Source organism: Chiloscyllium punctatum, chromosome 47 (assembly GCF_047496795.1).
Source record: "Chiloscyllium punctatum isolate Juve2018m chromosome 47, sChiPun1.3, whole genome shotgun sequence".
Taxonomy (NCBI): Eukaryota; Metazoa; Chordata; class Chondrichthyes; order Orectolobiformes; family Hemiscylliidae; genus Chiloscyllium; species Chiloscyllium punctatum.
This window is the reverse complement of record NC_092785.1, coordinates 17,994,726-18,138,904: the sequence shown is the minus strand read 5'-3', so window position 1 is coordinate 18,138,904 and position 144,179 is coordinate 17,994,726. Positions and strand designations below refer to the sequence as shown.

Genomic DNA, 144,179 nt, shown 5'->3' with positions numbered 1-144,179 from the left:
AAGTCTGGTAATCTATCTCCTGCATCAGAGGCACTGGAGACAAGATCAGTGGTACTGATTGCGCTTACATGTTTATGCAGCCTGGGTAGACTTTTTGTTCACACGTAATCAAGACACAGAACAACCGATACTTGCAGAATATTACAGTGAGAAAGGTTGCGTCAGAGATAGATGGATTACTACGACATCCCTGTAGGCAGAGAATACATGAGTATGGTAAAACACATAGGAAGTCCAGAAAACAGAATCCTATCCAATTCAATGCGATGTGCTTTGCTGGTAATGCAGAAGAACTTAGAGCATTGTTCAGCACGAATCACTGAGACATGTTTGAATGAAGGACAAGTTTGGCTGGTAAACATTTCAGGTTTTAGAAATTGCAAGCGTGATGGGGTACCAGGAAATCATAGATATGGGGGCGTGCGTTAATGATAAAGGAGACTATCAGTCTGGAAATGGTTGAGGATGTCTCAGAGGGCTCCTAGAATGATGTGATCTGGATATAACCTCGAAATAAAAAGGGCAACTACTTTGCTGCTATTACACTACGTCCTCCCAACTATCAAAATGATATAGAGGGGCAGGTATATAGGAAAATTACAGAAAGGTGAGCGACAAACTGAGTTGCAATTGAATGGGTTTTAAACTTGCTAACTGGGATCACCTTAGTGTGAAATGATCGGATGGGGTGGATTCTTTGAATTGCATCCAGCACAGCATTGCGCACCAGTAGGTAGATAATTGGACGAGAGATGGGCCTATGTTTAACCAATCCGAGGGATTGAATACAGTCAAATGGTTTTAGTTCATTGACTGTGCTAAGGGGATATAACGATCTTAGCTTTAAGTTTTAAAGTCACCAAGGAAAGGGAAAAAGGTAGTGCAAAAGTTTAAGTGTCACAACTGGAGCGTGTATGGGCATAAGATGGGGGAGGTGTGTGCGGGCTGCAATTTCAATATCATTAGACACAATCTGGCAATCATTGTCTGGGACTAGCTATTTGTAGGTGAGTCTACGATTGGAATGTTGGAGTCAGTTAAAGTAATGTAGTGATAGAGTTCAAGATCAGCATGTTTTACTCAGAGTGAAGGGCAAGGGCTGCAGGCTCAATGATCCATGTATGCCAAGGGATGTTGATAAAGAGGAGTTTGATGAAGAGAAACAACGGATGCTCCTTAACTGTAGTTTGAGTCCACACAGTCACTTGAAAGTGAGTTGAGTATAGAAATAGCAGTTCCTTGAGGAGGTTTCAGAAGAAAAGCAAGAAAATCTGGCTTTGGAAAATTAAGAGAGAGTAATAAGACGACTCAGCAAGATGTCTCCTATAGATGAATGCAGGCAATTGGACAGCAGAAGGATGGCATGATATGTGGGTAAGTATGAGATTGTGTACTTTGGTAGAAAAGACAGAGGCGTACACTGTTCTCAATATTAGGAAAGGCTTCTGAAATCTAAAGCTCAAAATGTATGAGGAATCCTCGTTCAGCACGGTCTTAACGCTAACTTCAAATTCATGTGGCAGTTAGGAAAGCAAGTGGAATCTTAACATTCATTGAGCGACAATGCAAGAGCAGAAATGCTGAAGCTGCAGAAGGTTCTGGTTCGATTGGATATGGAATGTAGTGAGCCGGTTTGGACACCATTTCTTCGGAAGGATTTGCTAGTGTTATGACGTTGAAGGTGTTGTACAGTACCTTTCAACAGATAGTGCATGCTGTTTGCACTGAGAGTATGCAGACACCTGTGATGTGACTGACTAGCATTCTCAGAGTCTACTGGAAAATTGAAAATATGTAACATTTGGTTGTGAAACAAATACCTAAGTTTTAGTTGCTGTTTTAGAAAACATTCACATTTAACTAAACTGTTTAAATTATGCCCCAGGACACGAAAACACAATGAAAATTGAATTTGTTGTTTTTGCCAAAAGCGAACCAATGAGACGATCCATTGATAAGGTGTATAAAGAAGCAGACATTTTGAAACTTATTGAGTAAACTGCCGTCGAGATTAAACCTTTATTGAGAGAGAGAGAGAGACAGAGAGAGAGAGATCCATTCAAATCAGTCTCGAACAAAGTTCCTTTTATATCAGCAAACGACCGAATAAGACCAGGGAGATCATCACCTGAAAGAAGGTAGACCTCAGCAGCTGGGTGATTTTGAAATTAAGTTTATGTGATTTTAATACAAGCTTTTATTCACCCAGTATGTTGCTATAGAGTTGGAGATAGATAACAAACCTCGAAGAGCAACGGGCCTTAGAGTTGCATAAAGTCGTTGCTTCATGTTCATATTTAGAGTTAAAGAATGAATTGATACCCTTTATTTAAATTGCGTAAATTGGGAGTTCTCTGCTACTCATACTTTAACAGATTACGAGGTGAGGTGAGCTTTTCTGGGTTTTGTCTTTAATGTGCTGAAGGGTTCACTCCCATGTCGTAGCTGGTTGAGGCTTCAGGTCCGTGATTTGGACAGATTTACACCGACCCAATCTGAGATTTGGACAGGACTGAACCGATTTCAGGTATGAAAGATCCCAGTAGATTTAAACACTTGCCGATTGGTGTCTGAGATCTTTTAAAAAAGAAGCGTAGATGGGACAATTTGTTTAATTTTGGCTATTTTCAGTTGGTTCAATTAAAAGGATAGAAATGGATCGTAAGATTACTAAAGACGTTCTAAGGGTTGAATCTGATTCCCAAATTTGCCAAGACATTTTAGGAGATAGAAAACAGCCATACCGTTACAATTAGCAAAGAGGTTGGTATTGGGTTTAACCGAGGAAAAAGGTAAAACTGACCTTGTAAGGGAGTTAGTCAAGCTGGTAGGCGTGTCAGAGAAACAAACAGGTGCTGTAAAGTCAGAAACTTTTAAATTACAATTGATGAAAAATAAAGTTAGAAGATAAAGCAAAGAAAAGAAGAGCCATGTTAAAGGAAAATGAAAGAGAAGTTTCTTAGCAGAGCAAAGAGGGAAAGAAGAAAGATGGAGAGAATTTTAACGTCAGTAGTTGCGAATTAGTCAGGAAAGTCAGGTTGACAGGATGGAGATGAAAAGAAAAGGTAATGATATATGCAAATATGTTAAAACATTGTCACATTTGGATGAGAAAGATGTTGAAGCCTCGTTATTTCTTTTGAAAAGTGGTAATGCAGATGGTGGGGTCAGGGAACTTGTGGATAATGCCAGTTCAGACTAAGCTGGTAAGCACAGCTCGTGAGGTATTTGCAGCGCTGTCAGCTGAGGGCTCAAAATATTATGAAGATATCAAACAGGCTACTTTTAGTGCTCATGAATTGGTACCAGAATTGTATAGACAGCGGGGCAGATACATAAATAAGGAACCAGGTCAGACTTTCGTTGATTTTGAAAAAAATAAACATAATGATTTTCATAAATGGGTGCCTTAAAAATAAGTAAGACCGATCAGTCTCTTAGAGTGATTATTCTGCAGAGATGAGAAAAAATTACGTGTTTGAACAGAAAACTCAGGAAGTGAGAAGAGTGGCAGAGGTGGCAGATGAATACGCATTAGTGCACAAGGCAGTATTCAGCTTCCATCAAGAAGTTCACCCTGTGAGGGATAGAGGATTGTAGAAGGGGCAATCCTACAGTATAAAACAAGGAGTAGAGTACACTGGTAATAGTTTACTACAGGTTAAAAAAGAACCCCAAGAGGGTGGAAAGAAATGAAAGGCCTCAAGTGTTTTTTTGCTCTAATGGCATGCAACACAGAAAAGTACGTGCCAGCGCTTTAAGAAGGGCACTGGAAAAAAGGGTTTAAACATCTAGAAAGTGAGACATGTAAAGTCACAGGGCTGGTCGTTGAAGAAAGGCACTTTGGAAAAAAATATGGTAAAAGAGGCTAAGCCAGTGGCATTAGTGAAAGTAATAAAGGAAACCCCAAAAAGAGCCAAGCAGCTGCAGGAGAGTGCACAACTTCGGCAAGGGCTGGGTATGGAGTTATTACCTAGATGTCAATAAAGATTTTGCCATTGTGCATAAACGTTATTCAGAAAGAACAGCTGGGAAAGCGAAAACAAGCTTTAATTTTGAGAGATTCAGTATCTAGTCAGTCTACAATAGTTAAAGAAGAACACATTTGCGCTCTTTTTGACCTGTTACCCGAGAGAGTAGTAATTTGGGTTCTATATAGACATAAATGTAGTGATGCCCTGTGTAAGATCGAGCTGGAGTGCCAACTCAAGACTGCGGAAGTAATAGTGAGAGTGATTGACAGAGTGTTAGATCCTGGAATGTTTTAGCAGGCGTGAAGGTGGGGTGGCACCATTTTTTGAGGAGAAGCCAATGGAAAACCAGGGACCGATGCAGTTAAAATAAAAGTACCCAGGAATTTTTGCAGACTTTGTAGTAACAAGACCCCACTATCATAAATCAGAGCACGAAGGAAACATTAAACAGAAAGATGGAGGAGTTGAGGTTCAGTTCGAAGACACCCTGTTTTACTTAATGGTGCAAGGACAACCCTGAACAGGCAGAGGGTCCGGGAGAAGCGTCTACTCCTGAAAGGCTCATGGGCTTACAACAGAACGTCGAGACAATAAAATATATGTATATATGTTAATGCACACTCAGAAAATAACGACAGAGATATTCCTGAGGTTCATTATCATAAATATAGAATCCAAAGGAAAAACTCGTGACGACGACTGTTTAGTGCAGAGGAAAAATGGGCAGAAGTACAGCAGATTGTAGCATACAGAAATGAATTGTTATGCGTTTCAGATGACCGAACAGTAGGAGGTCGATTTTGATTGGCCTGGAAAATATAATGAAGTGGTTTTGTCACATGTCATACATGCCACAAGCAGGAATAAAACCATGACCTTTATTTTTTACCAATTCCGGCATTTGATGAACCTTTCTTGCAAGGTATGATTAATTGTGTATATCCCCTTCCTAAAACTAAAAGTGGGAACCAGTTCTTGCCAATGTGTCTTCCAGATTTCCAGAGGAAATTGCTTTACCGAGTATTAAAAGGTGTTGTAAGAGTTAATAGCTTTCTTCACTCTCGATGCACTACCCAGAGAGATTCATGCAGACGAAGGGTCAAAATTTACTACTAGGCTGTTTGAGGAAGCCATGCATACTTATGCACACAGAACTTTAAATCAGGTGCGTATCATCCTAAATCATAGGGAGCTTTGCCAACATGGCATCAGGTCTTGGAGACCATGTTGAGAGCATACCCAGATGATTTGGATAAAGGTATCCCATTCGTATTGTTTGCAATACGAGATAATCCAACCTAATCTCCTCAGTTTACTCACTTTGAGTTAAATTCAATCATGAAGTGAGAGGGCCTTTGAAATTAATTGACGAGAAGTTGAGAGGACCGAAGTCGGAGATATTACTCTTGGATTATGTATCAGAGTTGAGAGAAGGATGAAATCAGATAGGTGAGTTAGCGAAACAGGAACTGAAGACCGCAAAACATTAGCTAAAGTAGGTGGCAGAAGAAAACCCTGAAATTCGTACTTGATGCATGGGGATGATGTATGAATGATAGGAGTGCCCAATTTATCTCTCTACCCCGCTGCCCCTCAACATTCATGATGAAGGACTTATGCCCGAAACATCGACTCTCGTACTGTTTGGATTCTGTCCAATTGCTGTGCTTTTCCAGCGCCACACGTTTCAGCTCTGAACACCAGCAGTATGGTTGCTTCACTGAATGACTTGTTGAAGCGCAGAAAATTGCAGTGGATGGAGAGATGTCAGATAGCATTTGACAGCCTGTAATCTGTTTTAATCACTATCCCCGTGTTAGCCACATCTAATTACGCAAAGCTATTCAAGTTCTCTATCAATATGAGTCATGTAGGTGTCATTGCTGCACACTTGAAAGAAGGTTACAAGTAGAGAAAAGAAACCTATTGGGTATTTTCCTCGAAAATTGAATGGTGATGAGAAGTATTCAATGGCTGAGATAGAAACCATGCGCTACATCATGTCAACAACTATATATTCAAGAATGTGTCTAACATGTTTATGTCTGCTCATTGTGACGATGCTGACATTTGACAAGGTTATGTTGCCATTTTTTTTCCAGATAGGTCGGAAAAGCAGAGATTCAGATATGTCAGGAAGTATGCACTTGCGAAAGGTTTCAAATGTGTGTTTTTATACATTGAATAATGAAAGGGAAGTGGCCAGTTCTCTCAGTTAAAGTTTCTGTTTGGTTTGGTTTTATCAGGCTGTTTTATTTGCAGCTATTTGTCACCTTATATCTGGGAACCTAGAGAATCTACTGGACCCAAAGAATCAGTTCCATACTGATCCTCTCTCTCTGTGACATCATTCCTGTAAGAACTGTATATGAATTTACCTTTTTGCCAAGATTTTTTAAGGTTTTTGAAAGCATCATTTACTTGCATGTTCATGTTGGTTGGGTTTTGAAATAATTATACTCCTTTTTTTCCTGTTTATCTGTTTTTAATAAATTCTGGTCTTTTTATTAAAAACGTTGTATTTTGGCAGCAGCACTACTCTTGAAATATCCTCTGTATGTCTGCTTAGAACAACAAAATATGTATGGTCTAGGCTTTCTTTTCCAAATGTTTTGAGGAGTTTTATCATTGGCCATAACATGATCACAATCCCTTAAATGTTTTGGGAAAAATGATTAAAATCCAGACTGTTCAGATGCAGCTTATTATTACAGGCATTCAATTAAAAGTTATACAAGTGCAGGATGAGATAATTCTGGCTATTGAGGGAGTGCAGCGTAGGTTCACTACGTCAATTCCTGGAATGGCGAGATTAGCCTTACACTGAAAGACTGAAGCGACTGGGCTTGTATATCCATGAGTTTAGAAGACTGAGAGGGGATCTGATTGAGACATATAAGATTATGAAAGAATTGGACACTCTGGCAGCCGGAAACATGTTTCTGCTGATGGGTGAGTGCAAACCAGAGGACACAGCTTAAAAATACGGTGTAGACCATTTAGGACAGAGATGAGGAGAAACTTCTTCAGCCAGAGAGTGGTGGCTGTGTGGAATGCTCTGCCCCAGAGGGCAGTAGAGGCCCAGTCTCTGGATTCATTTAAGAAAGAGTTGGATAGAGCTCTCAAAGATAGTGGAATCAAGGGTTATGGAGATAAGGCAGGAAGAGGATACTGATTAGGAATGAACAGCCATGATTATATTGAATGGCGGTGCAGGCTCGAAGGGCTGAATGGCCTACTCCTGCACCTATTGTCTATTGTCTAATGTAATTGTGTTGTGTTGACTTTGATGAAAGAAGAGGGATACCATTCATCATATGGAAAATGGATTGAAATTAATTATAGTGGTGTACGTTTGCAAACTTAGAGTCAATGAATATATAGCACGTTTACAAAGTCATAAGAGTAAATTAGTTTTAAAATTTACCTACTTTTTATATTCATTAATCATATTCATTTCAGAAGAAAGATGTGGAAATTCTATGGTTTTGAGATGTTTATTTTGTACTTTTTTTTATTAAAGCGAGATTTAGAGACAGAGGTGACAGACCGATTTGAATGCAACAAGTTAATCCGTTTGTGATGTCATGGGGTGGAAGTAACATTTTGAAGTTGCTTGAATTGGTGGGGTCAAGCTTGTCAAGAACCAGAATTTTAATTTGAGTTTCCCCACACTGTTCCAGCCTTTCTCTCACTTTCTCTATCTCTCTCTCTTTGTGTGTGCGTGTGCGTGCGCACGTGCCAGTAACGTATTAATGCAACATTCAACCCCTTTAGCCTCCGTTTGATTCAGTTAGCTAGGTTGTTGTTTCGCAAAGTAGCATAATGCTACCAACGTGGGTTCAAATCACATAGCTAGGTTGAAGTTGTAAAGAAGGGTTCTCAGTTTCAACCTATCCTCCCTTATCTGAGGTCTAGTGGCCCCCAGGTTAAATCACCAATTTCCCCTTCTCTCCAATGAAAGAGCAGCCTTCTGTTCTGCTAAGACCATGACGACCCAATACAATACAAATAACCTATTACTCTGTTAAGCTTTCCATTTGAGTTAATTTATTCAAATTCTTGTTTTAGTCATATTTTAATTATAGTGTACGAATTAAGTATGCTTTTCATCTTATCAGGAGACTTGATCAATAAATTCGCATCTGGAACACAATGACTGGGGGCACTTGTTTTTAAAATAAGTTTATAGTGAGGGTCAAGGCTATCATCTTAATATATTTGAGGGAGTTTGGGCCGGACCATACACTTTATACCATGCAAAGCAATACTTTCCTCTCGATATCTGTGTCTGTGACAATAAGTAAATCAAATACATCAAACCCCCTCCTATTACTATTAACCAAAGCAGTAGATATCATCTGAAGTGAGTCACTGCATAAAGTGTACAGGTAACTTACTACCTCGAAATAAAGTGTATAGATAACTGACCACCTCTGTCAATAACAACAACAACTTTCCTTAACTGAACATTTGACTACATTACGCAGTGAATTGGATAATGAAGAAATCAAGGGCATTCCGTCGCTTATTCAAGGAGATGTAGTGACGCACAGTGCTAATGCAGTCACCTGGGAGTTTTTGCAATATAAGTAATGAATCGACATTTGTGTCATTGAACTCTTGAAGCGAAAGAGTAATTCACTTTCGGAAAGATGTTGTTTGGCTATAAGATGTATTTGATAGAAGTTGTATTCTATCCTGTTCTGGCAGCAATTGGAGTACCTGGTAAGACATTTCCAGATTGTATTGTTTATGAAATAGATGATTCCAAATATGTGTTACTCTTTATCTTTCTGGATTGGTAAGTATTACAAATTCATTGCATTTACTTTTTTCGTTTCACAGAAGCTCTTATTCAGTTTCAGTATTTTTTAACTTCATTGCACCTTTATTGTTGGCCTTCAAATCTTTCCAGATTTTTAAAAGTGTTTTGCTTTTCTGCCCGAGAGAACACCCTCTGGGTTGTTCTCACCAGTGTCTCACGCTATCTCAGTCTCTGCCCCTCTATTTATTTCTCCGTTTTTCTTTCACCCTCTCTCTTTCTGTCTCTCTTCCGCCCTTATTTTCTCCTGCTATTGCTGTGTGTGGTGTTAGATTTCCTCATGTTCTTCTGGTCATCGGTAATCAGCTTGCCATGATCTTTCTTTTAACTTCTTCTCCCTCTTTCTTTGGAATTGTCTTCCCTCCTTCCTCGTTTTCTACTTGATAATTCTCGCTTATTCTTCATTTTATTGCTGGTGTTGTGTTCTCCTTCAATAACTTTCATCAACAGTGATACTTTCTTTCCAACTTGTGTGACCCTTTATAATGTCATAATTTCTTTCTCCATTCTAACTATTTTGATTTATTCTACTCAATTTTCTCCTTCATAACTGGCTTACCTGAAACTTTTATGCTTGCTGTTCTACTCTGCATTGATTCTCGGTGTTCAGGTTTGTCCTGCTGCTTTTCTCTTTGCTGTTTCCCGCAGTACTACTGCGTTTCTCTGGAGTACCATCCTGCTCCTTGTGATGATATTCGGGTCTTTCCCATGCACATTATTACATGTGTTTCCATCTCACCTGCTCCCGGATGTTGCCTGAGCTGGAGAGTTTTAGTTACGAAGAAAGGTTGAACAGACTGGAATTATTTTCCTTAGAGCTAAGGAGACTGAGAGGGGACAGGACTGAAATGTAAAAATTAAGTGGCCCGGAGACAGGAAGTAGTAATTCCTCTTGATAAAGGGATAAATGACCAAGGACATCGATTGAGAAGAAAATGTCACAAGGTTTGGAGGAAATGGGAGGGAAATCTCTTCCACTCAGAACATAGAACATAGAACATAGAAGAATACAGCGCAGTACAGGCCCTTCAGCCCTCGATGTTACGCCGATCAAAGCCCACCTAACCTACACTAACCCACTATCCTCCATATACCTATCCAATGCCCGCTTAAATACCCATAAAGAGGGAGAGTCCACTACTGCTACTGGCAGGGCATTCCATGAACTTACGACTCGCTGAGTGAAGAACCTACCCCTAACATCAGTCCTATATCTACCCCCCCCTTAATTTAAAGCTATGCCCCCTTGTAATAGCTGACTCCATACGTGGAAAAAGGTTCTCACTGTCAACCCTATCTAACCCCCGAATCATCTTGTACACCTCTATCAAATCACCCCTAAACCTTCTTTTCTCCAATGAAAACAACCCCAAGTGCCTCAGCCTTTCCTCATAGGATCTTCCTACCATACCAGGCAACATCCTGGTAAACTTCCTCTGCACCCGTTCCAGTGCCTCCACATCCTTCCTATAGTATGGCGACCAAAACTGCACACAATATTCCAGATGCGGCCGCACCAGAGTCTTATACAACTGCAGCATGACCTCAGGACTCCGGAACTCAATTCCTCTACCAATAAAAGCCAGTACGCCATATGCCTTCTTCACTGCACTATTTACCTGGGTGGCAACTTTCAGAGATCTGTGTACATGGACACCAAGATCCCTCTGCCTTTCCACACTACCAAGTAGTCTACCATTAGCCCAGTAATCCATCTTTTTATTACTCTTACCAAAGTGAATCACTTCACACTTAGCTACATTGAACTCCATTTGCCACCTTTCTGCCCAGCTCTGCAGCTTCTCTATATCCCGCTGTAACCTGCCATATCCTTCCTCACTGTCTACAACTCCTCCGACTTTCGTATCATCCGCAAACTTGCTCACCCAACCTTCTAACCCTTCCTCCAGGTCATTTATAAAAATGACAAACAGCAATGGTCCCAAAACAGATCCTTGCGGAACACCGCTAGTGACAGCACTCCAAGATGAACCTTTGCCATCAACTACTACCCTCTGTCTTCTTCCAGAGAGCCAATTCCTAATCCAAACCTCCAACTCACCCTCAATGCCATATCTCTGTATTTTCTGCAGTAGGGTTTTAGAAACATGGAACGCATGCCTGTCAGGATGGTAGAGTCTTTAACCATCATTATATTGAACAAGTGTTTTAATGTGCACTTGCATTGCCAATCATATGGGCCAACTGCTGTGAAATTAGTTTGAACAGATAGTTGTTTGTTTTGGATTGGAGTACACTCAATGGTCCAAAAGGTCTTTTTTTTATTCCAGGGCTGACCTGTGATATATTTTGCTGTCAGTAGTGTCTTCATTCAATCTCACTATCTTATGTTTTATCATCTCTCTCATTGCTTTATTTTTTTGAAATTTCGATTAAAACCTCAGCGTTCCTATATGTCCTAACCCATTTAAGGAATTTCAGTCCCTGGAACCTGATCTGCAATACAATAGAATCACGGAAGATAATTGATCATTGCCTTTACTTGTTCTTACTGATATCAGAGAGAAGCGACCGAGACAGTCTGTGTAAAAATAAACTAGCTGAGATTCTGATATCAAAAATGACAGTAGGTCAGTGGGGGCGTTCGGAAACAATTGAATTCGACCAAAAATCTGTATATCTCCTTGCTAAAACAGAGGCTTACAAAACACTGAGGAACTGAGGGAAAATTAAAAGTTAACAGTAAACATTGAAAGGAGCACCAAAAGCAGAGTGAAACAGATTGAAATAAGATATGTCAAGCTCCAAACAAGAAATTTAGGAATCCAAATCTTAAAGAACAAGGTGTTCAGGAGCAATTTGTAACAAGGTCATGGCGATGTAGTCAATGAATTAAAGGAAGTGAGAGTGATGCCGAATTATTGTTTTGAGCATGAATTTAAAAGGTGCCAGTGGGAGACAGAAACGGCCTGCCTGCCAGATGCCTCACAAAAACAAGATTTAATTAAGTAAAAAAGTCAAACAACGTGGAATTTGTAATCAAAGAGAAGCAACAAAGCAATTCCTGATATTATGTCCTGACAGGTCCCAGAGAGTGCCTTGTACTGATGCTATGGTGTTAAACAAAGTAGCAGAGAATGATGTCAATGCGTGAACTAACTTTCGAAGGTCATTTTAACTAGTAATCCTTCATTTCGCTGGTGTTCTTGTGACGCAGTGGTAGAGTCCCTGTATCTTATTTCGGCGACCTGCTTTTGAGTGCAACAAGATTTGAACAACTTGAGGATAGATAAGTCCCCCGGGCCTGACAGGATGAATCCTAAGATTATGTGGGAAGCAAGAGAGGAAATTGCAGAACCGTTTGCTTTGATCTTTTCGTTTTCACTGTCAACCGGGGTGGTACCAGGGGACTGGAGAGTGGCGAATGTTGTGCCCCTGTTCAAAAAAGGGGATAGGGATAACCCCGGGAATTACAGACCAGTAAGTCTTACTTCGGTGGTAGGCAAAGTAATGGAAAGGATACTGGGGGATAGGATTTGCGAGTATCTGGAAAGACACTGCTTGATTAGGGACAGTCAGCACGGAGTTGTGAGGGGTAGATCTTGCCTTACAGGTCTTATTGAATTCTTTGAGGAGGTGACCAAGCATGTGGATGAGGGTAGAGCAGTGGATGTAGTGTACACGGATTTTAGTAAGACATTTGATAAGGTTCCCCATGGTAGGCTTATGCGGAAAGTCAGGAGGCATGGGATAGAGGGAAATTTGGCCAGTTGGATAGAAAACTGGCTAACCGGTCGAAGTCAAAGATTGGTGATAGATGGTAAATATTCAGTCTGGAGACCAGTTACAAGTGGAGTTCCGCAGGGATCAGTTCTGGGTTCTCTGCTGTTTGTAATTTTTATTAATGACTTGGAAGAGGGAGTCGAAGTGCGGGTCAGTAAATTTGCAGATGATACGAAGATTGGTGGAGTTGTGGATTGAGAGGAGGGCTGTTGTCGGCTGCAAAGGGACTTAGATATGATGCACAGCTGGGCTGAGGTGTGACAGATGGAGTTCAACCCTGTCAAGTGTGAGGTTGTCCATTTTGGAAGGACAAATAAGAATGCGGAATACAGGGTTAACGGAAGGATTCTTAGTAAGTGGAGGAGCAGAGGGATCTTGGGGTCTATGTTCATAGATCTTTGAAAGTTGCCACTCAGGTGGATAGAGCTTGTAAGAAGGCCTATGGTGTATTAGCGTTCATTAGCAGAGGGATTGAATTCAAGAGTCGTGAGTGATGTTGCAGCTGTACAGGACTTTGGTTAGGTCACATTTGGAGTACTGTGTGCAGTTCTGGTCGCCTCATTTTAGGAAAGATGTGGAAGCTTTGGAGAGGGTGCAGAGAAGATTTACCAGGATGTTGCCTGGAGTGGAGAATAGGTTGTACGAGGATAGGTTGAGAGTGCTAGGTCTTTTCTCATTGGAACGGCGAAGGATGAGCGGTGACTTGATAGAGGTTTATAAGATGATCAGGGGAATAGATAGAGTAGACAGTCAGAAACTTTTCCCCCGGGTAAAACAGAGTGTTACAAGGGGACATAAATTTAAGATGAAGGGTGGAAGGTATATGGGGGATGAGAGGGGTCGGGTCTTTACCCAGAGTGGTGGGGGCATGGAATGCGCGGCCTTTGGGAGTGCCAGAGTCAGAATCATTGGCGACCTTTATGCGGCAATTGGATAGGAACATGGATGGGTGCTTAAGCTAGGACAAATGTTCGGCACAACATCGTGGGCCGAAGGGCCTGTTCTGTGCTGCATTGCTCTATGTTCTATGTTCTAAGGTCCCCAGGTGTTTCATGACGCTCCTCGACCAGTTTATTGAAATTCCCAAGAAAATTATTCAATTTTCTCTGTGATTTAAGGAAAAGAGGCACAAGTAAAAGGCAGAAATGAAGCACCGTACATATTACTTTCAGATTTCATGTCAAAACATTACTGGAGTCAGTGCATAAGAAAGAAACTCGCCAGACCCTTCAAACGATCCTGTTAATTGCAAATTGCACATTTTTATCCAGTCTTTCAGGGATACCTGTGTTGATTTTCAACCTGGTGAAAGTAAGAACGAAGCAATATATTTCTCAGTGAGGACTTGAGATTAGTCGTTTCATATTTATTTCAATTGCAGGGTGCATAGGTAAAAAAAAGCTCTTCCACATATTGATGTTGACTGCAGCCCATCACACCTCAGTGAACCGAATCCTCAGCAAAGTGGAATGATGATTTAGGCTGAACGAAATGAGAGAGAGCAGTCTAATTCCAGTCAGTAGCGCAGTGATGACGTAACTTGGAAGGAATAACCCAAATGATCAGGGGTAATTTCTGGAGAAATGTTTTGCATCATGTCAGGTAGTGAATTTTGAAATCAATGAGAAGTTAGTTGAACAGTAAACATTTATCCAATGTCAAACTCTGCAAAATCCGATCTGGTGGCGTCATGTATTCCAGTGAAGGGCAGTTGTTGGTCTTTAATTGGTCTAGCCGACAGAATTATAGAGTAGAAGAGTCTTACTGCAACTTATTTACATAGTTTGAGCACACTGCGTCCGAGTTACATGATATGGTTTGATACCATTATCTAAGATATTTATTAATGGCAGTTAAGAGAATGTTCACCATGATGATTCCCAATATGGGACAGATATTCAATTCCAAAGGCTGAACAGGGTGGGATTCTACTCACCGGAGTTAAGAAAATGAGAAGTGATCTCATTTAAATAACAGAATTCTTAAGTAACTTGAAAGGGTCAAAGCTAAAGGCATGTTTTATTTAGTTTATCTGATTTGATGTGGTGTTGTTATGTGCAATGAATTACAGGATAGAGTTTTGTTTTACATTAAGTACAGACAGATCATAACACACATGAACATAGAGGTGGGGTGATTGAAAAGAATGAGGCATGCAGAGTCACATGTACACAGCAGCTGTACAAAAAAGCAAAAAGATCAAATTTAGATTTGAAATAATAAAAGGTCCATTCAGCAGTCTCAAAATCAAGGAGAAGAAACTTTTTTGAAACAGCTGATATTTCTGTTTAAGAGTCTATACTTTCAGCCTGACAGAAGAGGTCGGAAGAGATTACAACCAAGGTGGGAACGGTCTTGATGCTGGTGGTACTTTTCCGTGGCAATGAAGAGTGTAGATGCAGTGAATGGGTGGGAGGTTAGCTTAGGTGATTGTCTGGGTTGCATTCACATCTCTGTGCAGCTTCTTACGGCCCTGTGCAGAGCAGTACCTGTAACAAACAGTGATGCACCCTGAATGAATGCTTTCTATGGTGCATTTATAAAACTTGTTGAGGATCCTTGTGGACATGCTAAATTTCTTTAGCATCCTGAGGAAGAAAAGGCATTTTCCCCTTCATTGTAGAGTGCAGAATGAGAGGGCATTGTCCCAAATTAAAGGAGTACCAATTTAACACGAATGTCAGGAGGAATTTCTTTTCTTTAAGGATTTTGGGTGTTTGAACTTCCTGCTACAGAGAGCAGTGAGAACTGAATTCTTGCCTGTATTTAAGGCTGAGATAGTTAGATTCTTCATCCCTCGGTCAATTAAGGGCTGTGGGGAAATAAAACAACAGTGGATTTGAGGAGTGCTGAATCAGCCACGATCATTTTGCATGGTGGAGCAGGATCAGGAGGAAAAAAGCAGAATTCTGTTCCTATTTTGTATGGTCGCTTGGTCTCATACATACGTCTACAGACCAACAGTTATGTGGTTGACTCTTATTTGCCCGCAGGATAATTACAGATGGAGAACGGTGGCAGATTGCCTCAGTTGTGAAGGATGGTACAGCGGATCAGAGCTGAAGGAAAGCATAGTGTTTTATTGATTTTCACTGTTGCTTCACAATTCCAGGTACATGGATTCGATTCTAAATTCGGGTGAATGTGTGGAGTTTGCACGTTCTCCGTATGTCTGCATGGGTTTCCTCCAGATCCTTCGTTTTCCACCCACAGTCAAATGGTGTGCATGTTAGGTGGATTACCTATGCTATATTTCGCATAGTTTTCAGTAATATTCGGATTAGATCGTGTAGCCATGGGAAACACAGGTGCTGTTATTGGTCTGATGCGAATTGAAGGGTGAGTGTTGACTTGATTGCTGGAAGTGCCTTTTACCACAAAGTAGGAATTATCTCAATCCCTAATAAATACTGGCCTGGCCCAGATATGAACTAAAAAGTCAAATCGTGGTTCTAGCTTAACTCTGTTTTTCTTTCCTAACAGTAAATCTCCTTACAATTGGCATCTTGTCACGGGGAAGGTACAATCTCTCTAAATGTATCACCGTCTATCTGTTGGCCATGTCTACAGCAGATCTCATGGTGATTGTGTGCAACGTAATATTGTATCGTATGGCAGCAATTTACTGGCGAAAAACGTTCCTGCTCTACACTGCAGTCTGCAAACTTGTTCTCTACCTGTCTCCCATGAGTGTTGATTGCTCTGTCTGGTTCACAGTCGCTTTTACCTTTGATCGCTTTGTAGCTATTTGCTGTCCGAATCTGAAAACGAAGTATTGCATTAGGAAGACAGCTGGTGTTGTTATCATGATCTTAACCGTGCTACTCTGCTTGAAAAACATCCCATGGCCCTTTGTGTACACATCATCTGCTGTATTTCACAATGAACAATGGGGGTGCCATGTATCATCAGTCCTATATGTTCAAAATGGATGGAAAGCATTTTCTTGGCTTGAGCAACTGATTACTCCAGTAGTACCATTTCTGTTGGTATTATTATTGAATGTTCTCACTGCTAGATGTATATTACTTACGAGCCAGGCTCGAAGGCGACTCTGGGATCAAACCTGCAATAAGAACGACAAAGATCCTGAGCTCATGAAACGCAGGAAGTCGATAGTTTTAATTTTTACAATATCGTGTAGTTTCATTCTACTCTGGATTACTTCAGTCACTTATTTCGTACTTTATAGGATTTCTGGCACATTTAAGCGTAAATGGATATTTACACCATTTTCAGTAATTCAAGAAGTTGGAGTCATACTTCAGTTATTGAGCTCCTGCAGCAATACGGTAATATATACGGCAACCCAGAGAATGTTCAGGCAGCAGCTGCTTGATTTGCTGAAGTTTCCTTTTACTCTGATCAGAAATGGCATTAAATTAATAAATCATCAGAACTGAATCGTGTAATACCACTCCCCCCCCACCCCCCCCCCCCCCCATTGCCACTCTCTACAGGGAAACCCATACATCAGTGGAGGTTATAGCACATTGGTATTGTCCTTTCCTTCAAACCACGAGGACCGGTTTCATGTCACAGCAGACTCTGAGTTCTAAGATAGGATCTCTGAACAGAATGATTAGTTACTCTCCAAAGTGACCTTAGTGAAGGGATAATTTATATTAACCTTTGAAATTCGTTTCACAACAAAAGTTCAGATGTGAAGCAGCAGGTGTTTCACAGGAGTGTGCAAAGTCACAAACCACACAAAACAGCATTTTATGAATTCCTACTTTGGAAGGAAAACCAGCCTGACGCCATGATGAGATGCAAACAGATTTGAAACAAGGCCTCACACCTAAAATGCACTGTCTAGCCTAAAGTGTTACTTTATTCTGATAAAACCAGAAATTATCTTGGGGAAGGGATTTACATATTAATCAATTAACACCTATATCTCTATTCGAACTGATTAAAGACTTGAATGCTGTCAAGGTATATAGTTTTCAGTTACAAGACACAGAGACTTGTTGCTATAAATTCTGTGTCGTATTTTGCTGCTTCAAAGCTACATGAAGAAGGAGCAGCAATCTGAAAGCTATTATTTCCATGTAAAGCATTTCGAGTATTAACTGGTGTTGTGTGATTTTTAACTTGCAACTTCTTGATAAATGAGCGAGGGCTCAAAGAAATTGGTATTTAAAATCAATCTTTGGACTACAACACGATGTGATGAGATTTTTGTTTAAAAGTTAGAATTAAGTATTTTTTTTTACAATCCTCACCAACTTGTGCAGATATAAAAGCTCTTCATGTTTTGAAAGAATGTTGTTTAACAAGTAGTTTTTCTTCGAATTGCAAGCATAAATGTAAGTGTGCCGATGAATCAAGATGTATTTACCTCAGATGCTTATTGCACAACATTGGTATGCTAAACGTCCTCCATAGTATCCATAGGAATGGAATGAACTTTATTTTCCCCTTGTATTTAAAAAAAATGCAACACATTCAAGCGTTTTGATTGAATCACCTATAATTGCAAATATTCAAATAATAGAGTGGGAAAGAGAGAGCGAAAAAGAAGGAAAAAGTGATCTAGAGCGAATCATGAGCAAGGAGAGACAATGAGAGACCGAATATCCAATACTCACCATTCCAGCTGGTGCCAGGTCTCTTGATGGTTTCTTTACACACACACACACACACACACACACACACACACACACACACACACACACACACACACACACACACACACCTTGCCCCCGTGCAGGCAAAAAGTACTTTGCTTTCGGATGCTAATAGGGGATGCATGAATACCTTATGGAGGCTTAAAGGATCAACATAGAGATTGACGTCCGCAGGCCACACACGTCCCTGGTTGGGCCACATTCCAAGAGTCAGCTCTGTTACTAAATGCCGAGTTCCATCTAAATGCTAGTTCATTTAGACAGCTCCCAATTCTCTCCCCGTCGAACTCACCTGGTTCAGCTATCGAGTAAACCAACAGTAATATCTGTGGGATTAGAGGGAGCAGAGCAGATGAACTGTTTTAGAAGGAGCTGTCTTAGACTGTCCCTGTTCTAATCCTACCTCTAATGAAATCAGACTTAGAAGACACACAGGCATAAAGCTGCAGTTTTAAACAGGTAGCAGCTAAAACACGGATGCAGATCACAAATGAACATACATTTAGTAAACTAATGAACAAAGCACGTTTTCACAACTGAATAAAACATTTTTAAACAAGGAATCAAAACATTTAGCATTTAGCGCACAATTCAATGCAACTATTCTGCTTAAATAAGCACAAGTTTAGTACAAATGAAAAAAAAGGCTCTTGCACAATTGACAATGAGAGTTTTGCACAAATTCATAAAGCTACAATAATGTAGAGGGATGGGAATAGACTATGTTGGAAAGTATTTAATTAGGAGAAGGGAAATTACAATACTATTAGATCGCAGCTGTGGAACAGAAGTTGGGAAATATATTGTCAGGTTTCTCAGACATGTGAAGGTGGATTAGGGAGCACTTTCTACTCGTGCTGGATAGGTTTGTCCCACTGAGACAAGCTAGGGAAAGTATCGTAAAGGAAATATGGGAGAAAAGGGATGTAGAATACCGAGTCAAGAGACAGAAGACACCTTATTTAAAGTTGAAGAGACAAGAACAAGACAAAGCTCGGGAGGTTTTAAAGGTAGTGAGGAATGGCATTTGCAGAATTACAAGGAGGCATGAAGAAAGTTTAATGGTTGGATTAAGGTAAATCCTAAGGCATTCTACATTTATGTGAGGAACAAAAGTATGGCCCGAGTGCGGGTAGGGCCGATTAGGCATGGTGGAGGGAATTTGTGTTTGCAGTCAGAGAAGGTGGGGGAGGTCCTTAATGAATATCGTACTTCAGTCTTCAGTGTGAGAGTCAGTTAGTCGTTTGTGAGGATAGTGTGAAACAAGCTGAATGAGGATTTGCTGACAATTCTGAAAAGGATGCAGATTGATAAGTCCAGGTGGACCAGGTGGGATTTGCCCAAGATTTCCAAAGGAAGTGAGGGAAGATATTGTCGTGCCTTTGACGATCGTTTTTGTGTAATAAAAGTCCACTGGAGTAGTGCCTGATGATTGGAGGATGGCAATTGCTCTTCCCTTGTTCAAGAAATGGGCGGTCTTATGTCTGTGGTAGCCAAATTACTGGAGAGAGGCAGGTTTTATGATTACTTTGAAAACCATAGTTTAATTAGAGATAGTCTACATTGATTTGTCAGGGGCAGATCATTCCTTACAACCGTTATGGCGTTATTTGAGTATGAGACAAAACATATTGTTTAAGGTAGATCAGTGGATGTGTTGTGCATGGATTTTAGCGAAGTGTTTGAGAAGTTTCCCTATGCTAGACACATTTGAAACGCAAGGAGGAATGAGATACCGGGAAATTTGACTGGCTGAATAGAGAATTGGCTCTCCCAAAGGAGGGTGCTAGTTGATGGAAATCATTCAGTCTGGAGCTTAGTGACCACCAGTGTTATTCTGCAGGGATCGTTTCCTGGGATGTCCACTTTTTGCAAATTTGTTCGAAGATGTGGATGAAAAAGTAGAAAGGTAGGATAGTATGTTTTTCGATGACACATATGATGGTAACGTTCTGGATAATGTGAAGGGCTGTTATTGGTTGCAACGGGACATGGCAGGGTGTAGAGTTGGGCTGATAAGTGGCCGACGGAGCTAATGCAAATCGTTATGGACCAGGCCGCTCCCCTGAATCATTTCAAGAAGGTTGCATAGACCCCAACTTTGCCAGTTGTTTTAAGCAGGTGTACAATGATGTTTCAGGAGAGATGCTGCTGGTGAAACGAATTAGTCTGAAACAAAATAATTTATTTCCAAAATTACTAAATGAAGCACAAGCAAAGGACAATAGTATAGAGAATAACGTAACCTCTCCAAAAACTCAACAGATTATTCGAACGTAATGATGCTCTACCCAATATTGGCACGAAAAGAAAGATTAAAACTAGTGTCTTAGAGGAACGAAGCCAGAGCGAGAGACAGATGGATCAGCCTGGAAGTGCTTCTTTGGGATCGAGAAGTTTTTTTTTAACACAATCGATAAAAACAAAAACAAACCAGAGATTAGCGTAGCTGGGAAAACTAGCCACTCCCTCTATTTGTGCAAGTTTTTTTGTTTCAAAAACTTGGAAGTTTGTTCCTGACATACCATTTGTTAGTTATAATTAATGTGACGCCTTCAATTTGAACTTTTCAGAGTCTTTTCTTTTCGACTTCTCTGAATATAAACCAAGGAAAACATAAACATTTAAAGGATCGCCATCATCGAGCCTCTCCAATTTAAAGAAAAAGCCATTAATATCCAAATATGGCTTCATTTAAAACCCCTTTAGTTTTAAACTTTCAGTACTCTTTTGCACACACGGTCATTACATTGACTTTTAACATGGAAACACGCACTACTATGTTCTCTTTAAGTCTATTTTACCCATGTCACTGAATTTCACCATTTCTCATTCAAGTCTGGACAATGTGTCGACAGTCATGTTTTCTCGATATGCTGCATGCAGAAATTCAAATTAAATGGCTGTCACAACAAGCTCAATCTAAACTGTCCGGAAATGTTGTCCTTAAAGTTCTCCCCAGAGTTTAATGGTTTATGATCCGTGTATACGATTGTCTCAGATACATTACAGATAAAATATACATTGAAAAGTTTCAGCGACAGCACCAAAGTCAATGTCTCCTCAATCATCGAATATTGTTGGCTGATGAGCGTTCTATTTGCTGGAGAAATATCTTATAGGTCTTTGTATCTTCTCGTCCTCTTCTTACAAGTGCACTGCACCGGCAGCAAAACATCACTTGCATTGACAGCCACTTTGAATAGGTTTAGATAATAAGTGACGTTCAATAATGGGGCAGTAGTTAACACAGTTTCCAAGCTGTCAAATGCCTTTTGACATTCCGCTGTACGCTGAGACGTCTGGCCTTTATTTAGCAATTCACTGGGTGGAGAAGCCACACTATTAAAATTTGTAATGAATTTTCAATAAATTCAATGCAATTCCAGGAATAGTTGCACGACTCCTTTCGTGGATGTTATGGGATGCTCCCCAATCCCGCCTCAGGCAACTGTCTGTGTGGAGTTTGCACATTCTCCCTGTGTCTGCTTGAGTTTCCTCTGGGTGCTCCTGTTGCCTCACACAATCCATTAATGTGCAGGTTAGGTGAATTGACCATGCTAAATTGCCCATAGTATTAAGTTAGGGGGTAGATATACGGGATTGGGTCTGGGTGGGTTACTCTTCGGAGGTTTGGTGTGGATTTGTTGGTTTACACACTGTAAGTAATCTAATCATACCTCTTTTTTGCTTCTCATAGTGCCATTTGTCCATGTCCAGTAAAATGTCCTAGGAAGATGACTTGGGCGTTGGCAAATTCACTTTTAAACAGGTTTATGACCAAGCCTGCTTTCCAAATTCGATTCAGTATGTGTGATAAATGTTGCAAATGTTCCTCCACGTCTGACTAAAATTCACCATGTCATATATGCATATGACACAATTCATTAATCAGGCAATGACCTTATTAGCAGGTCTCTGAAATGTGGCTGGCCCACTTTTCTTACCAAAAAGACATGATGTCAAACTGATACAGTTCACTCAGTGTTATGAAAGCCGAAATTTTTGAGATTGGTGTCTGTCACTATTGTCTGAACAAGTCCAACGGAGAATTATAAGTTGCTTGGCCCAATTTTTCAACACTGTCTTCCTGACTTAGTCTCGATTATGCATCAGTCTCTGTTCCTACATTGACTTGGTGATAGTCGACTCATACCCTTTGGGAACCTTTCGGTTTTGGTGACATTACGATGGGTGAGCTCCAGTTTCTGCAACATACTTCGATTATGTGATCTTGAAACATGTATTCTATCTCCTTGTGAACTTTAGCGGGCTATGCATATAAGGATGTTGCTTAATCGGAACAGCGTCTCTTACATGTAGGTTATGCATAATTTGGTTAGTACTTCCCACCTTATTTCCACACATCTCCCCATGTGATAGCGATAACCTTTTCAGGTCATTTCGTTTTTCCTCTGGAAGCTAACTTAATCATTTATCTAAAATATTTGACAACTTGCTTCATGTACGGTTTAAGCTTCAGAATCTCCAATTCAGAATACTCTGAAATTGATACGGTGTTGTAATCAAATGCACATTCTTCTCTTGCATTCCTTCCCTGTCAAAATACCTTTATTCACCTGACACACTCCGTGAGATTTCTTTCTATCTGTATTTGTAATCAACTAGTTCACATCGCTCAATTTCTTCTCGATTTGTAAGTCCACTAAATATTGTTTTTAAAGTTCATCTATCCCTGGACGTTGCACGAACTCCTTATCCCCCATTTCGAAATGGCTCAATTTTTATTTCTTTTCTGCCTCCTGTTTCAGTGCATGTTGTGATGCATTGCAATGCTGTGTAGACAAATCCCCTGCTCTATGTAATCACCCCCTAAAATTTCACACATGGTTGAAATATGTGGTCTCTGAATTCCGACAAATAATTCTCTATTATCAATTTTAGCCGTCTTCTCATTACATACCTCCCAACGAAAATAAAAATTCAAATAGACTGAATTTATTTGATTCATTTAATGCATTTCTCGTCATTAAAAGCACAAACAAAATTCCCTTACTCAAACTGTCTGTATAGTGCTGACTAGAACCCTCTAAGTGGTCTTTTAATGTCTCATGCTAACTTTCGAGTGCACCTTGTGAATCTGGATTTGCGTTATAATCTTGAATCGTCTATAAGTTCTTTGAATAATTTCAATTTAAGTTTTGACCCTTGATCTGATTGTATCTATGTGGGATAGTCCGTATCTAATGAAACATTTGGGTTACTCCCCTGCAATCATGTTCACTGTGATTATTGTGTAATGGGATAGCCTCGGAAAAACTACTGGACACATCCAATGTTGTTAACCAATACTGACGCCCTTTCAGTTAAGTAGGGATCCAATGCAATCACTTCACTCCTGTAAAAGTTTCTGCAAAGGCAGGAATAGGTATTTAAGATGCGAGATTTTTTTAACAGTCTGTGATTTTCCAATTACCAGACATGTATGGCATATCTAGCAAAATTCAATTACTAACTCGTGCAGTCCAAGCCAATAAAAAGGTTTGAACATTTTAGCGTGAGTTTTCTTTTCTCACTCCTAAATGACTCCCTACCTGCAGCTCATCTGCCACTGCCAACACTTACTTTCTAAACCCACTTACAAGACGATTTGATAAAATTCTGTCCCCTCATCTTCCAGAATATGTGATCGCCTCCATTTCTTAATAACAATATCATTTTTAAGATAATAACATTCAAGGATGCATTCGAATTCGTCTTCTGGCTAAGCCTTTTAATACAATTACTGAAAAAATCAACTTTCTGCTCTGACTCACTTAATTTATCTAAGCCAAAAATGCTTGCTGTTGTCATCTGCTTTCGCCTGGTTTGTCTCCACGATTGATCACACAGTGTACCTGCTGATTCCATTTGAAGTTTTGTATCTGTACTGTTTGATCTCTCATGTTTCAACTGGTGAAATTGTGAGCTCAGTGCCACAAGGTCTGGGGGAAAAAAACATCCCAGAATGTTGTCCTGCAATAGTTCAGTTGCCTGATGTTTCACTGGACTTTCAACCACAGTAGGCAGCATTCCTACCTGTAAACCAGCTAATGAGAAACTGTATTCCTGGAGCTGAAGGTTTGTCCAGTAGCACGAAGTCTCCACTCTTCACTGGATAATCTAACCACACTTTAAATAATTAACCACTCTTGTCTCGGAGTGGATTTCCATTACTTGCATCTTTTCTGGCAGTGATCATTTGAGGTACTTATCTTCCATTCGGTCAACATAACAGATTGAGAGGACCTCTCTCTCTCTCTCTTAATATTATAACCTCTTTACCAGCTGCTCCTGGCCTATTCAGGGAAACTTTACCTGTACAGGTATATGGTTCAGGAAGGTCTGGCATTTTCTCCTTAACTAACCTGCGACCAGGTTGTGCAGTCTACATCAGCTTTCCAGCCTCCACTGTACTTTCTGTTACCAATCCAACAAAATTCACTGGCTTATGCTGTCTTCCTATATCATGCTACTCTGTGCTTCTCCTAACACACCACCTCTGTGATATCATGCGGCTAGCATTATTGCAGTGAATATACTGGAGCTTCTTTTTTTTCCTCATTCCATTTCAAGGTTTTCCTTACTCTATGGTTTATCTTCGTGATCTTCAATGAAATCCACCTTTCACTTTCCACGTGAAGATTGCTTTATTTCCAAATTTCTGTCCGTTTCGGATTAAAATTGCTTTTGCCAGCCAGACTTTGATTTGTACACCAAATCATAACCAACAGCCATTTCAGCTGTTTTAACTCTCTTCTCGTTCGTCCACATGTTTCCACATTAGATTAGAACTTACATTTTTAAACATTTGCCACAGTGCCAATTTCTGGAGTTCAAATTGTCTCTCTTGCTTCTTTTCTTTTCTCTCTTTCTCTTTTTCCTTCCTGTTCTGCTTTTGATTGTAATTCCTTATTTTTTGCCTCTAATTCAATCAACATAACTTTCAGTTGTATTTTAGCCATCTCTGAATACACTGGTGGTCTTTTCAGCAAAATTAGATGCTTAGATATTGCTGTAATTCTATTTCCAATCCTCACGGTAGCAGGCAGCTTCAATTCCAGCTGGTCTGCTAATTCCAGCAGCTTGGCCTTAATTACTTGTTTTGAAAACCCCAAAGAGAAAACTCTTGGTGAGTGAAAGAACTATTGCTTTGCCAAGCACTGTTTAAAATAATCGAATTTAACACCTAACACGCGCTGACCTGGAATCTAACAACGCTAATCCTACTTTGTAACTTAAGAACAAACCGTGCCGCGCATCCCCAATCTGTCATAGATCACGTCTGACCCCTCAAAACATTTCAAGAAAGTAACAGTTGTAGATAAAAAAAATTCTCAGGAATCAGATTTAGCATCAAGTCAAAGCACCATTTATTAACCAAAAGTTTTAGGGAGCTGCGAGTTCACGCTAAATGCTGGTTTCGGCTCAGCTGGCTCTCCAATTACAGAAATCAACATCCCTTTATACAGTTAGCTGCAGTGCAGTGCTAACATCATGAAAGCCGTCATCATTATAAATGAGAGCCTCTTCATGGCTGAGGCCAGAGTGATCAGTCCCCTGGTGTCCTTAGTGGTCCCATAGGGAGGGAATATACTAATAAAGAATCTCTCAATTTCAGTGATGGACCATTTGGATCGAAGTTGGGGTATGTTGGGATAAAGGTGGAGGGAACTATAATGGCGACAATAAGGGACTATGTAGACAAGGTAGCAAGATATCGACCAATTTGGAGGGAGCCATGTGTTGGCCTACAGACCACAGACAAAATTGCTACCATTGGAAGTTCAAAAGTACTTAGTCTGAATTGCAGTGAAAATGGTTTTGAACGTGACACTTATAGTCGTCTTGTTGACAACTTCAAGGCTAAGGATACCCCCAGAGGAAATTGATTGGTGCCCGGATAGGGTAAGAAGCAGAGAATGCTAACATTCACTAATTCCAGCATTCCACCCTGACTTGCGGATGCATTTGAAACAAATAGTGCCCATGAGCATTTCTTTATCTGTGACGTTAATTAGGGATAGAGCCATGGGTGAACGTGAATGGTATTGATGGGGTTGGAATCAATCTTTATATTGTTGCATATTATAACCTACGGTCTCCCAGGTCAACTTACCATGGCAGGATAAATTGTTCCATCAGCCCCTCACATGAATAATTCGTGACACGCCCAGTCAATTCTACACCCCCACCCCATGGAGAAATGAGAGGATGGTTAGTGGTACAAAAACATTCACCTGTTTCAGATGCATTAAATGGAATGGGTCTCAGGTGATTCCACCCCCTTCAGAGTGTGTGGGGATTCGAGTACAGAGACACCATTTGGAGAGGTTGTTTCACTGCATGAGCTTGCAGAATTTATCCATGTAAGTGACGCATCATTCGTGGGATGAGTAGCCTCATCAGGTTTAATGGCCGGTATTATTAATCTCTCGAAGAATTTCCCTCCCTACCGGTGCTTTCTCAATTTCCAACACTGCCCTTCTCGCTTCAGATTTTATAGGTTATTGGTGGCGTGGTTTCTGTTCTTATGTCTCCACAACTATGGGGACGATTTTAATTAGACATTTATCCAATTTAGTTTTCGCCCATACCCCAGGAATGGAGGCACAAAAAGCTCTGAAACCTTAATGACCCATGGTGGATGTAGCTTGGATAATTCCCAAGTGGCTCGAAAAACGCTCCCAGTTTTTCCTTCTTCCATTTGGGATGGGGCCAGACTAATTCAGACTTCCCACAATCTATAATGACTCCATAATCCTTCGTTCAATCATTTCCCCAAATAGTTCCTTCATTATTTTTATTCGCATAAAATTGCAATAGTGTGAACATGTAATTAATTTATACTAGCGTAATCTTACTCAAGTATGCAGTGTTTTTTTTTATCTGTTAAGCCCCTACGTATAAATCATTTTGTTGGCCGTGTGCAGGGCTAGGTCAGTAATGGATGTGGAGGCTCCCTTGTCCACTACTATCTCACACTCGTTGTCTCCTACTCGTGAGGACACGTAAATCTGACACTCCTTATTTCCTGTGTTTGTGGGGGCTGTTGGACGTCAGTCCAATATGACCTGTGTGATTGTTGGTTTGCCGTGTTTTCCTAAAGTGTCTTCACGGCAGCCCATTTTACCACAATGTTGACAGACACGCTCAGGTTTGGTTTTATTCTGTTTCCGAGCCACAGTTGTTGCAATTGGATTTTGATTTTATCTTTGTCATGTTGCTCAAATTCTCTTCTTTTATGCACATGGGCGTTTTCCCAACACAAGTTCGTATCATGCCAATGACACTAATTTGTTGTAGAGAAAAAGTATCCGAAAAACAAGTTTAGCAGCAAGTCACAGGTAAGTTTATTAAACAAAAGCTTTTGGGAGCTATGATGTCACCCAAAAGCTGGGTCTTCAATTACAGAGATCAACAGCCCTTTATTCCCATAACCATTGTTAAACACACACTTTCCATCACATAGACATTTCCTTAGACCGAATGACCCATGACAATCCTCCGAGCAGGTTCTGTCTGCCGAGACTGCAGCCACTGGTTATGTTGAGGTTGCATTTTTATCTCAGTAATGGTCATTCGTCAGTTTATCCGGCTTGGTCTTGCAGCAGTCCGTCCTTTCGCAGTTGTGCAAAGATTTTTCAATGATCCCAGCATGCTTTACTTCATTAACCCAGATCCAAACTTTGCTAGTTGATTTCACGTGGTGTACAGTGGATATTGCAGGAAAGAATACGCTGTTCAAATCACTTAGTTTTAAATGGCACAAAATTTATGCACAATATTACTAAATGAAGCACAAAGGACAACAAACTACAAAACAATTTAAAGTATGCAAAAAAACAACAAATTATCCAAAATTCATTATGTTGTTCCCCATATTTATAATAATCCCCATAAACACCCCTTTGCACAAGAGGAAAAAAATAAAACCAGGGTCTTACAGGAGAGCAGCAAGACAGAGAGGAGGATCAGTGAAGAACTGCTTCTTTGGGGTGCAACAGCCTTTCTAATAAAGTAGCAATATAAACAAATTGAACCATGAAAAGCTGAACTGTGAGAACTGGCCACTCCCATTTCATGCTACAAGTGTTAGTTATTTTAAAAAATTCAAAGGCTGTTACTTTAGGCACTATCTGTTAGATATAAGCAAACTGACACTAAAACACTTCTATTTTGACTTTTCTGTGTCTGTGTCATTTACGAGTTTTCTCTCAAAAAAAGTATGACATAACAATGTTAAAAGAGTAGCGGCATCAGAAGAGTGACTCTTTTTGAAAGGTTGAATTTGAATGCAGAACACAGGTTTAAAGGCTCGATTCTTGGGAGAGTTTAGGAACAGAGGGATATTGGGTTCCATGTCAATACATCCCTCAGATTTGCTAATTAAGTTGATAGGATTGTTCAGGAGGCATATGCTGTGTTGGCTTTCATTAGCAAGGGGATTGAACTTAAGTGCCGTGAGATTATGCTGCAGCTCTGTAGAACCCTGGTGAGAACAAAATCGGAATATTGTGTTGAGTTTTGATCGCCTCATTATAAGAAGGATGTCAAAGCTTTACAGAGGATGCAGAGGATGCTGCCTGGACTGGAGGGCATGTCTTATGAACAACGTTTGAGTGAGCTAATGATTTTTTAATTGCAGTGAAGAAGATTCTTACAAAACAGAGTATATGCCTCTGCTATTTTACACTCGACACACAGAGAACTACATCTGGTGATGTGATCTGTTAAATTTCGAGAGGCAAACACTATCCCAGAGGTCACTATTTAAAGTTAAAATTAACAATTTTATTTCTTTACAACTATTTGCAATTCCTTTCTCTTAAACATAATTTTACCACCCAATCTATAATTCTCATCGAATAAAAACCTCAATTATGTTTTACAAAAAAAAAGCAAATTTCAAAACGAGCCATCTATCGAATCTTCTCTTTGGAACTTTTTCTGTAGAATTTACTTGGTTGTTTTTTCTTCAGTATCCTGCTTAACAGGTCATTCATATGAACCGGTATCATTCAGTTAACTGGGGCGGGGGGGGGGGGGAGGGGGGGTGGTGGCGAGGGCGGTAGTTGTAGATGGAGCACTGACAGGATATAGTGAATCAATCAGGAAGGATTCTTACATGATGAAACAAAAGGATTGGTTAAACTATGTCTGCTTTAAGGCAAGGAGAGTCCGAAATAAGAGTGATCAACTTAGAGCATGGATCCTTACTTGGGGCAATGGCATTGTGGCCATAACGGATAGTCAGTTTCACGGGGACAGGAATGGTTGCGAGGGTACAGAATGTTTAAAAATAATAGGGAGCGTGGAAAAAGAGAAGTGGATGTAGCATTACTAATCAAAGAGTGCATCACAGCGACAGAAACGAAGATTGTTGAGGTAGGTTTACCCACTGAGTCAGTATGGGTGGAAGTTAGGAACAGCAAGGGAGCAGCCACCTCATTGGAAGTTTTCTACAGAGTCCCGAATAGCAGTAGAGAGATTGAAGAACTGATAAGCCGGCAGATTTTGGGAAAATGTAGATGTAGCATGGTTGTTTTTATGGGTGACTCCAACTTTCCAAATATCGACTGGAACCTCCTTCGTGAAGATGGTTTCCATCTGGTGTTTTCAGGAGTGTTTTCATACTTGGTATGTAGACAGGCTGACGAGGGGAGAGGCCAAATTGGATTTGGTAATCGCCAATGAGACAGGACAGCTGTCAGATCTCACCGTGGGATAACAAATTGGTGACAGTGACCACAACAACGTCACAGTTACCACAGTCTTGGAGAGGGAAAGGAATAGTTACCAAGGGAAGACTTTTAACTGGGGAAAAGGAAATTATCACGTTATCAGACAGGAGTTGGGAAATGCAGACTGGGAGCAATTGTTCCACAGAAAGGGCACAGCAGACATGTGGAGACTGTTTCTGGAGCAGTTGTTCCGATTGATGCACGCATTTGTTCCTCTGATATAGGTAGGAAGAGGTAAGATTAAAGAACCTTGGGTGACGAGAAGAGAGGAGCCTCTCATCAAAATTAAGGAGGCAGCTTATGTAAGGTGGAGGAAGCAAGGATCTAGCAAGCTCTAGAGGATTCCAGGCTTGCTAGAAAGAAGCTCAGAATTGGACTGAGGAGAGCATGGAAGGGGCAAGAGAAAGGCTTAGCAGGAAACATTAGGGAGAGCCCAAAGGCATTTTACTAAAAAGTGAGGAATAAGAGAATGATCAGGGAGAAGGCAGGGACGATCAGGGAGAGAGGAGGGAACCTTCACATTAACCAAATTATCCACCAACATTTCTCCCACCTCCAATCGGACCCCAACATCAGAGATATATTTCCCTCCTAACCCCTTTCCCCTTTCCATTAAGATCATTCCCTCCATGACTACCTGGTTAGGTCCATGACCCCCAACAACCCACCCTCCCATCTTGGCACCCTCCCCTGCCACCGCAGAAATTGCAAAACCTGCACCCACGCCTCCTCCCTCACCTCCATCCAAGGCCCCAAAGGAGATTTCACATTCATCAAAGATTCAACTGATCATCCATCAATGTCATTCATTGTATCCATTGCTCCTGATGTGGTCTTCTCTACATTGGGGAGACTGGACGCCTCCTCGCAGTGTGCTTCAGGGAACAACTCCTGCACCTATCAATCCCACCACCCCGTGGCTCAAAGTTTCAACTTCCCCTCCCACTCTGCCAAGGACATGCAGGAGCTGGACCTCCTCCACCACCTGACGCCTGGAGGAAGAACACCTCATCTACCACATCAGAACACTTCAACGCCAGGGCATCAATGTGGACTTCATCAGTTTCCTCATTCGCCCTCCTCCACCTTCCCGCATTTCCACCCTTCCAGCTCAGCACTTATCTTGACCAGTCCTACCTGCTCATCTCCCTTCCCACCTATCCACTCCACCCTCCTCTCTTACCTATCACCCCCATCCCCAGCCCCACTCATCTATTGTACAATTTGAAACCTTCTCCCCAGTGCCAACCCCACCCCTCCCCTACCCCCATTTATTTCTCTGGAGGCTCCCTGGCTCTATCTCTGATGAAGGGCTTTTGCCTGAAACGTTGATTTTCCTCCTCCTCCGATGCTTCTGTGCTTTTCCAGCACCAAACTGATGTTAACTATGGCTTCCAGCATCTGCAGACCTCACTTTTGCCTAGAATACAGAGAGTGCTTTTAGTTGGAAAGTGTTCTGCTTTCCAATGGTGTACTGCAGGGTTCTGTTCCTGGGCTTCTGCTCTTTGTAGTTTTTATTAACGACTTGGATGAGGAGATTGAGTGGTGGGTTAGTAATTAACCAGATGACACAAAGGTTGGATTTGCTTTTGATAGTATCGAGGGCATTTGAGCGCCACAGAGACAGGACACAGAGCTGTGATAACAAATGGCAGATGGAGTACAACCTGGATAAATACAAAGTGATGCATTTTTGGAAGGTTGAACCTGAAAGCTGAATATAAGATAAAAGACAGGATTCCTGGCTATGTGGCAGAACAAAAGGTACTTGCTGTTCGAGTACATAAATCAGTCAAAGTTGCCACCCACATGGACACGGCTAGTAAGTAAGCATATGGTGTTGTAACCTTCTTTAATGGGGGATGATGTTTCAGAGTTGCGAGGTTTTGTTACATTTCTACAATTCCATACTGAGACCTTATTTGGAATATTTTGTCCAGTTCTCGTCGCTCTACGATTGGAAAGATACAGAGGCTTTGTAAAGGGTGCAAATAAGGTTTCTCAGGATGCTGCCTGGACTGAAGGGCTTGTCTTATGCAGAGAGATAACTCACTTGGACTGTTCTCTCTTGAGAGAAGGAGGAAGAGAGGTGACCTGATCGAGCTATATAAGGTAATGAGAGATATGGATAGTGTCAAAAGCCAGAGACAATCCCCAGGACAGGATTGACTGATACGAGATGTCATATTTTTTAGATGTTAGGAGGAAGGTAGAGAGCAGAAGTCAGACATAGGTTATTTATACAGAGAGTTGTGAATGCATGGAATGCGTTGCCAGGGGTTGTCATGGAAATAGAGTCATTAGGGACACTTAAGCACCTGCTGAACATGCACATGGGCACCAGTGATTGCGGGGTGCACAGGTAAGACGATTTTATTTTACATTTGGATTAATCCTAGGCACAACATTGTAGGCCCAATGGCCTGTTCTGGTCTGTACGTTTCTATGTTTTGTGTTCTTTCAGAGATCTATTCGTCTAGCAATCCGTAGTTGTTGGTTTTCTTGGCAGTTCTCCAACCAACTGCTCAAGATGTCTACTTTTATACCCCAAAACATCGGATCATATTATTGTGTTTCATCCTGTCCCAAAACTAAATACAAATTTGATTGGATTTTGGTATCTGGTGCATAATTTACACTGACTGGCCAAAATTGAATATGCTTTTGTATAATGGGAACAGAGCTGCAGCTATTTGTTTTTCCCACTGTAACATTTTAAAACTTTTTAGAACACTTTGACCCTTCCAGAAACTTCAGCTCCTTTAAAAGGGCCAACACATTGACAACTTCATAACACCTCCTCCCTTAAGAAAAAAAAACGAATCATCATAATGTTTCGATTCTTTATTTACAAAGAGCATTGATCTAACATCAGCTTCATATCTCCCCATATATATAGAACATTGTATAAATGCCAATCTCATCTATACTTTATCAGTCAAAACCACGATAACACATCTGCGATTATATTCTCACGACCCGCAGCATGTACAATTCGTAAATTAAAAGTCTGTATCATAAGACTCAAAAGAATTAGTCTCATATTCTTATCTTTAAAGCATTCTATGAAAGTAACAGGATTGTAATTTGTATACACGACCATTTCTGACACATTGTTCATGACATACACATTAAGATGTTGGAAGGCTGGTACCAAACTCAACAGTTATTTTTCGATCGTGGGGTATTTTCCCTGGTGGATGTTGTGCTTCTTAAAAAGTAACCAACTGTCAGTTCAATCTCTCATCATCTTCCTGCAGCAGTACAGTTCCAACTCCTACGTCACTAGCATCGATGACAACATTGAAAGGTTTAGTGAAGGTTGATATAGCGAAAACTGGTTTAGTCCTGAATATTTCTTTTAAATGGTCGAATGCCTATTGGTATTTTTCTGTCCACCAAGGCTGCGTGTCCTTCAGCAAACCAGTTAATGGTGCCACAGCACTGCTGAAGTTTTGAATAAGTTTCCAATAGATTCGTCTTGGTCCTAAAAATTGAAGCACCTCTTTCTTCGAGGGTCGTCTTGGTAATTCCTTGATGGCCTTCGTCTTTGCGTTCCATTCGGTCAACCTTCCAAGAATGATGTTATGCCCAAACAAACACTGCTTTCGCAAATGCAGTTTTGTTGAAATTTATTATAAGTTTTGTTTCTTGTAGTCGTTCAAAGTGGTCTTCCAACTGTATCATCTGATTTTTCCAACTTAAGATGACTACACTGTTTAAATAGACCACACACTAGACATGCTAGAGAGTTCCTAGAGGCCTGGCACTCCAACCACAACGCCATAAACAAACGCATAGATCGAGATACCATGTATTAATCCCTCAGAAAACGAACAGGAAATAACATCATCACAAAACTGAGGAAACCCATCCAGGATAAACATAGAAATAGAAAGCAGGAGACAACAGCTTCGCTTCACTTGGAGGTCGCGATTGATGATGTTACCTAGCCAGGAAATGAAACGTCTGGATATCAAACCTACAGCTCAGTGAGCAAACCTGCACCCTAAACCTCAACCTGAGCTACAAACCTTCACAAACCTTGCACTACCCAGTTTGTTAACCCATCCACAACTCTATTCATGAGTCTTTAGAATTTAGTGAGTGCGTTCTTCGTTCAAAAGGCATCACTTTTTTAATTGATTTAGCCCATTAGGATTACAAACGCAGCCGTTTCTTTTACCTTCTCTGATCAAAGCACCTTCCAGTAACCATGCAATAAGTACAACTTGGTGAAGTAACTGGTTTGCCCAACTTTCTCGATACAGTCCTCAAATTTCGTTATTGAATGTAAGTCCGATTTTGTAACGGCATTGACGTTCCAATAATCCATGCAAAATTGTTGACTCCCACCTGGTTTGGGAATTATGATGATTGGCAAGGTCTACTCTGACTCCTCTCAATGATATCCTCATTATGCATGGTGTCCACCTCCTCTGGACCTGTCTGACTTTGAAAGGACAAACCAATAGGGTATTATTGGAAAACTATTCCTTTTGTCTACTCCCTTTAAAATAACATTCGTCCTCCCAGTCTGATTCCTACATATGTCCTCATACTGCAGTAACAAACCACTCCGCTGCGTTTGCAGCTCCTGAGAGAGATAGTTCACTAATTGATCCATCTCCACATGGACTTCTTCACTTTTCAACATATTTGGAGACACATCAAAATCCACCATGCCTGAATTTGATTCCATACTCTGCTGGCAGTGACTAACGCTAGTGTATCACGACAAAAGAACTCGAATTTGTTTTCTCTCTCTCACTATTACATTTCAAAATCTTTCAGAACACTTTGTGCCAGCCAGAAATTTCAGTTCCCTTGAAGGTACAGTAAAAATCTACAAATTCATCACAAGGTTGAGAGGGGTCTTGAGAGAGGTGTACAAATAAAGAGAGGCATAGGCATAATTAATAGTCAGAGATATTTTACCAGGGCAGAAATGGCCGTCAGAAGGTGACATAATATTAATTTAATCGGGAGAAGGTTTGGGGGATATATCAGAATTCGGTTCTATACACAGAGAGTGCTGGGTAAGTGGAATGCAATGCCAGCGGAAGTAGTTGATTCTGATACACTGGGTGCATTTAGTGAATCTTGGATAGTCACATGGATGATAGTAAAGTGAATGATATACAGGTTAGTTTCATCATACAGTCGGATGAAAAGCCTGGAAAGAAAACATCGAAGGGACAAAAAGGCTTATACTGTGCTCATCTGTTCTGTTTCTATGGTCTATGTTGTGTCAACACGCAAAGTCAGCGTGCTTAATGAGCTTTAGATTTAAGCAAATGATGATAAGAAAGTTATCCAACTGATCACACTATATTTACGACTGAATACGTAAATGATTGCACATGTCTGACAAAACTGATCAGAAATACTTCATAGCATTCAACATGGGATTATTCAAAAAACATTTCAAGCAACAACCGATATTTCAAAGCTCCATCACCACCAGAGTCTGTGAATATTACTCACTGACCGAGACTGTGACAGCATGGAACCACTCTGCTGGGGACAGTAAATCTTTTACAAATACATAGACTCGCACACGGACAATCACATAGATATACACAGCTACACAGCCGGATCTCACTCTGCTGGGGACTATAACTGTTTCACACACTATTTCAAAACATACTATTCCGTTCAACAAAAAGTGTTTTTTGTAATATTTTTACAGCAGAAAACAAAATCTTTTAACAAACCATACAAACAACTTTTATGGAAAGTAAGTTGCTACATTATGCATGACCCTTACTTCTTTTGCAATTATTCCAACGAAAATGAACTAAAAGTTTAAAATTGATCAAGTCAAGCAACAGCAAATCAGTTCAACATGCTGCCCTGAACTTCCTTTTTCATTCCCACTCCTCAGAAGGTTCCTGTGCTATGGTGCCACAGCAATTTTACGTATCCACACTGCACAGCTCCTACTCATCCAAACACTCTGAGCAAACCTCCAACACGTTGGAAAATTGCAAATCCTCAGGACTCCACCGACTGTACCTCTTCCGGTCCCAAATTGCTGGCACTCTGCTGTAACACGATTGACAAGTTTGCTGATGATAACACCGCAGTTGTTTGTATCATAGACAATGACATGACAGGATATATGACGACATAAAGAACTTAGTGACATGGTGTAAAGGTAACAATGTCTTCCTTAATGTCAGTGAAATAAAGGAACTTGCTATTGACTTCAGGAAGCTGAGTGTTGGAGACACATTTGCCTGTAGCAGTGGTGCTGATATGGGGGATGCACGTAATCTTGAAGCTCCTACAAAATAAATTCCACTTATAATCTACTGTGGTCCTTCCACACCAACGCTACAGTGAAAAACTCGCACAAGAACGTTTATCCACCAGAAGTCTCAGCAAATTTGACATCTCCGCATTGACTCGTACTACTTTTTTTAAAAAGATGCACCACAGAAATGATCTGTTCCAGATGCAGCATAGTGTACTTCTCCAACTGCTCTGCTCAATACAACAAGAATTTACCAACAGCTGTGAACGCAGCCCTGTTCATCAAACAAAACAGCCTTCCATTCATTGATTCTGTCCATATTTCCTGCTGCCTCAGGAAACCAGCCATAATCTTTAAAGACTCCTGCCACCCCGGTTATACTCTCTTCCAAGCTCTCCCCTCAGTCAGAAGATAGAAATGTTCCAAAGGCTATAATAACTGATTCCAGACTTCCATATTGGAGTTGAGATTTCTCTGCATCTTCACTTTCCTGTGAACAAAATTCTGCATTTTATTTTATTACTATGAAGTATTGATGCAATTTTTGATTTCCATGTTGTGATTGTATTATGGTTTCCAAAAGTGCATTTTATGATTTTTTTGAAAAGGTTTAGTTTAATGACTGCGTTAACGAGCTGTCTAGTTGAGTACATTAAAACAAAGAGATTGTCAGACCATGGGTGTGTTTGAAATTTGGACCAATAGAAGCAGGCTGAATAGATGGACCCCACCTCCCACAAAGCCAGGAATTTTTGTTTTAAATTTTCAGCAACAGTTGCTGGTAGGATCTTGAAGCTGGTTTTGGAAACTATAGTATATGTCGCCCTGTTAGTCTGTCTCTCAAATTTTTCTGTAGACATTCACTCTTCTGTACCGGATTTATCTATTTAACTGAATTTGCTTTTGCCAAAGCTGTGATTATTGGACGGTACAGTACTGGAACAGTTATCAGTTGAATGATATGTTCTTTTGTCAAGGTTTCCAATGTAGTAAAGTTATTACAATTCTTTCTCTTTTTTTGTATACTAGCAGTAGTGTATGATTTGCCTGATACATGTATTAATACAAGAAAAACATTAAGGTTTCGGCTATCTTCTTTGTCTATTTTGAGGGGGTTTTGTCTGCTACATAATAATATGGGGTCTCTTGTTAGGATCAATCTCCCTAATTCGAGGTTGGGTTTAGAATTATTGACTTTAAAGCCGGTGAGTGTTGAGTGTTGGTTTTTGTCATTTCAAGATTTAAATTCAGTTGGATTACAGATGTGCCATGTGTATTGGTGGCTCCTTCAGTCACTAAATGAATTGAATTGACTGAGTAGAATTGAGTGTTTCGTGTGAGTAGATGAACTGATTTTCGGCATTGTAAAGAAAGCGAGCAAGGCAAATCTTTTGGCATCAACAAATGAACTAAAACAGTTGCCTGTGCCTGTGAAGACAGGAATGATAGTTGTAGCAATCACACAGCATTTGCATTTGCCAGGAATGCCATTTTAATATTCAGAATTGGCTGAAGTTGAATTGCATGTGAATCTATTTGAGTTAGAGGCAATGGCAAGTGTAAAAGAAAAAGAAGGAATAGAGCTGGCAGTGCGATCAGAAATACTAAAGAAAATGAAACATTTCGAAATATGATTTACAGCAGAGGAAAAAGAAAATGTAAGGAAGACCCTGGCTTAAGAAAGGAGAAATAGAGAAGTAAGGGGAAAAAATTGGAATTTGAGCTTCAAAGGCTGGAACTGAAAAGTCGACGTCAACTTAATATGGCAGACCTGCATCAACTATCACCTGTCCAGCTACCTTACCTGTACCCCAACCCGTCCCACTATTTCTCTTTCATCCCACTTCCGTCTCCACATGACTGATGAAGAGCTTCTGTGGAAATGTCGACTCGCCTGCTCCTCAGATGCTGCTTGGCTTCCAGTATTTTTCCACTCATTTTGACGTTAAAATGGCGCAAGTGGAATTCAAATGCATGCTTAGTGACGGAGAGCAAACCCATTTTAGCCAAAAGCCTAGTGGCAATCCATTTAAATACGCCCAAGAGTGGATTAAGTTCATTGAGTATGATCTTTAACCCTTTTTTCATTACAGCTCAGAAACTGAATAAACAAAATGAATGGCCAGGGACTATGTGGGTAGTATTGATCCAAGCAAAGTTGCTCGGTGGCAGTAATACACTCTGGTATTTGCATGATGATCAAAGGATGTATCTGGGGAATATGAGGAGGCAAAGTAAACCGTGTTAATGCAAATGAGCTACTACCAGAAACTACCAGTTTAGAAATCTAAGAGGGAACTTGATCAAATAAACATAGATTCTGAATGAATCAAACAAAGTTAATTTGATTGGTGAACACGGGCATTTGAATTGATCAAACATATGATGCTCTGAGAAAGATGAGCATTTTGGAGGAGTACAAAACTTCACTTCCTACAGTAGTGAGCACCTATATGGAAGATCCGAAAATCAAGGCTCCAAGATTAGCTGCGTAAATGGTAGATGTGTATGAGCTTGTTCATATATCAAAGCTTTTCTTACAACCGCAATTTCAATTCATAAGTTATAGATATTGGTTAAAGGGGAAATCATCAGATGGTAAGAGAAAACGAAATCTCAATAAAGACAGTGAAGATAGTTTAGCTCATGATAAAAATAAATCCATGAGGAGGAAGAGAAGTGAAAATGCTCAAGTGGTTTCACTGCCATACAGTTGGCAACATGAAGTTGCAGTGTTGGTGGTTTTGAAAAATAAGCACAGGGAAGATGGATATGGAAAAATTGGATAACTCTGAGTTTTGTCGAAATGGTAAAGGAAAGCACACTGGAAGATATTGTTATGAAGTTGAATGTAACTTTACGACAGAATGAATGCTGTTCGGAACCGAGATCTTACAAGTACCTGTGATATGAATAGATAGCAGTCGGACATTGTGCTGGAAATTTGAAAATATATAACACTTAACTGTGAAAAGGCTACCTGAGTTGTGTTCTGTTTTGACAATAATTCGAATTTAACCAATCAGTGTAAATTATGTCCCATGATACTAAAACCCAATAGAGTTTGAATATATTGCTTTGCCAACATCAAACCAGAGAGTGATCCCAGGTTAAGGATATTAAATTAAAATCTAGCATTTTGAAAATTGTGCAGAATGCCTACCGTCAATTCAGGTAGACTCTCGATCAAAGATACCTTTTCAAATGAAGCATATTCACTGAAAAAAAGGAAGACCCAGGGAGTTCACAGATGAAAGGAGACAGACACCGAAGACCTCAGCTGTTGTGCGGCATTAAATTAAGGTGATGTAATTTTAATGCCTGTCTTATTGTAACAACTTATTGTTATAGATTTAGAGCCAAGTCGTAAGCAGTTAAGAGAAAGGGAGGCTTAGAGTTTTGAATACTTGTTGCTTAATTATCAATTTCAGCATTAAACAATAAATTGCTACATTTTCCTTTAATAGTAGAATTAGGGAGTTATCTGTCACTCACATTTTAACAGATTACAACACGACGTGAGCTTTTCTGGATGTTTGGTTGAATTAACAGATGGGTTCTCCACAATGTCGTAACACTATGAATTTTTAAAAGAACGTAAAACTTGTCAGGTGTTGATTTATTGGAACGCACCAGTGAGAGGTGCTGAAGTGGTGATCAGGTTTATAAATAAACTCTCGCCTAAAGACAACCTGGGGTAGACTTTGGAAAATGTACTCTATCGTCTAGTGGAATGGGGTGCAGGCTGGTGATACCTCAAAAGCCAGTCCTGTATATTGGTACAAACCCGCATTTGTTGTGTTATATGACTGATGCGTCTCAGCTCGTCACAATTGCAGATATGCATAGCTATGTCCAGCTTTGTGAAAGACAGCCACTCCACCCCCAAACCCCCAATTCCCCCAAAACTTAGCTTCCACCTCGGGAGCCCACAACCACTCAACCTCGACATTTAATTAATCCGTTTTCAAGTCTCCGCTCCGCATTTCATTCCAGATCCAAATCCTGCGACTCGTCACCACCCTCTTGACCTGATAATTTTGTACATCTCTCTTCCCATCCATTCACTCCATACGACCCACAGACCAATCAAAATCACCTCCTCACTTCTCCCACCTATCGCCATGCTAATTACCTTTCCCAAAGCTGCACTCACTCCCCGTATTTATTTCTCAGCCCACATTTACCTCCCCAGCCCTGACGACTGGTTATGCCTGGAATGTCGATTCACTTGCTCTGCGCATGTTACCTGGCCTGCTGTGCTTTCTCCACCGTCATACTTTAGCGGCACCATCTCCAAATTTAACAGTATATCAATCAGTGTTCTGTCGTTTCGAGGACCTAATATTACTGCTCTGCAGTCTGGAAGACAAATAAGACCCACTCAAACAGTGGAAGCTTAGAGACAGTGCTAGGAAGGAAACAATGTGGTGAGATGAATAATTAAGACTTTATCTTCACCAATTCACATGGACCGAGCTTTCGTGATGATCTCTTATACTCCTTCATTCCACCACCATTTCATTTTGGACATTATACATAATATGACCTTCCTTAATTGAGTTGTTAGGTGGCTCAATCAAAATGCAAGAAACCGTAACATTTGTTAGATCCAAAAAAACTCATCCCTTTCCTAGAGAAGTTACAGATTTTTTTTATCAGTCCAATGTTGTGAAATGGGTGTATCTGTGGCAAATTCATCGTGTTTCATCAGAACAATTATTTTTATGCTTATAATTTAGAGAGGAAAAAGAAAGACTTATGACATAATATTCTTTCAGAACATGACGAACATGTATATCTGTATATTTTGGTGACGATTGGGAAAAAAACAGTTAAAGTTTTTATCAGAAGTCCAATGTCACCAGATTATAGTCCACCAGACTGATTTGGAATGGTAAGCTTTCAGAGTCCCTGCTCCGTCATCGGGAGCTACAAGATTAAAAAAAAACACAATACCAGGTTATAGGCCAATGGGTTTATTCGGAAATCCTAGCTTTTGGAATGCTGCTGCTTCATCAGGTAGCTGTGGAGCAGGTTTGCAAGACACCGGATGTCCAGCACAATATATCAATGTTATGCAATTGAAACAGTATATTGGGGAAAAAAAGCTAGCGAACACTTAAGTCTTTAATCAGTTAGAATTGAGGTGCAGATTTTGATCGATTAGTATGTAAATATCTGCCCCAAGAAAACTTCAGGTTTTATCAAAATAACTGTGACATCTTAGACAATGTACTTAAGGTTTGAGGCCTAGTATTAAGTCTGTTTGGAATTCATCCTGAAGTTAGATTGGTTTCACTTCCAAAGTAAGAATTTATAAAATGCCCGTGTTGTGTTATTTGTGACTTCGTCCACACCTGTCCAGGACCCATAATTTCACACTCTAACTTTTAAAGACAAATGGATTGGAAGGAGCTATACAAATTCGAACTAAGTAGAACTGTACTAAGTAGAGTTTGGAGAGAAATTCAGATCATCCAGGTCAATGATGCTCTCACAAAACTCGGAGATTGTTTTGCCATGAAACAGGGCCTCCTTGTTAGAATTAAGGGCAATGCCAATGTGTCACCCGCTCCCCCGAATTTGGCACTGAGCGAGGCATTACACCCTTCAGTTCTGTCACTTATTCCTACAAAGCAGTTTCCAATCGGACTAAAAGGAGACTTCAGCATATCAAGCAACTGATGCCTGAACATTCTCTGGGTTGTTGTAAAAATGACTGCGTTGGTGCAGGAGCTCAGCAACTGAAGCATGACTCCAAATTCCTGAAATATTGAAAAGGGGTTAAGTATCCATTTGCGCTTAAATGCACCAGAAAATCTATAAAACATGAAATAGGCGACTGAGGTCATCTAAAGTACAATGAAACTGCAGGATATTGAAAACATTAAAACTATAGAATTACTGCGGTTCAGGAGCTCAGGACCTTTGTCGCTCTTACTGTCGTTCTGATCACAAAGTTATCTCCTAGCCTTGCTAGTCAGTAAAATACACATGGGAGTGAGAACATACAGCAATAAAATCAGAAGAAATGGAAATACTGGAGAAATCAGTTGATCAAACCAAGAACATGCTTTCCATGTACGAGCGATATAATTATTTGACACAATGAACCCCCATTGTCTGGTTGTGAAGTTCAGAAGATGATCGATATACAAAGGGCCGTGGGATGCTCTTGAAGCAGAACAGCACGGTCAAGCTCACCATGATAATACTGGCTGTCTTCCCAGTGCAATACATTGTGTTCAGATTCCGACAACAAATGGCTCAAAAGTGATCAAAGGTAAAAGCCACAGTGAACCAAACAGAGTAATCGATACTCGTGGGAGATAGGAGAAAGTGAGGACTGCAGATGCTGTAGATCAGAGCTGATAATGTGTTGCTGGAAAAGGGCAGCAGGTCAGGCAGCATCCAAGGAGCAGGAGAATAGACGTTTCAGGAGCCTGAAGATCGAGAACAAACATGCACACTGGAGGTTAGAGCAGGAAGGAGTCCCACCAGTAAAGTGCAGCCACAAAGAGACAAGATTACGTTGCACATAATCATCATGAGATCTGCTGCAGCCATGGCCAAGAGATAGTAAATGATACATTTAGAGAGACTGTACCTTCCCCGAGACAAGATGCCAATTAACAGGAGGTTTACTGTGAGGAAAGCAAAACAGATTTAAACGAGGATCACGATTCAAATTTTTAATTCTCTGGGGTTTAGGAGTTACTGGTTTGACCAATATTTATTGTAAAATCATAGAATTCGTATAGGGTGAGAAAAGGCCATTCCAAAAATCAAGTCCACACTGAACCTTTAAATAGCATCAGACCAAGTACCACACCTGTGTTTCCTCTGTCTAATGCACGTAACCTTCACATACCTGAGCCCTACGGGAAATACAGCATAGCTAATTCACCTAAGCTGCATAGTTTTCATTTGTGGAAGGAAACCAGAGCACCAGGAGGAAACTCATTCAGAATCATGGAGAACATGTGAACTCACACAGATAGCCAAAGAACGTGGAATCGTATCAGGACACGTGGTCCTGTGAGGCAGCAGTACCAACCCCTGAACCGCCATGCTTACCTTCACTGCGGAGCCATCGTGCTATCCTCAACCACTGAGTCACTATGACAAATGTCCATCCCGATCTGCCCGGATGACTGTTGGACTCAACCACATTGCTGTTGGGCTCAAAACCTATGTATGAGACCAAAAGAGCATAGACAATTGGAACAGGATTCTGCTGCTTGACTCTTTGATCCTGCTCCAACATTCAAAATGATCTTGGCTGATTCAACACCCGTCCCATCCGCTATCGTGTCATTTCCCCACAGCCTTTCATTGTCCGATTGCTGAAGAAACTATCTGTCTCAGCCATAGAGACAGCGATTGTCTTGCCAGAGCTCTCTTTGGCAGTGATTATCAAAGATATCGAGCCCACTAAGAGAATAAATTCCTCTTTATCTCAGTGTGAAATCGATAACTTTTGATTCTGGGACTGTTCTCTTTTTCCAGTCTCTAGTGAAGGGAAAGCAATACCTTTTCTTCCTAAGGATGCGAAAGAAATTCAGTATGTCTACAATGACCCTCACTAACGATTACACATGCACCATAGAAAACATTCTAACTGCATGCATCATCGTTTGGTACAGCAGCTGTTCTGCACAGAACTATAAAAAAACACAGAGAGGCGTAAATGCAGTCAAGACTATCACACAAGCTGACTACCCACCCATTGACTCTACACTTGTCAATTCTGCAGAAAAGCTGTCAGCAACGACAAAGACCCCTCCCATCCTAAATATAATCTCCTACAAACACTACTGTCAGGAAGAAGTTGCAGATTCTTAAACATTTATAACAGGATGTTCAAAACCGGCTTCATTCCCGTAGTTATTAGACAGCCGTATGGACCTCTCAAGTTTCAAATTGAATGTTGCTCTTGCTTTTTGTGCAGCTCCCATGCAGACATAAATCTGTATGCTTCATTCTGTTCAATCACCCTACAAGCGGTGGGCCCTTGTACATTACTTAAACAAAAACAGAAGTCCACATGTGAGAACAATGCAACAAATCAGATAAATCAAATCAGGCATCCTCGTAGCATTGACCCTGTCAAGCCCCTGACGTATCCTATCTGTCACAGTGAGATCATTGCACATTCTTCTAAACTACATTGAGTGGAGTCCCAGGAGAAAGTGAGGACGCAGATGCTGGAGATCCGAGTCGAAAAGCGTGGTGCTGGAAAAGCACAGCCAATCAAGCAGCATCTGAGGAGCAGGAAGGTCGAGTTTCATTGCTCATTTGACACCCCTTCCATTTTGGGGTTCATCTGAGATAACCTTCTCTGAAATCGAAATAAATATCTCAGATAATTGGACCAAACAGACTGACGCTACTGCAGATGTGGTATCACCAACACTTTGTAAGTATGTTACAGTAAAACTCTTCGACTGCATGCTTGTGTAGGCTAGACCAGGTTAAGACAGCAACTGTGCTTCACGAGAATACAGTAGATAATCAGGTCGTGTTTTACAGCAACTGGTGATGGATACATGGTTACTGTTCAACTAGCTTTTCATTGAATTCAAAATTCACTAACTGCTATGATGTAAGACATGTCCCAAGAACTTTACCCTGATATTCTGGATTACTCATCCAGTGACATCATCACTGCACTACACTCTCAAATTAGACTGGTCTCTATCGAATATTTCAGGTTATCTCCGCATACCTCTTTGCTGAGTGTTCATGTCACAAAGATGTGGTGGGTTGCAATCAAAGTTAATGTGAGGAACAACCGATCTTTTATTTATGAGTTCTGCCATTGAAATAAATATGAAAAACCTTCACTGAAGCCCTGACAGAGAAATATATCGCTGCATCTTCACTGTCACCTGGTCGAAAACGAAAACCAGTATCCCCAAAGAATGAAAATAAAAATGCAACCTTTGCAAGCAGACATTGACTTCCTCTGTTCACAGAAATATTTAAAGGTGCTGAGTAGTTCATTCATATGCACGGACTACAATAATGTTCTGACAAGTTACCTCATCGTAATCTGTATATCATTTCTGCCTTTTACCTGTGCCTCATTTCCCTAAATCACTGGGAACATTCAAATGTTTTCCTTTGTATTTTTAATCAAGTGTTTCAGGATTGTTGTGGCACACGCTGTGGAGCTGGCGGGACTAAAAGCCAGATCTCACAGCTCAGAGATAGGGGCACTGCTGTTGTGCCACAAGAGCGCCAGTGAGATGAAGGAATGCTGATTATATTTCCTTCAGAAAGTTAGTTCACACACATCGACATTATTCTCTGCAACTTTGTTTAATACTATAGCATGACTACCAGCCAAGTTCTCACAAAATAATGTCAGCAATTGGTTTGTTGATGTTGCTTTAATTACGATGTTATTTTGTATGGACTTTTACCTGATTCAATATTGATTTTTTCTGAAGTGTCTGTCAGCTGACCACTTCTGTCTTCCACTGACCCCCTTCATGACCAGGGACAAAGTGATAATTTGATATCGCTCCGACTTCCTTTGATTCATTGACCACACCTTCATGAACCTTTTCCCAAATTGCTCCTGAACATCCTGTTCTTCATGATTTATATGTAACTTTCTTGGTCTGCAAGTTGACACACCTCATGAGATTATTTCCTCGCTCTCTATTTGATGTTCCATTCAATGTTTTCTTCTAATTTCATGCTATCCCTCAGTTCCTCAGTGTTCCATAGGCCTCTTTGTTTTAGGAAGGAGACATTCACATTTTTGGGACGAATGAAATTGTTTATGAGCACCTTCAGTGTTGTTATTTTCATCATCAGAACAACAGTTAGTTTGTTTTTGCACAGGATGTTTTTTCCTCGTCTCTTCTCACTAATACCAGTAAAGAGAGGGAAACATAATGATTAATTACCAACCGTGGTCATAATTAAGGAGGATCGTGATCCAAGGACTGAACGTTCTTAAATTTGACTAGAAATATAGGAAAGCTGTTGATTGAAACTAATGTAGCAGGGGGATGGGGACATGGAATTTAGATCCAGTGCAGGAGGTTGAGAGTAATAAGGTCATGTATAGGATTACAAGGTCGCAAAAGGCACCAGAAATCAGGACGTTGTTTTGAAGAGTATGTACTTCAATGCCAGTTTCCAGAACAAGGTAAGTGAACTTGCAGCATGGGTACCTGGAATTCCGATGTTTTGCACATTTCAAAGACGTGGCTAGAGAACGGACAGGAATGGTTGTTACAGATTCGGGGATTCAGATGTTTCAGCATAAGCAGAGAAGATGGTAAAGTGAGGGTGGGTGGCATTATTAATCAAGAGTAGTATTACAGGAGCTGAGATAAAATTTGATGACCCATTCACTGAGGTAGTTTGGGTTGAGTTTCGAAACAGGAAGTGAGAGGAAATCTAGTTGGGAGTTTTCTATTGGCTTCCAAATTCTTCCAGGGATGTAGAGGACGTCAAGGCAAAGATGAATCTCAATAAGAAAGAGACTAACTGGGTAGTTGTTATGGGGTCTTTAACTTTCTCAATATTGTCCGGGAATACGATAGTTCAAGTAGTCAGCTTTTGTTCAATGTGTGCAGGAGGATTTTCGGACACAATATTTAGACAGGCCAACACGCTGAAATGCCATACTGGATTTGGTAGTGGCGAATGAAACCGGCCAGTTGTCAGATTTGGAGGAAGGTGAGGACTTTGGCGATAATGACCATAATTCGGTTATCTTTACAATAGCAATGGTCAGGGATATGTATGTCCTGCAGGGAAAGAGGTATAACTGGGGGGAAGGCAATTTTGATGAGATTTGGTAAAAAATAAGATGCCTAGGATGGGAAAAGAAACTGCAGGGGATGGACACAATTGAAATATGGAGCTTATTCAAGGAACTGTGACTGCAGATCCATGATAAGAATATACCTATCATGTATGGAGGCAGTTGTCGATGGACTGAGCCATGGTCTACTAAAGAAGTTGAAGCTCTTGTCAAGAGGAAGAAGAAGGCTTATGTAAGTATGAGGCGTGAAGGCACATTACGGGTTTGAGAGTTACAGGTTGGCCAGAAAAGATCTCAAAAAAGAGCGAAGCAGAACCAACAAGGGGCATGAGAACGCATTAGTGGATAGGATCAAGGAAAACCCGAAGGCTATTTATGGTTTTATTAGAAATAAAAGAATGACGAGAGTAAGATTAGTATCAATCAAACATAGTAGGGGAAAGTTTTTTTGTGGAATCTGAGGACATCGGGGAAGTGCTTAACAAATACTTCTCTTCAACATTCTCATTGGAAAAGCGAAATGTTACTGATAATATGGAGATACAGGTTACAAGATTCCATAGAATTGAGATTGACATAGAAGATGTATTCGCAGTTTTGGAGGGTCTGAAAAAAGATTAGACCACTGGTCGGTTGGGATTTAACCACAGATTCCCTGGGAAGCCAGCAGGGAGAATGCCAAGGCTTTGGCTTCGATTTTTATGTCATCATTGTCGACATGAATAGTGCCAAAAGACTAGAGGATAGTAACTGTTGTTCCCTTGTTTAAGAAGCGGAGTCGGGACAACCCTGGTAATTTTTGGTCACTGATCCTTACTTCGGTTGTGGCTCAGGCGTTGGAAAAAGTTTATAAGAGATAGGATTTATAATCCTCTGGAAAGGAATAATCAGATTAGGGGTAGTCAACACAGCATTATGAAGGGTAGGTTCTGACTCAGTAACCTTATTGAGTTCTTTGAGAAGGTAACAAAGCAGGTGGATTAAGGAAAAGCAGTTGATGTGCTGTATATCGACTTCAGTTAGGCATTTGTTAACAGTTAACGTCGTAGGCTATTGCACAGAATATGGAGTTTCGGGATTGATTTAGTGATTTGGCTCAGAAATTATCTAGCAGAAAGAAGCTGGACGGTGGTGGTTGATTGGAAATGTTCATCCTGGAGCTCAGTTAACATGGTGTGCTGCAATGGTCGGTTTTGGAGCCACTGTTGTTTGTCATCTTTCTCAATGTTCTGGAGGTGGGCGTAAAGGGATGGGGTTGTAAAGTTGCAGATGACACTAAGATAGGCAAAATTTGCTGAAGGACATCATGGGTTACAGAGGGACATAGTTAAGATGCAGAGTGGACCAAGAAGGGGCAAATGGAGTCCAATGCGGAAAAATGTGAAGCAGTTCATTTCGAAAGAGGTAACAGGAAAGCAGATGGTTAATTGGTAAACTTTTCTGGCAATGTAGATGAACAGAGAGATCCCGGTATCCTGGCACAATATCGTTGAACTTTGCTATGCAGGTTGATCGCGTTGTTATGACGACATATGGTATGTTGGTCTATGCTTGTCGATGGATTGAGTTTCGGAGTCACGAGGTCCTGTTTTATCTGTGCACAATGTTGGTACGGCTGCACCTGGAGTATTGCGTGCAGTTCTGGTCAACATGTGAAGAAGGATATGGATGCTTTGGAAAGGGTTCAAAGGAGATTTACTACGATTTTGCCTAGTTTGGAAGGAAGGTCTCACAAGGGGGCACAGTGATTAGCACTGCTGCCTCATAGCGCCGGAGACCCGGGTTCAATTCCCGCCTCAGGCGACTAACTGTATGGAGTTTGCATGTTCTCCCCGTGTCTGCGTGGGTTTCCTCCGGGTGCTCCGGTTTCCTCCCACAGTCCAAAGATGTGCAGGTCAGGTGAATTGGCCATGCTAAATTGCCCGTAGTGTTAGGTAAGGGGTAGATGTAGATGTAGATGTAGGGGTATGGGTGGGTTACGCTTCGGCGGGGTGGTGTGGAATTGTTGGGCCGAAGGGCCTGTTTCCACACTGTAAGTAATCTAATCTAAGTAATCTAATCTAATCTAAAAAAAAGGAAAATCTGAGGGAACTGAGGCTATTTTCGTTGGAGAGAAGAATGTTGAGAGGTGACTTCTTCGAGCCGTATAAGATAATCATAGAGTTAGATAGGGGAGACAATATGAGTCCTTATTCTCGCGTGGTGAAGACAAGGATAAGATGACATAGATTTAAATTGATGGGTGGTAGATTTGCACAGACATTAGGGGTAGTTTCTCAACTCAGAGAGTAGTAGAGGCGTGGAATGGCTTGCCTCTAACAGGCTCGTTGACATTAAGGGTACTTAAAGGGGCGTTGGGCATACATGTGGGTAATAATGGAACAGTGTAGGTTAGATTGGCATCAGAATAATTTCACAGGTCAGCGCAACATCTAAGACAGAAGGCCCTGTGCTTCCCTTTAATGTTCTATGTTCTATGTTCTAAAATTCAAATTAATATTCAAACAATGAGAGAGATGATAACATGACCAATAATTTCAGTATGAGAGAAGCCGATACTGACAGCAAAATACATCACAGTTCAGTCATAGAGTTACAAGAAATGTCCTTTTGGCCTATTGTGTCTTCACTAATCAAAGCCATCTACATATCTGTTCCAGCTCATTTGTCAGCAGTTTGCCACAAGATTGACAACACAAGGGCACGTCAAAACAGTTACTCAATATAAAGAGGGTTTCTGTCCTCTGTAACCCTTACAGGCAGTGAGTTTCACATTCGCACCAGACTTGGAAAGAAAGAGATTTCCCTCCCATTTCCTGTGACCTTTCTGAATCTTACGTTCAATCTGTACCCCTGGTCATTGATCCCTCCATCAAATGGAAAATATCACTTCCTGTCTATATCCTTTTTCATAACTTTTAAGTTTCAGTCATGTCCTCTGTGAGACTACCCGGCTCCAAGAAAAACAATCACAATCTCTCCAATCTCTCTTCGTAACTGAAACTCTCCAGCGTAGGCAACATCGTGAAAAAGATGAGAAGAAAATACACGGGCTAATGTACAAAGGAAAGTCTTAGATAGGATCCAAAGGAGCAGGATGATTTCCAGAGAAAGGAAGTATGCTGAGGAAAACAACAAAGAGAAATAAAGCATGATACTTCTGAACACAAATAATCAAAGCATGGGAGAGGCAGCAAGTATAAAAGTTCCAGAGAAGGCACTCATGAAGGAGAAAAGAGAGGAGTTTTTAAAAAAAATTCAATGAGAATAAAGTTTGAAATGATAACATTGTCGAAGGAATCACAACCTGGAGAGAAGGTCCACTGAGTGAAATTTATTGGACGAGCTCACAAAACCAGCAATAAAATAAAGGATGTGGGAATCACCAATGATAAAAAGAAGACAATATCAAGGACCGAGCGAGAAAGCGAGAACTTGAGCTGGAGAAATATCTTTCAAAGATCAGCACCGATGACCAGGCGCACAAACGGAAATCTAACACTGCACAGAGCACCAGGTGGAAAGAGGGAGTAAGGAAAAATGAGACAGCCAGAGAGAGAGAGAGATAGAGATAGAGAGAGAGATATATAGACTGTAGTGACAAAAAAAGGGATGATCTCTATAAGGGGAGAAAAGCAAAGAATTCATTTCAAAATGCTAGAATGAATTGTTGGGTAACCATAAAGGTGCATTTAAGGTAACATAGACAGAAACTGAAAAAAGAGAACTTGCAAAGCAACAAAGCACATTCTCTAAATTTGTCACAGATAACAATCCATAAATCTAAAAATAACTCAATGGTAATGTTATACTTCATAAGCAGAATAGTCCAAATGTCTTACCAGGAACTCCAACTGCTGCCAGAATTGGATAGAATACAGCTTCTATTAAATACGTCTGAGGTCCAAACAACATCTTTCTGAAAGTGAATTATGCTCCAGCTTCAAATATTCAATGCAACTCTGATAATGACACAGTGAGGGATGATTGTTCATTATTTATACTGTCCACACCAACCCGCCGAAGCGCAACCCACCCATACCCCTACATTTATCCCTTACCTAACTCTACAGGCAATTTAGCATGGCCAATTCACCTGACCTGCACATCTTTGGACTGTGGGAGGAAACTGGAGCACCCGGAGGAAACCCACGCAGACACGGGGAGAATGTGCAAACTCCACACAGTCAATCGCCTGACGCGGGAAATGAACCCGGGTCTCTGGCGCTGTAAGGCAGCAGTGCTAACCAATGTGCCACCGTGCCGCCCTCAAAGTTTAAGTATGACGAAAGCAAGAATTGGGTGAGTTAACTCAAATGGAAACTAAACAGACTGGTAGGTTATTTGTAATAAATGTTGTATTAAAGAATAGTCATTCGAATATGGTAATATCACCCAAACAGTCAGTTGGCAAGGGAAAATTTTGAAAAATAGATTATCTCATTGGCAATTCTCCAATCTAGGACGCAAAGTATCAACAGAAATCATTGGGGACGCGCGGCGGACAGAGAGAGTGTGAGAGAAAGAGAGAGAAAGCGAGAAAGAGAGAGAGAGAGAGAAATAGATTGATGTACTAGATCTTCCAATCCCAGCTTCAAGTTTGACCCCACCCCCCATTCAGTCAATTTCTAAGTTTTAATAGCTCTTCAAGATCTCACAAGTTGTTTACTTTGTTGGATACAAATAAACAATTTGACACCTCTGTGTAAAAATCTCGCTTCCAATAGAAAATGTACAAAATACAACTCTTAAAGCCATAGAATCGTTACACGTCCCTTCTAAAAGAATATAAACAATTAATAAACAAAGATAGCTCATTTAAAAAAGAAAGGTTAAAGTTACAGTTTTCTACACGGAGCTACATAAACATTACGCTGACTCTAAGCATGCAAAAATATGCACAGCAATTAATTTCAGCCTGTCTTCCCTGCCACAGATGGCCCCACAGTTCCCACATACAAGTCACAACAAAGGAATTATATTGCCTCATCATGCACGTACATAATTTCAAACTGAATGGCTGCAATAACAAGCTAATCATTCTGGAATTACTTTTTTTTTACACAAAACATTTAAGCGATTATGATCATGTTATGGACCAGGCCAGACCCCCTCAAAACATTTCGAGAATGTCGCTCAGACCATTTCTTTGCCAGTTGTTTTAAGCAGATATACAGTGGATATTCCAGGAGTGTTGCAGTTGGTCAAAAAACTCTGTTTTAATCAAAACAGAATTTATTTACACACGACCAAACTAAAATAAAAATTGAATAACAAAACTATTTTTAATCCTGACTGACTTGAAATCACAACTTGATAGTTAAGTTCCAAATACCAATAATATCCCGCAAACACCCCTTGACAAAAAGTTAAATTCAAATACGTTTTCTTACAGGAGTGATGTCACACAGAGAGAAGATCAGTTTGGAACTGGTTCTTTGGGTCCAGCAGCTTCTCTGGGTTCCCAGCTAAAAGTTGACCAGGAGCAGCATACAAGACAACTTGGTAAAACAAAACCAAAGCACACTCAGAACTAGGAGTACTGACTACTCTTCTTTCAAAGTACAAGTGTTTAAAAACAAAACTTAAAAATTCATTCAGGCAGATATATCCAGATATAGCACAATATCTGTCTTTATAACCATTCACAAATAAAATTCAGGAACAACAAAACGTTGTCAAAGGAGCAGCATCATCACAATTAACAGACATGATTAACTCTGACATATTATTGGCAATATAAATGTTATTATACTGTAGCTCAAGGTCTTCTTCCTAATCGTGAAATACTTCTGATGATTGTTCATCTTCCTGGAAAAATGCTCAATAGGTTTCTTTTTTATCCTTCTTGTAGTCTTCCTGTAAAACATAACAACTACACCTTGAATGGCTTTGCATAATTAGGTGTGGCTCATATTGGGATAATGATTAACACAGCTTTTCGGCTGGCAAACGCCTTCTGACTTTTCTCCGTCCACTGACATTTTCTGCACTTCAGCAATTCACTCAGTGGAGCAAATACACTGCTGACGTTCGGGTCCAAAATTGTGGCAGTGGCAAAGCACAGCAGATCAGGTGTCATTTCAAAGAGCATGAGAGACGATGTTTCGGCAAAAGTTCTTCATCTTGAACGTGAAGTGGAAAGGTGGGTGTTGGGCTGGGTGTAAAGGAGGTGGAAGGTGGTAGAAGGACGCACGTGGGGGATAATTTTCAAGGGTTGGTGTGGAAGGTGGAGCGGATATGTGGGAAATAAGATGTATAGGTCAGAAATTTTCAGAGGGTGCTGCTGAGTTGAATGTTTTGGTCTGGGATGAGGTGAGTGGTGTGGAGTATGGAAACGGATTAAGTCGATTTTGGTGCCATGATGTTGTAGGGTCACGAGGTGGAAGGTGAGGTGTTCTTCCTCTAGTTAGCAGTTGGTTTTAATTTAACGGAGGAGGAAGCCCAGGCCTTGAATGTCCGAGAGGCAATGGAAATGCTTGGTATATGAACATCTGATTAAAAAGAATCTCTCAATCTCTGTTACGTCTTCATTGATGATTTGGGAGACACAATTGGGGAAGGTAGACCAGTGGATGTATTGTCTATGGATTTTAGAAAGGCTTTTGAGAAGGATTCCCATGATTAGCTAAGTCAGAATGTAAGGAGGCTGGATACAAATTGGCTGGGCTGTTGAATATAGAGGGTGCCAGTTGTTGGATAGCATTCCACCTAGGTTTGGTGACCAGTGGTGTTATGCAGGGACCTCGCTCTCACTTGTGACACTGCTACATCACTGCAAAGGATATACTGTATGTCTGGAACAGAGAATTTTTTTTATAACCCTGACCACCACTTCACCACTGATCACTACACACTGTAACCTCACTCTATGTCATGGATCACTTCACTTCTCACAATGAATTCCACATGTTACACGTTTTTAGCAATATTACTTCTGAATCACATATCTCGCCATCTCTCACATGCTCCTATATCTCCTAAAAACTTAATATATTTTAACTGCTCCTTTCGGAAACATTGAGTTACCCTTATGCATGCACGTCAATTATTTAAACAGATCTAGGTTAAGTATCACACGACACGTGGTTACATTCCAACAGGTTTATTTGGAAGCACTAGCTTTTAAAGTGCAGATTGTTCATCAGATGACGTGATGAAAAAGCAGCGCTTCGAAAATTAGTGTTTCCAAATAAATGTGTTCAAATATAAACTGGTGCATTGTGTTTTTCTCACCATATCCTCCACAGTCCCACATCTGCTTCTCCAAACCATAGTTGCCATTAAACAGTAATAGCATTTTACTGTCAACCAACCCCTGACCATGTTTTATATTATTTTGCAGCTTTACATCTGCCACTGTGTTTTCCGTTCCCATTCAGTACCATCCCTTGCAAAGGCAAATTCAGTGAAATAGGTAAATTCTATATAGGAGAGTAAATATCAATGGAACAAATCTGAGAGACAGAGTAACAAGGACAGATTTACTGCAGCATTATAAGCCAGCTTCAATACCCCAGCAGCAACTGCTGCTGAAAAACTAAAACTACAATTCCTGTTTCTGGGGATGCTGGGCTTTATCTGTTCAGTCTGCTTCTATTGTTCCAAATTTCAAGCACATCCTAAAGCCTGCCCAAATTCTTACAGTGTTGTACTTAAGTAGACAACTCGGTGCCAATGACTTAAAAAGCAATCTATTTGGCTAAAAAAAACCATAAAATACACTTCTTATGGCCAACATGTCGTCACAACATGGAACATCAATACGTCATGCTAATAGAACCGAATGCAGAATATATTGTTACAGCTACAGAGAAGGTGCAGAGAAAGATCAACCCTAATACAGAAGTCTGGAATCTGTTGTAATAGGTTTTCTTGCCTTTCAATCTTCCAACTAATGGGAGAGGTTGGAAGAGAATATGAACAACCTGGATGGGGTCTTTGTTGATGGTGGCTGCTTTTCTGAGGCAGGGTGATGTATGGACAGACTCAGTGGATGGAAGGCTTGTTTTGTGATGAACAGGGCTGCGTTCAAAACACTGTAATTTCTTGTGGTCTTGGATAGAGCAGTTGCCAAACCAGACTCTGATATATCTGGGTAAGATGTTTTTGTGGTGCTACTTTTCCAACAATGGTAAGTACTATTGCAAATGTGCCCAATTTGCTTATTCTTCCGAGAAACTGGAATTGTTGTTGTAGTTTGTTCACTGTTGTGTTTGTGTGGAAGGACCAGGACAGATTGTTCGTGGTATTTACGCATTGGTATCTTAGTGTTTGAGTGCATTTCCACCTTAGCACCATTGGCACAGGCAGGGGGTGTCCTCCTCTTAGCTAGATGAAGTCAATACCGAGGTCGTTTGCTTCAATAACATAGAGGGTGAGTTTGTAATATTTACATCATACCACTAATCTCTCTATCTATTTATTATACAATGACACATTATTGTTTAACATCCGAACCACCAGGTTGGTGTTATCAGCAAACCTTTAGATTGTGTTAAAGCAGAGTGACTGCAATTTAGGACAGGAAAAAAGGCTCAGTGGAAGGAGGCTTGTGGATTTCCAATTGTCCAAAGTATTTGAGGTTTATATGGCTCGTTGGGATGAGAGGAAGTTGTGCATTATAGATGAGTGAACTTGCTGTTGTCCCATAGCGCAGGATACCATTTGGGATTGAGGGTGAAGGTGAAATATAGTGTCAGTGTGGGATAGTCTGTCGAATAACGTTGCAGCAAGCAGTGTGCATTCAGACGACGACTGCGCATTTGTGGTCAGTGCTGAGAGGCAGGGTGTGTGCTTTGTGTTACAGAAGAACATACAGCGACGAGGGTAGTATCCATGATCACTGTCCAAATCCGACTCAAATAGCCTGGAATACTTATGAAAGAAGTTGTGCTGAGGCAGGTATAACAAACTGAGTGCCACATTAGAACAGAGAATGTATGAAGGGAGACCTATTGGGATTACGAGCTGAGCCATTGAAATTTCACAAAAGGTGGACACAAAGAGAGAATTGTTTGCGTGTCTCCATGTCTGGTGTCAGAGAAGTGGGTTCTGTTTCATGAGGCACTGGCAACAGCTCTGAAAAAAATGGGATTTGACCCACTGGGATACTTACACTTGAACTGTACTGGGACTATCGTTCCACAAGCCAGTTGTGGAGGGAAATAGAGCTTTAAGCAAATTTTGAAAAGTTGGCTTAGAGGATCAAGCCAATATGAGAAATTAAGGAATAGTGTTAGTCAGGGGGATAAGATCCACATTTAGCAAAAAGGTCAGAGAATGGCAGGATGGGGCAGATAGAAACAACCCTAAAACATCGACCTGCAATCAAGCCTTAGGTATTACAGTGTTAAGACATTGCGGGGATGGTATAGATGAGAAAAGCTTATTGTTTCAATGCACATAAAGTTCACAAAGAACTTCATGATTTGATAGCGTGCGCTGAAATTGACTAATATGACTTGGAAGACAATACAGAGATTTTGCTGCAGGATTACAACGAATGGGTTCTGAATATTAAATGGTTAATAGCGTTCAGCAATATGGTAATCTCGGTAAGACTCAACATGAAATTTGGTTTCAGTGCAATATTCAGGGACGTTCTTGGCTCAGGAGATGAAGATGTAAAATTGGTTTGGGTGGACATGAAGAAAGTAAGCAAAAGAAATCATTAATGGGCGTGATGGACAGTTGGGTGACGAGAATGTATGAAGACATAATATAGAAGTAACTTTGGGAGCGGTGATAAAGGAACAATCATGAGAGCTTTTCATTTACATGTAAATTTAATAAGAAATCCTATTGGCAATTGTAACATCTATGTGAAATGATTTAGAGATCGTACCATGGAGCAGAACATTTCGCATCTGTCCATAGAACAGTCCATAGTAGACAGTTTATTGTGTAATATGGCAGAATGAGTTAATGACTGAAAATAATGGTACCTCTGGGTAGAAGTGATGACAAATAATATTATCTTTGATTTTTGCGATGTTGGAAATGCTTTCTTGGCTAGCACTTACAGTCTGTCTCTGACACTGCTTCAGAAGGTGGTGGTGAGCTCCCCTCTTAAACCACTGCAGTGTATCTGATCTAAGTGCACCACAATGCTTTTCGAAAGGATGTTGCAGGAATTTGATCCAGTGACACTGAAAGAACAGTGTATTTACAAATCAGAATGGTGAATCTTTTGGGGGGCGGAGTGGGGGGGGCAAGTAGGAAGTCCAAAGCAGTTGTTTTCCCACGTATTTGCTATTTTCTTTCACGCCAGCGTGGATTATGGTTTTGCATATGTTGTGTAAGGAAATTTGATGAGTTTCTACAGTGCATCTTGTGGATGGTACACACTGCTGGTGCTGAGCTTTGGTGGAAGAGGGAGGGAATGTTTGTGACCGTGGTGTCAATCACGTGGGCTGCCTTGTCCTGGATGTTAACAAGCTTCTTTAGTTTTCTTGGAGAGGCATACATCCAGGTAAGTGAGGGGTATTCTGTGACATTGCTGACGTGTGCATTGTAGCTGGTGGACAGGATTTGGGGAATCAGGATGTAAGTTAATCACTGTATTCGCCTCTGTGATACTCTTACAGCCGCCGTAGGTAATGGGACTCCAATTTAGGTTTTGGTCAACAGTAAAACATTAAGCATGTGACACGTTTGAAACAAAATCAATGTGGATATCAATGTGAATGTAGACCGAATGTATCTCATGTAGGATACAGCAGGGCATCAAAAAGAATGGTCAATGTTGCATCTATCTCCTGTGCTGGAGGACCTGACTGACTCCCTGTCGACAAAATGTGGACGAATTGGACTCAGTCCAGGGAAATGTTGTGACATATTGGGTTTAATGTGGTCTGCGAATAACTGCTTTTCAGAGGGGTATTCAACCCAAGCATTGAGCATATCTACTTTCAGTTACGTCGATAAGTTAGAGTGAGATTGTCTTTTTAAGAAAAAAGAAACATGTTACAGTCAAACAAACAACTAACCTGCTTTTCTTAATGTACATTGGCACAAAAGAACACCTACGCGGAGATCGTTTGTTTAATGACTGTGAACCAATTGCATCACTAGTGGATGAATTTGTGTATAAACTTTGGTACTCTGTCATTGCCTCTGCTGTGCACTAAGTGAAGTCATTCAGCTGAAAATAAATCTGCCATCTTCTCTGGAAAATGGGGAAAAGGCTCTTTTGTAGATCAAGGAGATATACTATCCGATCTGTGTTCCCGGTAAGACACTGTACTTTGTATTTTATTGTGGTGTTAACTATCTCCCTGCTCGTTGTGCATGCTTGGTAAACTAACCTGTTTGCCAAGTGTGAGCCTTATATAGTAATTCATTCTAAGAACAAAGTCTTGAACTACACAGGTGTATTCAGAATTTTTATGTGCAAATGTTTCATAGGTTTGTCAATGTTTGCTTTGAAAGTTAGTTTGTAGAACTCCAGGCATTCTTATAACCATATGCATTGTGAATGTTTGGAGAAGCTAATTATTCCCATGGAAAGCTTTCCCAGATGATGGTTTCAATTAAAATGCTGTTCTAAACATGCTTCATTCAGCTGATTAAACTGTATATTGAGTAAACTGTTCTATCACAGGAAGTTACAAATGCAATTCAATCAGAAATATAAGCTTGATTATTAATTCTGTCTTCATTACAGCAAACCTGTTCACAATCACGATTTACTGACAGAGAAACGGTGACCTGTCGAAATGTATGGTGGCTTTGACAACAGCGGGTGGACTGGTCATGATCATCAACGTAATATTGTATTATATGTTCAGTTACCACTTTCCACTTTCATTCCTATCCCTCAGATATGTGTGCAGGGTTGTTCTGTATTTGACTAATGTTGCCCTTGATTTATCTACCTGTTTCGTGGTCACTTTTACGTTTGACAGATTCATTGCTATATGCAACCAAATGGTTAAATTAAAGTATTGCACAGGGAGAAACAGCATAATAGCATAATGGCTTTCTCCATTTTTATTGTTGTCAAAGACATTGTCTATGAAGCAGAACAAACGCTTAGTAATTTGCAGGGGGGCTGTTAGGCAAATGGAGCTTTCTTATCTTTGCCTGTTGTATTACCTTAATCTTGATTTCGCAGCATGATGCTCGTCCTGCTTCCGTTTGCTGTAATCATTTTATTAAACTCTTTGATCATCACTTGGATTTTAGTGGCTAGCAGAGTGTGCAGGGAACTCAGAGGTCACCACAGCAGGGCACAAAGCGACCTTGAGATGGAGAGCCAGAAGAAGTCAATCATTTTACTCCTCACTGTATCAAGCAGGTTTATATTGCTCTGGATGACGGCTGCTGTGAGTTTCCTAATGACCATAATGACCAACACCAATCATTATAGAGATGACGACTCAGCCCCTTGATATATCGCCAACGAAGTCGAAATTAATCTGAAACATTTGAGTTCATCACTAAATACATGCATCTATGCAGCTACTCAGAGAAAATTTCGAGAAGAGTTGAAGAAAATATTGCTAACTCCTCGGACCTTGATTCCAAGATTGCCTAAACATTAAGTGGAAGTGAAACAAAATTTCCTTGTGAAAATAGATGTCTGGCTTCGATTCATGTTTGAATTTACATATTGTCCAGGTGAGCATACATCAACAGGTGAAATGCAGATTTCCACTGAATATACATGAGTGAGATGTCTTATTAATCCACTTATAGGACGCAGGCCAGCATTTATTACCCGTCCCCATTTGAATGTTAGGAGCTTCCTTCTTAAACTGTTGAAAAACCACATTTTGTGTTATGTCATGCAATGCCCTTAGTGAAGGAATTCTAGCAATGTGATATATTTCCAACTCAAGATTGTGAATGGATTGATGCACACTTGCAGGTGGTGGTATTCCTATGCTTCTGCTGCCCTTTAAAAGGAAGTCGCTGTGCATTTAGAAGGTTCTGTCTAAGGATTAAAATAAAACGGGCACAGAGAGGGTAGACTGGAAGAAATAACCTCCGTTGTTGTAATGATGACTGACATTAGGGCATTGATTTAAAGTCAGGTGCAGGATGTTTAGAAGGAAAGTTAGTAAAAACGATTTCAGTTAGACGCTGGTGGGAATCTGGAACTCACTGCTTGTTAGGGTGTTAGATTCACACTTGTGATGCCAAATCATACAAGGCTGTAGGTCAAGTACTGGAAAAATACTTTACATCATAAGGCCAGAAGAAATAGGCACAGAGACAAGCTTTTTAACCCTTCTAGATGAAGGGCTTATGCCCAAAACTCTTCTGCTCCTTGGACGGTGCCTGACCTGCTGTGCCTTTTCAAGTTCCAAACTTATCGACACTCTTGACTCTTCAAGCCTGCTCTGAATATAATTGTAGAACATCTGACAATCCTCATACCTTTTCCAGGAAACTTTGTTTCCCCGAATAATCAAAGATATATCTCAGCCTTCAATGTGTATAAGGACACTCCCCCACATAACTGTTTGGCGAAGATTCACAACTCTCTTGTCTCAATCTTAACTTAGTGACCCACACAATGGGATCATGTTCATAAGTACGAAGGTTTGCACGTGGTATGACCATAAATTGGGACCCCCTGTGCGTGAAGAGAACAGGAACAGGTTGGAGTCGGATGATCAGCCTTTATCATATTAAAAGGCGGAGCAGTGAAAACGTTGAAATGGACAAATCCATTTCCTTTTTCGATTATTTTTATTTAATAGCGAAAAGCAGGGAGCAATGGCAAGTAGGAATTTTTAAATGGGAAACTGCTAACTTTGATAGAATGTGAGAAATGCAGTCAGTGAAAAACGTAAGCAAATGTCTGCGAGGACAACTTTAATAGAAATATGGAAAGCATTGCAAAATGCATGTATTCGCATTGTGCTTTTTAAAACCACCTTTCCAGATTTTCCTTTCTTAAAGAGTAAGGGAATGCTTTTGTGTTTCATAAAGGACACAGACGTTAAAGCTATCTCTCTCTAAAAAGTATCATCAGAGTATTTGTACACTTTTTTTTCTAGTGACTTATGTTTTCAAATTTTGTGGCATTTATCAGTCTATTCACATTTATAAAGTGTTTGGGCAAACAGATTTGGTCTGATTGTGAACATATCTGATGGATCGTGTGACGATGCGGTCACTTTCAAAGGGTTACTTTGTCCGTGTTTCTTTTGAAGATTTTGTAAAGGATGAGTTACTGAAGTGTCTAGTTTAACAATGACAAGAGAGTGGCCAGTTCTCCCAGTTCAGATTCCTCTAGCTTGTTTTTAGCTGTAGCTGTTGAAAGATGCGTGAATCCAGGAAAGTTCAACACTTAAGTAAAAATTCCTCTAACTTACTCTAAAATTTCTCCCTAGAAGTTGTTCCCTCCTGCCTGTAAGAATCTGTGTTTGAATTTACCTTTTTGCCATGGGGTGTGTTTATTAGATGTCACTGGATTGGAACAGTGAATTCCTACTAGTTACTGCAATGGATCGGTTACAATTACTAATAGTTAAGTAATTCAAATCTCAGCTTTCATATATTCATGTTTCATCTATAGTGATCCAGCAAATTTTGTTTTGTCTTAAAGTTGAATGGTTTGAGCAGCTGTATCACACGTGGAACACCAACCTCACATCTGCTTTTAAAGTAAGAAAACGTCAGAATCCTGGCTTCCTTCTTCAAATCATTTTGAGTGTGGCTGGCCTGGCCCATAACAATAGGAGAATTTGAGGACTGTAGATGCTGCAAATGAGAGTCGAGACTGTGGTGCTGACAAAAGCGCAGCAGGTCAGGCAGCATCCGAGGAACAGGAGAATCTACAATTCGGGCATATACCTAATGTTGGGCTTTTCCCAAAACATTGATTGTCCTGCCACCTGGATGCTGTCTGACGTGCTGTGCTTTTCCAGTACCACAATCTTGACTCTAGTCCATAACAATAGTTGATTATATAAAGTGGTTATAAGTAGGTATGGTGAATATTATTGTGTGTAAATTACGACAATACAGCTTTAATTTATCTGCTTATTCAGAAGTCCAAAGACAATCAAGTGCTGAAGCAATGATTTAAACTTTAGTGCATGTAGCAAACAAAATACCGCCCTCAGTCATGAAAGTTTAACATCAAATTGACTATTGTGTGATTAATGGTGTGACAATTATTAATGGCTCTTTCGCTCTGTCCATCCACAATAATGACTAGTCTTCTGGAGTAGTCAACTTTATAGCTGGCTTTCTTGTCAGGAGTAGGTTTCTTGTTCCTTTTTATATTCGATGGTAGCTGTCTGTTCAAACCAAATCCTGTCCTGCCATTACCCCTTTCCCTCAGAACATTCCATCGGCTGGTAATCTTAATTCCCCATTTTCCGGAGGCAGCAGGTTATCAAGCAGTTGTTCCCTCTGCCCTCCAAGGAAACAGTTCGTTTATGAAGCTTTGCCCCTTTTTAGTCAGGAATGGTTAATTGACATGTTGCTTTTAATTGTTTTAAAACAGTTTAGCCAATTCCTTTTCATCCAGGAAAGTTTATTCTGAAAAGAGTTGTTGCTGATTCGGTCTGTCGTTTATCCCTCAAAAGTTATTAAAGTTCTGAAGTTTATTTCATCAGACTGCCAAGTGAATAATAGCCACCCTAGACCGTGGAAACAGGCAATTTGGCCCAAAAAGTGCACAAACACCCTCCTGAAGCATCCCCCTAAACTCTTAATCGACTTTTCCCATGACTAATGCACCGAACCTAAATATCACTGAACACAATGAGCAATGTATCGTGACCAATTCATTTAACTGAAGCATCTTTGGAGTGTGGGATGAAATTGAAACACCCAGATGAAACCCAGGCAGACCCGCGGAGACAGTCACTTGAGGCTGGAATTGAACCTGGGTCTCAGGTTCCGTAAGGCAGCTGTACTAACCACTGAACCACTGTGTCGGGAAACTGCATTTTTATCTTACAGTGAAAAAGTATGTGCACTTTGACACGTATGTGTGTTTTATGGCTGATTAGGTGCAATAAATTCTAACATAAGCAGAAGGTGAAAATGCCATACCTATCTTGTGATATGTAGAGATGTGATCTTGGGATTAGTCTCAGTGACACGTGCGAATGAGGTCAGATAAAAAAAAAGAGGTGAACTAGGGGCGAAAGGGCTGGTATAGCAGGAAGGGATCAGATGTCTGAATCTTTGGGATTTCTTCTGGACAATGGTGGGGGGCGTGGGAGGGGGTTGGAGAAAGAGAGAGAGAGAGAGAGAGAGCAATACACACAGGATGTGTTGCAGTAAACCTGCAGTGGCATCAATACTCTGACAGTAAGGTTTGCGGCTGTCAGATAGGACAGTTAAACAAGTGTTGGATGTAGGAACCAGAGCATTGGTTCTGTATGTGGAGTGACTGCAGAGAAAAGAAGAGAAGGTTGAATCGATTATATCTCATGGGTAGAATGGACAGAACCAGGTTGATGAACTTAGTGCGACTAGTGATCTGAAGTGCATTCATTTTAATACACGGCGTGAAACAGTAAATCAGAGAGCTTCGAGCATCTATTAGTGTATCAAAATACAATGTGGTAGCCATTACAGAAACTCTTTGGTATGAAATGCTGGACTAGCTGTTCAGTGTCTCAGAATTTAGATGCTTCTCGTGTGATGGAGATGGTTATGGAAGGATGGAGAAGAATGCCACAGGAGCACTGAGAAAAGGCCTATTGAAGGGATCATCAGGAAAGGCCATACCCATAGGACTTACCAATAAGAAAGGTGTAATCACTATTAAAGTCCTCTCCACAGCCAGCGGAGTGAGAGGATCCTTTATGTGCTGTACACTTCTACATTCCACGTACCACGGTCAAAGCCTAAACCATTCCAATGTCTGGAAAAAAATCGTTCAAAATCCACTGGATCAACTGATATGGCAGTATGCTTGAAACAGGCAAAACTTATTTTGTAATCCTCAGAATTCTACAGTGTGGAAGCAGGTCATTTGGCCTAATGACTCCACAGCAATGCTGCAAAGAAGATCCCAATCAGACTCATCTCCCTTCCCCATCCCTGGATACTTCGATTTCGTCATGAGTGAAGCACCAAATGTGCACACCCTGCAGTACTATGGGTAATTTAGCATAGCCTCTGCACGGAACTCCTGCACATCTTTGGATGGTGGGAGGAAGTTTGTCACCTGTAGGAAACCCATGCAGATACTGGGAGAATATGTAAACTCCACCCAGACAGTCGCCCAAGAGTGGGATGGAACAAAAATCCCTGGTGCTGTTAGGAAATTGTACTAATCAGTGAGTCACTGTGCCCCCTTGGATTAAAGGAGTTAGTAATTTCACATTTTCAACATCTTGGTGAAACAGTTACTTCTGAATTAGCTGTTTAATAGAATCAGAAATTGCAGGGGGTACATAAAATGCATTCTCTTCATTGTCTGGTCCAGCCCTTTACTCCCGCAGAAAGACTTGGTTACGATTCTTTGCAACTAGTAAACAAGAGGAATACAGTTCATTAGTAAATTCTTTGACAGGAGCTGCATAAAGAAGACCATAATGCAAGAAGGCGCAGGAGCAGCAATTTGGCCATTCATTTTATTCAATCTACTACACAAATCAATCATTGCAAATAGGTGCCTGACGTGCTGTGCTTTTCTAGCACCTCTCTAATCATGACTTTGGTTTCCAGCATCTGCAGTCCTTGTTTTTAACAAATAGGTTTTTCAAGCCTATTCTCCCACCTTCTCCCCATAACTTTTGATTTCCTTATCTATCTCTGTTTTCAGTATACTCAATGACCGAAGCTTCTCAGACTTCTGCGGTAATGAATTCCATAGTTACGCCATTTTCTGGCTGAAGAAGTTTGTCCTTATCTCCATTTTAGAAAAGGTCTTCCCTTTAATCTGAGGCCGTGCCTTCAGATCCTAGTCTCTCCTAACAACGGAAACACGTAGTCAACGTCCATTCTGTCCAGGCCATTCAGTTTGTTTCAAGTAGATTACCCCCTCATCTTTCTAACTTCCATTAAGTATGGTCCTAGAGTCCTCATATGTTAAACCTTTCCTTTCTGGAATCATTCTCATGAACCCTATTTGGACCTGTTTCAGGACCAGAACATCCTTCCTGAGATATGGGACTAGAAATTGTTCACAATGCTCTAAATGTGGTCTCACCAGAGATTTATAAAGATTCCGAAGTACATCCCTGCTTTTATATATTCGTCCTTTATTAAATATTTCCCTTCCTAAATACCGACTAATCTTGAAAGTTTACCTTAAGAGAATCGTGAATTTCACTCCCAAGTCTGGTTGCACTTCCAATTTCCGAATTTTCTCCCTGTTTATAAAATAGTCCATCTCTCCTTACCAGAGTGCATGACCTCACACTTCCCCATGTTGTGCTTCAACTACAACTTCTTTTCCCACTGTCCTAACCTGTCCAAATCCTTCAGTGACCTCCCCGCCTCTGCAACATTACTTGACCCCGCATCAACCTTTGCACCATCTACAAACTTAGCCTGAATGCTCTCGGTTCCGCCATCTAGATCATTAATGTATAAAGTGAAAAGTTGTGGTCCCAAAACTGAACCTTGTGGAAGACCACTAGTCACCGGTCACTGTTCTGAGAAGGAACCCTTTATTCCCAATCTGTGCGTTGTGCCCGCCATCCCAGCTTCTATTCATTCGAATGCCTTGCTTTTAACACCGTGGACAATTATTTTACTCAGTAGCTTTTTAGAAGGCCTTCTAGAAGTTCAGGTAGATATCTACCTGATAATCAATGTTACCTTCTTGGTTTTACCTGCTTGTCACCTCCTCTAAGAATTCTAACAGATTGTTGAAGTTGAAACAAGTTGTAAACTGAAACCTCGTTCCCAGTTTCTTCAGTGATTGCCGAGACAAAGATCAAAGTTAACTGACAAACGTCAACTAATCTGCTCCTCTAACGTTCACTAATCCTCCCAGCTCCTATATTTTTAATTTGTCTTTACTCCCGAGAAAACAAATCAATTGTTATCTCCAGTAAGATTTTTTATTGCTTTCATGAAGCAACAATGGATCTGCCCGTTCACAAAGTTCAGTTATTTATTTGACTGATACCAAGATTAGGAGTTCAGTATCGTCCTGAACTCTCATTAATGTTTTGCAAACGCAATGAAAGCTTCCTTTTGATTATCATTCCGTCGAAAGGTGGTGCAGTACTTTGAACCTGTTCAACAGAGTTTCGTCGGAATCATTGCATTGTAACTACTTTCATTATCTTTCTGCACGAGCATGAGAGCGACCAAAAAGGAATCTGCAGTGAAGAAAAAGTATCTATCTGTCAAGTAAGGAGAAACCTGCACTAATTCATTCGTATTTGCTTCTTCCAAAATCCTGTTCTTGCATTTGCATCTTCTGTGTTGCATTTGAAAGATCCAGTGAACTTAGGTTTTGTTCTAAATGTTCAATTGCTTTGTCATCTTTTCTAACCCTCCTTGACTGCGACTCTTCACACTTACTATTGCAGAGGTTAAAATTCTTTGAGGTTAATGACGAGTGGCCATATTTGTATGGTCTTTTTATGACTGTTTGGAAAGTTGACATTTTCACAAATTCTCACAGAAGATTCAAATTTGACTTCAATACATAAGTTATACTAAGACATTACATTTATCATTTCAAACAGCAGTAACGAGAAGTAGTGACAGTAAATTTTGACTTGAATGCCTGGCTACCTCCTTGACCAACATATCATTCACATCGTCCTCTAATCTCATTCCGACTTGTCGGTGAATTCATTTGAAGGTGCTAAACAAAGTGGGGGTGGGGAGGGAGCACAATGTAACCGTCCTGACTATAGGGTTTCAGTGGTCTCGAGACACAGGAATCGTCCCTCTAGATTGCAAAATTGTACCTGTCAATTTGCTTTTTCAGAAGGCTGATAGACATAAAGCAGGATATTACCGATCAGTTTACCTAAGATCTATGGTGAGGAAATTGTTAAAGTTTATAATCAAAGATGTGGTCCCGGGGCACCCCAAACATTTTCAGTCAATCACGGAGAGCCATCATGTACTTGTGACAGTTAGGTCATGCCTAATAAAACTTAATCATTTTTTTGGATTGATGACTAATTTAGTGTACATGGGAATGTGTATGTTTGTTGTTTGTACGGTCTTCCAGAAGTATTCAATAATGTCTCACAGAAAGTCCTATGCAGGTAGAAGCTCACAGAACGGTTGGGAAAATCGCAGATGGCAGAAAGTGGAGATAATGAGTAGTTTTTCAAATTGTCAGGAGTTGACCAGCGGTGTCTCTCAAAGATTTGCGTTCGGGACACATTTATTATTTCATTTATTACAAATTTGGATAATGGCTTAAAAAGTCAGATCCAATTGTGCTGAGGACACAGTGTTAGGCAGTATTATAAGACAGTATGCATGATAGCACAATGTTAAAAAAGTGATATTGATAGACCATGAGAATGTGAAAAACAGTGACAGATGATGTTCAATATAAGCAAGTGTGAGTTTATCTATTTTGGACTGGAAAAGGATGGATCAGGGTACACTCTAGATGGGAAAGCACAGCAGGCCTGGCAGCATCCAAGGAGCCACACAGTCGCCGTTTCTGGCATAAGCCCTTCATCAGGAATGAGGTAAGTTTCCAAGAGCTTTTGTACGATATGTCAATTATCCTGCTTCTTGGATGTTTTACAGCGACATCTTTTTGATTCTCAATTTCTCCTGTACTTTCTTGATAAATGTATGTATTTCCGAAAAGTGTTTGGTGTTCAGGTGCATAGATGTTAAAAATGCCACAAAAAGCTGTAGAAAAATGATGAAGTTTGCTAATGGAATACTGGCCTTTTTATATAATGGATTTGAATAGTAAAGTGTAGCATTTATGCTATATTTATCCAAAACACGATTTATGCCAAACTTGGAGCACTGTGAGCAGATCTGGACACCTCACCATAGAAATATATTGGAGGGAGTCCAGTAAGGATTTCCAAGAATTACACATTTATGCCAGTGGTTATTTTATGAGGAAAGCTTACACAAATGTTTTCGGTGGAATTTAGAAGTGTAATAGATTACCTAATCAAATCAAGATGATGTCAGGGAAAGGCAGGGTTTATTAAAATAAACTATTTGCACTGTTTTGGGCTTTCAGAACCAGGGGAATAATATGAGAATGAGGACGAGACCGTTCAGGAAGCATCTGTAAACCCAAAGGGTAGTAGAGATTTACAACTATCTTCCAGACATAGTAGTGGATCCTGGATCATTGTTTAATTTTAAAACGGTGATAGAGAAGTTTGTGCTAGCAGAAGGATTTAGAGAAATGGGCCAAAGGTAGGTACGTGGTGTGAGATCAGAGACAAGCCACATCATCCCTGAATGGAGGAATTGGCATAAGAGGCAGAGTGGCCCACTCCCATTCCTATGATCTAACAAAAATGACTTTATAAAGAAGGGCAAAATGTTTCTTCTCCTTCTAAGTTCTCCAATCCGTGGTAATGATGTATGGTAACCCACACATCACAGGTACTCAGAATGTTAGCACGTTTAATGTTGCAATTTCGACTCACCCTTGTGTAGCTTTTAATTCCAAGATTCTTTTTTTTTCTATCCTGATTGTCCTAAGCTGAGTCACAAAGAACGTTCCCTCGAAGACCATTCTGCATTTAGGATTTGAGAGATTCACTTCTCAGATCATTTCTCGAAGTGTAAAACACCAAAGAAACATTTCTGATTAAACATATTACATCAACCACAATTCCAGAGGAATCATTTCACTTATTGCAATGACTCAACACCAAGACCTCAGTAAGAGCCTCCACAGTAACAGTTAATAACTCAGTTTGTGCCTGTTGTTTCATTTTAACAAGCTTGTTGCCTGGTCCTAATGTAATTTATCATGTTCCTTATTCTAAATACTCGATAACATAGACAGATTTTTCTTTAATTTCAGGGAGACTGAAATGGAATGTGGGAGACTAAAACAATATATTTCTTATTTATACTGAAATAAAAGAATAAATAGAAAAAACTTAACCAGCGGCTTAACTATTAATACAAATCCCCTCAACCCCTTCACCACTCCCAACAACCAGCACTTCTTAAACCTCTCTTCCCTACTGCATACCACTCCTCCCCTCACCTCAACACTACTGTACACCATTTCCCTCTGACAATATCACCAACACATATCACTCACGCGACACCACACTCCCACACGTTACAATTACTCCTCTGCACAACACCACCACATACAACTTCGCCCTCCCCACACCCATACCACCTACACACGCACTCACCTGGCAGTTTCCCTGTGCCGCCTGGTTCTGATTGTTTCTCCCCCGTGTGGAGACTCTCATCCCCTTCCGCTTCTTCATCAATCCTCCCACTCCCTGACAGTGCCTTACTCCGTCATCCTGTGTGCAGAGAATCACTGAAAACTGTCTGCAGAGCTGGAAGCAGACAGACGAGAGGGAAATGTCTCTTTGAATGCAGTGGCAGCTTCATGCAAAGCCTACTGGTGGAACAAAGTAAACAGCAACGGGGCTGAGGGTAATCGACCCTTTGAAACTGTTACACAATGAATAGGATCAAAGGCTAATCCGCCTCCCCATGACGGTTCTGAAAGCCCAGTTTCAAATAAAACATAAAGAGAGCACGATTTTCCACACCAATCGTGAATATTGTTTTTTACTTTACAGAATTTTCTTCCTGGCATCCTTATTTCAGAACAAGACACTTTCCAATGTGGGACTCAGAAATTGAAAGTAAAAATGAAAATCAAATTTAAAAAACTTCTGCCTCTTTCACACTTAGACTAATAGCGTCAGAGGCACAGTCAACGTGATACTCGGTGGAGGTTCTGAACATTGTGTCTGCCCACATCACAGCCTGGATGAACAATTCATTGACCGATACATTTCTCTTTAAGTGAAGAAGTTGGAAACTTGCCCCGATTTGCTTTTCCTAGAGGAAATATATTGATGGAGATGGATGACATGTAGATTGCACATGTAGGAACTGATCAGTGCAGATCAACGTCTGAGGGAGATTAAATGCTCAAAGTTGAAACTGCTCAAAGAGATATCACTCAATCACTTTTCAAACCAATAGATCTACAAACAACAGGACTGTCAAAATCTAAAGAATGGATGAAATGTCGAATCGAAGCGAGGAACGGATTGCTGTTATGCCACCTGTGCATAGTAATGACCAAAACCCCACAGAAATCGTCAATAAAGATGACCACTTATACTTGGAAGATGAAGGACTAAACAAGAATCCAAGAAGTTGTAAGAATTTTTTTTGTGCTAAATTGATATTCCAAACAGCTGTTTATTTTTTGTCTCAGCATATTCTCTTCCAATTGCAAATTTCTTGAGGCAGGTAACCTATTGTTACTTTAATGGGCTAACTGAGACTTTAACACGTTAGACATGCTTAGCATTCATATTGTGTCTCTTCGCCAATTGTTGAACGTAAGCCTGGTCAGGCATTGTGCTGTTTCTGGGTTCTGAATGAAGAGTGTAAACAAATTGCCTCTGTTTCGGTTATTATGGAGCAAGCTGCCACATGACTGTAAATGGTAACTTGGAATGAAGAATTTTGCAAAGACTGTTAAGCACAGACTGTTAAGGAATGTCATATCTTAGGCACATTGGGCAGACGAAATGATTGGGATGAGTTAGAAAAGATGGCGAGAGACAGGATTTATTTATATTTGGAAGCGAATGGACCTTTTCGTGATAGACAGCATGCTTTTGCGAGGGGAAGATCATGTCTCACTAACTTGATTGAGTTCATGTTGAGGTGGCGACGAGAATGATTGATTAAGGAAGGGTAGTGGTTGTTGTCTACATGGACTCTAGCAAGGCATTTAATAAGATGCCTCATGGCAAGATGGCACAGAAGGTAGAGTCTCCTGGGCTCCATGCTGAGCCAGCTAGATGGTCGTGAAAGACAGAGAATAGTGGAAGGGTGTTTCTTGGAATGGAGATCAGTAAGCAATGGCGTTGCGTTGGGATCAGTGATGTGACCTTTGCTGTTTGTAATATCCACAAATATTCTGCAGGAAAATGTCGGTGGTTTGATTAATAAGTTTGTGGTTAACAGCAAAATTGATGCAGTTGCAGATAATGAGGGAGATTGTCAAAGGATAGAGTGGGATGCAGAAAGATTGCAAATTTGGCGAAAGGAATCGCAGATGGAGTTAAATCCAGACACAGGCGAGGTGATGCATTTTGAAAGATCTAATTAAGATTTTTTTACAGTAAATGTCGGAACGCTTTGGAGTATTTTCATACAGACCGATTTGAGTGCACTGGTCCACAGACCCCTGAAAGTGGTAACACCATTGGACAAGGCAGTCAAGAAATTATACAAAAGATTTTGTACTCACTGGCCAGGGCATTGAATATGTAAGCTGGCAAGTTATATTACAGCTTTACATAACTTCTGTCGTACCAAATCTGGAATATTGTGTTGAGCTCTAGATGCCAATATGCCTGAAGGACATGTGTGTAGAGGGTGCAGGAAAGGTTTACAAGCATATGACCCAGTCTGGACGGCTGTAGTTATGAGGAGAAATTGGATACACTTGGATTGTTTTCACTCAAAAAATGGAGGCTGAGGAGGCGACCTGATGGAGGTCATCAAAATCCTGACAGGCGTAGATTCGGTGGAATTTCAGAGATTTATTTGGATGGAAACGTCAATTGCAAGAGGCCACAGGTTCAAGCTGAGGGAGAACATTTAGGGAGAAATGTGTGGAATTATATTCATAGAGAGGCAAGTAGGTGCCAACAAAATCCTGCCAGTTGAAGTGCTGGAAGCAAACCCACTAGCATCGCCACAATCCACTGTGACTATTTATCAATTCGTCATTTTATGTCCATGCAAAGGTTGCATCCAGTCATGGGGAGAGTTATCTATGACACGTATATGCACTTAAAGTTTTATGCAAATTTGATAAGCAAATGACAAAATTAGAAATGAATTTGGATGTTGGCAGAGTGGAGTTGGAGAATAGAATGTAGGTAAGTTAGGACGCATTTATATCGTGAACACAAGTCATTTGGCTTGCATTCACTGTGTTCTGAAATCTGAAGTCATGAACATTTTCATGCAGCACATGATGTTCATGAATATATGATTTTTGAATGCTTTGCCATGTCCTACAACTCTCCAGCTTTATTTTTCACAATGTTTATTTTATAGTGGGCTATAATGCTGCAGCTGCACCCATTGAGTCAACGATTCCTGACACTGAGCTGACCAAAGATTCAGAGAGACAACAGGGCGGTCCATCTGAAAATGTTGAGGAACCTGTGAACAGTATGCATCCAAATCAGCTTCAACAAAATGCACTCACTGAGAGAGAATTGGAGGTAGGTTTAACATAAATGTATCTTGTCCTTTTCTCAAATCATACCGACTGAGATCATCTGCGTATAAGCAATGTTATGTGACACGTTTTATTTCTTGGTGTAAACATAATACAACAAACTTTCCGGTTTGTGAGTCTATCCACTGTGATATTTTGCATACGAAATATTCATCCCTCAGCCTCCAGGCCCCTTAAAGTTATCGATCAGTCTTCACCTTCCTCCGGTGCTTCATCCTTCTTTCATCCTTCATCCTGACACGTCATGAAGAACGAGAATTAGACTGATATAATGGAACTGGTATATGTCAAGTCTGTTGCACCTGCATGCATCGATTTGGCATCAAGCCACCTGTACTTGTAGTTCATGGTTTGTTGAAAATCTCAACTCCCAGGAATTGTATTTAGTGGACATGACTATTGTTACTCTTTCTAATATTGGATTCCAAACTGATTATTGCGAAGGAGGATTCAACATGAAGCCATTGGGGAATGGATTGGATGTTTCCACAGATGGTGAAGTAACTAAGGTTCGAAATTGTGAAGCTATGTTCTGTATTGTTTGAATCCTGTTTGCGTTCGAATCGTAGAATCTCTCGAGTGGAAAGAGACTATTCAGCTCATCGAACTGAAAAATAAACCAGAGTCTCATTCTAGAATATCAAAGGCTTGGCAGTGATGCGGCAGAGAAGAATATTAAAGACACAAATCCAGTACTATGCTCCAGTTATGCATTTGACATGTTTAAGGATCAAAAAGAGGCCCCTTCAGTCACACGTGGCAGACATTTTTGTCCTTTAGAGGTGTCATTACCGAAAATAGTGAGGGGAGCATGTAAATGACTTGGAATTGTTAGGATTGAGAACATTTCAAAATCTCAGTTTGATAGATTACCTGCAAACGTCAATGTAAAAAGACCAATCGAATGACTGAATTTAGGGAAACATGTAACATGAAAATTGTTACTCCCATGCAACATATAACCGCAATTTACTGCTTATCTAACTGGGCATTTTTTGCGGTCTGTTCCTATATATGTCACTGGGTTGCAAAATAAGGAATAATATGCAACTCTTCACAAGTTAGACTAGGTGTAATTTGATGAACTGTGCACAATTCTGAACACCATATGTCATCAAGGTTTTAAACACAATTTGTAATTTCAATCTGCAGTATGGTTCGTTTCTTTATTACCTGTATAAACTCGATCAGAGAGATTTATTGTCATTGGCTGCAGTGGGTGGGAACATGTAAAGCTGAACAAGTTCAGAAATTAAAGGTTTTGGCATAGGTCATCTATTCAAATTTTGTTTACTTAGCACCAAGAGGAAAATGCACACATGGAAACTATATTCAGTAGTGATAGTTCCAATGAGGATGTCAGCACCACAAATAATATGTTTGAGGAGGTTCCTCCAGGACTGGAAGAAAATTGCGGGCATCAAAATGACAGAAATACAACTGGCCCTGGTGAGTTTTTATTTTCCAGTTGAAATCATATTTGCAGCAATATGTACAATTTTATACAAATAACCTTCCCCTCAGGACTAGAGGGATCTGATATGCATATCAGACAATGCATTACGAACTAATGTTCCTCCAGTTTGTTTGGGATGGAGTATGCACTGAAGATTAATTGACAAAATATGGCAAACGCTGTGGGTAAAAGTCACAACAGTCCACCCGGAGCATAGGACTGCCTTCTTATTAAAAACAAAAGGGAGAGAGATGCTTCGTGGTTGTTTAACCTGAGGGTCACTGCACCTCAGGTGAGGGTAGAGATGGGGAAGAACAGACCTTTATTGTAATCTCAGCCAGTGTAAGAAATTACCTCAGTCCCTTGGTGTCACTCATTATCACCAATCATACATCCAGCCCCTCTCGGGTAGCATTGAAGAGAATTAGCAATGAGGTCAACCTGCAATTTTTCACACTATTTGTCTCATGAAAACTGCCTAAAGAATGAATGCTTATTGGGCAAGGTACTGAGGGGATAATGTCTTAATTGAAAAAGTGTTTCGCACAACAGGTACTGGTTTGAGTGGGCTTGGAGCATTATAGAAGGAAGATGTAGAGGAGACATAGATTTGGAATCCAGTGTTGAGGAGGTTGGAAATTTTTGATAACAATTGGAGAGTTTAGAGTGGCAGTGGGTGAGGGGTATGTAAGAGGTGGATAGCAGACATAAGTGAACGATATATAAACATATTGTGTGTCACCATTGTAGAAGAAGATTTGAAGCTTGTGAGTTACAAAGAATCATCTGCGAATAGGGGACAGTAGACTTAAAAGGACTGGTTTATACGATATAAAAACCAAAGGGACTGCGGATGCTCTAAATCAGAAACAAACCAGAAGTTACTGAAAAGTCTCAGTCAGTCTGTCAGCCCCTGTAGAGTGAAACCTGAGTTAACTGTTGGGGTGTTTGACTCTTCCTCAGAACTGATGGTAGCTCGGAAAGTGTCGTTTTCTTCGCAGAAGATAGAGTGGTGGGAGGGTGTAAGGAGGAAAAGAGAGTTGGGGTTAGAGTCCAAAGAGGGAAAAGAACAGTTGGATAGATAAAGGAGTGGATAGTGACCTGGCTGGAAGGGTTACGACCACTATTCTGAAACCTTAACTCAGCTTGCTCTTCACAGATACTGCCAGACCTACTGAGCATTTCCAATAATTGCTGCATTTATTTATTTTTTAACAGCCCACTGCAGTTATTTTGGTTTTATTTCAATGGATGTTTTCTGCTACCATATTGTGATACGATTATTTATATACTTGTGACAATTCACCAATTCATACACTTGTGACAGTTTACATTTAGTCAACTGAAGTGAAATTCATGACTTCAAATTGTACGTTTGGCAATAAAACCTAAATAAGGAGATCATCAATTCGCAAGATTTATTGTGGACGGCAAGAGGATACAAAGCAGATAGATAAGTTTACATGCATCTAATGAGCAGTTTTACTTGACATTTTTTCGTACAGTTGTAAATTATTCATGTTCCAGTCGTTCAGAGCTGTTGCACATTAAAGTTTCCAGTGCATTATATCTTGCAATGATGTGATTATGTTTTATTTTATAGAGGGTGATAACAATGTAAATATGGCAACTTTGGCGACTGTGGCTGACATTCAGCAATCCAAAGATGCAGCATTACAGCAGGACAATACATTAAAAATCAAAGAAGATATGGACGAGGTCAGTGCAAATCCATTCCATCAGAATGCATTCATTCCAATTGAAGCGGAGTTTCGTTTGTCATAAATGGATCTTATCCAATAGTGCAACGTCCCAGATGTGCATTGTTTATTGTATTTCCATTGTCATCAAGTAGTCTCACAGTTCTCAGAAAATAAATCCTTACAATGCTGCATTTTACATGAGAAGCAAGACCAAAGCATTTAAAAACCATGGACGAAGTGCTGGAACATAAGATAAGATTTTTTTAACTTGTTGCCTCCAACTGACAGAGACCAGATGGGTTGAAGCGTCTCTTGTTTGTTTTGAATTGATGTGCCGGATAGATGGATTGGCATGTTAAGAACAATTGCCCTGTAGTTCCCCTAAGATATGTTTGTTAGCGAGTTAACCATTGTAAAAGCCCCAGTGATTTTGGGAGATGTTGGGGTTGGGGCAGTGGATTTGAGCTCGGGTCTGATGCCCTTCTGAGGGTCAGGGCAGACTCGATGGGCAGAATAGTCTTTTTCTGTAGTGTGGGATTCTATAATTCCAGATCTCTGAGACTCTGTAACTACTAATTTGTTACGAACCAATGCATTACGCACGTAATGTCTACTTTCAAGTCTACTTACCTGAAAACATAAATTAATTTTTACTCCAGAATAATGCGGCTGGCTCTCAATTTCAATAAATATTGGATCTTCGCCCTATTGGATCTTCGATGGTGTTGTTGCATATACTAACATATTCATCAACAAAAACTGTCCAAACCAGTTTTCTGACTTCCAATGATGCCTCATGAAATCGCAATGTTTCATTTCTGAGAAAACTGATAATAGTTCCAGTTGTCCTCTGTGTGATGTAAGAAATACGTAGTTACATACTGGCTGTCTAAGCAGCTGTCCAGTTGGTGGTGGATCTTCATCTACAATCAAAACAACTGGGTCTGTCCAGTCCTAATAACCCCATCATTTGCATTTGTAACTTGCCCGTTCTATTGCAACTCCTGTCAGTATCCTTGCCTCCCAGGACGAATTGTTGCATTGAATGTTATTTTCTGGTCAATCTGCAGTTCATTACATATTGTCAACCACTCTGCGCTTTCCACTTGTGCTGTTCCCTTCCTTATATCAGAATATTCCTCCATATATTTACTGAAACGAAAGATTATTCACACACTTCTGAGATGAAATACGTCTATTCTTCCTGAATTTCTATACATCAGTTACATATCTACCACATTGTTTTATTGTCCAGAGATTCCTAAAGACTTCTAAAGTTAACGGTCATATCAGACAGGTGCCATCTTCTTGCTGTCTCTCATGCTAAAGATACGAGATGTAAGACCAATTTCTTGAGAATATTTTTTTCTCTTTAATTTGACGTTTAAAGGCTGTTTCAGTCAAAGGGAACTGGTTGTGATGTAAACCATCTCGCGCTCGTCAAACTAATAATTTAGAATCTTAGAATCCTCACAGTGCAAATATATGCAATTCAACCCATCAGAACCACATTTCACTCATGAGTAGACCCCTAACCTATCTTCATTTTTATGGTGGTTAATCTACCAAGCCCGCCCCTTCCTGGATATTTGGGGTAAACTGACATAGAGTCATAGAGATGTACACCAATCTATATCTCTGGAATGTGGGATGAAAGCAATGCAGACACGGGGACAATGTGCAAACTCATCGCAAACGGTCCCCCAGAGCAGATATCAAACCCAGATTCCTGCTTCTGTGCAATGCAGCTACAGAATAGATCAGGATTGCCATTGCATTGCTAACAAATTGTATTCATGCTCAAACAGAACAAAGAGGAAAATGCTATGACTGAAAAGTTATGCTGTAAGGACATTTACAATGACATTAAACCTACGGATGAAGCAAATGCAGAATCATCTCGACAACCTCCTCAAAATGGAGCTCAAGAAAACAGCAAAAATGTTTCCGGTGAGATTACTTTTATTTCCCGCAGTGGATATGCCTTGCTTTAATCATTCATGCAATGTGGGCACTCCAGAGTGGATTAGCTTTTATTGTCAATTCCTCTACCTCTGCTGCATCTGTTCCCGGGATGAGTAATTCTACCTCAGGAAATCCCAGATGGTCTCCTTCTTCCATGATCGCAACTTCCTTTTGCACTGGTTAATGGTGCCCTCCAGCGCATCTCCTCCACTTCACGTGCCACTGCCCTTGAACCCCACCCCTCCCAATGCAACAAGGACAGAACCCCGTGGCTCTCACCTTCCAACCACCAACCTCAACATACAAGGCAGCATTCTCTGCGATGTCCATCACCTCCAAACAGACCTCACCACCGAGATATATTTCCATTCCCTCACCTAACAGCTTTCCAAAAAAAAGACTCTCTGCGACTCCCTTGTCAGGTCCACACACCCCTCCATCCCACACCACACGCCTGGCACCTCTCCATGCCACTGCAGGAACTGCAAAACCTGCGACCAGACCACTCTCCTCACCTCCGTCCAATGCCCATGGGATCCTTCCACATCCATCACAAATTTACCTGCTCCACTACCAATTTCATCTAATGCATCCGTTGCACGTGGTGTGGTCCCCTCTACATCAGGGAGACATCGTCTTGTGGATTATTTCAAAGACCATCTCTGCGACGCCGGCACCCACCAATCCCACCATCCCATGGCTGAACACTGCAACTCTCCCTTCGACTCCGTCAACAACATGCAGGTCCTGGGCCTTCTCCACCGCCAAACCATTCCCACCCGACACCTGCAGGAGGAACGCCTCATATTCAACCTTGGTACCCAGTAACTACACGGGTCAAATGTGGATTTCAACTTCTTCCTCATTTTTCCTGCCCCCTCATTATCGCAATCCCAAGCATCCAACTGTGCACCACCCTCTGGACCAGTCCATCACTCATCCGGTCTGGCCTATCACCTTCTCCCTCACCTTCACCCACCTGTCGCTTTTTTAGTTAACTTTCCTCAAAGCCTAACCCCTCCCATTTATCTCTCAGCTCCAACCCACAAACTCTATTCCTAGTGAGGGACTTATGCCCGAAACATCGATTCTCCTTCTCGTTGGATGCTGTTTGACCTGCTGTACTTTTCCAGCACTACAGACCCGACCCTAATTGCCCAGCGGGCAAATAAGACTCCATCATATTGCTGTGTGCCTGGAGTCATAGGCAGACTAGAACATGCAAGAGTGACCTTCCCTAAAGGCCGTGACTGAACCAAAAGGATTTATCTGATATTCAACAAACGGTTCATTATTTTCGTTGTGCACTTAATTCGAGATTTGTGTTTATTGAATTGGAACTTAGTGGCAGTAGGAGACGATAGAGTTGACGGAATACACATTCTGCTGGAGATCGGTGTGAAACGTCAGAGTCTGTGCTGCCTGCTCAGTTTCAGGATTGGATCTATTCGTTCAAACTGGAAATGAATGAGTAGAGAAAGCAAAGGGATCTACTTGTGTTTAATGTAGGTAGTAACAAAAGAAGAGAAGCTGTTAAAGAGATTTTTCTTACGGTCATAATACCATAAAAAAGGAGCAGAATCTGACCATTCAGTTAACTGTGTTTGCTCTGCCACTCTTCCATGGCTGATATGTTTCTCTAACCCATTCTCCTGCCTTCTCCCTCTAAACCTTGATCCACTTTCTTCAAAAAAACTTGTCGATATCGGTTTGAAAGACACTCAATGACAGCAAGGACATGAAACTCGGAAGTTTTGGAACATCTCCCTTCATTCAGACATTTCTGGGAAGCAGCGCTGCAAGTTATTCTCACTTCTCATTGTTATTACATAGTATTAAACTGGGCGGAACTAAGAAGCAAACATCAAAATTAAAACATATTGTTTGTGGATTATCAAGAAAGAACAGTGATGCAAATCATAACACACTTGTTGAAAATACCCATCAATGTGACAGAGCAGGACAAGAATACAGGGGGATTTGAAAGTACACTAATTCTGGAAACAATTAAGTAACCTCGATGTTAGGTCGGGCAAATTCCGTTAATATGTGAAAAATATATTTAAGGAACTAACCAGGGAATGAAGGTTTTAGCTCTAGTGTAGAACTGTAAAATGATTAGATAATTTTTTTTAATGATGGGAGTCAAAAGTGAAAGGTTGATACAAAATTTAAAGATACAGTACTAAAAGTATCAAGTTAGTGAAAAATGTACTCCATAATATCTAGACCAATTAAGCCCCAAAACAAAATATGCATTCTTTGCATGTGGTTTAATTATGGTCATAGAGATGAACAGCGTGGAAATAGACCCTTTGGTCCAACCTGTCCATGCCGACCAGATATCCCAACCCAATCTAGTCCCACCTGCCAGCACCCGGCCCATATCCCTCCAAACCCTTCCTATTCATATTCCCATCCAAATGCCGTTTAAATGTTGCAATTGGGCCGACCTTCTCCACATCATCGGGCAGCTCATTCCATACACGTACTACCCTCTGTGTGAAAAAGTTGCTCCTTAGGTCTCTTTGATATCTTTCCCTTCTCACCCTAAACCGATGCCCTCTAGTTCTTGACTCCCCGACCCCAGGGAAAAGACTTTGTCTATTTATCCTATCCATGCCCCTAAAATTTTGTAAACCTCTATAAGGTCACCCCTCAGCCTCCGACGCTCCATTTCTTCAATGCATTGAATTTGCAATGGTAAGATCACCTTTCTACATTTTCTAGAGAGTGATAATGATGATGATGCTAATTTGTCAACAGTAGCTGACATTCCACAATCTGGAGATGTAGACCGACAGCAGGACAATCCATTGGAAATCAGTGAAGAAGATGTGGATAAGGTCAGTGTAAGTCCAGTCCATCAAACTTAGATTAGATTAGATTACCTACAGTGTGGAAACAGGCCCTTCGGCCCAACAAGTCCACACTGCCCCGCCGAAGCGTAACCCACCCATACCCCTACATCTACATTTACCCCTTACCTAACACTATGGGCAATTTAGCATGGCCAATTCACCTGGCTCCCTCCAATAGAAATCGCGGCTCCTTTGTCATAAATAGATCTTTACTGGTGTTTGAAACTGACCCAAAGTATATTGTTTCTTGTATTTCGTGGGCCATCAATTTGTTTTATGATTCGAAGAAAATAATCCCCATCCAATGGAAATTTTTATTTGAGAAGATGGGCCAAACAAGCACGTCTGTGTCGCAAGTGCGGGCAAATACGATTCGAATAGCGAGCTGGTTGTTTCTGACCAGCACTGACCTGTTATCCCTTCATCAATAATGTGCAGTTCAGATAGAATGGCCATGCTAAAAAATGCCCCGTAGAGTCCAGGAATGTATTGTTTAGGTGGGATAATTGGTAAAATCCCAATGCAGTTTTGGGGTTATGGTGATTTGGGTCTGGGTGAAATCTCATTCTGAGAGTTGGTGCAGACGAAATGGGGCAAATGCCTTCTTTTTGTACTGCAGGAATCTCAATGATTCGCGATCACTATGATGGAATCACAATTTTTTCTACTGACATATGACGGTACCCACGCAGTTTCCTCATCAAGGTAGCATCAAAATGCAAAAGCAAATAATTTAGAAAAGAAGTTCTCTTTAAGTTGACATTTAAAGATTGTTTCAGTCAAAGGAAAGTAACCGTGTTGTAAACTTTATGGTGTTTTTCAAATTAATGATTTATGATCATAGAATCACCCAATGCAAACAGACGCAATTCAGCCCATCTGAAGAACATTTACCCAAGGAACAGACCCCTACCATATCCTTATATTCAGGATGGGTAATCTAACTAGCCTATACATCGCTGATCATCCAGGGTAATTTGTCACGGCCAATGCATCTCTTTGACTGTGGGAGGAAAGCAAATGAAACCCAGGCAGACATGGGGCGAATGCGCAAACTCTACACAGGCAGTCCTCCAGAGCTGGTATCAAATACAGGTCCCAGCCTCTACATTGTGAACAAAGAATCGATCAGGAATTTCTGTTGCCTTACTAACAAATTGTAACCTTGCTCAAACAGTGCAAAGAGGAATATGCTGTGACTGAAGCACTATGCTGTAAGGACACTTGCAAGGACATTAAACCCACGGATGCAGAGAATGCATATTTAGCTCAACAACTCCATCGAAATGGAGCCCATGAAAATATGAATAATGTTTCTGGTGAGGTTATTATTATTTCCTGCAATGGATATGACTTTTCTTTATTCATTCATGGGATGTGGGCACCTCAGTCTGGATCAACTTTTATTGTCTGTGCATAATTGCCCAGAGGGTCTGAAGTCACAAGCAGATCAGACCAGGTATGAATGGCAGTTCCTTACTGAAGTGACGTTACTGAAGAAAATTGATTTACCTGATCTTCGACAACGGTTTCATGATTATTGTTAGACTCTTAATTCCAGATTTCATTTTTGATAACAAGTGTAGAGTTTATAGTGGCAGTGGGTAAGGAGTATGGGGCAGGTGGATGGCAGATATAAATGGACGACATATTGACATGCTGTGTGTCACCATTGTAGAAGAAGCTTTTCAAGCTGGTGAGTTACAAAGAATCACCTGGGAATAGGAGACAGTAGACTCAAGAGGACTTGCTTATACATTTAAACCTTGTGCTACATAAAAGCCAAAGGGACTGCGGAACCTGTAAATCAGAAAGAAAAACAGGTTGCAAGAAAATCTCAGTTGGTCTGCCAGCATCTGTAGAGTGAAATCTGAGTTAGTCTTCTGGGCGTTTGACTCTTCCTCAGAACCAATAGTAACTCGGAAAGTGTCGTTTTCTTCGCAGAAAATAGAGTGGTCGGAGGGTGTAAGGAGAAAAAGAGAGTTGAGAATAGAGTCAAAAGAGAGAGAAGAACAGTTGGACAGATACAGGAGTAGCTAGCAATCTGGCTGGGAGACTTAATACTTAATAATAGGGACTGTCAGTTGCTACCAATTGGTTGAATGTAATAACAGTATGTTATTACATGCAGTGTTACACGGACTTGTTATTACACACTGTGTTACACAAGGCCTGGTATTTGGGTAAGGTCATGGGAGAGCTCAAATCCTAAATTTATTGAATTCAACATTGAGTCCAGAAAGCTGTAGGGTTACTATGCTGAGGAAGAGCAACCATTCTGAATCCTTAACTCTGATTTATCTTTACAGATTCTGCCAGACCTACTGATCATTTCCAATAATTTCTGCATTTATTTATTTTTTTAAAGCCTCAGCAGTTATTTTGGTTTTATTTCAATGGATGTTTTCTGTTATCATATTGTGATACGATTTTTTATGCACTTGTACACTTGTGACAATTCACCAATTTCCATTTATTAAACTGAAGTGAAATCAATGACTTCAAATTGTACTTTCGGCAAGTAAAAAACAAATAAGGAGATAATCAATTAGAAAGATTTATTTTGGAATGCAAGAGGATACAATGCAGATAAATAATTCTACATATATCTAATGAGCAGTTTTACTTAACATTAATTCGTACAGTTGTAAATTATGCATGTTCCAGTCGTTCAGAGCTGTTGCCAACTAAAGTTTCCAGTGCATTATATCTTGCAATGATGTGATGTTTGTTGTATTTTATAGAGGGTGATAACAATGTAAATATGGCAACTTTGGCGACTGTGGCAGACATTCAGCAATCCAAAGATGCACCGTTACAGCAGGAAAATAAATTTAAAATTAAAAAAGATACGGAAGAGGTCAGTGCAAACCATTCCATCAGAATTCAAACACTCCAATTGATGCTCAGTTTTGTTTGTCATAAATGGACTTTATCCAATAGTGAAACTCAACAGAATTGTATTGTTTATTATATTTCCAGGGTCATCAAGTAGACTCACAGTTCTTAGAAAATAAATCCTTACAATGTTGCATTTTAAATGAGAAGAAAGACCAAGGCATTTAAAAATCATGGAGCAAGTTCTGGGACATAAGATGAGATATGTTAGTTTGTTGCCTCTTCCTGATGCAGACCTGATGGACTGAAGCATCTTTTATTTATTATGGAATGAAGTTTAGGATAGATGGACTGGCCTGCTAACAACAATTGCCCTATAGTGCCCCTCGGGTATGTCAGTTAGTGAGTTAACCATTTTAAAAACCCCAGTGGTTTTTGGATATGTTGGGGTTGGGGCGTTGGATTTGGGTCTGAGTGGGTTGCCCTTCTCAGTGTAAGGGCAGACTCGATGGGCAGAAAAATCTCTTTCTGCAGTGTGGGATTCTATAATTCTAGATCTCTAAGACTGTACAACTACCAATTTGTTACGAACCTATGCGTAACCCACGGAATTTTTACTTTCATGTCTCTCTCACCTGAAAACCAGCGATCATATTTCACTGCAGAGTAATGCGGCTGGCTCTCAAAGGAAGTGAATATTGGATCTGATAGCTATAGATGGCGTTATTGCATATTTTAACATATTCAACAGCAACAACTATAACAACAAGTTTTCAGAAATGCCTCTTTCAGACCAGAGCCTGGATAAAATTAATGTAGATCTGACTTCCAATGATGCCCCATGAAATCGCAATGTTTCATTTCTGAGTTAAGTGATAATAACTTCAGTTGTCCTTTGTGTGATGTAAGGAAATCGAAGTTACAATCTGTCTGTCTCAGCAGCTGTCCAGGTGGTGATGGATCTTACCTATAATCAACACAACTGGGTCTGTCCAGTCCTCATCACCCCATCATTTGTATTTTTAACTTGCCCTCTCTATTGCAAGTCATATCAGCGTCCTTGCCTCCAAGGACGAATTGTTGTATTGCATGTTATTTTCTGGTCAATCTCCAATTCTTTCAATGTTGATAACCACTCTGTGCTTTCCATTTGTGCTCTTCCCTTCTTTACATTGGAATATTTCTCCCTATATTTATTAAACTGATATTTTATTCCGACACATCTGAGATGAAATATATCTGTTCCTCCTGAATCTTTACGCATCAGTTGCATATCTAGCACATTGTTTTGTTGTTCAGGGATTCCTTGAGTTTTCTAAAGTCAACCACCAAAGCAGACAGGTGAGGTCATCTTACTGTCTCTCATGTCAATGATTCGAGATGTAAGAGCAAATGCTTTAGAATGTTTTCTTCTCCTTAAAGCCTGTTTCATTCAAAGGGAAGTAACTGTGGTGTAAACCACCTGGCGTGAGTCAAATTAAAATTTTATAATCTTAAAATACTCACAGTGCAAATTGACGCAATGCACCCTATCAGGACAACATTTCACCCATGAGCAGACCACTACCCGATCTTCATTTTAATGGTGGTTAATCTACCTCGCCAATAACTCCCTCGTCATTCGGGGCAAATTGACATGGACAATCTACATGTTTGGACTGTGGGAAGAAGGCAATTGAAACCAACGCAGAAACGGGGGGAACGTGCAAAACTATGACAGACAGTCCCCTTGAGCTGAGACCAAATCCAGATCCCTCACTCTGTGCATTGAGGACAGAATAGGTAAGGAATTGTCATTCCCTTGCTAACAAATTGCATTCTTGCTCAAACAGAACAAAGAGGAAAATGCTTTGACTGATACATTATGCTGTCAGGACAATTGCAATGACATTAAACCCATGGCTGAGACGAATGCAGAATCATCTCGACAGCCGCATCCAGATGGAGCGCATGAAAAAGGCAAAAATGTTTCTGGTGAGATTACTTTTATTCCTGGAATGGATTTGACATTTCTTTACTCATTCATGGGGTGTGGGCAGACCAGTCTGGATTAACATTTATTGTCAATTACTCTGCCTCTGCTGGATCGGTTGCTGGGATCACTAATTCCACCTCAGTAAGTCCCAGATGGCCTCCTTCTTCCACGACTGCAACTTCCCTTCCCACCTGGTTGGTGATGCCCTCCAGCGTGTCTCCTCCACTTCACGCACTACCGCCCTTGAACACCACCCCTCCTAACGCACAAGGACGGAACACTCCTAATTCTCACCTTCCATCCCAACAACGTCTGTATACAATGCATCATCTTCCACCACTTCTACCACCTCAAAACGGAGAGCACCACGAGAGATACATTTCTCTCCCCAATCCTGTCAGCGTTCCGAAAAGACCATTCTTTTGCATCTCCCTCGCCAGATCCATATCCCCCACCAGTCCACACCACATTCCTGGCACCACAGGAAGTGTCAGACCTGCGCCAACGCCACTCCAATCACCTTCATCTGGGACCTTCAAGGTACCAAGGGATCATTCCAACTCTACCTGCACCTCTACCACCGTCATCTACTGCATTTGTTGCATCCGGTGTGGAATCGTCTACATCGGGGAGACAGGATGCCTTCTTGAGGGTTGTTTCAGAGAACATCTCCAGGATATCTGTACCCACCAACCTCACCATCCTTGGCTGAACGTGTCAACTTCCCCTCCCACACTGTCAAGGACAAGCAGGTCCTGGAACAAACTGTTACCACCCGATACCTGGAGGAGGAATGCCTCATCTTCCACCTTGGGACTCTTCAACCACATGGGATAAATGTGGATTTAAAAAGCTTACTCAATTCTCCTCCCCCCCCCCCCTTATTACCCCAGTCCCAAAACTCCAACTCGGCAGCATCCTCTGGACTTGTCCATCACCCATCCTCTGACCTATCACCTCCTCCATCACCTTCATCTACCTGTCACTTTTCAGTTACCTTCCCCAAACCCCAACCCCCGCCCATTTAACTCTCAGCGCTGACCGACAAGCCCAATTCCTAATGAATGGCTTCTGGCCAAAAGGTTCATTCTCCTACTCCTCGGACGCTGCCTGCCTTGCTGTGCTTTTCAAACATTGCATTCTCGACCGTAATTGCCTTGGGGGCAATCAAGAATCCAACACATTGTTATGTATCTGGAGTGATAGGCAGATCAGGCCATACAAGATTGACCGTTTCTGTGCCTAAAGGTGTTACCGAAGCAAATGGATTTACGTGATATTCGACAAACATTTCATGTTCATCGTTTTGCTCTTAATTCCAGATTTGTGTTAATTGAATTAGAATGCAGTGGAAGTAGGAGACGGTAGAGTTGGGGGAATAGACATTCCACTGAAGCTGGGAGTGAGAACGCAGCGTTTGCTCTACCTGCTCATTTTCAGGATTGGAACTATTTGTTCAATCTGGATATGAACGAGTAGAGGAAGCATAGGGATCTACTTGTGGTTAACGCAGGTTGTAACGAAAGAAGAGGAGCTGAAAAAGAGGTTCTTCTTACGATCATAATGCCATTTTAAAAAAAAGAACAGAATTGGGCCATTCGGTATACTGTGCCTGCTCTACTATTCCACCATGGCTGATATGTTTCTCAAACCTGTTCTCTTGCCTTCTCCCTGTAAAGCATTGAATCACTTACTTAAAAACCTGTCGATATCGACCTAAAAGACAATCAATGACAGCAAGGGTAGAAAACTCGGAAGTTTTGTAATAGCTCCCTTAATTGAGAGGTTTCTGGGAACCAGTGTTGAAAGTTAATCTCACTTCTCATTGTAATTACGTAATATTCGACTGGGTGGAACGAAGAAGTAAAAGTCCAAATGAAAACTTATTGTTTGTGGATCATGGAGCAAGAACAGTTATGCAAATTAAAGCACATTTCTTAAAATTACTCATCAATGTCACAGAGGAGCACAGGAAGACAAGGGGATCTGAATGTACATTAGGTCTGGAAACAATTAAGTAACATGTGAACATGTTAGCGGATAGGATCAGGGTTAACCCTAAGGCTTTCCATAGGTATGTCAGGAAAATAAAGAATGACGAGAGTTAAATTAGTGCGAATCAAGGATAAAAGTGGGAAGTTGTGTGTGGAGTCAGAGGAGTTAGTTGAAGCACTAAATCAATATTTCCGGCAGTCTTCACTATAGAATATGAAAATGTTGGCAAGGAAGATATAGAGATAATTGTAACTAGACTAGAAGAGATTGAGGTTCACAAGGAAGAGGTATTAGAAACACTGCAGAGTGTGAAAATAGACAAGTCCCATGGACCGGATGGCATCTACCCTAGGATCCTCTGGGAAGCAAGGGAAGCGATTGCCGAGCCTTTGGCATTGATCTTCAAATCATCATTTTTCTATAGGAATACTGCCTGGGGACTGGAGGATAGCAAATGTGGTTCACTTGTTCAAAAAGAGTAGTAGAGACAACCCTGGTAATTAGTGACCAGTGCGTCTCACTTTAGTTGTTGGTAAAGTGATGGAAAAGGTTATAAGGAATAGGATTTATAACCATCTAGGAAAGAATAATCTGATCAGGGACAGTCTGCACGGTTTTGAGAAGGGTAGGTCGTGCCTAACGAATCTTGTTGAATTTTTTGACAAAGTGACCAAACAGGTAGATGAGAGTAAACCGGTTGATGTGGTGTATATGGATTTCAGCAAGGCGTTCAATAAGGTTCCCCACAGTAGGCTATTATACAAAATGCGGAGGAATGGGATTGTGGGAGACATAGCAGTTTGGATCAGTAATTAATTGGCTTGCTGAAATAAACCAGAGGGTTATAGTTGATGGAACATGCTCATCTTGGTGTCCAGTTACGAGCAGTGTAACGCAAGGGTCGGTGTTGGGTCCACTGCTGTTCATCATTCTTATAAATGACCTGGATGAGGGATTTGAAGGGTGGGTTAGTACATTTGCGGACTACACAAAGGTCGGTGGAGTTGTGGATAGTGACGAAGGTTGTAGTAGGTTGTAGAGAAACATAAATAGGATGCAGAGCTGGACTAAGAGGTAGCAAATGGAACTTAATGTGGACAAGTGTGAGGTGATACATCTTGGAAGGAGTAATTGGAATGAAAAGTACTGGGCTAATGGTAAGACTCTTGGGAGTGCAGATGAGCAGAGAGATCTCGGTGTCCATGTATACAGATTCCTGAAAGTTGCCACCCAGATTGACAGGGTTGTTCAGAAGGCATACAGTGTTTTGGCCTTTATTAATAGAGCGATTGAGTTCTGTAACCAGGGGGTTATGCTGCAGCTGTACAAAGCTCTGGTACAGCCACACTTAGAGTAGTGTGTACAGTTCTAGACACCGCATTATAAGAAGGATGTGTAAGCTTTGGAAAGGGTGCAGAGTAGATTTACTATGATATTGCCTGATACGGAAGGAATGTCTTACGAGGAAAGGTTGAGGGCCTTAAGGCTATTTTTGTTAGAGAGTAGAAGGTTGAGAGGTGACTTAATAGACACATAAAGATAATCAGAGGGTTAGATAGGGTGGAGAGGGAGAGCCTTTTTCCTAGTATGGGAATGCAAACACGAGGGGACACAACTTTAAAGTGAGGGGAGATAGATATAAGACAGATGTCAGAGGTAGTTTCTTTACTCAGAGAGTAGTAAGGGTATGGAATGCTTTGCCTGCAATGGTCGTAGATTCGCCAAGTTCAAGTGCATTTAAGTCGTCATTAGACAGGCACATGGACGTACATGGACGTACGTAGGTGGGATGGGCTTCAGGTTAGTATGACCGGACAGTACAGCATCGAGGGACGAAGGGCCTGTGCTGCACTATAATGTTCTATTGACGAAAATCGACTGGAAGCAGACCCTAGCGGGGAAGACAGTAGAGCAAAAAGGGCAGGAGTTTGTAGGTATAATTGAGGACACTGTAGAGAGGTTCATCACCAAGAAAAGAAAGATTATCTGGTTAGGGATTAGACAGCCATGGCTGACAAAGAAAGTCAGGAAATGCATCAAAGTAAAAGAGAGATCCTATAACGTGGCCATGAGCACTGGGAAATCAAAAGATTGGAAAGGCTACAAAAACAAACAGAGGATAACAAAGAGAGAAATAAGGAAGGAGAGCATCAAAATTGAAGGTAGGCTAGCCAGCAATATTAGAAATGATAGTAAAAGTTTCTTTCAATACATAAGAAACAAACGACAGACAAAGGTAGACATTGGGCCACTTCAAACTGATGCTGGAAGGCTAGTGATGGGAAATAAGGAAATGGCTGGAGAACTTAATAAGTACTTTCCGTCAGTCTTCACAGTAGAAGACATGAGTAATATTCCAACAATTAAAGTGAGTCAGGGGGCTGAGCTGAGTATGGTTGTCATTACAAAAGAGATAGTGCTAAAAAAGCTAAAAGCTAAAAGGTCTTAAAATTCACTAATGTCCTGGCCCTGATGGGCTGAGGAAATAGCGGAGGTGTTGGTTGAGATCTTTCAAAAGTCACTGGAGTCAGGGAAAGTCCCGGATGATTGGAAGATCGCTGTTGAAACCCCTTTGTTCAAGAAAGGATCTAGCCAAAAGATGGAAAACTATAGTCTAATTAACCTAAACTCGGTTGTTGGTAAAATTCTAGAATCCATCGTTAAGGATGAGGTTTCTACATTCTTGGAAGAGCAGGGTCGGATTAGAACAAGTCAACATGGATTTAGTAAGGGGAGGTCGTGCCTGACAAACCTGTTAGAATTCTTTGAAGAGGTGACAAGTAGTTTAGACCAGGGAAACCCAGTGGATGTGGTATATCTCGACTTCCAAAGGGCCTTTGATAAGGTGCCACACGGGAGGCTGCTGAGTAAGGTGAGGGCCCATGGTGTTCCTGGTGAGCTACTGGCATGGATTGAGGATTGGCTCTCTGACAGAAGGCAGAGAGTTGGGATAAAAGGTTCTTTTTTGGAATGGCAGCCGGTGACAAGTGGTGTCCCGCAGGGACCAGTTTTGGGGCTGCAGCTGTTCACGTTATATGTTAATGATCTGGATGATGGGACTGAGGGCATTCGTGCCGATGATACGAAGTTAGGTGAACAGGCAGGTAGTACTGAGGAAGTGGGGAGGCTGTAGAAGGATCTAGACTGTTTGGGAGAGATGTCCAGGAAATGGCTGATGAAATTCAATGTGAGCAAATGTGAGGTCTTGCACTTTGGAAAAAAGAATACAAGCATGGACTACTTTCTCAACGATCAGAAAATTCGTAAAGCCAATGCACAAATGTATCTGGGAGTGCTAGTCAAAGATTCTGTAAAGGTAAACATGCAGGTTGAACCCGTGATTAAGAAATCGAATGCAATGTTGTCATTTATCTCAAGAGGGTTGGAATATAAAAGCACCGTTGTGCTACTGAGCCTTTATAAAGCTCTGGTTAGGCCCCATTTGGAGTACTGTGTCCAGTTTTGGGCCCCATACATCAGGAAGGACATATCGGCACTGGAGCGTTTCCAGCAGAGATTCACACAGTTGATCCCTAGAATGGCAGGTCTAACATACGAGGAACGGCTGAGGCTCCTGGGATTGTATTCATTGGAGTTTGGAAGGTTCAGGGGAGATCTAATAGAAACTTACAGGATAATACATGGATTGGAAAGGGTGGACGCTAAGAAATTGATTCCGTTAGGCGAGGAGACTTGGACCCGTGGGCACAGTCTTAGAATTATAGGAGATAAATTCAGAACAGAAATGCGGAGACATTTCTTCAGCCAGAGAATGGTGGGCCTGTTGAATTCATTGCCGCAGAGTGCAGTGGAGGCCGGGACGCTAAATGGCTTCAAGGCAGAGATTGACAAATTCTTGATGTCACAAGGCATTTAGGGCTACGGGAAGAATGCGGGTAAGTGGAGTTGAAATGCCCATCAGCCATGATTAAATGGCGGAGTGGACTCGATGGGCCGAATGGCCTTACTTCCACTCCTATGTCTTATGGTCTTATGGTCTTATGTCAGGTCGTGTAAATTCCTCGAAGAAATGCAAAGTATTTTTATGGAACTAACCAGGGAACACATGTTTTAGATCTCGTGTAGAACTGTAAAATAGTTAGATAATCATTTTGTTATGATGGGAGTCACTAGTGAAGGGTTGATAACAATTTCAATAGTTAGCAGAGATATCAAGTTAGTGAAAAATGTACTCCATTATTTCTAGCCCAATTAAGCCCCAAAGAAAAAAGATGTATTCTCTGTGTGTAGTCTAATTCCTCATATACATTTGGATTTTTCAATGCATTCAATTTGCGATGTTCTAATTACATTTGATTTTGCATTTTTCTAGAGAGCGATAATGAAGATGACGCTAATTTGTCAACAGGAGATGACATTCCAGAATCTAAAGATGCAGAGCGACAGCAAAACAATCCATTGGAACTTAGTACGGAAGATGTGTATAAGGTCAGTGTAAATCCACTCCATCAAAATTCACTCACCTTGATAGAAATCGTTCTTTCTCTGTCATAAATAGATCTTAAATTTCACCAACAGCATATTGTTTCTTGCATTTCAAGTACCAGCAATTTCTATAATGAGTCGAAAAAAAATTCCCATCCAATGGAAGATTTTATTTGAGAAGAAAGGCTAAGCAGGCAAGGCTGGGGCCCATGTGCTGGCAATAGAATTTAAATAGCGAGAAGGGTGTTTCTGACCAGCATGGAGCTGTTATCTCTGCTTATAAGTTGTCCATTTCAGGTAGATTAGCCATGTTAAAAAGTGCCCCGTAGAGTTCAGCGGTGTGTTGGTTAGGTGGAGTTACTGGTAAAATCCCATTGCAGTTCTGGGATTGTGGTGATTTGGGTCTGGATGGGATGCCATTCTGAGAGATGGGGCAGATGAATATGGCGAATGCCTTCTCTGAACTGCAGGGATCTCTATGATTGCAGATCTCTATGATGGAATGACACCATTTTAATACTGACCTATCATTTTTCTCTCGCAATTTCCACTTCGACTTGGCATCAAGATGTAAAAGCAAGTATTTTAAAGGTTTTTTTTCTTTTTAATTGACATTTAAAGGCTGTTTCAGTTAAAGGGAAGTAACCACGTTGTAAACTTTATGGCATTTGTCAAATTAATAATTCAGAATCAGAGAGTCCTAACAATGCAATTAGATACAATTCAGCCCATCTGAAGAATATTGAAACCATGAGCAGAAACCTATTCTCTCCTCATATTTCTGATGGGTAATCTCCCTCGCTTATGCATCCATAGCCATCCAGGGTAATTTGCCATGACCAATGCATGTCTTTGGACTGTTGGAGGAAAGCAGATATAACCCATGCATGCACGGGGAAAATGTGCAAGCTCCACTCAGACAGGCCCCCAGACCTGGTACCAAACACGTGTCCCTGACTGTCTGCGTTGTGTACAGAATAGATAAGGCATTGCCATTCCCTTGCTAACAAATTGTAATCTTGCTCAAACAGAACCAAGAGGTGACTGAACCGCTATGCTGTAAGGATACCTGCAATGACACTAAACCCACGGATGTAGCGAATGCATATTCAGATACACAACTGCATCAAAATGGAGCCCACGAAAATGGCAAAAGTGTTTCTGGTGAGGTTACTTTTATTTCCTGCAATGGATTATGACTTTTCTTTATTCATTCATGGGATGTGGGCACCCTTGTCTGGACCAGCCTTTATTGTCTGTGCATAATTGCCAAGAGGGCAATCAAGAGTACACCATATTGCTATGGGTCTGGAATCACAAACAGATCAGACCAGGTACAATGGCAATTTCCTTCCTGAAACGACGTTACTGAACCAAATGGATTTACCTGATATTCGACAACGGTTTCATGGTTATTCTTAAACTTTTAAATCTAGGTGTTGTTTATGGAATTGGAATGTAGTGGGCGTAGGCGTCGGCAGAGTTGGGGGAATAGACATTTTGCTGCAGCTGACAGTGAGAATTCAGAGTCTGCGCTACCTGCTCAGTTTCAGAATTGGAAGGGTTATTCAGACTGGATATGACCTTGCAGTAGAAGCATAGGGATCTACTTGTTGTGTTTAACTTTGAAGGTAACAAATGAAGAGAAGCTAATAAAGGGGGTTCCTCTTACCATCATAATACAATAGCATATAGGAGCAGAATTAGACCATTCGGTAAACTGTGTCTGCTGTACTATTCCTTCATGGCTGATATGTTTCTCAACCCCATTTTCCTGCCTTCTCCTTGTAACACTTGATTCCTTTACGGAAGAAGCTATTGATGTCGGTCTGAAGGACACTCAATGACAGCAAAGACAGGAAATATAGGAAGAGTGTTGTAACAGCTTTCTTAATTCAAAGGTTCACAGGAACCAGTGCTGAACGTGAAATTAACTTCTCAATATTATTAGGTAGAATAGGACTGGGGGAACGAAGAAATAAAAATCCATCTGAAAACCTAATGCTTGTGGACTACTGAGCAAGAACACTGACGCAAATCAAAGTGCAAATTTTAAACTTGAACATCGATGTGAAGAGTATTACAGCAAAAAGAGAGATCTGAATGTACACTCGTTCTGCATATAATTAAGTGGCATTGATGTTGGTAGGACAACCTCCTAGAATGTATGCAAAATTTACTTAAGGAACGAATTTACTTAAGGAACTAATTAGAGAATGAAGTTTTCAGATCTAGCGTAAAACTGTAAAATTGCTAATTAATAACTTTGTTGTGATGGGAATGAAGAGTGAAGGGTTGAAACTAATATTGCGGGTAAACCAAAAAACAAATCATGTTAGCGAGAACATGTATTACAGTATATCCCACCCAATGTAGCCCCAAAGCAAAAGATGTAGTCGCTCCTTGGGTTTAATCTTTTTCACCTTTGCATTTTTCGATGAAGTCATCGCCATTTTGCATTTTCTAGCGAGCGGTAGTAATGCAGAAGGTATACCTTTGTCAACAGAAGCTGACATTCAACAATCCAGAGATGCAGAGCTACAAAAGGACAAACTGCTGGAAATTAGTAAAGAAGATGTGGACAAGGTTAGTGGAAGTTCACTTCAAAAGAATTCGGGGCTCCTTTATAGAAAGAGAAATTATCCGATGGTAAAATTAACTGGAATTATTATTTTTTTCCTCTGGTAATTTCAGGTTCATGAATTTGCCTTATGATTCGTATACAATTATTGCTGTCCAATGTACGATCTTATTTGAGAAGAAGGGCCAAGGCAGGCAAGGCTCTGGGCCAAGTGCTGGCAAATAGGATTACAATAGTTAGATGTTTTTTTTCTGGGCAGCAGGGCATGATGGGCCAAAGGACCGATCTTGTCTGCTGCAAAGCTGTGAAGCTTTGGTGGATAGGCCGTGCTTAAAAAAAGCTGCATAATGTGCAGGAATACGTGGTCAGCTTTCTTAACTATGGTAAAATCCAAATGTTATTTCGGAGTTGTGGTGAAGGTGGTCTTGGGTGGGATGCCACTTGGAGAGTTCGTGCAGACTCATTGGGCCGAATGGCCTGTTTCTGCACCGCCGGGATTCAATGATTTGAGGTCTATATGATTCTACAACAGCTTGTTGTAACCAGTCTGCTGCATCTCACATGCAATTTCATCATCAAGGTGGCAATGGAGATGGGGTCGTGAGCCAGTACATCTCCGCTATGACTGACTATTATTTCTCTGTTCCTCTTTTCAATGCATTCTCTTTCCTTTTCGTTTTGCTTTCTTTTACTCAACCTCCTGTCTTGATCTTTGATGGTAACAGCAGCAGTGAGTGAGACAGTGAGTGAGCCCACTGTGAACTCAAATGACTCGTTTCTTACTTTACATGGAGTGTGCATGAAATCTAGCATTGGAATCGGTGACTGCTTTGTTAGCAGAGGTGAAATCGACCACGGTAAGACCATGAACGAAAAGAAGCCACTATGGGCGGTGGCTTTGTCGCTGGTTGGTTCTGGCACTGCTGGCGAAGCTGTGGGAGAAGGGCATTATGGCCACATCAGTGAGATTGGTACAGCAGCAAGAGATGGCAGGCTGATGTTGTTCGGAACGTCGTAGTTGACAGCGAGGTGGTGTGAGCAGAATCAGCCGAGTGGTAAAAGATGCTGCTTGAAGATTGGTGCCTGATATATTAGTTGGTCCAGTGTCAATGGTAGAAAAATTTTGTAGGAATGACGGTTTTGCAGGCGTCAGTGATAATAAGCTGGCTCAGGACGGATGAACACACTTTAGACCATGCTTATTTTGTTGTTGTTTTTTTCCTTATTCATCAAACTATTCAAAATGGTGCATAACCAGGACAACACTGGGAAGAGCTTTCGAATTTTTATTTTACTCTTTCCTCTCTGTCCAGTACATGTGTTAATAAAATGATTCATTCGTTCAATTCCCAATTTTAAGTATTTTTTCAGACGAAAACCGAGGATTACTTTTAGCTCAAAATAATGTCAGTGGCTTCCAAACGAAGTAAATATTGCATCTGCTCCACATAGATAGTGTTAACGCATTATCTTACATATCAATGAACCGAAAAACATTCCACTTCAGAATGCTCAAATTCCACTTTCATATAAGTGGTTGAATATAATTAATGTAGATCTGATTTCCAATGATGTCACATTAATCCTCAAAGTTTCATGTCTGAGATAACCGATACAAACTCCAGTTCTCCCCGATGTGACATAAGTTATAATTAAAAAAAAGTTATATTCTGGCTGTCTGAACTGCTGTACACTTCGCGATGGACCTTACCCACATTTAAAACAACTAAACTCAGACATCTCCTGATAACCTCGACTTTTGGACTTGTAACTCTTCCTCCCTCTTGCACATCATATCGGCACTCTTGCCTCTGAGAACAAATGTTATTCTCTGGTCAGCACCCAGTTGGCTAAATGTTGTCAACCTCTCTACGCCTTGCATTTGTGCTCTTCACATCTTTATTCTGAGACATCGCTCCTCACTTGTATTCAAACAAAGGATTAGTCAAATTGAAATGACATGAAATATATCTGTGCCTTCTGCATTTGTACGCATCGTAACATGTCTAGCATCTACTTTTGTGAGGCAGGGATTCCTTAAGATTTCTACAGTTAATGGCCATATCACACAGGTGACATATTGTTACTGTCTGTAATTACAATCACGCAAAGTGTAAAAACAAGTATTTGTGGAGAATTGTTCTCCTTAATTTGACATTTAAAGGCAGTTTCATTCACAGGGAAGTAACCATAATGTAAGTCATTCGGCATTTGTCAAATTAATAAGTTAGAATTAGAGAAACCTCATCGTGCAAGTTTCGCCATTCACCCAATTTGAAGAATATTTCATCCAGGAGAACCACTTTTCCCTTATGTGTATTGTGGGTAATATCCCTGGCCTGCACATCCCTGGCCATTTGGGCAGCTTGCTGTGGCCATTCGACCAAACCTACAAATCTTTGGACGATGCGAGGAAGCCCTCACATGCACAGAGCGAATCGTATTCTCATAGATTCTCTGCAGTGTGGAAACAGGTCCTTTCTCCCAACAATTGCACACCAACTCTCCTAAGTGTAACCTACCCAGACCCATTCCCCTACCCGATTATGGTACATTACCACTGACTAATGCGCCGAACCTACACATCCACAGAATGTGCAAACTCCACACAGACATTCACCAAGAGCAGATATCAAACCCAGTTCCCTTGCTCTGTTTATTGTAAATACAGATATGTAAGGAAATATCACTCCCTTGCTGACGAATTATAATCTTGCTCTAACAGAACAAAGAGAAAAATATTGTGTCTGAAACAACGGACATTTGCAATGACATTAAATCCAGGAATTCCATGAATGGAGATTCAGCTCCACAACCCCATTCAAATGGAGACCAGGAAAACAGCATACATGCACAAGCATTGGGTGAGATTACTTTTATTTCATAGTACGGATATGTGTATTCTTTACACATTCATGTAATGTGGGCTGTATCACTCTTCAAGGCTGATGTCTAATTGCCCAGAGACCAGTAAAACATCCACCCATATTCGGTCTAAATTAAATTACATCGACTTTGGGAAACCAAATTCTTCAATTATATGCAAAATGCACTTAAGGTACGAACTGGGGAGTCGATTTTCATGTGTAATATTGAAATATGCAGAATGATAAGTTAGTTATATTAACCCTATAGAACATTTTAAAAAAGAACCCAAAGGAATTCGAACGAGAAAAACATGGAAAGTGTCCGGTTGTTGAAAAATGTAATAAGTTATGCCCAGACATAAACACCAAAGCAGGGGAAGTATTTGATGCTATTTCATTTTTTTTTCAAACCTTTGTATTCTTCCTGAAGAATTTTCTGATCTGCATGGAGATGTCTTGGATCCAAAACCGAATGAGGAATTCAGGAATACTGTAACAGTCTGTGCAATGTTTTCTCATAATAGGGAGGAGCAACATTGTATAAATAGGCAACCACCTAATAAACAATTGGAGGATGAGCTGCAGTTTTGCAGAGAGGGATACTTTCAAACTATAATCCCATTGTTCTCAAATACAATACCTCAGAAGGAAATGGTCCCTATGAAGATTACCCCTGCAAGTCCTCGTCCACTGAGGAATCCAGATCCAACTGTTCTTCAGCAAGAGGAGAACATTACAATCAGCGTTCCCAGTAGTAACGTGCGCCCAAATGGTATTAACATTTTTTTTCAACATAACAGGGAAAATACCGGGTCCTGGAGCAGATGAGAACAGTGACCATGCACCCAGTATTCTGTTTAATTAACCCACTGAGAAAGATTTAATTATGTCCATGGAACAACTATCATACTGCTCACACTCCTTTAATTTACTTGCTGTCCCAACCACCTCCCCCAGTGTGAGACTGTTAATATTGTTATGTCATGAATGTAGGCATGCTGTGATAGTTACAATTTATTCTTCAATCATTTATCTGAAGAAAGAGGTTATATAAAATCCTGGTTTACTGTTGTAGTTTTCTTTTGTAAAATAATTGAATCATTTTGGCTGTTGACTCGTTTTTCGATAAAACTAGCCTCATGTCTTGTTGAATCATTCCGACATTTTCAGAACAACGTGCCGTTCCTTTTATACAGTCACTGACCTGACATGTTACCGTTTGTATATTCTCATCACTCTTGTAGCACACACTAATACCAATCTGTCAGCAGGAAAATGACCTGTTTTCCCACGATCGTTTTCTTGTGCTTTATCAATCCTCTCACCAAGTGCCATTTTCCCATCACCATTTAGGCTCTCTGACGTCCATTTTAGGTTTCTTCATAACACAGATCCTGTACACTGCTCATGAACACACAATCATTCACTCCCATCTGATACTGTAAAGACCATTTGTGACTCAGATTCAACATACAGTAACAGAGAAGTAAAGGAATCTTGGGGGTGGGGGTGGGTGGGGGCGGACTGACTCTCCATATATTCCATGTAAAATGAAGTGACTTTCATGTATGTTGGGAGAACAAATTCTTCAAATATCTGCAAAATGTTCTTCAGGTAAAAACTGGAGATTTCGTTTTTATTTCTCATTTTGAAGTTTGTAAAATGGTTAATTAATTAACATGTTAAAATAATGTTGTAGAATGCTTAATACCTGAAGGTATTTGAATGTCGACCAGACCACAAATATCTGGTTATTGAAAGATGCATTAGATTTTGTCCAGCCCATTTAAACCCCAGTGGAAGAGAAATATTTGTGCTTTTCATTTCGTTAAACTTTTGTTTCTTCCCGCAGAATCTCCTGTTCTGCATGGAGATTCCACGGATGCGCACATGTGTGAGGAATCCACAAACATGACAACAGACTCATCAACTTTACTTCATAACGGGGAAACCAAGGATAGTGTAAACATTCAATCACCTCAGAAAGCATTGCAAGATGAACTGCAGGCTTGTAGAGAAGGATATGTTAAAACAATTATCCCTTTGTTCTCAACTGCAACACCTCAGCAGGAAATGGGCAACGTGAAGAGTACACCTACATCCCCCAGTCTAGTGAGGAATCCCAGACCAAGTGGTCTTCTGCAAGAGGAGAACATCTCAATCGGCGGTCCCAGTATCAATATGCTTCCAGATGGAAAGAGCTTTCCGTTCGGCACGGCAGTGAAAGCAAAGGGACCGGGAGCAGTTGAGAACAGTGACAAAGTACCCGGTGAGATGAAACTGTGTGTTTAATTAATATACCGAGAAAGATTTAATTACAGCCAGGGAACCACTATCAAAGTGTTCATTCTCTTTTACTTTATTTGTTATTCTCTCCTGTGTGAGACTGTTAACATTGTTATCAGGAATGCAGTCATAGAGTCAAAAAGTGAGAGATATGTACTGCCTGGAAACAGACCCTTCGGTCCAACCCGTCCATGACGACCAAATATCCCAACGAAATCTAGTCCAGCAACCAGATCGTATCCCTCCAAATCCTTCTTTTTCATATACCAATCCAAATGCCTCTTAAAAGTTGCAATTCTACCAGCCTCCACCACATCCTCTGGCAGCTCATTCCACACACCTACCATCCTCTGCGTGAACAAGTTGCCCCTTTGGTCTCTTTTATAACTTACTCATCTCACCCTAAACCTGTGCCCTCTAGTTCTGGACTCACCGATCCCAGGGAAAAGACTTTGCCTATTTTTCCTATCCATGTCCCTCATAATTTTGTAAACCTTTATTAGGTCATTCCTCAGCTCTGATGCTCCAGGGTAAACAGGCCCAGCCTGTTCAGCCTTTCCTTGTAGCTCAGGTCCTCCAACCCTGGCAACATCCTTGTAATTTTTTTTCTGAACTCTTCCGATTTTCACAATATATTTTCGATAGGAAGGACACCAGAATTGCATGCAATATTCCAACAGTGGCCTAACCAATGTCTTGTACAACCGCAACATGACCTCCCAACTCCTGTATTCAATGCTCTGACCAATAAAGGAAAACATACCAAACGCCTTCTTCGCTATCCTATCTACCTTCCAGGAGCGACTCCACTTTAAAGGAGCTATGAGCCTGCACAGCAAGGTCTCTTTGTTCAGTAACACTCCCTCGGACCTTACCATTAAGTGAATAAGTCCTGCTAAGGATATGTAAAGTTTATACTTCATTATATTATCTGAAATTAGAGGTTACATAGATTCCTGCTTCAAAATTTGCTCTTGCAGTTTTCTTCTGTAAAACAATTGAATCATGTTGGCTGTTGGCTCGTTTTTGGATAAAACTAGCCTCGTGCCTTTTTGAATCATTCGGACATTTTGAGAAAAATGTGCCGTTCCTTTTATACAGTCACTGACCTGATGTGTTACCGTTTATATATTCTCATCACTCTTGTAGCACCCACTAATGCCAATATGTCAGCAGGAAAATGACCTGTTTGCCCACGATCGTTTTCCTGTGCTTTATCAATTCTCTCACCAAGTGCCATTTTCCCAATCACCATCTCGGTTCACTGACGTCCATTTTAGGTTTCTTCATTACACAGATCCTGTACACTGCTCATGAACAGAAAATGATTCACTCCCATCTGATACTGTAAAGATCATTTGTGACTCAGAGTCAACATACGGTAACAGAAGAGTAAGGGAATCTTGGGGGGGACTGACTCTCCATATATTCCATGTAAAATGAAGTGACTTTAATGTTGGGAGAACAAATTCTTCAAATATCTGCAAAATGTTCTTCAGGTAAAAACTGGAGATTTCGTTTTTATTTCTCATTTTGAAGTTTGTAAAATGGTTAATTAATTAACATGTTAAAATAATGTTGTAGAATGCTTAATACCTGAAGGTATTTGAATGTCGACCAGACCACAAGTATCTGGTTATTGAAAGATGCATTCGATTTTGTCCAGCCCATTTAAACCCCAGTGGAAGAGAAATATTTGTGCTTTTCATTTCGTTAAACTTTTGTTTCTTCCCGCAGAATCTCCTGTTCTGCATGGAGATTCCACGGATGAGCACATGTGTGAGGAATCCACAAACATGACAACAGACTCATCAACTTTACTTCATAACGGGGAAACCAAGGATAGTGTAAACATTCAATCACCTCAGAAAGCATTGCAAGATGAACTGCAGGCTTGTAGAGAAGGATATGTTAAAACAATTATCCCTTTGTTCTCAACTGCAACACCTCAGCAGGAAATGGGCAACGTGAAGAGTACACCTACATCCCCCAGTCTAGTGAGGAATCCCAGACCAAGTGGTCTCCTGCAAGAGGAGAACATCTCAATCGGCGGTCCCAGTATCAATATGCTTCCAGATGGAAAGAGCTTTCCGTCCGGCACGGCAGTGAAAGCAAAGGGACCGGGAGCAGTTGAGAACAGTGACAAAGTACCCGGTGAGATGAAACTGTGTGTTTAATTAATATACCGAGAAAGATTTAATTACAGCCAGGGAACCACTATCAAAGTGTTCATTCTCTTTTACTTTATTTGTTATTCCTCCCTATGTGAGATTGCTGATGATGTTATTAAAAATGCGAAGTGCTCTCATATTTACATTTATACTTCATTCATTTACCCCAAGAAAGAAGTTACATAAAATCCTGATTCAGAATTTACCATTGCAGTTTTCTTTTGTAAAATAATTCAATCATTTTGGCTGTTGACTTGTTTTTTTTTGGATAAGACAACCCTCATGCCTGTTTGTAACTCTCCGACATGTTTAGAGCAAGGTGCCACTCCTATAATACAGTCACTGACCCGACATGTGACCGTCTGTATTTTCTAATCACTCTTGTCGCACCCACTAATACCAGTCTGACAGCATAAAAATGATCTGTGTGTCCCACGGACAGTTTACTTTACATTATCGCTCATCACACCAAGTCCCATTTCCCAATTATTAGCTGGGCTTACTGACGTTCACATTGTAAAAACCACACCTGGATTTTATCATTCAAAATTGCCATGTTGGCAAATCCCTGCGTTTTCTTCAGTGTTTCATCCCATCAGAAATCAGCTCCTTCAGCTTTCTTCATTACACATATCCTTTAGACTGCTTGGGAACAGGAAAAGATTCTCTCTCATCTGCTACTGCAAATATCATTTGTCTCTCAGTGTCAATATACAGTAACAGAAGAATGAAGAAATCTTGGAGGGACTGTCTCTTCACATCTTCCGTGTAAAATGTAGTGACATTAATGTTAGGAGACCAAGTTTTTTTTCAAATATATACAAAATGCTGTTAAGGTAACAAATGTGGAATTGATTTCCATGTCTCATATTGAAGTATGAAAAATGCATAATTAGTTACCTTGTTATAATAATGTTACAGAACAGTGAACACCTGAAGATAGTTGAAAGTGGACAACACGGAAAGTATCCAGTCATTGAAAAATATATTACATTGTGCCCAGCCAAAAACTAACCCGAAAGAATTCGAAATATTCGAGCTTTTTCTTTTAATACTTTGCTTTTTATTCCCCGAAGATATTCCTAGACTGCATGGACATTCCACAGAATGTGAGGAACTCAGAAACATGACAACAGACTCAGCAAGTTTACTTCATAACAGCGAAACCCAGGATAGTGTAAGCATTCAATCACCTCATAAACCATTGCAGGATGAACTGCAGGTTTGTCGGGAAGGACATGTTAAAACTGTTATCCCTTTGTTCTCAACTATAAAATTGCAGCATGAACTGGACAACGTGCAGATTACCCCTACATGCCCCAGTCCAGTGAGGAATCCCAGACCAATTGGTCTTCTGCAAGAGGAGAACATCTCAAGCGGCGGTCCCAGTAGCAATATGCTTCCAGATGGAATGAGCATTCCGTTCGGCACGGCAGTAAAAGCAAAGGGACCTGAAGCAGGTGAGAACAGTGACAATGGACCCGACGTGATGAAACTGTGTGTTTAATTAATACACCGAGAAAGATTTAATTACATCCAGGGAAACACCATCAAAGTGATCACCTTCTTTTACTTTATTTGTTATTCCTCTCTGTGTAAGACTCCTGACATTGTTATCAGAAATGTGAAATGTTCTCTAATTTGCGATTCATACTTCATTAATTTATCTCAGGAAAGAGTCTACGTAGAATCCTTATTCAAATTTTACTATTGTGGGTTTCTTCTGTTAAATATTTGAATCATTTGGGGTGTTGACTTATTTTTGGATAAGTCCAGTTTCACGTCTGTTTGAAACTCTTCAAAATAAACAATGTGCCACAAGGATAACACAGTCACTGATCTGACAGGTTACTGTTTGTATATTCTTATCAATCTTTAGCACACACTAATACCTGTCTGTCAGAATGAAAATGAACTATTTGTCCCACGGTCATCTTGCACTTTACGAATCGTCACACCACGTCCCATTCCCCCATCACGGACTCGGCTCACTGACGTCCATTTTGTTCTGAGTGCAACAACAACTGGATTCGATCATTCAAATTTACCGTTTTTGCAAATCCCTCTGTTTCATTCAAATTGCTTCATCCCATTATTAGTCAGCTGTTTTAGGTTTTTTCATTGCACATGTTCTGTACACACGTCATGGATCAGAACGCAGGTGAGGTATTCAGAAACACTGCACATTATTCACACCCATCTGCTTCTGTAGAAATCATTTGTGTCTCAGAGTCAGTATACAGTAACAGAGGCGTAAAGGAATCTGTGGCGGGGGGGGGGGGGGGGGGGGCGGCGGGGGAGAGGTGGACTGACTCTCCACATATTCAGCGTAAAATGAAGTCACATTGATTTTGGGAGGCCAAATTCTTCAAATATCTACAAAGTACTCTTCAAGTAAAAATTGGAGAATTCATTTTTATGTCTCAATTTGAAGTATGTAAAATGGTTAATTAATTGACTTGTTAAAATAATGTTACAGAATAGTGAACACCTGAAGTTATTTGAAAGTCGACAACAAGGAATGTGTCAGGTTATTGAAAGATGTATTAAGTTTTGCCCAGCTTAATTAAACCCCAGTGGAGGAGAAATATTTGTGACTTTTTTTTTACTTTTGCTTCTTCCCAAAGATATTCCTTTTGTGCATGGAGATTTCATGGACCAGTACACGTCTGAGGAATCCAGAAACATGACAACAGACTCATCAAGTTCACTTCATAACAGGGAGACCCAGGATGATGTAAACATAAAATCACCTCAGAAACCATTGCAGGATGAACTGCAGATTTGTAGAAAAGGACATGTTAAAGCTATTATCCCTTTGTTATCAAATACAACACCTCAGCATGAACTGGACAATGTGAAGATTACCCCTGCAAGTCCCAGTCCAGTGAGGAAGCCCACATCAACTAGTCTTCTGCAAGAGGAGAAAGTTTCAGACAACTTTTCCAGAAACAATATGCCTCCAGATGGAAGGAACGTTTTTTTCGACAGTGCAGGGAAAGCAAAGGGACCTGGAGGAGGTGAGAATCGTGACCATGCGTCCCGTGAGATAACACTATGTGTTTGATTAATATAAAGATGAAAAAAATTGTCATATCCAGGGAACGTCCATCAAAGTAGTCATTCTCTTTTGCTCTAATTGTCTTTCCTACCTGTGTGAGACAGTTACCTTTGTGGTCAGGATTCTGGACATGCTCTGACAATTCCAATTTATACTTCACTCATTTGTATCAAGAAAGAGGTTATACAGAATCCTGATTTTAAAATTGCTTTTGTAGTTTTCTTCCTGTAAAATACTTGTTCCATGACAGATGTTGATTTATTTTTTTGGAGAAAACAAGTCCGTCAACAGCTTAAAGCTCTCCAACATATTCAAAACAATGTGTGATATCTATAATACAGACATGGGCATGACATGTCACCATTTGAATATTCCCAACACTCTTGAGGCAAATAAGAGAACATTTCACATTTCTAATAACAGTCTGTCGGCATGAAAATGACTTGGATGTTCCCACAGTCAGGTTTCTGTCCTTTCTGAATTAACTCACCAAGTCCCTTTTCCCCATCTCTACCTGAATTCCCTGACGTACTTTGGCTCCTGGTTCAACAATACCTGGATTTGATAATTCAACATCGTTGTGTTTGCAAATCTCTCCTTGGCCTCAGCCCCCTTATTCCTTCAAACTGTTACATCCCATCCAATCCCGTTGTTTCAACTTTCTTAACAATACATGCCCAGGACACTGCAGGAAACGGACGATGATTCACTCCCATCTACTGCTGTCCCGTTTGTGCATGCCCCACAGTCAATACACAGTAACATAATAGAACAGGAATCTTGAGGAATCAGACTCAATGCACATTCCTCAAAAAATTAAGCGACGTTATTGTTCGGAGAACACGTTTCTGAAATGTATGCAAAATGTTTTTAAGACACCAACTCGGGAAAAGATTTTCAGTTCTAATGTTGAATTATTTATGAAAAGGCTGATTCATAGCATTGCGATAATAATGTTAAAAAAAGTGAATACCTGAGGGAATTAAAACTGGAGAACACGGAAAGTGTCAAGTGTTTCAAAAACGTGCTATACCCAATCCAATTCAGAAAGCAGGAGAAATCCTACACCCAAAGCAGGAGAAATACTTTAAGAATTTTTTTAACATTTGATTTCTTTTAGAAGACGTTTCTCCTATGTGTGCACACGTCATGGATCAGAACGCAGGTGAGAAATTCAGAAACATGCCAGAAGTCTCAGCAAGTTTACCTCATTATAGTGTGTTGCAGGATGGTGTAAAGATCCAATCACCTCAGAAACCATCAGGAGAAGTTTTGCAGTGCCGTAGATAGGTCAATATTAATGTTATGTTAGCGTTGTTCTCAAATACAACATCTCAGAAGGAACAGGACAATGTCAAGACACCTCTCCAATTATACCTGGTTTTCAACATAATCTGGAAAACACATCATAATCAATTGAAATTTGCATATCCTTTCTCTCAGCCTCCCCATACACTGCTTCTACAATTAAAACTGATTTTCTATCATCTAGGAATGTGTGAAAGAAATAGCTTTTGACACGTGTTCCCCTCTGTCGTACTGGTAGGATGCTAGGCGGAAACTGACGGTTTCTCTCTTCCTGCACCTGGTTTAACTTGCACCATTTAGTTTGTAATGCCCTCCTTAGTCTAACATCCAAAGTGTGAAGTCTAACTTCACATTTCGCTGTATTTCATATGAAACAGGGCGAGAGATGAGAGTGCACAAAGTATGAGATGTGTGTTAGTCTGCAAGACAGATAATTTCTCAGGTCCCAGTGAGTCAGTCCGCCATTTTAGGTTTGTTCACCAGGGCCATTTCATGTTATCACAGTACTGACATTGATTTTATAAACATTAAAAAGCAAGTAAGAGCAAAGAAGTCGCAGTCCATGTCAGTTTCAGTAGAGCATTCATTCGTCAGAATGATATCGGCACAGCTGCGATTCAAAATGAGGGGTGAAATAGCACAAGCCCAGGGTCGTGTTCTTGAATTTAGAAGGGTCAAATGAATAATGAAATCAGACGGAGAGAAGGCAATGTTGATGTTTCTTGAACTAAGAAAGGATCATTGTCTAAAAATATGGACGTGCTGGTTTTGGACTATGGTGGACAAAGTCAGAAGTCATCCATTCATTTGTTATTCAGCTGTTTACACTTACCGCGTCTGACACTTTGATTAACTGTAAACACTGGCTATTCAGCCTGTTGATACCCTACTCACACTATTTGTACTTATCCGGTGACACGTTTGATTACTTTGAATATTCTTCCCATTGTGACACTGCCGAAATATTCTGTGCCCGTACACTCACTCCACGTCACCGGAGGAAGAAGCAGTCTTCAGAAGCTTGAGATTTTAAATGAACCTGTTGGAATCTGGTGTGGTGTGACTTCTCATTTTGTCTAAAAACGCAATAACAGTCTGAAACGCTCACAAAACTAATATTATGGATCAAATGCTTACATTTTTGACATTATGTTGTACAAATTATTTCTTGATCAATCACTTATAGAACTTTTGCAATGCATTTTGCAGACATTTTATATCTCTCTTGCATTTTCCTCTCTCACCTAACTTTGTGAAATCAACATAACACATGATCCCAACATGTCAGTCATCAGTGAGGATTTAAAAGAGTTGTCTCTCCAGCGATGATCTTTGTTGCACCCACTAATACCAGCCTAACACTCTGAAAATAGCGACTTTATTCACACCCTACATTTTCTGTCTTTATTAGTCCTCACACCAAGTTCCCATTCTACATTATTATCCGGATTCACTGCAGTAAACTAACTCCAGGTTCATTAATACCGGGATTTTATAATTCTGTATCCTTGTGTGTGCAAATACCGAACTAGCTTCAAACCAACGGTTTCTTAAAACAATTTTATCCCACCAGCAGTCAGTTGTTTTGGCTTTCTTCACGGTACATGTCCAGTATATTGCAGGAAAAATAGAATATTTGACTTCCATCTGTTGCTGTTGAGCTTTTGTGTGTGTCTCAGTATCTATTTCCGTACATGTTCATTACACTGCGGGTAACAGAGAATGAATTAATTTTATTAATTGTGTTTAAAAAAAAATCCAATAACAAATCTGAGATTGTGGACAAATTTTTGTGTTGTGTCTCCCCGCATAATTCCAAACTCATAGTAAAGTTAAGTCATAGAGTCATATAGCATGGAAACAGACCTTTCATCCAACCAGGCAGAAGAGGGCACTGCAGATGCTGGTGATTAGAGTCAAGAGTAGAGTGGTGCTGGAAAAGCACAGCAGGTCAGGCGGCATTCGTGGTATGAAAGACGTGTCCCTCAAGTTCCTTTTGAATCTTTTTCTTCTCACCTTAAGATTTACCTTTGAACTCCACATTCCTAGCGTACAGACTTTTTGCTATTCAAATTATGTGTGCCCCTCAAGGCTTTATGAATCTTTAAAATGTCACCGGTCAACCTTCTATCCATCAGTGAAATAACCCCAGCCTATTCAGCCTCTTCATATAACTTAAACTCAAGACCTGATAACTCCCATGTTAAGCTTGTCTGCACCCTCTCCAATTTAACAATACCATTGCTAGAGCAGGGAAAATAGAACTGTGCCTCAAAACTTCAAACCTTCCCTCACTAATGACCTGTAAAACAACATGTTGTCCAAACTCCTTTGTTTAATATCTGAGTAATAAACTCAAGCGTGCCAAATGCCTGCTTGACTACCCTGTCTACTTGTGTCACATTTTGCAAGGAAATATGCAGCTGATCCCTTTGACCTCTCTGTTCTGTAACATTCCTCAGTGCCTGACCATAAACTGTAAGGCCCTACCCTTCTTCATCTTATCAAAAGTGGAGTACCTCCCATTTATCTCAATTAAAATCCATCTGCCACTCCTCAACGGAAATGATGTCGATCATTTTGTAATCTTCGATAACCTTGCTCATGGTCCACGACAGCACCAATTCTGGTGTGATTCGCAAACTTAGTAAACATGTTTCATGCATTACCATGCAAATAGTTTGTATAAAACATGAATAACATATAAATTATAAAGAGTGAAATCTGTCATCGAATTAATCATTTGAATGGTCATTGAGTCCTTCACCGAGGAGACAGCCCCTTTGGCCCAACTGGTCCATACCGACCAAAAATATCTGTCGTCGCTAATGCCAGTTCCCTGCAGTTGGCTCATTTGCTTCCAATCCTTTCTTATTCATGTGTTTACCCAAATGTATTTTAAATGTATTTTAAATGATATTAATGTATCCAACTCAAACACTTCGCTGGCAGTTCATTCCATAAGCGAACAGCCCTCTGTGTAAAAAGGTTGTCCCTCAGGTTCCCTTTTATTCTTTCCCCTCTAACCAAAACGGATGTTCTCCAGGCCTCAATTTCCCAACTTTGGGGAAAAAATGCACGAGGTGAATTCATCCCATCTATGCCTCTCATCATCCTCTACACCTCTTTAATTTCCCCTCAGTCTCTTATACTGTTAAAAAAATGCTTTACCTAATCCAATCTCACCATATAACTCAGAGCATTGAGTCTAAGCAATATCCTTGGAAATTTCTTTTGCATTCCGTCCCGTTTAATGATATCCTTCCTATAACAGGGCGACCAGAAATGAACAGAACACTCACCATGCGGCCTCACCAAAATCCTGTTTACTGCAACATAACATGTCTAATTTTAGACCCAATGACCTGACCGATGAAGAATTGGATAGAGCTCTTAAAGATAGTGGAGTCAAGGGGTATGGAGATAAGGCTGGAACAGGATACTGATTAGGAATGATCAGCCATGATCATATTGAATGGCGGTGCAGGCTCGAAGGGCAGAATGGCCTACTCCTGCATCTATTGTCTATTGTCTATTGTCTATTGTCTATTACCCTGTCTACCCGTGACTCCACTTTCAGACAACTGTGAACCTGAAGTCCATGATCCCTCTATTCAACTACTTTAAATCCCTACCATTCACCATAAAACTCCGACCTTGATTTGAGTTTCCATAATGCAAGACCCCACACATACCTTTATTAAACTCAATTTGCCATTTCTCAGCCCAGCTCCCCAGCTGATCAAGTTTCATCTGTAATTTCTGATATCTGTTGAATTTCTGCAATTCACCGGAGGTTGGGCTGAGAATTTCTATAAAGTCGTAGGGGAAAAGGAAATAAAATCAAAACCTTTTATATTTGACACACTGGCATCACTTTAAGAAATAATTTCCAATGTGCTGTAGTGCAAATAATATTTCACTCCTCTTTCTTTGCTTTGTAGATGATGGGTCAAAGCTCAATGAATTTCTCAGGAATGTCTCAGAATATGATCTGCAAGCTCTCACAACACACTTCAAACAGAGACTGAAAGATGCAGTGGAGGAATTTGGTCAACAGCTTGTTGTGAATTTACTTAGTAAACAATTAATTTCTGACAAAGAAAGTGAGGTATGTTGGATTCTTGGCATTTTTTGAGTTTTGGTTTCGATCTGAAGCCAGAAACATTTTTCAGATTCAATTTGTGATTTTCATTTTGTGCCTGGATTCCGGATAAACTGAAACTTAATGAACAAAGTTACGTGCTCTTCTCATTAAGGCAACAAATCACAGCATAACGCATACCTAGAAATACATGGATACTTTTTCCAGAGAACACTTAGTGCTATGACAAGTGAATGACTCCTTGTCCAAGTTGCGATCTTCAAAATTTCAGTAAAGGAGGGTAAATTGTTTAAAGGAGAATTATATTTCAATAGAGACATGCAGATCTGAGCAACTGCATTCTGAGGGCACAACTGCTGTTTCTGGTTTGAAGTAGAGACAATGTATAACCAGGAGAAAGTGAGGACTGCAGGTGCTGGAGATCAGAGCTGAAAAATGTGTTGCTGAAAAAGTGCAGCAGGTCAGGCAGCATTCAAGGAGCAGGAGAATCGACGTTTTGGGCGCAAGCCCTTCTTCAGTGCCTACGCCCGAAACTTCGATTCTCCTGCTCCTTTGATGCTGCCTGACCTGCTGCGCTTTTCCTGCAACACATTTTTCAACAATGTGTAATCAGGCTAGATAATTACGATAGTTGAATAACACATTACCAGAAGGAAGCATGATGCAGTGATAATCTTTGAAGAATACTATGGGATTTAACCTCATAATCTTAAATCCAAAATCAGATTGTTGATGGATGTAAAGACATTTATTGATCAATGAATACAATGAAGTAGCGGAGATACTGTGGGTGAACATGTTGCAAGTTCTCTCTTCAGAACAATAACATATATGGGCCCTTTAACAGTCTGTATGTCACGTATGCCAGTTATTATTGAATCGGGAGACATAACTTGACACATTATGTCCAGAATCACTGTATTCTGCTTGAATCTTAACTGCCTCGGGGCTGTTTGGGGGAGATAATAAATATTGGCCCAGCAAGTGATGCCCAAAGCATGTGAATGAACAAAACAAATGTAAACTCCCAGACCGAATTTCTCTGCATGCATTTGATAAACAGTTTATCATTATTTAAGATGATGCACCGATAATATTTATTGTTACATATTATCATTCATTGGTTAATATCTCCTTTAGTTCTTTTTCCCCATACATTCACTAGTCTGTCATTCAATAGTGTCAATGTATTCTACCAATCTCTTTAATATTGTATTGAAATTTGGAAAACAAACGGCCACAAACAGAACAGCAAACCACCGCACTGTTGGAAAACTTAAATGAAAACTTAACAGTAAACCATGCCCTGAATTGCTAATTTATGTATACCGTATATACAGCATCGGATAAAGTGGAAATATGTTAAAGACTGCATTGCAAAATGTGTCCACTGTGTTACTGCAGTTGAATTGAAAAAAAAATGCAGCAATGGCAAGCAAACAAATCAATGCCACAGGGTGAAGTTAAAAGTCAAACACATTACTGTGACTGAATGCAATTTTATATAACCTGCCAGCCATGACTGGCAACCTTGTACAATTTTTAAAAATTTCATACATGTACATTTCATGGTATTGATTTTGAATCATCCTGCAATGTGTTTCTAGCATTCGAGGAGGCTGATAAAAGAAAAATGCAAAAGCGAGGCTTCAAAATTCATTTTCGATAAAGTAAGAACAATTGGATTCGTAGCAGTGAAGACAATGTGGGAAATATGTGTGAACGTAGATGGCGTGACACCAAAGCTGAATGAAATACGGAAGGATCTACTCAAGAAAGGTATGATCTCACCAGGTACAACAGTAAGCATACGTTGTCTACACATATCAAAAGATTCGGTAAGAGGGAGGGCAGCATCATATAGCAGCCATTCAAATTAACAACGGCATTCATACAGACAGATGGCCAGTGTGCAGCGTTTCACACAACTCTTTAAATAAACACTTGTGGGTAATCACCAACCAGTGATCCACTCTCAGCATGAATACCCTGATCCTGAACAAACCTAATCCCGGACTCCCACCCCTACCCTCTAACAGAGATTGCTGGGCAGTGAGTTGGGATTTTTTTCCCAAAGTGTGTTATTTGGATGATCAGTGGGGGTCTAGGCAGACATGCTTAACTGGAATAGTTGTGCAAATATGTGTCTGAGGACCTCCTTGCGTGTCTCTGTATTACCTACTTTTAACAACTCTGCAACTAAATGTTTTTCCTCAACACGACTTTGGCTCACTGATGAGCAACGGCTCCCGGTTCAACAACTGCATTTGATAATTCTGCATCCGTGTTTGTGTATATCACTTCTTGGCCTCACCACTCCATCTCCCTTCAAACTGATCCATCCAATCATTGGTTAGCTGTTTTAAGTTATTTCACTGTACATTTCCATCACTTCCATCTGCTGTTGTACTGCTCACATCAGTCTCAATATCAGCCGCTGTACATGTCCGAGTAATCATAGAACATAGAACAGCAGACTACAGGAATAGGTTATTCGGCCCATGGTTTTGTGCCGAACATATGCACCCACTCTGCAGATAAAGAAAATGATTCACTTCCATCTACTGCTGTACAATTGGTGCGTGTCTCAGTGTCAGCCTCTGAACACGTCCCTACGATGCAGGAAAAGAGAGTGAACTATTTTTGTAGGATGATTTGAAAAGTATACTAACAAACTGAAAACATATCTGACATTGTGTGAAGGATACAGCTTCGATGTCATTGCTCCCTATATAATTTCAAAATCACCATGAAGTTGTGGTTGACATTCTACTAACCATTCCAATAGTCACTGAAAGGTGGACTGAAGAACCAAAACGAGAATGTTCACTAGGCCAGAGAATGAAATAAATGAAAATCAAAGCATTCTCTTTCATTCTTTCATGAAATTTTGGTCTCAGTGATCGGGCCAGCAATTATTACTCAACCCTGGTTGCCATGAATGTAGCGGTGAAGAGTTGCCTTCTTCAAATTCTGCAATCTACCTTATATGGGTCACTTGAGGTAGGTGATCCAGTAGTTTCACTCAGCGATAGTGAAGGAACGTTGATGTATTTCCAAGTCAGGATGGTGTTTGGCTGGGAGAATGTAGATACAGTGGTGTTCACACTTGTATCCAGCACCTTCTCTTCCAGATGTAAGTGACAGGAGGTTTGGGAGGTGCTGTCAAAGATATTTGGTAAATTTCAGGAGTGCATATTGTAGATGAATTTCAATGCTGCTGTTGAGTATCAGCAGTGCAGACAGTGGACATGTGTGCATGTGGTGTTAATCAAACAGTTTGTATTGTCCTGAATGGACAAAGCTTATTCAGTTTTGTTGGGGCAGCTCCCATCAAAACAAGTGGGGAGAATTCCATCACAATACTAACTTGTGCTGTGTAGTTTGTGGACAATGTTTGGGGAGTTAGGTTTGGAGATACTCACTGAATAATTCCTAGCCTCTGACTATCTCTTGTAGTCCCTGTATTAGCATAGCGAGTTCAGTGCCTTTCTGTGCTGATTGCAAGGCGTTTCAATGATGATAAAACCATTAAAAGTCAAGGGGTTGTTAAATTGCTGGAAATTATTGGAAATAGTCATTAACAGTGAATTATGTACCACAAATGTTACTTAGTACACTTTAAGAAATAATTCCCAATATGTTGTACTGGAAACAATATTTCTCTTCACTTCCTTCATGTTGCAGTTGAGGAGGTTAAGCTATGCGAATTTCTGAGGAATGTCTCAGAATCTGACCTTCAAGTTTTCACAACAGACTACAGAAAGAGCTTGGAAGATGCAGTAGACGAATTTGGTCAACATGTTGCATTGAATTTACTGAACAAATGTTTTATCACTGACAAAGAGAGTGAGGTACGTTGTTTCAATTAATGATTGTGATCGGAAGCCATATACACTTTTCCGATTCAATTTGTGATTCTCATTTTCTGCCTGGTTTTCCGGTCCAGAGAGACATAGTGATCAAATTTCCAAATTACGATCATTAAGACACATCACAGCACAGCACAGAACCAGAAATAAATGGGCACATCTACAGAGAACATTTAGAAAAGTGACAAGTGAATAACTCCTTAACAAAGGCACTATTTTCAGCCTTCAATTAAAGAGACGAAATTGTTTAAAAGGAGATGCATTGCAATAAGATCTTACACAACTTCAGTGACTACATTCTAGAAGTGCAACTGTTGCTATCAGGTTGGTATAGGGACCATTTGCAACCAGGTCAGATAATTGCAATAGTTGAGGACCACATTGTCACAATGAAGCATGATGCATCGATAATCTATGAAGACCATGAAGGGCTTGACCTCATTGTTTTAATTTGCGAAAGAAACACACATTTCAATAGGGTTATTTCGAAACATTAGCTTGCAAAGAGCTGTCTCTTCATCAGATGGTTGTAACGTATAAGACCATAAGGCACAGAATTTAGAGCAAATGTGTTGCAGTGTCGTGGAGCTGTAATGATAGATTTTTAAAAAATCAGATTAAGTCTTTCACCCGTTAGAATGGGATATGCTAGTTCTCGTTCTTTAATTAGATTACTTACAATGTGGAAACAGGCCCTTCGGCCCAACAAGTCCACACCGACCCGCCGAAGCGCAACCCACCCATCCCCGTACATTTACCCCTTCACCTAACACTACGGGCAATTTAGCATGGCCAATTCACCTGACCTGCACATCTTTGGACTGTGGGAGGAAACCGGAGCACCCGGAGGAAACCCACGCAGACACGGGGAGAATGTGCAAACTCCACACAGTAAGTCGCCTGAGTCATGAATTGAACCCGGGTCCCTGGTGCTGTGAGGCAGCAGTGCTAACCAATGTGCCACTGTGCCACCCATAAATAAGCAAATAAGTAAGAACTTCATTTAAATTACATTCTCAAAACAGCTTCACCTTTTGTAACAATTGGTGTCACCTCAGCTCAGACAATGCCGAAAAGGTGTGAGGTTAAAGTCTGTCTATTTCCCAAAGCTGAGTGAGACTGGTTCTATTTCGAAAGTTGAACTTATAGAATCCTACATGAATTTATGCAGTTTTTGAGCAAAACATAATGTAATTCTGTGAATACAAATCCAACTCATAAACTTCCATCTGTACACATGCAGGAGAGACAGCGTGAGTGTATGCAAGTGGGTGTGTGTATGTGGGTGCCATTTCATGTGAAAGAGTGTGTGAATGTGTGTGTTTCAGCTTGGTCAATAATGTGTGTGTGACTGTGATGGGTTTATGCATGTGAGTGCATGAGTATTTGGATGTGCCTGTGCAATTGGCCATCTGGCCTTATTCTGTTTTGGAGGAAAAACAGAAATAGCTGGCATAACTGCAGGTCTGGCAGGATCTGTGGAGAGAAACAGAGTTACCATTTGAGCTGCAGAGACTCATCTTCGGAAAACTTCTGAGAAAGAATCACGAGATACGAAGTGGTGACTGATTTCTCTCCAGCTCTTTCTGTTGATTTATTTCAAATTTCCAGTAACTGCAGTTCTTTGCATTTATAGTTTTAATGTTGCAATTCATGCTATTGATTTTGAATCATCTTGCAATGTGTTCCTAGTACATGAGAAAAATGATACATGAAAAGAGGAAAAGCGAGGCTTTCCAGTTGATTCTTGATAAAGTAACGGTGAATGGAATTGGAGCAAAGAAGATAATGTGGGAAACATGTTTGAAGATGAATGATACGACACCAAAGCTGAGTAAAATACGAAATGATCTATTAAAGTATGACATTATCTTTCTGTTATATACATCATGTTCGTTTTCAAATGTATGAAGTAGTTGATTCCGTTTTTTTTTATTTTACTTAGATATCATGTATTACTCAATAGGCTAACGAGCATCAATCTGAAAGCCCCCTAAATTAATGAAGATATTGCAAGGAACGTGGCGCAGTCATAATTCACATTCCTTTAAAGTGCTGTTCTTTCAAAATTAATTTAAAAATATATTCAAATCCATTGCTCTCTTGTATCTAAAATATTGCATGCAAGATTATGCGACAAATAGATGACCATACACCATCAGAAAAGATAAAAATTGAGCAGGATTATGCCTTTTGGGTCCCATAATCTTCTCGGCCAGTCAACAGGATCACAATTGATCTGATATTTCTCATGTTCACTTTCCTGCCGTTCCCAATCAGCTATGATTCTCGTTGAGAATTCTGCAAGAGATTCTAATAAATTACTCAGGCTAGATTTCTCTTTCATGACGCCATACTAAGTCTGCTTGGTTGAAAGATGATTCTCCAAACATTCTACTCTTACTTCCTTAATAATTGATTCCGGTCCTTTACACAAAGCAGATGTTGGGCCAATTAGCCTGTAATTAACCACTCTTTATCTCGCTCCCTTTCTGAATACAAATGCCACATAAAGAGTTTAACACAGGGCTGTTACCATTGAACAATTGAAGGAATACAATCAAAGCATCCTTTATATCCATAGCTGCATCTTTTAGGATCCTAACTCTTACTGCCAGCTTTTATATTCATAACCAATTTTCCTTTACGGTTTAATTTCTTTCTGATTTACCATTTTTCTTACAACCTTCTTTGCTGGATTCTGAATTTGTTCCAGTCTTCAGTGCCATCACCAATTCATGCCTATTTACATGCTTTTTTTTCTTTCAAATTAATAGATTCTTTAACAGAAATAACGATGATCTTCACTTCCCTGGTCCAGTTCCCTCGCAGTAACTTTTGCGATTTCTCTGATGCTTTACATCACTTTTGGAGTTACCTCTTTACCATGGACGTGCAATCCCTCTTACATCCATCAACCACTAGTATGGTCTCAGTCCTCTCTGCAAAGGCCTGAACATCCCCACTTTCCACCACCCTCCTCCGCTTGTCCGAGCTCGTCCTCACCCTCAACGACTTCTATTTTTAGTCCTGTCATTTTCTTCTGGTCAGAGGAGTGGCCATGTGGACTCCCATGCACCCCAGTTATGCCTGACCCTTCTTCCCACAATATATGGATAATTTAATTGGTACTGTTTCCCCCAATTGTCTGGAATTGAAAGTTGAATGGAATGCAACGCCAACTTCCTTGCCGCCCTCACATTCACTTGATCTGTCCATGACTCTTCCCGTCCATTCCTTCACATTTTTTTTCCATTTCTTGAGATAAGCTGACCACGAATGCCCACCATGTACTCACTGAATCCCATAGTTCCCTGGACTATTACACCCTCGTATCCTGCTTCCTGTAAAGAATCTATTCCATTCACCAACTTTCTCCATCTCCATTACATATGTTCTGATGAGACGAAATTGAAACAGGGAGCCTGTGAAATGTCTACCTTCTTTCCTCAACCAAGCTTTGCTTTTGACAGAACTCTCAACTAGGCCCGACCCATCTCTGGCTCTTCAGCCCTCACACCCTCTCTTCTTTACTGCAATAGTGACGGCGTTCCCCTTTTTCCTTATCTACCAGCCCACCAGCATTGACATCCAGAATAACGTCAGCCACATTTTCTACCACCTGCAGCGAGATGCGACCACCAGATAGATATTCACATCCCGTGCATTGTCCACGTTCCACATGGGCTGTTCCCTCTGGGACGTTCTCGCCCACACATCCTTCACTCCCAACACCTCTCCAAAGCCCCACAGTACATTCCCCTGACTATTACCTGTACCCTCCTCAGTATCCACGAGTGCAAACAAGCCTTCCGGGTGAAGCAGCACTTTACCTACACTTCCCACGATTTAATTATTACATTCTCTGCTCAAAATGTGGCCTCCTCTACATTGGCAAAATGAAGCGTAGACTGGGTGACCGCTTCCCAGAATACCTACATTCTGGGTGCAAGGGAGACCCTGAGCATCCAGTTGCCTGTCACTTTAACACACCATCCTGTTCCCTGGCCAAACCTTTGTCTCAGGCTTGATGCTGAGCTCCAGCAAGCCTCGGTGCATTTTCCACTTTTTCCATTTTCCACATTGTCCACCTCTCCTCATTTCCACTTGGGAACACTGCAACCATCTCGACCAATTATCCTATGGCCTATCCCACACACCAAGCCTTGTTATTGCATAATCTACCATTACACACTGTCTATTTCTAGCCACGATCAGTGTCCATTAACAACCATTCACCATCCCAGCGAGATCGGTATATATTACTTTGTCTGATTAACTGTGCTTCCCTTCATTTGGACTCTTTCACCACCTATCATTTACTCCTTACCTCCCACCACCCACCCACCCCCCCGCCCCCCCCCCCCCCACCATATCTTCTGTATGTAAACCAACCTTTTCCTAGCTACCACCAGTTCTGAGGAAAGGCCAAGCGACCTTAGGCATGAACTCTGTTTTTTCTTCCATTTTCCACTAGACTACTGAGCTTTTCCAGCAATTACTCTTTTTGTACTGTGCCTAACTTCCTTGGCTCACCACGGTTTGTTTACTCCTCTCTTAGAATCTTTTCTGCTTACTAGGATGCCTTTTTGAAGAAAATCGTGAATTACCTTCATAACTATCTCCCACTGCTTCCTTCCTATTATTCCTCTTAACCAGTTCATTTCAGGCAACTTCATCCTAATTTCATGGTAATTCCATTTATTTCGTTAAACATAACTCTTTTCAAACTAGAATTTTCACTGTTAAAGTGAATATTAGGTTCTGTCTTGTTGCGATTATTTCTTCCTTGGAGATTTTTTTCCTCCCACATCATATTTTACTTCTCTCACTTTTCATTTTTACCAGGTATAAGATAGCTTGCTGCCTGGTTGGCTTAATTATATATTACTCTAAGAACCGTTTTTGTATTATTCATATATGGGATGTAGCAGTCACAGGCTAGCCCACCATTCAGTGTTTCAAGTTTAGATTAGATTACTTACAGTGTGGAAGCAGGCCCTTCGGCCCAACAAATCCACACCGCCCCGCCGAAGCACAACCCACCCATACCCCTACATCTACCCCTTACCTAACACTACATTGGCAATTTAACATGGCCAATTCACCTGACCTGCACATCTTTGGACTGTGGGAGGAAACCGGAGCAGCCGGAGGAAACCCACGCAGACACAGGTAGAACGTACAAACTCCACACAGTCAGTCGCCTGAGGTAGGAATTGAACCCAGGTCTCTGGCACTGTGAGGCAGCAGTGCTAACCACTGTGCCACCGTGTACATCTTAGAGATGTACAGCACAGAAACTGACTGGTGGTCCAATTCGTCCATGCTGAGCAGTTAACCTAAATTAATGCAGTCCCATTTGCCAGTACTTGGCCCATATTCCTGTAAAACACTCCTATTCATATGCCCATCCAGATGCCTTTTAAATGTTGCAAACATACCAGCCTCTACCATTTCCTGTTTCAGCTCATTTCATGCATGCACTGCACTCAGGATGAAAAAAAAGGTTGCGCCTTAGGTACCTTTAAATCCTCCCTCACCCAAAAAAACCCACTAAACTTATGCTCTCTAGTTCTGTACTCCCATACCACTGGAATATACCTTGTATATTTACCCATCCATGACCCTCATGATTTTATACACCTCTATAAGGTCATTTCTCAATCTCAACCACATTGCAGTTGGTCTGGAGTCACATGTAGGCCAGACTCGATAAGGACAGCAGATTTCATTCCCTCAAGGGCAGTTGTGTAAGAGATCGGGATTTCCCAGACAAATATCAACAGTTTCATTGTCATCATTCGAATTCTGTTTCAAGACTAGTTTTGCATTCAAGCTCCACCATCTGCCGTGGCAGTATTCAAACACAGATTTCCAGAATATAAACACGTCCGTGGGTTAATACTGTCATGGTAAAACGAAAGATGATGACGTACCCTGAATACATTATCCCTAATACTGATGGAGGTAACTGATAGATTCATGAATAGATGCATATCCATGAAAGTACATAAAGGGTGAAAAGAAATAAGTTGAATTTGGGCATAAGTGAATTGACAATAAGAGAAGCATTAGCTCAAAATTTAAAGGAGTTCAATCATTAAGACTGCAAACAATGAAAGTAAGAAAGCTTTCATAATCACTTGCTCCCTGTGCAAAGCTAATCTTTTTTTCAATGATTGACCAGGATTAACCAGAACTTCCAGCAATGCAGAGGATCAGTCTCTCATTGTTTATGTATGTTTCTTTTTATGCGTTCTGCCAAAATCACGAAAATCACATTTTCCCACGATTTGTTTCATTTCTTCAAATCTTTGGTAACTAGTTAATCTATTTATGTACCATCCTTATCTCCTCGTCATCAGTTTCAATCCCCCCCTTCCCCTCCCCACCACCTCCCCCCCCCCCCCCCAATTTGGTGTCATCAGCCAATTAGTAAATGCAAGTTCCAGTCCTTTTCTCCAAGTCACGCATAACAATTGTAAACAACTGTGTCCCGAGAATCAATATCATTGTATCTTGCCATGAAATAATGACCCACCTATAATTACAGTCTGTTTTCCATTAACTAGACTATTTAAGAACCATATCAGTGTAATCCTGATGCCATGGTCTTTGATTTCTACAAAATTCTTCATGTGGCATGCAATCAAATAACGTCCAGATTTCTCAGTACACCCATCAGTTTCCCAGCAGCCATGTCATTTTAATTTTGTCATTAACTTCAAATCTATTGGCTGAATGCAAAACCACGTTGACTCTGCCCGGTTATTTCTACTTTTCCTGTCATGATCTAATATCTTTGAAATAGGTTCTAACATGTTCTCTCAGAGGGGTGTTAAAATCGATAGCTGATCACTTCCTGCTGCTGCATTCAGTTTCCAATTCTGAAATTTATACAATTTTACAATACCAAAATCAATTCGAATTCATCTCACTAGCCATTTATTTAAATGCCCACTGATAGGTCCCAAAAGTCCCCTGGATTGTTAACCATACCGCTCAAACTGTTCAGTCACATATTCATGATGATTTAATTTTTGTTTGATTTTCTTGACTTGCTCATTTCCTGCATTTCCTGACATGCAGCTATTTTCAGAACGTTGTCTGTTGGGAAGACCAATACAAACATGAAATAATTTCCTCTTTGCCTTTTTTTTTAACCATGACCAACTTCAAAAATTTACTTTTTTAATTGAGCAGTTGGAAAATGGAGAACTAGATGGTTTGCATTGTCAGAAAGAAGCAAGCAATTTTAAAACAATGTCCTGATGTTTACAAGTTATTTGATAAAAATTATCTGCAAAGTTAGTTTGATTTTTACATTTGTAATGACTCTCTTGCTGGAAGTGGATGAACATTTTATTGAAACAATCCTTAATTAGCAATGAATCGGTAATTATGAAGATTGGAATTGCAATTAATTTTCTTCCTTCTTTAAAGTTAAATAACACGTGGTTTTCATCATTTTCTCATTTGCAGGCAAGTTTACAGCACATACAGTTCCTAAATGTTAATTCATAGTGTCCAAGCAAAAATCCTGACGTAATCAGAATATATAAATGTCGCTTTTGTATGGAATTTGCAAATCGCATTCTGCGTTGTACATGAGTTTGTAATTTCATTCGCCTGGAGGAGAGAGAAATCAGGAAAAGAGGAGAAATTATTCTGTCCAGTATGCTCAATGTTGCCCAACATCAGAAGCGGCTGAAATTAACCTCAAGTCTAAATGTATCCAATCTTTTTGAGAAATTTCAGTACTGAGGTTAAAATTGTCAAAAAATTGTTGATGTTCTAGTTTTATGCTCGAAATTACTTGTAGTATTCAGTTTGCTTTTCATTTGTGTGGAAAGCACAATCAGTAAATTCAGTCCTGCGTGTGCTATCTTCTCTCTTTGTGTTGTTTGACGTACTTCACTAACACCACATCCCAATAGCTACACCAGCGCAGAATCGCCAACCATTAAATCAAACTTCAGGCAGAAGCAGAAAGTGAAATCGCTGTAGCAACCCAGCAAATCTAGCAGCATATACGGAGGACATGCTGAGTTAACGTTGCGGTTTCAGTACAACGTCTTCAGAACGCAACTAAAACCTTTTTGCCTTCTTGTTGCTTGGTGCAGATTTACATCAGCACATCAGTTTGCATTGTCGTTTGGCAAGTGGTTTCTAGTTTGCGATTCTGACAGATACATCAATAACATTGTTTCTCTTTCTCATTCCTTTTACTCCTTACGTTTCTGTCAGTCAGTTTTGTCATTATTGTTGTCATTAATGGCTCAGGACAAGACCAAATATAGTCTGAACATCATTACTGATGGAGGAATTAGCAACCTAATGTTTCAATAGTCTGAAAGTACGGCACTAGAGGAAACATGCTTCAGTGTCGCGATAGAAGATAACTTACTGTTGTGGATAGGATGTCATCAAAGGCCAAGTAAGAGAGCAAGGGATCTATGAATAAATGGCTGTTTAATTATATACAGTAATGGTCATAGGACAGTGAAACATTCTCCTTACAACTTGAATGATGAAGAATATGTCAAGCCAGGCAAATTCTACTGTACTGCACAAACACGCAATAGAATGATTTGATCAACTGCTATTTACTATATACAGATGGCAAGGATTAAACACCTCAACTGACAGTGGGAGTGATTGGCAGAGTGTTAGTTCCAGGAATGTGTGTTTTTCTTGGGAGTAGTTTAACAGGAGCCAAGGTGGGGGTGACACCTCTTGTTGTGGAGAAACCAAAGTAAAACCAGAGAAACAATGAATTAAAAGAAACGTAACCAGGAAGTATTGCAGACTCTCTAGTAACAAAAGTTCACTGTCATAAATCACAGCACGAAGCAAAAATTAAACAGAAAGATGCAGGTGTTGAGGTTCAGTTAGAAGTCACACTGTTTGATGTAATGGTGCAAGGAAAACCATGATCAGGCAGAGAGTCAGGCAGAAATGTTTACTCCTGAAAGGCTTATGGGCTTACAACAGAAAGAGAGAGAGAGAGAGAGAGGGAGAGAATAGAGAGAGAGAGAGAGAGAGAGAGAGATGCACACTCAGAAATAAATGTCAGACAACATTACTGAGGCTTATTACCTTAAAGGTAGTATCCAAACTCAAAACTCGAGACCACGACTGTTGATTGCAAAGTAGAAATGACCAGACGTGCACCAGATTGTGTTGCTGGCAGCATACAGACGGGAAGTGTTATGGGTTGCACATAAAGTAACTGTCGGAGGTCACCTAGGTAAAAGGAAGATTCAGGCTTAGGCACAAAAAATTTCAATTGGCCTGTAACATACAATGAAGTGGTTTTGTCACATGTCATACATGCCACAAGCAGTAATAAAGCCATCACCTTTGTTGCCAATTCCTGCATTTGAAGAACCTTTCTGGCAAGTTATGATTGATTGTGTATGTCACATTCTTAAAAATAAAAGTGGCAGCCAGTACTTGCTAAGCATAACGTATGTGACTTTCAGATTTCCAGAGGTAATTGCTTGACCGAGTATTAAAATCTGGTAGAAGAGTTAATAGCTTTCCTCACTCTCTAGTCACTACCCAGAGAGATTCAGTCAGACGAAGGGTCTATTTTTTCTGCTAGGTTGTTTAAGGAAGTCATGGATACATGACTTTAAATCAAGTGTGTATCATCCTGAATTCCAGCGAGCTTTGTCAAGGTGGCATTCGACATTGGCGGCCATGTTGAGAGCATATTGTCAAAATTAACCAGATGATTGGGATAAAGGCATCCCATTCGTGTTGCTTGCAATTACAGACACTCCAAACTAATCTACTCAGTTTACTCCCATTGAGGTAAATTCGGACATGAAGTGAGAGGGTCTTTGAAATTGATTAAAGAGAAGGTGGCAGGACCAAAGTGCAACATTCGATGCATGTAGCCCGGGTTAGCTCTGTTGACTGGGTGAGTGGCTTGCAAAGTATCATAATGCCACCAGTTTGGTTTCAAATCACATCGCTGGTTTCAAGTTGCAATGGATGGCTCCCATTTCAAATCTCTCCTTCTTTGTCTGATGTTTTGTGGCCTTCAAGTTAAATCATCAAGTGCTGTTTCTCTCCAATGAGAGAGCAGCCCTCTGGTATGGTAAGACTATTGCGACGCAATACAGTACAAATATCCTATTGCTCTGTTAAGTTTTCCATTTGAGTTAATCTATTCAAACTCTTGTTTTCATCATATTTTAATGATAGTATGTTAATAAAGTATGATTTTCATCAAATCAGGTTACTTGACCAATAAATTCGCATCTGGAACACAATGACTGACACTTACATTTAAAATAAGTTTGTACTTACGGTAAAGGCTACAGTCTTAATATATTTGAAGGGTATTGGGCTGGACCATAACACCGTATACCGAGGAAAATAATACTTTCCTCTCGATCTCTGTTCATGTGATAATAAGTACATCAAACAGATCAAAACCTTTCCCGTGACTATTAACCAAAGCAGCAGACATCTGAATTGAGTGACTGCGTTTCGGAAGAAAATGTACAGGTAACTTACCACCTCTGTCAATAACAACAATAGCTTTCCTCAACTGAACATTTGACTACATTACGCAGTGAACTGAATAATGAAGATATCACGGGGATGCCCTCGTTTGTTGAAGGAGCTGTAGCTAGGCAGAGTGCTAATGCAATCATCTGGGAGTCATCACTTTGCAAGTAATGAACTGACCTCCCATACTGTGTTTTAAGGTGGATTGAATACTTGAAGCCGGAGAGTAATTGACTTTCAGAAAGATGATACACAGTTTTAAAAGCATATGTGATAGAGATTGCATTCTATCCAGTGCTGGCAGCAGTTGGAGTACCTGGCAAGACATTTCTAGACTATGTTGCTTATGAAATGCAACATTCCAACTCTGGTTTATACTTTATCTTTCTGGACTATTAATTATAACAAATTAATTGCTTTTTTTGCTTTTCATAACCTCTTGCTCAGATTCAGTTTTTGTGATCTTCAGTCTACCTTTACAGTGGGCCTTCAATTTTTTCCAGCTTCCTTTATTTCCCTTATCTAGGTCATCCTCTGGGTTGCTCTCTCCAGTCTCTGATGCTGTGTCAGTCTCTGCCTCTCACTTTCTTTCTCTCTTTTCGTTCGGCCCTCTCTCTCTTTCTGACTCTCTTTCTCCCTCCCTTTCTCCTGCTATTGCTATCCATGGTGTTAGAATTCCTCATGTTCCTCTGGCAATTAGTGCTCATTTTTCCATGATCTTTCTTCGAATCATTGTTTTTCACCTTCTTCTCGCGATGTCCTTGGTATTGTCTTCCATCCCTCTTCGTTTTCTGCTTGGTAACTCCCACTCATTCTTCATTTATTGCTGGCGTGGTGTTCACCTTCACTAACTTTCATCAACAGTGATACCTTCTCTCCAGCTTGTCTGACCCTTGACAACATCATCATTTCTATCTCCATTTTATATTTTTTTTAAAATTCCACTCCATATTCTCCTTCGTAACTCGCTTCCCTCAAACTTTCATACTTGCTGTCATCTACCCTGCATTGATTCTTGGTGTTCAGGTTTGTCCTGATTCATTACTCTTTGCTGTTACCACAGTACTACTGCCTTTCACCGGATTATCATCCTGCTCCTTGTGATCTTACCCGGGTCTTTCCCGTGTAGATTATTACATGTGCTTCAATCTCACATTCTCCAGGGTGTTGACTGAGCTGGAAAATTTCAGTTATGAAGAGATTTTGGAACGACTGGGATTGTTATCCTTCGCGCTAAGGATACTCAGAGGGGACATGACTGAAATGTAAATATTATGACACAGTAGATAGGAAGCAGCATTTCCTCGTGATCGAGGGATCAATGACAGGGGCATAGATTGAAGGTAAGGTCAGAAGATTGGGAGGATATGGGAGGGAAATCCCTTTCACCAAGAGGATGGTGGAAATCCAGAACTCACTGCTTGTCAGGATGAGAAAGACTGAAACCCTCGTTACATTGAATAAGTGTTTTGATGTTCACTTGTGTTAGCAATCCTATGAACCATTTGTTGTGAAATGCGTTTGAACAGATAGATGGTGTTTTCGATTGCAGTAGACTCAATGGGCCGAAAGGTCTGTTTTGTAATTCTATGACTGACCTGTGATATGTATGCATCAATATTGTCTTCACTCGTACTGACTGTAGCTTATGTTTTATCATGTCTCTTATTGTTTTTGAAGTTTAGATTAAAACTTCATGTTCCTATCTTTGCTGATTCCATTTAAGGACATTCAGTCCCTGGAACCTGATATTGCAACCAGTACAATCATTGGTGATCGTTAATCATGTGATGTATGTCAATCCCCACACTAAGAAGTTTAGAAATAAATAATTAGGAACAGGGTATTCCGAAGTAAATTGGAACCAGATCATGGCGGTGTAGTTAATGAATTAAAGGAAGTGGGAGTGACGCCGAATTATGGTTGTGTGCCTGAACATAAAAGATGTCAGTGGGAAACAGAAACGATCAACTTGCCAGATACCTCACCAAAAGTAAGATTTAATCAGATAAAGGGCCAAACAAAATGACATCCAAATTAAAGCAACAGCCACAAAGCAATTCCTGATATTACTTCGTGACAGGTCCCCAGAGATTGCCTGGTAGCCAGGACATGGTATTAAATTAAGTAGCAGAGAATGATGTCAATGTTTGCATTAAATTTCGAAAGTCATTTAATGAACAAAATTAGATTTGAAGTTTGAGAGGTCCATTCAGCAGTGTAATAACCACAGTGAAGAAGCTGTTTTTGAACGAGTTAGTAATTGTGTTTAAGCTTCTGTGACTTCAGCCTGACATAAGAGGTCGGACGAGATTACAACAAGGGTGGGGCCGGTCTTCATGCTATTACCTGCTTTTCTGTACGGATGAAAAAGTGCAGATTGAGTTAATGGACAGGAGGTCAGCTTCTGCGATAGTCTGGGCTGCATTCGCGACTCTCTGCAATTTTGTACGGTCCTGTGCAGAGCAGATACCGTACCAAACGGTGATGCACTTCGATAGAATTCTTTCTCTGGTGCATCTATAAAGGTTCTTGAGGGTCGTTATAGACATGCAGAATTTCCTTAGGATCGTGAGGAAGAAAAGGCATTGTTCCCCTTCATTATAGGGTGTAGAATGAGAGGCCATTGTCCCAGAATAAAGGGTTACTAATTTTACACAGAGATGAGTAGGAATTTAGGGGATTGCGTGTTTGACCTCCCTGCTATGGTTTCCCTTTATCCCATGCCTCCTTGCTTTCTAAATGAATCTAACATGGGGAACCTGATCTAACTCCTTGCTTAATTCCATGTTCACCACATCCACTGCTCTATCTTCGTAAATGTGTTTTGAAATATCCACATAGAATTCAATAAGGGTTGTGAGACATAACCAGCTCCTAACCAAACCATGCTGACTATATCTAATCAAAGTACGATTTTCCAAGTAATCATAAATCCTGTTTCTCACAATACCCTCCAATACCTATGTAAGACTGACTGGTCTGCAATTCTCAGAATTTTCCCAAATCTCTTCCTTGAACAAGGGGTAAAAAGACCAACCAACAGTCGTCTGTAAGAATGACTGGTCTGTAATTCTCAGGATTTTCCCAATTCCCTTTCATGAACAAGGGGAAAAACTTCGCCAACCGACAGTCATCTGGGACTACTCCAGCAGATAGTGAATATGCAAAGTTCAACGCCAAAAGTGTAGTAACCTCTTCCTTCTTTTCATGATTTACACTAGGATATATCCCATCTGGCCCAAGTAATTTATTTATACTTATATTTGGCAAAGTTTTCAGCACATCCTCCTTCCTAACAGTTACCTGTTCAAGCACATCAATTTGTTTCACGCTGTCCACAGAAATGTCAATATCCCTGAAGCGAATTATTCGTTAAAGACAACCACTGCCTCCTCTGTTTCCAGGCATAACATCGCTCCACTAACCCTGATCAGCCGTACTCTCGTTCTGGGCATGCTCTTGTTTCTCACGTAAGTGTAGATTGCCTTAGGGTTTTCCTTAACCCTACACATGAAACTTTTTCCATGCCCCCAACTAGCTCTTGTAAGTTCATTGTTCAGTTCCTCTTGCCTACGCTGTAACTCCGTAAAGCCCTGTCTGATCCTTACCTCCTTAACCTTAACTCAGCTTCCTCTTTCTCTTGACTAGATGTTCCACATCCCTTCTCGCCCAAGGCCCTTTCAATCTCCTTGCCTCAGTTGGACAAACCTGTCCAGCATTATCAGCAATTGCATTCTGAACAATCTCATTTCCTTCGTGCATTTTCCTGAGAGCATCTGTATCCAATTTAGGCGACCCAGTTCCTGCCTATTAGCATTACAATTCGTCAGCACCCAAGTGAATAAACTTCCACACTGTCTGTTCCTATCCGTCTGAATGAATACAGTAAAGATCAGGGAGTTGTGATCACTATCAGTAAAATGGTCTCCCACCAAACAAGCTGACCCCTGACGTGCTTCGTTGACAAGCACCAAATCCAATATGGCCTCCACTCCAGGTAGTCTATCTACATATGATTCAGGAACAAAGTTCCATCCAAAATATTTGAAGCAAAGACAGTCCAATCAATATTAAGGAAGTTGAAGTCGCCCATGACACCAACCCTGACACGTTACATCTTTCCAAGTTCTGCCACCCAATCTGCTAGTCCGAGTCTCTGTCGCTATTGAGGGGTCTGTAGAAAACTTCAACAAAGTGACGCTTTCGACTTCCAACCACACTGAATCTGCAGAGAAATCCTCCTCGACGACCTCCCTTTCTACAGCTGTGATACTATTCCTGATTAGCAATGCCACTCCTTCACTTCTTTTAACTCCCCCACTATTCGTCTTGAAACGTCTAAACCCTGGAACATCCATTGATCCTTCATGTTCCTGTGATATCCAAGTCTCTGTAATGGCCACAAAGTCATAATTCCAAGCACTGATCCATGCTCTGAGTTCATTAATCACGTTCTTCTTACATCTTGCATTAAAATAGTCACACTTCATCTCATCACACTGACTGCACGTTTGCACTATCAAGTGCATACTCCTCCTCATTGACATTCAGCAAGCTGTACCTGGCTGTTCAAGACCTCTTCCATCATCTGATCCACAGTCCCGGTTCCCACCCCAGTGCTAACCGAGCTTAAACTCTCCCAAAGAACTCTCGCAAAACTCCCACTCATGACATTAGTGCCACTAGTGTTCCAGTGCAGCCAATGTTTCTTGTATCGTTCCCACCTTCCCCATTGATCCACAAATCTGAAACCCGCCTCCTTCAGCAGCGTCGTAGCCATTGATCATCGGCATTTTCTCTCTGTTCCTAGCATTACGAGCCCGTGGCACCAGTAGCAATCCTGGGATTATATCTCTGCTCATCCTATCTTTTGGCTTCCAACCTAACTCTCTCATTATTTTTCTGGTCCACATTCCTTTTCATTGATACCGATGAGAACCACAACGTCTGGTTGCTCTTCCTCCATCTTAAGAATCTTGTAGATTCGATCTGAAACGTCGCAAACCCTGGCATCCAGAATCAACATATCGCTTGGAATTCTTGCAAGCGAACACAGAACGTCCTGTGTCTTCTGTTCATGACTAAATCTCTCTCACTATCGCTGTCCTGTTCTCTCCCCTTCCTTTGTGAGCCACGGAGCCAGAATCCGTGCCAGAGACCTGGCCGCAGTGGCTCAACCCTGCTAGGTCATCCCCACCAAACAGTAACCAAAATGCCATGCTTATTATTGAGGGGAAAGTCCACGGGGGGTCACTGTCTTGTCTGCCTATTCTCATTCCTTTCCTGACGGTCACCCAGCTACCTTTACCTTGTAACTTAGGTGTGACTACCTTTCTGTAGCTCCTCTCTAAGCCCCTCTGAAATACACAGAGATACAAAGCCAATGTTTCAAAACCAAGGCAGCCACAACACAAGAATTTTGCTCAATTGCGTACAAGAGATTTGCAAAGGTTAATAATACATAAAATGCAGCAGTGTGGCCAGCAAGATCAATGAAATTTATTCAAATGATGATAAGTCTGTAATCCAACTGAATGCAGTGTACTTACAATTTAACATAAGACATTTGTAGAAATGAACGTAAGTTTATCACAAAAAGCGGAGAGAAATGCTTGATAGGATTGAACATAAGTTTATGAGACATACATTTCTAGCATCAAGGGCTATTAAAAGGCTGGTTCATAACTTCGTCAACAGTTCATCTGTCAATGCTAGGAATTAGCTGCTTAAAGCAAGCTGTATTGAAAACGTTTACTCAAGGCAGAGTCAATGACTGCACACACACATCACCAACAGCAAGCGACCTCTGCTCAACTCTGTAAGTATCAGTCATGGACACTGGCAATCATATCCTTATCCCTCTCTGTTGGTGACTGTGAAAAATGTTAGACATTTACGAACACACACACACACACACACACACACACACACACACACACACACACACACACACACACACACACACACACACACACACACACACACACACACACACACCATGAACCCTCACTGTTCGGAACTATCAACGACATACGCATATACAAAGGACTTGCTGCCCAGCTAAACAAAATAAAGATATTTCCATAATATTTTTAGAACTGAAAACAAACCGTAATTTAAAAATGATACATCCAGCTTTTCTGAAAAGTAATTTGTCGCATTATGCTTGACTATTTTTACCTTTTGAAAATATCCCGAATTAAAATACATAAATATGTTTATGTGGTCACTTAATTTGTTGCGAATCAGACTTACTAACTTTTTGTATAAATTAAACCGAAATTATTTCAAACTATTGGTCCAGCATGGTTCTGTGGAAGGTCATAGGCACAAACAGCATGAAAGAGACGGCTCGGCCCAAACAGTCTATGCTGAACATAACCCCAAATTAAACTAATCCCACCTGCCTGCTGCTAGCCCACATACCTCCAGGCTCCTTATATTTACGTCATTTTAAAGTTTAAGGATATTATATTCCGTACTTAGAGCAGCAGTAGTGCACACATTGCCCTTAGCTATCCAGACACCATACTGTACGGCTCATATTAAAGGCTATTACTGAGGAAAAGCGAGCCTTAAGTGGAGGAGTTAACAAATTGAGTTTGGATACGAAGTTAGCCAACTGATTGGAAGCAGAGAACAGACGCAAATAATCATTTTCTGCTTCTCAGCTGTTTACAATCGATATGAATCATTGGGATCAAAATATGTGTGTAATAAACGAGGTGATCAGGAAGAGATAGGCAGGTAAGGTGTGAGAAGAAAATGAAGAGGCTGAAAGTAAATGCAGATTCGGTAAGTGTCAGAGCAAAGATCTGACAGATGAGGTATGCAGAGGAACTTCGATCATCTAGACGAGATGGGCGAGCACTATTTCATTAGGATAATTGATTAGTCAGTTAATTGATTTCTTCTGGGGCTCGGGGTTTTCTGTGAAGTCTGTTCAAGAGACTTGGCAAAACCACACTGCGCGCGTGACCCCACCCGTCGCCCACCCCCAACTAAGTCCAACATCGCCCCCATTTGCTCCCATTCCACTTCCCGCCCACCTAAGCGCCATCTACTCCCACCCTGCCCAATCCCAACACTATCCGCACACCCGCCCACCCCAAAGCCATCCGGTCCCAACACACTCTCACCCACGACCGTCCGCCCCCAGGACTGTCGGCCCGCACCTGTCAAAACACCATCTACTCCCACCTCGCCCCCTGCCCGCTCCCACCCCGTCCAACAGCACCCTGTCTGCCCCTCGCCCGCCTCAAACCCGCAGCACCAACCCCGCACTCCCATCCATCCCCACCCACCGTCCGACCACCGTATGTGCCCCTGCCCCCCAGGGGAGCTGGACTGCACACCAACAGTAAGACTGCTGCTGTCTTTGTGGTGTAAGTCTCCAAATAGCTTGCACATACACAAATTTTGGCAGGTTTTATCTTTGACCTGTACAGGACAATGTTGGAGAGATTATCTGGAGAAGGCGAGTTTAGTGTCCACCCCGTGTAGAACTCCAGTGATAGTGTTGGGGAGAGAGGGGGAGGGCGAGAGATTAATCACTTATGGACATTGCCTGGACTGTCCAGGACTGTGCTTGGCATCATTTCAGTGAGCCGAGTACGTTTTTGATCATTGTACCTGCCAACAAAAGACGATATCAGGGTTGAAACCTCTATGATATAATGTTTCTATCAGGACCTTGATATCCCCTTAGGATAATCCGATATTTGGGTAATTGGCATTTAGATAATCGAGGTTCTTCTGTAATGTGAGAAAATGTTAACTTGTTTATTTCGACTGAAAGATTGTCAAAAGGAAGCATATAGTTTAAGTCTACAGAGATTTCAGGTCTGTGTGAAGCAAAGTGATCTTGGTGTCCTCGATCATGTATCAGAATTGTTGAGAATACATGAACAGCATGTAATGAGTTAAACTAATAAATTGCTACCATTTACTTCAATGGGTGTTAAATACACAAGCAGTGACGTAATGCATCACGTATTCAATGCTTAGTTTAGACATTTGGAGTAGTAAGGAGAGCATTGGTCTCCATCTTCAAGGGAAGGTGGAAATCAATGGTGGCATGAGTTTTGTATTGCTGCCTCACAGCGCCAGTGATCTGGGTTGACTGTGTGGAGTTTGCACATTCTCCCCTTGTCGCGTGGATTTCTTCTGGGTGCTCCAGCTTCCTCCCGGAATCCAACAATGTGCAGGTTAGATGAACTGGTCATGTGAGATTGCCCATAGAGTTCAGGGATGGAAAGGTTAGGTGTATTAGTCAGGTGCTTATGTCGAGTAGAAAAATGGGTCTAGGTCAGTTATTCTTCGCATGGTCGGCGTAGATTTGCTTGTGCTATCGGCCCATTTCTGATAGGAACAGTGATTGTATAAGAAAGGGGTGGACAGGTTGTGCTAACACTCTGTAGCGGATTAAGAGTGAACTTAATTGATACATTGTAAGTAGTTTGGTTATGGTGAATACGTGAAGGAAGTTTCCTCTTTTGAGAAGGCCTAGAACATTGGGTCCCTTTTTTCAGAGATTGTAAGAGGTATATTTCTGTCACAGCCTGTTACCTTTTCAGTAAGATATAAGGAAGATCTCATAGGCACATTGTCCACAAAACCACAGTTAGATTCATCAAATCCCACAGAAATATGCGACGTTTGGGACAATGTTATAATATTACATCAATTATTAAGTGAGCGAGGATTGATGAGACCATAACTCCATTTTTTTTCAATTTTTCGCAAATATCTCTGACGAAAGTACTTATAATGACAGATAGTGCCTTGAATTACAACCAGCATTTGATCATTTTAGATTCCATTTGGTATTATGTTCCTGGGAAGCAACATTCAACAACCAACATCTAATGCTTAACCCCAAAACACACACTCTCTCTGTCTATGTCTCTGTCTCTCTCTCACGCACACACACAAACACGCACAGACACTCTTTCTCTCTCTCTCTCTAAGCCACAAAAACAAAAACGCAGACACACACACTCAGGCACACATACACTCACATATATGAATGCACACTCATTCTCATACGCACAGACACTCAAAAGCACATTGTCATATACACAGAGACACATGTAGACAGGCTAACAGCCATGTAGACACATCGACATCCAAGCGCGCACTCATATGCATGCATGAACAGTGAAAAAAGGAAAGTCAATTCCTGCAGCATAGAACACATTTTTGGTCATGCAGTTTGCTGTTCTAGGCTATCCGACACGAGAAACGTTTGTGCTCTTCTTCCGTTTGCATTCATATCGACATCTGCATTGATTTTGCTACAAGATTGTCACATATTCTGTATTATAACTATTAGCCATAAACTCAACAGAACTACCATGGAACTAAGTCAGATACAAGTATGCATCAGAGGCTAATAATCCTGCACCGAGCAACTCACGTCCTGACTCCTCAATGCCTGTCCACTATCTGCAAAGCAAACTTCAGGAGTGTAGTGGAATACTCACCATTTGCCTGAATGGGTGCAGCTCCAACAATACCAAAAAAGCTTTACGCCACCAGGGCAAAACAGCCCACTTGATTGGCACCACATCCGCAAAGATCCACTCGCTCCACGACTGACACGTGGTAGAAGCAGTGTGGCTCATCTCCCATATGTGTTGTAGAAATTCACCAAAACATACATAAGAAGAATTCCTGCAAAATTATAATTATTTCTATCTCGAAACTGGAAGTGAACACGTGAGATCACCACCATCTTCTAACTTCTCCTTCACACTACTTACCATTCTGACTAGGAAATCTACTGCTCCATCAGTCTCACTGAGACAATTTCCCAGAACAGCCTTACTAAAAGCACCATCGTCTGTCTACACCGGATAAGAATGTCCAGTTCAGATACGTAGCTGGCCACCACCTTCTCAAGGGCAATTAGGAACAGACAGTAAATTCTGGATCAGACAGCAGCACCTACATTGCAAAAATGAATAAAAGACAATGATGTATCGACCTTTTGAATCAGTGCCCGCCAGTGATTCTCGGCGAATCTATCACCTGGTCTCAGATCCGTGTTTATTTCTGATAGTTTAGTTTTCGTACCCACATATTTGTTCTTTTTTATTTTGAAAATATTGCTCTTCAACTCATCATCCTTTCAAACCTGCTGTAAAATTCCATCTATTCTGACTAGTTCTACTGAGAGGCCCCTTAACTCTCAGTTCATTGACTGATCCTGTCGTATTCTACAATAAATATCTTCTATAGACTGCACTGTAAAATACATGAAATACGTTGCTCACAGATACTAACTCCAAATCATTTCACATGGAGGCAACGAAAAGGATTTCTTTTCTTATATTAAGTGTAGAATAAAAACTCATGGTTATTACTACATCACAGTTTCCAACGTTTGTTCTGCTATAGATTTGCATATATTGTACTCACTGTAGAGTTCATCACTCTCATTCGCTATTTCTTTCACGTACTGTTCCTTATCCGCACCCAGACCGATTCCAAATCCTTATCTCTGGAAACAAGAATATCCCTGAGTATTGCACCAAAACCAACTGCAATGAAAAGTCCTACATTAGTTACTATATTAATGAATTTTATTCAATCATCAATACTCAGAAGCACTCAGTGTGAACCTTGTCTCAGTAATATCTTCTAGATTATGTTTATAACGTTTAGTGCACGTTATCAAGAAATTACTTTCCTTTTGCACTGAATGTGCATTCTAATACGGATTTTTTTAGCTTATATTTCCACTTTGTGTGAATATTGCAGCATCTGTCAGGCTCGGACCTTGATTTGGCACGTTAGTATTTTGCAATTCTACCTCAAATCTATCGCTTTACGAATGGAATGTATCCAATCTTGATCTCTCGTGCCGAAGTTTAAAAAAAACTCCCTCTGTTTCACTCCTTAGCTGACTTGTGAAAGCCACAGCCCCATTATTGTTCAGGTGTACATGATCCCAATGGCTCAGATTCTATTTTCTTCGAACTTGTGCCACTGATTCGTGAACCACAACACACTTCTCCTAAAACCAGATGTGACCCACGAAATCACTTCTCTTATCCATCTTCTGCCAAATGTTGTTGAATTCAACTAACAATTCCGATATGCCTCTCTTCATAAGTACTGTTTTCTAACTTAGAATTGAACTTCTCATATCTGTTTCAGCAGGACCTCTTCCTTTGGTATACCTAAGTTTGCTGGGATGGACTTGGATAGCGTTCATGGGGTACTCGGCTTTGTTATTGCATTGTCTGCTAGAAATCAGAGACTGCATCAAGTCCCTTGACACAGACCACAAACACACAGCTACTGACTGATAACACACTGTTTGCTGCATTGAACACGATCGGGACATTAGACAGACTGTTCTTTACTGCCAATATATTTTTTCTTCATCCTCAATCCCTCTAGGGTTCCTGTTCTATGATGCCACAAAGGCAACATCCACAACGCATGCCGCCCTCCCATACAAATAAGTCGAATTAAACTCAAACATTTTGGACAATTCCAAATGCGTAAGTTCTCACCCACTGAGCCTCTCACCTGTCCAACTTTACACTCAATCTGGTCTAAAGCCATTTACATTGTGTTGCTGACATCACTGTGGTAGATTGGATCTTACACACAGATGAAGCTGAGTTTAATGGAGAGACATAGAGAGCTTAGCAACACGGCGTAAAAACAACAATTACTTCCTCAATATCAGAAAGAAAACAAAGAAGCTGGTCATCCACTTGAGCAACCAGAGTGGAGGACATATCCTGTCTGCATGAATGCTGAAGTAGAAATAGTTGGGAGCTTGAATTTCTGGGGAGAAGATATCACCAATAATATGTCTTGCTTGATCCATGATTACACTGCGTTCAATAAACTGCACCAATTCCTCGAATTTGTGATAAGGTTTAGGAAATTCAGTGTGATCACAATGGCTATTATAAATTATTAAGGATGTATCGTAGAAAACATCTTATTCAGTTATATTACCGATTAGTGCAAGAAAGTTTAGATAAGTGTGAACACAGCCCGGTCAATCACACAAATCATCCTTCTATTCATTGACTCCCTCTATGCTTCATACTGCCTCGGGCGAGAAGCCAACATAATCATCGACCCCCTTCCACATGATTATGTTTTTTTCAATCCTCTTCCATTAGTCAGAAGATAAAAAAGTTTCACAATATGTCCATATCAGTTTCATCCCTGCTGCTTTCAGACTCAATAACTACCCTCTCAGATGTTAGCAATGAGCTTTCTCTGCAAATTCTCAACAGCTGTAACACTATGTACTGCATTATTTTTCTATTACTGTGATGTATGATTTGCCTGTTGTGACTGCACAATGGCTGTAAGAGATGCATTTAGTTCTTTTTTTTATTTCGGAAAGGCTTTAAGGTAGGTGTGAGAAGTTGACAACTTGATTTCAATAAAGTAAATAACTGTCATAAATACAACACCTGGCGCCTGCCTTTAAATTTAAAATAAGTTGCGATTTAGGTGATCTTCTTAACATATTTTGAGGAGGTTTGATCGGGACCATAACAAATTGGGATCACATGTCAGGGAGTTGCATTCTTGGTTTGTTTTCGAATTGTCAACTCAAAGGAAGTGAGCACTGAGTGTTTTTTTTTGTTTCTGGTGTTAAATTCAATTGGTTTAAATAAGGTGTCCACTGTTTATAAATAGTTATTTCATTCACTAAGCATTTCCTGGGAATGGAAGACAAAACTTCAGTGTCTTACAGAAAGCGAGCAAGAGCAAAGCTTTTTTGAATTGGCAAACAAGATGCAGGTGTGTCTGTGACGAAAGAGGAGATAATTGTAGCAATGGTGCCGCATTTACAATAGCCAGGAATTGATCTGAATCTTTGGAAATGGCTTGAATTCAATTGCAAATGAGGCAGCTTGAAATAGAGGTAGAAAGAAGAGAAGCAGAAAAAGAAATAAGAACCCTGCCAGAATAAAAAAGAAAAAGAAAAAGAAATGGAACAGTTTGAATTGCTATTAAAAGCAGAGGGAGAGGGCAAGGAAAAGAATACCCGTACACAAAAACGAGCGAAAGAGAGAGCAGAAAGAAAGAAAGAGTGTGATTTTGAATGTCAGTGGCCGAGTAATGTAGAGAGTAGCTTTTTTTTGTCATTTCTACCATGTATAAATGATGCAGGAAAAAGAAAAGACTGCCTTGCTCCAGGACTAAGCTGCTACATGGACAACATAAACAACACAAACTAAACAAATGGCGGTACAAAGTGCATAAGAAGGACAAAACATGTAAATTGGAGTGTAATTAAAGAATGATAATTCATAGACATTTCTCTCACAGCAATTCTAAGTCCTGCCAAGATTTTTATGTCGAAAAGAGTCCAATCATACAGTGTTAAGGAACCTAATGACTTGGGGGAATACACTGTTGCAGTCTGGCCGTGAAAGACCGAATGCTCTGGCATTTTCTGTGAGTTTCAGTGAGTGGTGTCTGAGGTCTTCGACAATGCCCTTAGCCATTCAGATGCAATGCGTATTGTAAATGCCTGTAATGGAGGGAGAGAGACCCCGATGTCCTCTTCTCAGCAGTCCTCACAATCCGTGTTAGGGTCTTAAAATGTGGGACGGTGCAATTCCCGAACCAATCAGTGATACAGCAGTTCAGGGTACTCTCAGTGAACACTCTATGGATTGTGGTTAGGATGAGGGGATGGAAAATGAACATTCTTCAGTGTACACAAAAGGCAGAGATGCTACTGGACATTCTTGGCTATGCAGCTGGTGTTAAGGAACCAGGTGATATTCTCCACAAGATGGACGCCAAAAAGTTTGGCGTTGTTCACAATGTCCACGGGGGAGCCGTCAATGTTCAGCGAACCGTGGTTGTTCCAGGGACTCCTGAAGTCAACAACCATCTCTTTCGTTTTGTCCACGTTCAGAGACAGGTTGTTGGCTCATCATCAGTCGACTAGCCGCTGCTCTTCTTCTCTCTAAGTGACTCCTCGTTCCTGCTGATGAGACCCACTCGTGGTGTCATCAGCGAACTCGATGAATTGCTTTGACCTGTGCACCACTTCTCTATCGTGTGTCAGCAGGATCAACAGTAGTGGAATGAGCACATAACACTGGGAACCCGCCTTGCTCAGAGTGATCGTGTTGGAGATGCTGTTCCTAATCTGAACTGATTGAAGTCTGTCAGTCTGAAAGTCCAGGATCCAGTTACAAAGGAGTAATTTAGGCCAAGCAGACTCAGCTTTATAATCAGCTGCTGTGGAATGGTATAAATAAAAACAGAACTGAAGTCTGTGAACAGTAATCTGATATATGTATCATTCCGCAGGTGAGTGACAGCCCGGGGGGGGGTGGAAATTGCATCATTTGTTGAGCGTTAGGGACTTTATGCAAGCTGCAAAGTAAGGGGAGAGGATGGAAGAAATTATAATCGTGTGGAAGGGTGTCTATGACTATGTTAGCTTCTCGCCAGAGGCAGTATGAAGCATAGAGGGAGTCAATGAATAGAAGGCCGGCTTGTGTGATTGACCGGGCTGTGTTCACACTTATCTAAATTTTCTTGCACTAATCTAGTAAGGGGAGCATCAGGGTCTGAATTTGCCTCATCACGAGTCGTTCAAATCACTTATGATAGTTGGTGTTAGCACAATGGGGTAGTAGTCAATAAGAGAGTATGCTGAACATTTCTTCAGCACAGAGATGATGGTCGTGTTCTTGACACATATTGGAATAATGGTGCAGCTCAGGGAGATGATGAAGATGTTCATGTGAACAGCCGCCTGTACATCAGAGAACCCACTGAGTACTCTAGTCCAGCAGTCTTACATAGGTTGACACTCCATAGGGCTTTTCTCACGTCGGTTGTGGAAAGAAACAATACCCAATTCATTGGGATGAATGTATGGAATTCCTTGCTGACATATCATTTTGTGCCGCAAACCGTGCATAGAAGTTGTTCAACTCTACCGAAAGAGGGGAATCGCCAGAACAAGCAGGCAACACTGTTCTGCTTTTGCTGATGGCTTGGGTGCCCTTCCTCATGCTCCATGAATCGCCACTGTCCTGAAAATGGCTGTGTATTTTCTGTGCATGTGCAAGTCTTGTCTTTGATGGCAGAGGTTAGGTTTGTCCTGTCTGTTGTTAGAGCCGCCTTGTCATCTGCTATTGATGTTGGAATCACGCGTCCTCAGCAGGGCACAACACGTTTGTGGTCACCAACGGCTTCTGGTTGAGGCGAGAAGAGATGTCCTTGGACACAGTGACGTCGTCAGTACATTGGCTGATGTAACAAAGCAACGATGGTGTGTACTCCTCTAAGTTGACGGAATCAACATCAGTTGCCGCCTCTCTGAAGACACACACCAGTCGGTGTACTCGAAACGGTCCTCAATAGTAGAACTGGATTGGAATTGCAAACTCAAAGATCACTTAAAATGCTAGATATAGAATTAAAATGTCAGAGTACTGATGAGGATAATGACAGTGAGCAATCCCATCATAGCAAAATGTTTAAATATATGCAAGCATTGCCTAAGTTTAACGAGAAAGATGTAGAAATCATTTTTCGTTTCATTTGAGGAATGGGGTAAACGAATTAAATATTTGGTAAACAAATGGCTTTGACAATCCAAGCAAAGTTACAGCTAGTCAGATATTTTCATCACTATCAAAGGAAGTATCTGGATAGCATTCTTGAAGTGAAAAAAAAAAGATGTGGTATCATAAACCTATAGACAAAGTTTTCGTAATCGATGGAGCAACTCTGGTCAAAAAGTGCAGAGAGTTTGAAAGGATCAAACGACACATTTTTGACCTGTAGAAAGGGCATAGTTGAACATCAATCAAACATATAATGCTCTCAAATGCATTTGGAAAACATGATTAGTTTGGAGGTGTCTTAAAATTCATTTCCTAAAGTACTGAGAACTCAAAGAATAGTACGGCACAGAACAGGTCCCTTTTCCCATGTTCAAGAGCAGAGAGTTAAGTCTGCAGTATTTGCTGTGTAAATGTCAAATGATTATAATTTGAGTTGTATATCTATGTTTGTCTTCTAACATCAATTTCAATCTGTTGGGAATAGAGGTAAAGAAAACAGAAATTCTTAGATGGTTAGAGAAAAGTGATCTCAATGAATATAATAAACCACAAGGTAAAGAGGAAGACCATGATGGGGGGAAGAGAAGTTAAAAATATCCTTTTTCTTTCTCTGAAATGAAGTACGACGTTTGAATTCGTACTGTTGACGATGAAAAAAACGCATTGGCAAGATCGATGTATGAAAATAGGATAAGCCAGTGAGATTTGTTGAATTGTTGCAGAACAGTAGAAGTTAATGATCTGCAAAAGGACATAAAACCTGATCGGAAGGTTGTTGAGAAGAACATGCCAGGTATCTTTAATAAGCATACGTTCGAGGGTAATATTTATGCTTGTATGCCAGAGCGCACTCTCTCAGCGGAGCAGGTAAGGGCTTTTTGGCAGTGGCTGCTTGAAGGCTCGGTGACGTTTGTTAAACGGTTTAAATTTGGAAGTTTTTTTAAAAAAGGAAGCGTGGAGCGGACCCCGAAGCTGGTGTAGCGCAAGCTTACTTGGGTAGGTATTTTTTTTCCATATACAAGTGTGCAGGGTTGGCAACTTTGGTTGGTAACTTTGTGGTATCTATGTACTTGCACACTCAGAACCCTCTATTCCTCCACACTGCCAAGAATCCTCTTTTCACTCCTATATTGAGCATTCGAGTTTCACCTTCCAAAATGTAATACTTTGCATTTATCCAGATTGGACTCCATCTGCCATTTCTCAGCCCAGCTCTTAATCCTATCTATATTGCGCTGCAGCCTGCAATAGCCCTCTATACTAACGACGACATCTCGAACCTTTGTGTCATCTGAAAATTTACTAACCCACCCTTCAACTTCCTCATCCAAGTCATTTATGAAAACTACAAAGAGCAGAGGCTCAAGTACAGAGCCCTGCCGTACCCCACTCAACACTGTCCTCCAGGCAGAATACTTTCCATCTACAAATACTCTCTGTCTTCTGTCAGCCAGACAATTCTGAATCCAGATAGCCAAGTCTCCCTGTATCCCATACTTCGTGACTTGATGAATGAGCCTACCATAGGGAAACCTATCAAATGCCTTGCTGAAGTCCATATGCACCACATCCACTTCTCGACCGTCGTCGACCTGTCTTGACATCTCCTCAAAGATCTCATTAAAATTTGTGGGGCATGACCCGCCTCTCACAAAGCCATGCTGACTGCCTTTAATCACACTATGCTTTGCCAAATAGTCATAAATCCTATCCCTCAGAATTCTTTCCAAAACTTTGCTGACCACAGACGTAAGACTGACTGATCTGTACTTGCCAGAGATCTCCCTATTACCATTCTTGAAAAGAGGAACAACATTCGCCTCTTTCCAATCCTCCAGTACAACACCCATGGAGAGTTTGAAGGCAAATATCCTCACTAGCGGCTTCACACCCTCCTTTCTCTCTTCCCGAAAAAGCCTAGAATAAATGTGGTCTGGCCCTAGGGACTTATCAACCTTAATGTTTTCAAAAATATCTAGCACATCAACTTTATCAATCTTGATGTAGTCGAGACTGTATTCCAGCTCCTCTAAGTTTTCATTTATATAAAGTTCCCTTTCCTTTGTGAAAACTGAAGCAAAAAACGCATTGACGGCTTCCCCTGTCTGCTCAGACACCACGCACAAGTTCCCTTCACTAGCCCTGATCGGCCCTACCTTCTACTTGATCATTCTCTTATTCTTCACATATGAGTAAAACGCCTTTGGTTTCTCCCTAATCCTTCTTGCCAAACCTTTGTCGTGCCCCATCCTGGCTCTTCTCAGTCCATTTCTGAGCTCCTTTCTAGCAAGCCTGTAATTCTCTTAAGCTGTGCTAGATCCTTGCTTCTTACACCTTACAGAAGCTGCCTTCTTCCTTTTGAAGAGAAGTCCTCTGTTCTTGTCATCCAAGGTTCCGTAATCTTACCCCTTCTTACCTGTCTCAGAGGAACAAATTGCATCTCACGCAATAACTGCTCCTTAAATAGTCTCCACATGTCTGCTGTGCCCTTTCTGTGGAACAATTGCTCCCACTATGTACTTCCCAACTCCTGTCTGATAGCGTCATAATTTCCTATTCCCCAGTAAAATATCTTCCCTCGGTAATTGTTCCTTTCACTTTCCAAGACTATGCTAAATGTGAGGCAGTTGTGATCACTTTTACCAAAGTGCTCTCCCACCACGAGATCTGATACCTGTCCTGGCTTGTTGCCGAGCTCCAAATCCAAAATGGCCTCTCCCCTCGTCGGTCTGTCGACATACTGATTAACGAAATCCTCCTGAACACACCTGACAAAATTGGCTTCATCCAAACCATCTACACTTAGGAGGTTCCAGTCGATATTAGGAAAGTTGAGATCACTCTCAACAACAACCCTGCTTCTTTTGTATTTTTCCAGAATCTGCCCGCCTATGAGATCTTCAATCTCTGTACTGATATTAGGTCGTTTGTAGAAAACCCCCAATGCGGTGGCTGTTCCCTTGCTGTTCTAACTTCCATTCATACCGACTCAGTAGACAAACCTTCCTCAGCAACCTTCGTTTCTGTAGCTGTGATGCACTCTCTGATTATCAATGCTATGCCCCCTCCTGTTTTGCATTAAAACCTTGAGCATTGTGTTGGCGTTGAGAGATTTCAATGTTTATATTGCAAGTAATATGTCTGAGATAACTGTACACACCAAACAAAACCTCTCAAAGTGTTTTTTTTTAATATTCAAGATAAAAATGCCGCACTGCAGTGATGGAGTCTATAATTTCAGCCATTCAATTTGCAAAACATACACCTGGCAGGACAAGAGAACATATTTGCTTGTCCAGACTTTGATAAAGGCAGAAAAAGGCAGGACAATAAAGCCTGAAATGGACTGAGATGTTGACTGTTTGAGTCAATGTCCTGTATATGCATTGTCATGTAAGACTGAAGGCTTTTGAAAATCAAGACTTCTTTTTATACTGAAGGTTCAGTTTTTAAAGGGGGACGTATGACAATGCGTGTTCTTCAAGGGATGCAATTTGTCCTTTTTTGAAGGCATTAATTTTGACATGAAGAGCTTTCTACGTTAACCCAATGGGGTAACAGCTTGTGAGCCCTTTTTTTTTGAAATTGGAAATATAGAAACAACCTGGACGGATAGTGTCACACTGTCACAGAAGGAGATTTCTTACTTTCAGTTCCTCTCTGTCAAGGGTGCTGCAGGAGTGATCTAGCTGTACTTTGGAAGCTGCAGTACAGCTTTCCCGTCTACTCCCTCTCTGAGCTTTTCTTGCTGTATCTTCTCTTTACTGGAGAATTGTCGTGAGGCAATCTATTTTACTGAATTTGCCTTTGTTGATGGTATGCTTATGAGATGTTACAATGTTGCAACAGATACGGTTAGTCGCTAATAATCCATTATTCTGTTAAGTTTTCCCAAATGAGTTAACTTATTCTGTTTCTTGATTTGTTGGATTTTCACAGTAGTGTATGAACGATGTCTGTTCTTTTTATTTTCTTCAAATCTGACAGTTTAAGCAATCAATTTGCATCTAGAATGCTTGGTCTGGCACTTGAATGTCAGATTTTTTAAAAATCAGTGTCTAGGCTATATTCTTCGTATATTTTCAGGGATTTTGGGCGTGTCCATAATACTGTATATTATGCAAGCTTTTTTTTAATGTTACTGTGGGGACTTGTGTAGTACGGTGGCATAGTAGCAGCACTGCTTCCATACGCCACAAGGGACCCGGGTTTGATTGCATCTTCAGGTG

At 40.7% G+C, this 144,179-nt stretch overlaps 1 protein-coding gene and 1 long non-coding RNA gene across 6 annotated transcripts; one reads left to right on the top strand and one right to left on the bottom strand.

Moving 5' to 3' along the window:
- Window positions 1-64,322: 64,322 nt before the first annotated feature.
- Window positions 64,323-69,402, bottom strand: LOC140468526 (uncharacterized). The gene is made up of 3 exons (XR_011955676.1): window positions 69,240-69,402; window positions 68,511-68,600; window positions 64,323-64,423 (listed from the first exon to the last, which is right to left on the bottom strand). It is a non-coding gene; the product is annotated as an uncharacterized lncRNA (long non-coding RNA).
- On the top strand, window positions 66,210-121,567 carry LOC140468524 (uncharacterized). Of its 5 annotated transcripts, XM_072564614.1 has the most exons (25): window positions 66,210-66,261; window positions 69,642-70,232; window positions 72,157-72,326; window positions 73,642-73,792; window positions 75,403-75,518; window positions 77,311-77,452; window positions 80,234-80,319; window positions 81,506-81,647; window positions 83,073-83,188; window positions 84,999-85,140; window positions 91,470-91,585; window positions 92,614-92,746; window positions 94,089-94,168; window positions 96,889-97,027; window positions 98,883-99,299; window positions 101,054-101,470; window positions 102,564-102,664; window positions 102,770-102,947; window positions 104,115-104,507; window positions 105,669-105,713; window positions 109,801-109,967; window positions 111,569-111,740; window positions 113,649-113,815; window positions 115,526-115,692; window positions 121,319-121,567. In XM_072564614.1, exons 2-25 carry the CDS (start codon window positions 70,088-70,090, stop codon window positions 121,344-121,346), a joined length of 3,930 nt encoding a protein of 1,309 aa, XP_072420715.1. In that variant the 5' UTR covers window positions 66,210-66,261; window positions 69,642-70,087; the 3' UTR covers window positions 121,347-121,567. The 5 variants fall into 5 exon arrangements, with proteins under 5 accessions (XP_072420715.1, XP_072420714.1, XP_072420713.1 ...); XM_072564613.1 differs by having other exon boundaries at window positions 80,234-80,313; window positions 102,564-102,947; XM_072564612.1 differs by having other exon boundaries at window positions 102,564-102,947; window positions 105,672-105,713.
- The last annotated feature ends 22,612 nt before the right edge of the window (window positions 121,568-144,179 follow it).

What these genes read in the sequence shown, in the direction of transcription:
- LOC140468524 (XM_072564610.1), top strand. Translation starts at nt 70,088, where the DNA reads ATGGATGAAATGTCGAATCGAAGCGAGGAACGGATTGCTGTTATGCCA. An exon ending in CAGAAATACAACTGGCCCTG is followed by an intron (nt 73,793 to 75,402) that starts GTGAGTTTTTAT and finishes TTTATTTTATAG; the next exon opens with AGGGTGATAACAATGTAAAT. An exon ending in CGTCATGGATCAGAACGCAG is followed by an intron (nt 105,714 to 109,800) that starts GTGAGAAATTCA and finishes TTTGCTTTGTAG; the next exon opens with ATGATGGGTCAAAGCTCAAT.